Raw genomic sequence first — 143,801 nt, 5'->3', positions numbered from 1 at the left:
GTTCTCCTGGCATCCACCAAATCCAGATTTGTCCGTCGGACTGCCAGATGGTGAAGCGTGATTCATCACTCCAGAGAACGCCTTTCCACTGCTCCAGAGTCGAATGGCAGCGAGCTTTACACCACTCCAGCCGACGCTTGGCATTGCGCATGGTGATATTAGTCTTGTGTGCGGCTGCTCAGCCATGGAAACCCCTTTCCTGAAGCTCCAGTTCATGTGCTGAAGTTGCTTCCAGAGGCAGTTTGGAACTTGGTAGAGAGTGTTGCAACTGAGGACAGACAATTTTTACGCACAACGCGCTTCACCAGCGCTCGGCGGTCCCGTTCTGTGAGCTTGTGTGGCCTACCACTTTGCGGCTGAGCCATTGTTGCTCCTAGACGTTTCCACTTCATAATAACAGCCGTTGACTGGAGCAGCTCTAACAGGGCAGACATTTTTGTAACAGACTTGTTGGAAAAGTGGCATCCTATGACGGTACCACATTAAAAGTCACTGAGCTCTTCAGTTAGGCCATTCTACTGCCAATGTTTGTCCTTGGCGATTGCATGGCTGTGTGCTCAATTTTATACACCTGTTAAGTGGCTGAATGGATGTGGCTGAAATAGCCAAATCCACTCATTTGAAGGGGTGTCCACATACTTTTGTATATATAGTGTACATTCCATAATCTTACATATATGTGATGTTAAAGCTATTGGCTGATGCAACATTTACATCCTCCCTCCTATCCATCACTCCAGGGTGCTCTGCTCTCGTTCTCTCTCTCCCACTCTGCCCCTGCTCTGACAAATTTGCTGATCTACGCACCTGGACAAACGCTGTGGCCATCATCTCTGCCTTCTTCTCATCTGTTAATGCCATATCCTCCCCACTCGTCAACACTGGATAATCCCATTCCCTTCTGACCCCTCCCACAGGTGTCACCCTTCCAATGGTGTCACAGAACTGACGCCAACATGACCTGGGCCTGCTTATACTGAATTAGATGTTGGAAGTTGTGTCCATTTCAGTACTCGAACCGCAACCACACCAAGTAAAGTTTGATTGTTTGCTTATCAACGATTGATACCAGAGCTCCGATCAACCCACGTTACATCTCAACCGAGTTCAGATTCCTATTCAGATTCCCCCAACGGCATAAGGCGAGGGTAAGTGGACGAGGGTGTGTCTTTTATGAGTTTGAACCGCAGCCCTTGAGTCTTATCTCCCTGGTGTTTCATGACTTTCTGCCTTCTCACAGCAACCAAATATTGCACAGAAAATTGACCATGGTGATGAATCAACTAGTTATCAACACTGTTGTCATGCAATTGGAGGTAGAACTCAGCTGTTGTTGAAAGAATTGATGCTGTGTTCTTCCAACATGGCCACCAGGAGGCGTCTTGCGTCAACTGGCAAACCTCTATTGAGGCTAAAACGCATATGGTACACTTCTCTATGGTCCATTTCCTGCTTTGACTTCCTGCTTTGATTTCCTGCTTCTACTTACTGCTTTTACTTTCTGTTTTTATTTCCTGCTTTGCTCCTATGAATTTTTTATTTAATTTTTTATTTCACCTTTATTTAACCAGGTAGGCTAGTTGAGAACAAGTTCTCATTTGCAACTGCGACCTGGCCAAGATAAAGCATAGCAGTGTGAACAGACAACACAAAGTTACATATGGAGTAAGTAAACAATTAACAAGTCAATAACACAGTAGAAAAAAAAGGGGAGTCTATATACATTGTGTGCAAAAGGCATGAGGAGGTAGGCGAATAATTACAATTTTGCAGGTTAATAACACTGGAGTGATAAATGATCAGATGGTCATGTACAGGTAGAGATATTGGTGTGCAAAAGAGCAGAAAAGTAAATAAATAAAAACAGTATGGGGATAGGTAGGTATGGGGATGAGGTAGGTAAAAATGGGTGGGCTATTTACCGATAGACTATGTACAGCTGCAGCGATCGGTTAACTGCTCAGATAGCAGATGTTTGAAGTTGGTGAGGAAGAGAATAGATAGAGAATGACAGAGGCCTCTAGTGGCCAAAAGGCTGTTTTAGCATGAACGTAGCCATTGAGGGCTTCCACCATTTTAATGTAATCAACTGGGGGTGGGACAGACGGCTATATCAGTCCGCTAAAACAGGACTATTAAATGCCCAGTGCACTACCCAGTGCACTACTTTTTTTCTCAAGTTTTTCATTTTGCTTTTATTAATATTTTGTTTCAATTCAGATTCTTCAGGGGGTGCTGCAGAACCCTCAGCACCCCTACTTCCCATGGCTATGCAACATGGCCAATGGCGTTAGAGAAGGTATCCCCAAACTGGGGTACGCACTATGCCGTCGGGGGTACGCCAAATAGAAATGTGATTCACATTTTCAAACAGTCCATTTATATTTTCCAACCGGGCTACACATTTGGGTGAGGCTTTGTTCTCGCCTGAGTAGCCTCGTTTCACTGGAAAAAATAAAATGAAACCATCTAGTGTTCAGCACAATAACAACACAATGTCAAATACAGGTAGCCTAGTTAAATAATTAACATCCAATCATTAACCATTACTCTCTCGTGGGAATTCCACTAACGGTCCGTATGTAGCAAAACGTAGCTGCTGCTCATTCCGTTTGATCGAAAATGGATAAATGGTAAAAAAAAGTAGGGCCTGCGTCCATAGAGACACATACCAACTCTACTGGTAGTACTGCTACTACCATCAGTACTACACCTGCACCTGTTGACGACACAAGTTGTTCTGCTTCCACGAGCACATCCAATGATAGCATCAGTAATTCTACATTTGTTGTTAGCCCAGCAAGCACAGTATCTGTACTGATGGTGCAAAAGCCATGACAGGGAGACATAGTGGAGTGGTAACGCGCGTGCAAGGAGTTGCTCCCTACACCACTTGTGTACACTGCAGCATCAACCGAGAGGCTCTTGCTGCCAAAGGAATGTCTGACAGCTTGAAAGATGTTTTGGACACAACAGTGAAAATGGTTAACTTTAAAGCAAGGCCCCTGAACTCTCGCGTATTTTCTGCACTATGCAATGTTATGGGCAGCGATCATGTAATGTTTTTACAACATACAGAAGTGCTCTGGTTATCAAGGGGCAAAGTATTGACAAGTTTTTTTGAATTGAGAGACGAGCTTAAAGTTTTCTTTACTGACCATACTTTTCACTTGTCTGACCACTTGCATGATGACGAGTTTCTCACATGACTGGCCTATCTGGATGATGTTTTTCTTGTCTGAATGAACTGAATCTAGGATTACAGGGACTCTCCACAACTATTTTCAATGTGCGAGACAAAATTGAGGCTATGATTAAGAAGTTGGTGCTCTTCTCTGTCTGCATTAACAAGGACATCACACAGGTCTTTCAATCATTGTATGATTTTTTTGTGTCCAATGAACTCAAGCTTACGGACAATATCAAATGTGATATAGCGAAGCACCTGAGTGAGTTGGGTGTGCAATTACGCAGGTACTTTCCCATTAATGGATGACACAAACAACTGGATTCATTATCTTTTTCATGCCCTGCCTCCAGTCCACTTAGCGATATCTGAACAAGAGAGCCTCGTCTAAATTGCAACAAAATTGAATTTAATCAGAAGCCACTGCCAGATTTCTGGACTGGGCTGCGCTCACAGTATCCTGCCTTGGCAAATCAAGCTGTTAAGACACTGACGCCCTTTGCAACCACGTACCTATGTGAGAGGGGATTGTCGGCGTTCACTAGCATGAAAAAGAAATATAGGCACAGACTAGGTGTGGAAAATTATTTAAGACTCTCTCCAATACAACCCAACATTGCAGAGTTATGTGCATCCTTTCAAGCACACCATTCTCATTAACCTGTGGTGAGTTATTCACAATTTTCCAGGAACAAATAAAGTTTTATATGTAAGATGGCCCTATAAAGAGCAAAATGATTGATTATTATTATGTTATTCTTTGTACCCTGGTCCTATAAGTGCTCTTTGTCACTTCCTACGAGCTGGATTGTGACAAAAACTCACACTCATTCTTATGTTTAATAAATGTATCGTATAGTGTGTGTGGCAGGCTTACAATGATGGCAAAAAACAACATTTGCGAGTGCGCTGGCCCTGGTCCTAGAGGTGGGTACGCAGCTGGGGGTTGAACGTTTTATCGGGGTACGGGACTATAAAAAGTTTGGGAACCACTGCGTTAGAGGATGGAAGCCCTTCTTTTGATCCTAAAATGAACACCACTGGCACAAAGCGGTAGGAGTAGACCCTCCAGCAGCCGAGAGGCTTATGGTAGGCATATTATACAGATGATTTAGCCTACCGTTTTGGTTGGATCTTGAAATTATCCAATAAACATTAACCTCTCCCTCAATGTGAGCAAGACAAAGGAGCTGATCGTGGACTACAGGAACAGCCGGGCAGGACAGGGCCCCATTCACATCAACCGGACTGTAGTGGAGCTGGTCGAGAGTTTCAAGTTCCTTGGTGTCCACATCACCAACGAACTATCATGGTCCAAACATACCAAGACAGTTGTGAAGAGGGCATGACAAAACCTTTCCCCCTCAGGAGACTGAGAAGATTTGGCATGGGTCCCTAGATCCTCAAACGTTTCTACAGCTGCACCATCGAGAGCATCCTGACCTGTTGCATCACCGCCTGGTATGGCAACTGCTCGGCATCTGACCGAAAGGCGCTACAGAGGGTAGTGCGAACAGCTCAGTACATCACTGGGGCCAAGCTTCCTGCCATCCAGGTTCTATATAATAGGCGGTGTCAGAGGAAAGCCCATAAAATTGTCAGACTCAAGTCACCCAAGTCATAGACAGTGTTCTCTGCTACAGCACGTCAAGCGGTACCGGAGCGCCAAGTCTAGGACCAAAAGGCTCCTCAAAAGCTTCTACCCCCAAGCCATAAGACTGCTGAACAATGAATAAAATCGCCACCGGACAATTTACATTGACCCCCCCTTCCTTTTGTACACTGCTGTTACTCGCTGTTTACATCTATGCCCAGTCACTTCACCCCCACCTATATGTACAAACTACCTCAACTAACCTCCGCACACTGATTCGGTACCGATGCACCCTGTATATAGCCTCATTATTGTTATTCTTATTGTGTTATTTAAAAAAAAAAACGTTTTATTTTAGTCTACTTGGTAAATATTTTCATAACTCTTCTTGAACTGTACTGTTAAGGGCTTGTAAAGTAAGCGTTTCACGGTAAAGTCGACACTTGTTGTATTCGGCGCATGTGACAAATAAAGTTTGATTTGATTTGATAGGCTAACTTTTAAACAAATAACCTAGAAATTTATATTCCCGTGTCTATTCTCTTCCTTAGTTGTCTGTCAATGTTGTACAATGTTATAACTATAGTACATGTTTATGAATCAATGATTTGCCCATAGGCCTGCAGTCGGATCAAGACATGGTTGTAGGCCTATTGCGAACTAAATCCTAATGATGCAATGCATTGGACTTGACTGTTGATGATTGAATGTGTTAATGTTTGAAATAAAGACATTGTTTTAATGTATGTATTTACAGTTTTATTTACACTAATTGATATAATTTGAGTTAATTGGAGGTGTACCTGTGGATGTATTTCATGGCCTACCTTCAAACTCAGTGCCTCTTTGCGTGACATCTTGGGAAAATCAAAAGAAATCAGCCAAGTCCTCAGAAAAATAATTGCAGACTTCCACAAGTCTGGTTCATCCTTGGGAGCAATTTCCAAACGCCTGAAGGTACCACGTTCATCTGTACAAACAATAGTACGCAAGTAAAAACACCATGGGACCACGCAGACGTCATATCGCTCAGGAAGGAGACGTGAATGTAATTTGGTGCGAAAAGTGAAAATCAATCCCAGAACAACAGCAAAGGACCCTGTGAAGATGCTGGAGGAAACAGGTACAAAAGTATATCGACAACCTGAAAGGCCGCTCAGCAAGGAAGAAGCCACAGCTCCAAAACCGCCATAAAAAAAGCCAGACTACGGTTTGCAACTGCACATGTGGACAAAGATCATACTTTTTGGTCTGATGAAACAAAAATAGAACTGTTTGGCCATAATGACCATCGTTGTGTTTGGAGGAAAAAGGGGGTCGCTTGCAAGCCTAAGAACTTCATCCCAACCATGAAGCATGGTGGTGGCAGCATCACGTTGTGGGAATGCTTTGCTGCCTGAGGGTCTGGTGCACTTCACAAAATAGATGGCATCATGAGGTAGGAAAATTATGTGGATATATTGAAGCAACATCTCAAGACATCAGTTAAAGCTTGGTCGCATATGAGTCTTCCAAATGGACAATGACCCCAAGCATACTTCCAGAGTTGTGGAAAATGGCTTAAGGACAACAAAGTCAAGGTATTGGAGTGGCCATCACAAAGCCCTGACCTCAATCCCATAGAAATGTGTGGGCAGAACTGAAAAAGTGTGTGTGAGCAAGGAGGCCTACAAACCTGACTCAGTTACTCCAGCTCTGTCAGGAGGAATGGGTTAAAATTCACCAAACTTATTGTGGGAAGCTTGTGGAAGGCTACCCGAAACATTTGACCCAAGTTAAACAATTTAAAGGTAATGCTACCAAATACTAATTGAGTGTATGTAAACTTCTGACTCACTGGGAATGTGATGAAAGAAATAAAAGCTGAAATAAATAATTCTCTCTACCGTTATTCTGACATTTCACATTCTTAAAATAAAGTGGTGATCCTAACTGACCTACGACAGGGAAGTTTTACTAGGATTAAATGTCAGGAATTGTGAAAAACAGAGTTTAAATGTATTTGGCAGAGGTGTATGTAAACTTCCGACTTCAGCTGTATTTGTTAGGGACAGATACAATGATTCAATGTTTTAATTGTAGGCTATCTGTAACGGCTGTCGTGGGAAGAAGGTGAGGACCAATGCGCAGCACGTGTTCATCTTTTTAATAAAGTAAACTGAACACTGAATAACAAAACAACAGGAACAGCTCTGTCTGGTGTAGACACACAAAGACTGAAAACAACTACCCACAAAACACAATCGAAAACAGGCTACCTAAATATGGTTCTCAATCAGGGACAACAATTGACAGTTGCCTCTGATTGAGAACCATACCAGGTCAAACACAGAAATAGAAAATCATAGAAAAACTAACATAGACAACCCACCCAACTCACCATACTAAAACAAAAGACAAAACAAAGGAACTAAGGTCAGAACGTGACAATATCCCAAACAGATTACGCAATTATTATCTAGGCTACTTAGCCTATCTATTATTAACTCCACTGCCTAAAACTCTTATAAGCCTAAACCATTATAATAAAATAAAATAAATGTAACAGTTTTAGTTAAAAGCCCATCTTTTATTTAAGGAGACTTTAACATCTCCACACTACCAGTGGTTGTGAGGGAGAAACGGGAGTGGTTAGGTCAGTTAGGTTACCTGTCTAACTATCTGCGGCCTCCTCCCCTGCAATGCCGGGACAACCTGGGTCAGCGGCGCCTGCGGACAGGGCGGCTGCTGGATGTTCTGCGTCTCCTGGGCATTATGATGGATAAGACTATGTATGACTTTTAGATGGACAGGGGGTACCTTTTATAGGTCTGGAGGGGGCGGGAATGACGTCATAATGTGATTAAATGAATAAATAATTTTTCATGACAGTTTTCATTTTTAAAACTACTGTCTTCAGTGACGTCATGGTAGCTTTGGCATGATGATGCAGTAGCTATATATATATATTTAAGCAGTGTTCTGCTTCTTTGACCAACCCATTGAACCCTTATCACTCCGGGCTTTATTTGATGGTAATTTGGAATGTCAAGTCAATGAGCAAGATGGATAAAAAAACAATACATACCACAGCGGAATATAAAGTGGCCAGCCGGATGTACGAGGACCACGCACTTCTTTTGAGCCAAAAATGAAGAAAATCACACAAAATTGTAGGAGGAGATTCTCCCACAGGTTAAAATGCTTAGCGTAGGCTATTATAACATAGATGTGTAGTGTCTGAAATCATGGTGACTTTTCTAGTTGTATTCAAATCCAAGGCTTCACTTGCAGGCTACTTTAGGTGGGTACCTCAATGAGTATAAGAAAGGTATGAATTCCTTGAGTTAATTTTTTTTCTTCACTTCATCCTTCATGAGGTCTAATTAAGGAATGACAGCGCTCAATGCCATCATAACTGCTTCAATTCCTTGATCCATCATTCATCCTTCCAGTGCCTAATTTACATAGCTGCTGTGTTCTATTGGTCGTATTTTGATATGTGCTTTTGTATATGCAATGCAGCTTTTAGCTGCCATGTATAGAAGACATTTTCTTTTACAAAAAACAACAACAAGGAATGCACTGCAGCCACAATGACTGCTTCCTCCATCAAACAGAGAATAAATCAAATCAAACTGTTAAGCTAGAGGGCATTTTCTCAAATATCCCAAAGGTTTTAGTGCAATAAAATCTTGAATGCTAGCTTGAGCCAGTGATTTTTATGCTCTGAACAGTGATCTTTCCAGCACTCCTGAAGCACTTATTTCAGAGCAGAGAGCTAGCTTTTAAATTGGCAATGTCATCCCTTCGCTCTTGGCTTTGTTGTAGAATATGTTGATTTTCCACAGTGTTTCTACTGTGTATGCCTTCAGCTGGATTTCCCAGAAATGAGAGAGAAGCAGATCAGCAGGAGTGCGGAAATACCCCCACACTTTCTTAAAATATGCAATGCTTGTTTCATCATGTTTTTAAACCTGGCTGGGTATATTCTGGATTTGCCTGTCTGTTTTAGTCAGAGCCAGCTCAACCGTCGCTCAACTTGTTTGGCATTACAACGACAACAGTCCTGGCTAAATTGGAAGCCAGTCTATGTTGTGCTTTAGCTTTTTTGACACATGGACATTACAAAAGGCCTGTTATGAACCAGGGTTCCACTGGGCACAGACATCATTTCAACTTCCAGTTTCAATTTCCATTTGGTTGAGTTCTCAACTAACATGAATTCAACGTCAAATAAACAAAACACTTCACCATGTCATTGGATTTAGGGAAAAAAAGATGAAATTCCCTTACATTGATAATTTACATATTCCACGTTGATACAACGTCACCACAATTGTTTTTAAATGACGTGGAAGTAACGTTGATTCAACCAGTTTTTGCTCAGTGGGCTAGTTTTAATACTTATTGATGAGTGGTCAATAGCTATTGCAATCCTGAGAAGACAAGTCGAAGGGGTTCTCAAAGTGTCTCTTGTGTCTCTTGAAGGAAGCAGTGGCGGTCCAAAATTGACAACAATTTTGGACCCTCTTGTGGCCCCCCTAAATGTGGAGTATGAAATAATTTTTACATAACTCATTTTTGCTATTGTCCTTTTTTTTACATCCGTTATTAGACAGTGGCAACGATGATGATTATGAACATGGTCTTTTGCCTGCAATATAGTGAAGAAAACGATGACAACAATAACGTCTAATGTAACTGGCCCCTCTAACAGTACAACTGTCCCCAGCTTGGCCCCCCCAGTTGAAATGGTCTAGAACCGCCACTGGAAGGTAAATGAGTTTCTCTGAGCTGTGGGATAAAACATCCTGTCAAATGGATCATTTCAATCAGTCTAGTCTCAATTTCTGTGTCGAGCACAAGAATGTGCTGTTATGAATGCTATTTTATGGGTAATTGTCACATTCTGACCTTTATTTCCATTTTGTCTTTATTTAGTATGGTCAGGGCGTGAGTTGGGGTGGGCAGTCTATGTGTGTTTTTCTATGTTGGGGTTTTGAGTTCAGCCTAGTATGGTTCTCAATCAGAGGCAGGTGTCGTTAGTTGTCTCTGATTGAGAATCATACTTAGGTAGCCTGGGTTTCACTTTTGAGTTTTGTGTGTTTGTTGCCACACGGTACAGTTTTGTTCGTTTCACATTTATTGTTTTGTAGTGTTCAGTTTATGTCTTTAAATAAACGTTATGGACACTTACCACGCTGCGCATTGGTCCTCCGATCCTTCTCGCTACTCCTCCTCAGAAGAGGAGGAAGAATGCCGTTACAGTAATAACCTACATTTTTTTCTGTGGGCTTAGCCACATACAACCCTGTTGATGTAGCACTTATAGAACAGGCTGAATAAATCCGATGTTGTCAGATGTCCTCTGTAATCTCCATCTGAGATGTATTGTTTTTTAAAGATTAAATAAATGGTCACAAGTTCCCTTTATTGCAGTCCAAGACTGGAATATGAAATATCAATTCAGATTTCACTGTCATTTATCTCCCCTTAAATGTCCCCCTTTGTGACAAAAGCTTTAAAATCCAGTAACATTTTCCCATTCTCTCATCTGACCGAATTAAATGGGGTTACATAATTTTTCATTGACACCTCTACAGTCCTTCATTCATGTCCTGGACATTGGTTGTAATGATACGACCTAAGGGAGTTGAATGCCCATCTCTAAAGACTGCTCCAGGATACTGTGGCGGGGAGCGTTCCACAGCTGGATCAATCATTCAGTTTCAGTGTCAGGTGCCCTTGTCTGGCTCCACGGGGCTGTGTGACATCATCGCCCACCGCCCGCCCATCTCTAAAGGAGGCATCGACTGGTGAAGGGGCTCGTGAATAATTTAGGAGCTCTGGTGCACTTTATAACCTGGCCTGCAAGGCTGCTTGGGACATTCACTGTAAGTGCATTAGTATGATAGTAGTAGGGGGAAACAAGCCTTTATTGACTAATCTAATCAATAGCACCACTTCTGTTGAAAAGGACTGGGGGTGCGCTGGACAGATGATTATATAGGATAAGATTAACGACAGAGCATTGGTGGCAATGAAAGAAACACAGTTCTAGAATACTTTTCTAATTGAGGTGAATTAGTTTCCCATATTCTGTTGAATAATCCTACCAATGAACAGATGTTGGCTGCAAAACAGACAATAAGAAAAGTTATTCGTGTTGATTCACAGAGTAATTTACCATTCATTTCCTTGTCTGAGCAAAGAGCCATCTGTGACAATATCCACACACAACATCCTCATGGCAAGGAGATTACTTTTTCCAACAAGATAAAATCAAATCAAAATAAACAAAAGTAAAAAATAGGTAACACAATTAAATAACAATAACGAGGCTATATACAGAGGGTACTGGTACCGAGTCAATGTGCAGGGGTATGGGTTAGTCAAGGTAATTTGTTAATGTAGGTAGGGGTAAAGTGACTATGCATAGATAATAAACAATAAGTAGCAGCAGTGATACAAATCAAAGGGCCGGGAGTGTCAATGCATATAGTCCGGGTGGCCATTTGATGAATTGTTCAGCAGTATTAGGGCTTGGGGGTCAAATCTGTTAAGAAGCCTTTTGGACCTAGACTTGGGGCTCTGGTACTGCTTGCCATGCGGTAGCAGAGAGAATAGTCCATGACTTGGGTGACTGGAGTCTTTTTTGGGGGGGGCCTTCCTCTGACACCACCTAGTATAAAGATCATGGATGGCAGGAAGCTTGGACCCAGTGATGTAACGGGCTGTACGCACTACCCTCTGTAGGGCCTTACGGTCTCATGCTGAGCAGTTGCCATACTAGGCGATGATGCAACCGGTCAGGATGCTCTCGATGGTGTAGCTGTAGAACTTTTTGAGGATCTGAGGACCCATGATAAATCCTTTCAGTCTCCTGAGGGGGAAAAGGCATTTTCGTGCTCTCTTCATTACTTTCTTGGTGTGTTTGGACCATGATAGTTTGTTGGTGATGTGGACACCAAGGAACTTGAAGCTCTCAACCTGTTCCACTACAGCCCCGTCGATGTGAATGGGGGCGTGTTCGGCCCTCCTTTTCCTGTAGTCCACGATCATCTCCTTTGTCTTGCTCACGTTTAGGAAGAGGTTGTTGTCCTGGCACCACACTGCCAAGTCTCTGACCTCCTCCCTATAGGCTATCTCATCGTTGTCGGTGATCAGGCCTACCACCGTTGTTGTCAGCAAACTTAATGATGGTGCTGGAGTTGTGCTTGGCCACGCAGTCGAAGGTGAACAGGGAGTTCAGGAGGGGACTAAGCATGCACCTCTGAAGGGTACCCCCGTCAGGAAGTCCAGGATCCACTTGCAGAGGCAGGTGTTTAGTCCCAGGTCCTTAGCTTAGTGATGAGCTTTGCGGTCACTATGGTTTTGAACACTGAGCTGTAGTCAATGAACAGTATTCTCACATAGGTGTTCTTTTTGTCCAGGTGGGAAAGGGCAGTGTGGAGTGAGATTGAAATTGCGTCATCTGTGGATCTGTTGGGGCGGTATGCGATTTGGAGTTTCCGGGATGATGGTGTTGATGTGAGCTATGTCCAGCCTTTCAAAGCACATCATGGCTACCGACGTGCCAGGGGTCGGTAAGTATTTAGGCAGGTTACCTTTGCTTTCTTGGGCACAGGGACTATGGTGGTCTGTTTGAAACATGTAAGTATTACAGACTTGGTCAGGGAGAGGTTGAAAATGTCAGTGAAGACACTTGCCAGTTGTTCCGCGCATGCGCTGAGTAATGTCCTGGTAATCTATCTGGCCCCGCTGCCTTGGGAATGTTGACCTGTTTAAAGTTATTGCTCATATTGGCTACGGAGAGCATGATCACACAGTTGTCCAGAGCAGCTGGTGCTCTCATGCATGCTTCAGTGTTGCTTGCCTCGAAGCGAGCATAAAAGGCATTTAGCACGTCTGGTAGGCTCAGGTCACTGGGCAGCTCGCAGCTGGGTACGTAATAGTTTGCAAGCCCTGCCACATCCAATGAGCGTCAGGGACGAGTCGTCGATGCACTTATTGATGAATCCGGTGACTGAGGTGGTATACTCCTCAATGCCATTGGATGAATCCCGGAACATATTTTTTTATTTCACCTTTATTTAACCAGGTAGGCCAGTTGAGGACAAGTTCTCATTTACAACTGCGACCTGGCCAAGATAAAGCAATGCAGTGCAACAAAAAACAACACAGAGTTACACATGGGATAAACAAAATTACAATCAACAACACAATAGAAAAATATATATAGGTTGGGCAAAACTAAACATGGCGGTGTTCGCCTTAGCAATCTCACTAGGATAAAGACCACCTCCATTCCTGTCATTATTGAAAGAGATCATGATACCTCACATCTCAAAATAGGGCTACTTAATGTTAGATCCCTTACTTCAAAGGCAATTATAGTCAATTAACTAATCACTGATCATAATCTTGATGTGATTGGCCTGACTGAAACATGGCTTAAGCCTGATGAATTTACTGTGTTAAATGAGGCCTCACCTCCTGGCTACACTAGTGACCATATCCCCCGTGCATCCCGCAAAGGCGGAGGTATTGCTAACATTTACGATAGCAAATTTCAATTTACAAAAAAAAAAAAAACGTTTTCGTCTTTTGAGCTTCTAGTCATGAAATCTATGCAGCCTACTCAATCACTTTTTATAGCTACTGTTTACAGGCCTCCTGGGCCATATACAGCGTTCCTCACTGAGTTCCCTGAATTCCTATCGGACCTTGTAGTCATAGCAGATAATATTCTAATCTTTGGTGACTTTAATATCCACATGGAAAAGTCCACAGACCCACTCCAAAAGGCTTTCGGAGCCATCATCGACTCAGTGGGTTTTGTCCAACATGTCTCTGGACCCACTCACTGTCACAGTCATACTCTGGACCTAGTTTTGTCCCATGGAATAAATGTTGTGGATCTTAATGTTTTTCCTCATAATCCTGGACTATCGGACCACCATTTTATTACGTTTGCAATTGCAACAAATAATCTGCTCAGACCCCAACCAAGGACCATCAAAAGTTGTGCTATAAATTCACAGACAACACAAAGATTTCTTGATGTCCTTCCAGATTCCCTCTGTCTACCCAAGGACGCCAGAGGACAAAAATCAGTTAACCACTTAACTGAGGAACTCAATTTAACCTTGCGCAATACCCTAGATGCAGTTGCACCCCTAAAAACTAAAAACATTTCTCATAAGAAACTAGCTCCCTGGTACACAGAAAATACCCGAGCTCTGAAGCAAGCTTCCAGAAAATTGGAACGGAAATGGCGCCACACCAAACTGGAAGTCTTCCGACTAGCTTGGAAAGACTGTACCGTGCAGTACCGAAGAGCCCTTACTGCTGCTCGATCATCCTATTTTTCTAACTTAATTGAGTAAAATAAGAACAATCCAAAATTCCTTGTTGATACTGTCGCAAAGCTAACTTAAAAGCAGCATTCCCCAAGAGAGGATGACTTTCACTTTAGCAGTGATAAATTCATGAACTTCTTTGAGGAAAAGATTATGATTATTAGAAAGCAAATTACGGACTCCTCTTTAAATCTGCGTAGTCCTTCAAAGCTCGGTTGTCCTGAGTCTGCACAACTCTGCCAGGACCTAGGATCAAGAGAGACGCTCAAGTGTTTTAGTACTATATCTCTTGACACAATGATGAAAATAATCATGGCCTCTAAACCTTCAAGCTACGTACTGGACCCTATTCCAACTAAACTACTGAAAGAGCTGCTTCCTGTGCTTGGCCCTCCTATGTTGAACATAATAAACGTCTCTCTATCCACCGGATGTGTACCAAACTCACTAAAAGTGGCAGTAATAAAGCCTCTCTTGAAAAAGCCAAACCTTGACCCAGAAAATATAAAAAACTATCGGCCTATATCGAATCTTCCATTCCTTTCAAAAATGTTAGAAAAGGCTGTTGCGCAGCAGCTCACTGCCTTCCTGAAGACAAACAATGTATACAAAATGCTTCAGTCTGGTTTTAGACCCCATCATAGCACTGAGACGGCACTTGTGAAGGTGGTAAATTACATTTTAATGGCATCGGACCGAGGCTCTGCATCTGTCCTCGTGCTCCTAGACCTTAGTGCTGCTTTTGATACCATCGATCACCACATTCTTTAGGAGAGATTGGAAACCCAAATTGGTCTACACGGACAAGTTCTGGCCTGGATTAGATCTTATCTGTCGGAAAGATATCAGTTTGTCTCTGTGAATGTTTTGTCCTCTGACAAATCAACTGTAAATTTCGGTGTTCCTCAAGGTTCCGTTTTAGGACCGCTATTGTTTTCACTATATATTTTACCTCTTGGGGATGTTATTCGAAAACATAATGTTAACTTTCACTGCTATGCGGATGACACACAGCTGTACATTTCAATTAAACATGGTGAAGCCCCAAAATTGCCCTTGCTAGAAGCATGTGTTTCAGACATAAGGAAGTGGATGGCTGCAAACTTTAGAAAAATTAATCCATGCTTTTGTCACTTCTAGGTTAGACTACTGCAATGCTCTACTTTCCGGCTACCCGGATAAAGCACTAAATAAACTTCAGTTAGTGCTAAATACGGCTGCTAGAATCCTGACTAGAACCAAAAACTTTGATCATATTACTCCAGTGCTAGCCTCCCTACACTGGCTTCCTGTCAAAGCAAGGGCTGATTTCAAGGTTTTACTGCTAACCTACAAAGCATTACATGGGCTTGCTCCTACCTATCTCTCTGATTTGGTCCTGCCGTACATACCTACACGTACGCTACGGTCACAAGACGCAGGCCTCCTAATTGTCCCTAGAATTTCTAAGCAAACAGCTGGAGGCAGGGCTTTCTCCTATAGAGCTCCATTTTTATGGAACGGTCTGCCTACCCATGTCAGAGACGCAAACTCGGTCTCAACCTTTAAGTCTTTACTGAAGACTCATCTCTTCAGTGGGTCATATGATTGAGTGTAGTCTGGCCCAGGAGTGGGAAGGTGAACGGAAAGGCTCTGGAGCAACGAACCGCCCTTGCTGTCTCTGCCTGGCCGGTTCCCCTCTTTCCACTGGGATTCTCTGCCTCTAACCCTATTACAGGGGCTGAGTCACTGGCTTACTGGGGCGCTCTCATGCCGTCCCTGGAGGGGGTGTGTCACTTGAGTGGGTTGATTCACTGATGTGGTCATCCTGTCTGGGTTGGCGCCCCCCCTTGGGTTGTGCCATGGCGGAGATCTTTGTGGGCTATACTCGGCCTTGTCTCAGGGTGGTAAGTTGGTGGTTGAAGATATCCCTCTAGTGGTGTGGGGGCTGTGCTTTGGCAAAGTGGGTGGGGTTATATCCTTCCTGTTTGGCCCTGTCCGGGGGTGTCCTCGGATGGGGCCACAGTGTCTCCTGACCCCTCCTGTCTCAGCCTCCAGTATTTATGCTGCAGTAGTTTATGAGTCGGGGGGCTAGGGTCAGTTTGTTATATCTGGAGTACTTCTCCTGTCCTAATCGGTGTCCTGTGGGAATCTAAGTGTGCGTTCTCTAATTCTTTCTTTCTCTCTCTCGGACGACCTGAGCCCTAGGACCATGCCCCAGGACTACCTGACATGATGACTCCTTGCTGTCCCCAGTCCACCTGGCCGTGCTGCTGCTCCAGTTTCAACTGTTCTGCCTCATTATTATTCGACCATGCTGGTCATTTATGAACATTTGAACATGAACATGCCATGTTCTATTGTAATCTCCACCCAGCACAGCCAGAAGAGGACTGGCCACCCCACATAGCCTGGTTCCTCTCTAGGTTTCTTCCTAGGTTTTGGCCTTTCTAGGGAGTTTTTCCTAGCCACCGTGCTTCTACGCCTGCATTGCTTGCTGTTTGGGGTTTTAGGCTGGGTTTCTGTACAGCACTTTGAGATGTCAGCTGATGTACGAAGGGCTATATGAATACATTTGATTTGATTTGATACAGGTTGCAGTGGTGGGTGGTATATGGGGCTTTAGTGTCAAAACGGATGGCACTGTGATAGTCTGCATCCAGTTTGCTGAGTAGAGTGTTGGAGGCTATTTTGTAAATGACATCGCCAAAGTCGAGGATCGGTAGAATAGTCAGTTTTACGAGGGTATGTTTGGCAGCATAGGTGAAGGATGCTTTTTTGCGGAATAGGAAACCGATTATATAATTAATTTTGGATTGGAGATGCTTAATATGAGTCTGGAAGGAGAGTTTACAGTCTAGCCAGACCCCTAGGTATTTGTAGTTGTCCACATATTCTAAGTCAGAACCGTCCAGAGTAGTGATGCTAGTCGGGCGGGCAGGTGCGGGCATCGAACGGTTGAAAAGCATGCATTTGGTTTTACTAGCATTTAGGAGCAGTTGGAGGCCACGGAAGGAGTGTTGTATGGCATTGAAGCTCGTTTGGAGGTTTGTTAACAGTGTCCAAAGAAGGGCCAGATGTATACAGGATGGTGTCGTCTGCGTAGAGGTGGATCAAGGAATCGTCTGCAGAAAGAGCAACGTCATTGATATATACAGTGGGGCAAAAAAGTATTTAGTCAGCCACCAATTGTGCAAGTTCTCCCACTTAAAAAGATGAGAGAGGCCTGTCATTTTCATCATAGGTACACTTCAACTATGACAGACAAAATGAGAAGAAAAAAAATGCAGAAAATCACATTGTAGGATTTTTAATGAATTTATTTGCAAATGATGGTGGAAAATAAGTATTTGGTCCATAACAAAAGTTTATCTCAATACTTTGTTATATATCCTTTGTTGGCAATGACAGAGGTCAAACATTTTCTGTAAGTCTTCACAAGGTTTTCACACACTGTTGCTGGTATTTTGGCCCATTCCTCCATGCAGATCTCCTCTAGAGCAGTGATGTTTTTGGGATGTTGCTGGGCAACACAGACTTTCAACTCCCTCCAAAGATTTTCTATAGGGTTGAGATCTGGAGACTGGCTAGGCCACTCCAGGACCTTGAAATGCTTCTTAAGAAGCCACTCTTTCTTTGCCCGGGCGGTGTGTTTGGGATCATTGTCATGCTGAAAGACCCAGCCACGTTTCATCTTCAATGCCCTTGCTGATAGAAGGAGGTTTTCACTCAAAATCTCACGATACATGGCCCCATTCATTCTTTCCTTTACACGGATCAGTCGTCCTGGTCACTTTGCAGAAAAACAGCCCCAAAGCATGATGTTTCCACCCCCATGCTTCACAGTAGGTATGGTGTTCTTTGGATGCAACTCAGCATTCTTTGTCCTCCAAACACAATGAGTTGAGTTTTTACCAAAAAGTTATATTTTGGTTTCATCTGACATTCTCCCAATCTTCTTCTGGATCATCCAAATGCTCTCTAGCAAACTTCAGATGGGCTTGGACATGTACTGGCTTAAGCAGGGGGACACATCTGGCACTGCAGGATTTGAGTCCCTGGCGGCGTAGTGTGTTACTGATGGTAGGCTTTGTTACTTTGGTCCCAGCTCTCTGCAGGTCATTCACTAGGTCCCTCCGTGTGGTTCTGGGATTTTTGCTCACCGTTCTTGTGATCATTTAGACCCCACAGGGTGAGATCTTGCGTGGAGCCCCAGTTCGAGGGAGATTATCAGTGGTCTTGTATGTCTTCCATTTCCTAATAATTGCTCCCACAGTTGATTTCTTCAAACCAAGCTGCTTACCTATTGCAGATTCAGTCTTCCCAGCCTGGTGCAGGTCTTTGTTTTGTTTCTGGTGTCCTTTGACAGCTCTTTGTTCTTGGCCATAGTGGAGTTTGGAGTGTGACTGTTTGAGGTTGTGGACAGGTGTCTTTTATACTGATAAGTTCAAACAGGTGCCATTAATACAGGTAACGAGTGGAGGACAGAGGAGCCTCTTAAAGAAGAAGTTACAGGTCTGTGAGAGCCAGAAATCTTGCTTGTTTGTAGGTGACCAAATACTTATTTTCCACCATAATTTGCAAAATCCTACATTGTGATTTTCTGGATTTTATTTATTCTCATTTTGTCTGTCATAGTTGAAGTGTACTTATGATGAAAATTACAGGCCTCTCATCTTTTTAAGTGGGAGAACTTGTACAATTGGTGGCTGACTAAATACTTTTTTGCCCCATTGTATCTGAGGCTGTTGAGTGGGGCTAGGGGCTCCGCAGTAAAATAAAACAATGATAACTACCCTAAACAGTATACAAGGCATATTGACATTAGAGAGGGACATGAAGCGAGGCATAAAGCAATCACAGGTATTGATTGGGAGAGCTAGATAAGACAACGGGTAAGACAGCAACAGCTAATCAGCTAAGACAACAACAGGTAAAATGGCGATGAATGGGCAGAGAGGGTCAGTTAACTACACACAGGGTCTGAGTTCGAAGGCTGGGGCTGACAGATAAACGAAATAAACAAAATGGAATACCGTGATTAATGAACAGTCCAGCAGGCATCAGCTATGTAGCCAGGTGATCATAAGGTCCAGTGAACAGCAAAAGATGAAACAGGGAAGTCGTTACTACACTAGCAAGCGGGAGACACGGCGTTCATAAAGTTAGCAGGCCGGGGATAGCAGAAGCGTTTTCACCGACATCCGACAAAGGCCGGTTGAGGGCACATCGGAAGGAATTACGTTGGCAGACCAGAGGTGATGGATCGGCGGGGCTCCGTGTCGACAAAGGGTCCAATTGGTAAAAGAGTCAATTTTGTTTGTTAGCCGGGAGATGCGCCTGGCTCGAGGCTAACTGGTGCTAGCTTTGGGATAAGGGCGTTAGCCACTATAGACACTCGGTAGCAGCTAGATAGTTGCGATGATCTGATGCAAAGGTCCAGAGTTTACGGCAGGAATCCAGCAATGTAGTGGCTTCTAGTCGTGATAGTGAAGAGTCCGGGAGGCATCAGCTGTGTAGCCAAGTGATCATAGGGTCCACTGAGCAGGCCGGGAGTTGGGCCTAGCTCAAAGGCTAGCTTTGGGGCTGGGTCACTCGGTAGCAGCTAGCTAGCTGTGATGATCTGGAGTAATGGTGGAGAAAAGCAGTCCGAAATTCTCAGGGTGATATGTGCAGACTGGCGGGTATTATCCAGGGAAAAAGCAGAACGGAGCTCATCCAGTTTATGCTCCAGTGACTGCACGTTGGTTAGTAGAACGGATGGCAGAGGTGGGTTACCCACTCACCGCCAAATTCTCACAAAGCACCCTGATCTCCACCCCGGTATCTCCTTTTTTCATGTGAAGGATGGTGATTTGGGCCTTGAATTTCCATCTTTTCTTCAAGCAAACAATGGGGATTTGGGCTTGGTCTCAGAGAAGCAGTACATCCTTTGCGTCCGACTCATTAAATAAAAAATCTTAGTCTAGTTCAAGGTGAGTAATCGCTGTTCTGATATCCAGAAGCTCTTGGTTGTCAGACAGAGAAATCCCAAAAATCAGTCTTCTTACAAAACCATCTGAATGGTTTGGCCTACAAACTATTATGACCCCTCTATGGAAAGATGAAACTCTCAGGAACACCATGGTCTACTCTGAAGTCAGTACAACTGATCTGCCAACTTCTGTCTATAGAAGTCTGAACAGTTTGGGTTACACACTAACATGACCCCTCTATGGAAAGGTGAGACTCTCACAAACATGTACCCAAGGCATCACAAGACTTGTCTTAAGAGTCCTGGTACCAGTTTTTTTTAATTAATGGAAGTATACATGGAGACAGTTTAGTGCCAAAAAAATAAAATACAAAATCCTGATCTTTCAAACAGCTCTCAGATATAGGACAGACACTTCAGAACAAACTTCCTTTAGGTTTTGGGGGGGAACTATCTGTTTTTCCATGTAGTTAAATCAGTTATTCAATGCATTTGTATGAGCTAATAGCAGTAAAATAACATTAAAACTAATTGTTTTAAATATTATTTTTATACTTCACAGGGTCTTGAAATTCAAAATCAAATAGCTAAATGATCATCCTATGAAATTCCATATAGCTTAGTATAACCCCCCCTCCCCAGTTTAGACAGGCTTAGACTAGAGGGTTAAGGCTTAGATTCAATCAGATCTAGTGATAGCAGACACCTGCATAGAGGATGTTTGGCGGTGTAGGAGCTGGAACTGCGTTTAACCTGGTGAGCAGCTGCTCTTGCAATCATTGTCACAAAGCCACATCCGTCCCACTGGCCCGATGTTCAGAGCTAGAAAGTGTCGCTGTAAATAAATAATTACGCTTAATTAAATTGAAAATACCATTAAATAATGAGGATTTCATCCAAATCGAGGTGTAGATTACGTAAGATGTTAATGTCACATGCACAAGTTCAGTGAAATGCCTTTCTTGCTAGCTCTAAACCCAACATTGCAGTGATCAATAACAATGTAACTGTTACGCTGGTATTAACGATTCGGGAGACAGGCGCAAGAACGCGTAAAAGGTTTTTTAATTACGCCCCAAATTACGGCGTGCAGTGTAAAGGCACGGGGACAAAGACCAATCGAACACGTAACAGAAACACAGGGTTGAAACCCAAACAAAAGAGCGAAGAGTACGTCGAATATATAACACTAGCGGACAATGATTACCACACAGGACGAGACCCGTAATCATCTGCGCAATCCACAAGGGCACGAAAGTCAAAACACAGCACATGTACTCACACGCACCAACGGACATAGTAACAATAATCGACAGCACCGTGGTGAACAAAGGGAACATATATACAAATACAATCAGTGGGATTGAGGCCAGGTGTGCACAATGAAAGTTCCAGAGGGATCCGTGACAGTAACACTAAAAATAACAAGGTAGATCAGAACACACAAGATATAAAAATAAGAACACAAAGTAAGTAAGTATACAATAGACAGGGTCAGTTCCAGCACCATATTTACAATGTGCAAGGATACTTGATCGATAGAGGTAGATATGTATAGGGGTACGGTGATTAGGCATCAGGATATGCACTATATATACAAAAGTATGTGGACACCCCTTCAAATTAGTGGATTTGGCTATTTCAGCCACACCCTTTGCTGACAGGTTTTAGCCATGCATTCTCCATAGACAAACAATTTCAATGTGGCACCGTCTTAGGATGCCACCTTTCCAACAAGTCAGGTCGTCAATTTTCTACCCTGCTAGAGCTGCCCCGGTCAACTGTAAGTGCTGTTATTGTGAAGTGGAAACACTAGTGGCCCTAGTGTTGTACTGGGCTGTCAGCACCACCCTCTGTAGCGCCTTGCGATTGAGGGCGGTGCTATTACCATACCAAGCAGTGATGCAGCCAGTCAAGATGCTGTCAATTGCACAGCTGTGAACTTTTTGAAGATTTGATGGCACATGCCAAACCTTTTCAACCTCCTGAGGGGGAAGAGGTGATGTCTTCAAGACCTTACGAGTGTATTTGGACCATTTTAAGTTCTTAGTGATTTGGACACCGAGGAACTTGAAGCCCTTGACCTGCTCCACTGCAGCCCCATCGATGTGGGTGTGCTCGTCCCCGTTTCCTGTAGTCCACGATCAGCTCCTTGGTAATACTGACGTTGAGGGAGAGGTTGTTGTTCCGGCCCCACACTGCCAGGTCATTGACCTCCTCCCTGTAGGCTGTCTCATTATCGCCGGTGATCAGGCCTACCTTCGTTGTGTCGTCAGCAAACTTGATGATGGTGTTGGAGTCTTGCATGGCCATGCAGTCATGGGTGAACAGGAAGTACAGGAGGGAACTAAGCCCACACCCCTGTGGGGCCCCATGTTGAGAATCAGGAGGTGATGTTGTCTACCTGTCACCACCTGGGGTCTTGTCGGCCAGTCAGGAAGTCCAGGATCGAGTTGCAGAGGGAGGAGTTCAGTCCCAGGGTCCTAAGCTTAGTGACGAGCTTGGAGGGGACAATGGTGTTGAATGCTGAGCTATAGTCAAAGAACAGCATTCTCACATAGGTATTCCTCTATAGGTGGGTGAGGGCACTGTGGAGTGCAGTTGACATTGCGTTGTGTATGAATCTTTTGTGGCGATGTACGCAGGAGTACGGAGATCTGACTTACAGAATGACGGACGAGGAAGGGCCTTGTATGCTTGCTTGTGGGTAGAATAACAATAATCTAGGACATTATCGCCCCTAGTAGTGAGAGAAATGTGTTGATGGAAGTTAAGCATCACGTGCCTTAATGACACAGAATTAAAATCTGTGGCAACCAGAAAAGCATCCTCTGGATGTACGTTTTTCTGCTTGGTTATAGCCTCGTACAGTTTGTTAAGTGCCAGCCTGTTCTTGTCCTGAGGTGGAATGTATACAACAGTTACGATAACAGCTGAAAACTCCCTCGGGAGGTAAAAGGGTCGGCATTTGACAATCAGGTATTCAAAGACAGTTGAACAATGGGTTGGCTCTTCCACCAAGCTCAAGTCAGCAAACCAGTTGTGGTTTGAGGCTAACCCCTCCCCCCCTCAATTTCCCCGACTCCACTGTCCTGTCGGCATGGTGAATGGAGAGTCTATCGAGTTGGATAGCCATGTGGTGTATCTTGTCCGAGAGCCATGTTTGAGAAAAGCAGAGAATTTTGCAGTTTCGAGAGTCCCATTGGTAGAAAATCCGCGAATGGAAGTTTTCCCTTCAACTTAATCTCGCCAGGATCCACCTCTCTTGCCTCTGCAACGTCGTCGTTTCCTCTTGGGTAGCCAGAAAACTGTCTGGAATTACAGAAAGAGCCCAGGGCAGATGAATCGAAGTTGAAGCCGGAATTGAGGTAAGTAACTGCCGATCGGATGTTCAAACGTTCTTGTCGGTTGTAAGAAATGATAGAGGATACATTTCGAGAAAATAAAGTAAAAATGCACAACAAAAGAATGACAAAATAGCTAAGTTGCCATGGAGCTTGCATAACAACGGCCATTCAGTATGGCTCCATTTATATTTTTATATTTACATCTCGCATTCCAGTGTTCGAACTTGTAAAAAAGGCTGCATGGGATTTCTATCAATGTGACTATTTGCACCCAATGGCAATGTCCGGTTTAGGTATAATGCCGGGAGTCACATATGGATTTGTAAGGTCTAATGCAATTCCACCTCCGACACAGACAAAACAACCACCTTGCGGATGTCGGCTGAAGCAGATCTGATTGAATAGAGTCCATAGTAGGCTACCTCTATACTATCCACTGCAAACTCAGAGTCATTGAGGGAATTATTTATTAGTTGATTTATTTATTTTTTATTTCCCCTTTATTTCACCAGGTAGGCCAGTCGAGAACAGGTTCTCATTTACAACTGCGACCTGGCCAAGATAAAGCAAAGCAGTGTGACAAAAACAACAACAACACAGAGTTAGTGGGACGTATTGGGATAGAAGCTCAAGGTAATTTCTAAGAGAATGATGAGAGATGTAGAATATAGAAAATCTCAAGAGCTTAATCATGTTGATAGTAATGGATTGTCTCTTGAAGGGAATTGCCTACTGTTCTTGTAAGGTGAAAGTAAAAGAAAGTGAGGCTCCACACCATTCTAATTTATGGATATGCTTACTCAGCAGTGTGCGTCCACACAGTGTTTTGGCGAGCTCTACGTTACAAATACACTACACAAACACTCTGCTCTTACAATTAGGTCATCCCAGCTGATGCTAGTAAACTTTTACTGACATTTTTTTTACATGGACATATTCATCAATTTAATTCTCCATCATGTTAGGTAAGGAAACAGGTAACGGATAGGCATGTGTTATTTCCATTCCGGTTAATTGAAACACAATCAAAGTCATGATTGAATTATGATGATGCATGGACAGCTGTTCTCTAAAGAATGCATTTTAGTTGGTAGAAAGGTGAACACACTCACAGGAACAGTGTCCAGGTGCAATGGCCTTCTCTGGGAATCTACTGCCACGCACACTCACAAAAACAAAGGAAACGGCCAAGTGAACCCAGAGGTAGATTTACAATGTGTCAGCAGCAACCTCCCCCTCCTCCCTACACACCACTGAGGATTTATAACATGACTGGAGAAGTTTTGGCTTGGCTGACTGATTTACCGAGGTCAAATTACAGCATCTTGCAGCCTGCTCTAGCCACATGATGAAAGAGTAATCATACAGACTCTTAACGTCACTCTGTAATATCTACCCATAGACTTCCGGCTACATCTGGGGACTTTTACACTATGGTTTCAATGTTGGGTAGACTTGAAATCCCACGAAGTCAGAGCCAATAGCTCCTTCGCATTGTGGTGTATGTGTCTAAGTCAGTCTGGAATATAACCAGTCTGGTATTAATAAATTGTGTATAGGGATTGGGGTGGAAATATGGTTTTGGGAATCAAGAGTGGAGCTATCTTGAGCATAGATAACAGTACAGGACATGGTGGGGATAGACTGATAGTATAGAATGATATGCTTTGGAAATCGGCCATTTTCTGTCAGATTTTGCACTTCCTTCCTGGTTGAAGGGCATTTTCCACAGAGGGTTCTACATGAAACTGTCCCTGTTGCTACAAATCTTGTTGTATCCTATGTTTTACATGAAATGTTTCTTGATGTAGGCATACTGAGAAAGCCAGTGGTTCCAAGAATGAAGGGGCAAAAATGTTTGTTTAAAAATAACCAAATAAAACAAGACTTACAGGCAATCTTGGTCTCATTATTTCACATATCATAAACTCAAAACATCAACAAAGTACATTGGCATTAATCCCTCAAAAATGTGACTATTAGAAGGGTGTGATTCAACTCGTGATAATAATGGAGTAAAATGTTAACTTACAAAACAGGCTCTAGCACAACAACACAGTGTCAATGTATCACATTTCTATGGATAGAAATGCAAAAAAAAGGGTATAACAATTTATCGGATTTGACTGATCAAATATAAAGCAAACTATCATCAACGTCATGCAATGGCAGCTTTGCCATTTTGAAAAGGCAATTATTATACAAATACTATGTTACCAGTGTATCTTGTGTATGGTTACAAAGTCAGAAGAATTGGGAAGTTCTCAGTTCTTTGAGCAAAGGCATCCAACAAACAATTTCAACCTTTTAATTTACTGAGTGGGTTTGGTTTAGTCAGAAAATGCTCAGTATGAGGATTCATGTTGTACAGGCTGTTCAACAAATGTGAGGGTATGAACTTTGTTGGGTAAAGAAGATGAAAGAGCTGTTGCCGTTCAATTCTTACACAGAGAGGTTACGTCATTTAGCAAATGCTCTTATCCAGAGCAACTTGCAGTAGTGAGTGCATAAATGTTTAATACTGGTCCCCCATGGGAATCAAACCCACAACCCTGGCATTGCAAACTCCATGTTCTACCAACTAAGCCACACTGGACCTGTGTGTTCCACTCACTAAATTGGAATGAACCAATGAGTGATTCCTTTTCACACCTGGTTGAAATAGACCAGTGTTCAGGCCACAATAGGAGCCTTTCTTTCCTTCATGTGCCATTGAGCAGCAAAGGTTGGTAAAGTTCAGGAGGCACACCAATTTTTATTTGAAAATCTATAAATGGTGAAAATGAATGCCCCTGTGTTTATTTGTGCTTCACTTTCAGGGCCAGAGACTTCAGTCCGTTTGCCAGCTGCAGACCTATTAGTACCCCACAAAAACCCTAACATCACAGCTGTGGCGTTGTGTTTGTTTGACTTTGTCATTATTGAATTGAGACATGCAGGCACAGTGGATGTGAATTGAGAATGTGTATTGACTCATTTTTGAAGGGTGCACTTGTTAAGTCCTGACCATCTCGGATAATGTTTAGACTGAGAAACACTTCCAAACTGTTGACTCTGGTCTTGGACAATTCAACTTTGGGGGAGTTATGTATATCTCAGAAATTTGAAAGGTGTTTCTGAGGCCAAGTTTTCCATTCTTTCTGGACCTCAATGCTGACTCTTGAATTCATTTATTGAGGAGGGCTTGAATAAACACAGAATATGGCATGAGCTTTTGTGCCTTAGTGTTGATTGAATATGTTTGAATACGGATTATCCCAAAGTTGCCTTCAAGCTGTCATCAGAGAGTGTGTAATTTTATATAATTCTTCACAAATCATAAATACAGTTTTGCCATATGTTATATGGTTGTTATTCAATATTCAAACAACAGCACACAGGGTAATGAGAGAGCGGTCATTCACCACTACGGTTGAGTGGTCACTCCTGTTTTCTATCTGCTATTTCACTATGTCATATGACTGGTTTCTATGAAACTTCCACAAAAAAAAAAAAAAAAAACGAAAGGCCAAAAATCCAGTGTTCCTGGCTGCTTCAACCATACGGCTTCAAGCTCCACAGGAGGAATCTGTCTTGTAAACTGATCTGGCTGGCCAGTCATGACCTCAGCCTTCAAGCATGAGTTCTCAGCAATGGTCTGGGTTTAAAAGAACAGCTTTCCAGTGTAACTGAGACTAATTAGCATCTGTCCCTACGGAGAGCAGCAGAAGGTACAGTAGAGCTGAAAAGATGAACCTATAGAGACACCCTTTAAGCAACATCCCCTTGTGCCTATGATGACAGAAGGTAGGCTAAAGAAAATAGGCTGAGGAGCCATTTGTTTTATTTTTCCCCACTTTGCATTTATTGTGCTCTTAACGCAATTTACTAAAGCAACATTTTTGTTTTTTAATTCTGCAACAGATTCATATTTCTCTGAGTGCTGCAATGTTAACTGGCAATGTGAACTGTACAACAAACTACAATAAACCAAGTTTTCAATGCCAAATAAAAACTTATCTTTGTAATATTGCTCATTTGGTGACAGCTTAATCACAGTATGTCACCCAAGCTGTTGTCCAACAAACAGATTGAGAGCCGTCAGCAGATCTGTGAATGATGGTCTGTGATCATGACGGGTACAGAGGGAACTCTGAGATGACAGGTGGCCGTGAACTGCATTAGCCCTCTGAGAATCCTCTTGGGGGTCTCATGGAACAATGTTCCCTTGGCCCTCAGCTGTGGATGGGCTAAAGTGATAACTTTTGCCTCTGTATCCATTAGCTTGATGTGATGAATTGACGCTGCTTGCTCCAGGACAGATGGAGTCCTGTTCTTTTAATGGGATCCTCATATTCCTCTTGAGAATACTCAAGGTCTTATTCTACAGCTTTGCTTACAATGGAGCCCCCAAGCAAAAATATTCACCACAGTGCCTGAAATAAAGCAAGGTGACATTGTTCCTAAACCAGAATGTGGGTTCAGAGGGTAGACTAAACTCATTAGAATGGCTGTTAGCCTCACTGGAAGTGTAGGAAACATGTTCTTTTGAAGGTTGAACAAAATGAATGTAATTGCAGAGGATACAGATCAATGGAAAGATCTACGTCCTATAGGAAAAGAGTCAAGAACAGTTGACTACAGGTGGCAGACAGTCTAGTGGTTAGTGTTGGGCCAGTAAGCAAAGGTTGGTTTGAATACCTGAGCAGACATGGTGAAAATGGGCAACGTACCCTTGAGCAAGGCACTTACCAGCTATTTGCTCCAGTTATGGAGTTCAACCCTGTAAAAACACACCCAGCTGGTGTGACACATTTGGGATTACCAGGTTGTTACCTTGGGTTCAGATCCCAAAAATGGAAGGGTCTAGGTTACAAAAGCAGAGGACTTAATGAGATGGACCAGAGGCTGGCCAACAGCGGAATGGCTCTGACCTGAATAATGTCTGTGCAGATGCTCCTTAAGACTGCAGTGAGAGGCCTTGAAAAGGAGCAGCTCTGAGCAACTGGGTCAGCCCAGCCATGTTGTCCCAAAAATAAAAAGCGTAACCGTGTGAGTGTCTTGAATGCATGTGAACACCAGCCATGCTCAGAGTTGCCATTTCCCCTTTAAGCCAGTCAAAATATCATAACTCAAGCAGTTAAATGCCAACCAGAATTTATGTACAAGCGATGGCTAGAAAATGGCCAATTGTAAATGTGCCATGCATGCAAGCACTAAAGGAAACTAGCTGCACTTCACATGAAATTGCCAAGACAGAAACTAAAGCACTGGCTCCTTCTAGTGGACAAGATGAGGTATTACAATACATAAAATAAAAGTATGAAACAAAAACAGGATTTAAAAGTTTATAAAATGTTTATTGGCATGACATGAATATACAGTCTTGATCATACATGCAAGTTACATTGATTGCCAGGCAGAACATACCTACTTTAGGTCAATGCATTTAATTACCAGGAAGTCCAACACCCAGGTGTTGGAACACAAGCTGTACACTTCAACACTAACATTTCTCCCAGTTGTTAAGACTTAACTAAAAAAATAAAAACATTTAAAGTCATATATTCTGTACAGTACAAGCAGCACATAGCACCAGCAGGCATCTCATAGGGTGAGTTGTTTTGCAAGGTCCTTGATCAGCGAAGACTTTAGCTGTGAAATAGTTGCAATTCTCATCTGCTTCTGACTAGAGTACTTGTTCTTAACCGTCTGAAACAAAGAATTAAATCAGGGGGACAGGGGCCATTTTGTAGAATAATTTGAACTAATCATTGGTGCATGTAAAGTCACAAACAAAGTGGCATTCAAAGCAAGAGGCAGTACTTTGTATGATACTCACCATATGCTTAGTTTGTCCCTCGTTCACCTTCAGAACATTTTTAGCGATGTGCTGCATGGCATGGACCAGGCTGTCTTCTGTGTAGTTCATGTAATGCTGTAGTGTGGAGCTCTGGGGTGAGGACACAGAGCAATAGCAAAAAATGGCCTAGTTTCACTGGTCAGAATATCTTACAAAAAAAAAAAGTAGATGCCATTCAGAAAAATGAAGAGAACTAAACAAACTGATGACCCATCTTACCCATTCGCCGCAGTTGAAGACCTTCAGGGTGAGGGCAAAGGCGGCACTGGCCACCTGGGAGGGAGGGAAGTGCACCATCTCGTAGTCCACCATGGTGAGCTCCACAAAGTACTTTGCCAGGGTGTGGTGCTCAGCAGTCACCTGGAGAGATTTTAATTGGTGTGAATACAGGCCAGGGCTGTCCAACCATCTGCCAAAGAGCTACAGTCCTATAGATTTTTTGCACCAGATTCTAATTAGCTGGTTGATAAACTAAGAAAGTTACACACATGGTTGGAGCAAAAACCTACAGGAAGGTAGCTTTTTGGGAACAGGGTTTGAGCAATACAAATGGAAGTGTATCAGTGTTGAAGGAGGTTGGCATACCTCACCAATCTTTGAGGCCCTTCTGAGGAACTGGAGGGGGAGAGGGCGGCCAAAGCTGAACTTCAGCACCCTTAGGATCTTCATCTCCATGTCCCTGATCTGTGCAGTGGTGTAGGCCTGGTCGGTAACAAAGGCAAAGTCTACGATCTCCGGAGGGTACATCTCCTCGTATTTGGAGGCAATGAACATGGCTGTCACACCAACAAGCTGGAGCTGCTTTTTGGGCACTGGGTTATCCTGGTGAACAAGATATCAATCAATTGGGACCACACACACAGTAATGGGAGCAAATTATTTATGGTTGTGTCCAACCCATTTTGTTGTTCTGCCCAAACTTGAAATCCTGGATTGGCAAAAAATAAAATAAGCCTACTAGCAGGTTAAATTAAGTGTCTGCTACATCCCCACCATGTGGCCTCCCGAGTGGCACAGTGGTCTAAGGCACTGCCACTAGAGATTCTGGGTTTGAGTCCAGGCTCTGTCACAGCCGGGAGGCGGCGCACAATTGGCCCAGCGTCGTCTGGGTTAGGGGAGGGTTTGGCCGGCAGGGATAGCCTTGTCTCATCACGCACTAGCAACTCCTGTGGCGGGCCGGGCGCAGTGCACGCTGACACGGTAGCAAGGTGTTTCCATTGGTGCAGATGGCTTCCAGGTTGGATGGGCATTGTGTCAAGAAGCAGTGCGGCTAGGTTGCGTTTCAGTTCTCCCCGAGTACATACAGGAGTTGCAGCGATGAGACAAGACTAACTACTACCAATTGGATATCACGAAATTAGGGAGGGAAAAAGGGGTGAAAAGACATTCCCACCAAACTTCAAATAGTTTCAGATCAGGATGTCTAGGATAGTTGGTCAAGGGAAAGTTCCCACTGGCTTATTACCTGAAGGAAGCGATCAATGATTCCCACAGTCATGAACATGGTCTCCTGCAGCAGGCGAAACTTGATTTGGACCTGGACAAGCCAATCGATGAGGATAGCACGCATGTTGCCTGTAATTTCCTGTCCCGCCAGATAGTTGGGTTTGACAGCCTGATCAATCTGCAAGGGGAGATGACAGAGGGCCATGTAGGCAACAGGCACATGCAGTAAGACAATGCATTTGAGGGACATAGTTACTCAATTTCAAAACCAACCTCAAGTTTCTGGAGATATTTGTAGATGTCCTTCACATAGTCACTGCAGAGCATGGGGTTGTCATAGTCGTCAGCATCTACATCCTTGATATTAAGTAGGACATCTGAGAAGGCCTGGCACAGCTCGTTGGGAGCACAGCCAGAGGTCTCCATTGGTGTGGGAGACATTGGCTCAGGCAAAACCTGTCAGATAAACACCAACGTTTGTATTCAATATGGGGTATAGTGGTGAACAAGGTCCAAAACGTGAATGGAGAGTTGAGCAGATTGAAGGCAAACAAAAAAAATGAAGCAGACAAATTGCCCATCACCCCAGAAGTCTCACCTGAACAGGGGCAAAAACTACTATCTTTGGTGGTTGAACCACCTGGGCTTTTTCAGCCCGCGTGCTGGTCTTCCTGTCAACCACCTTAGTGGTTTCTGCCTTTGCATTCTGTAGAATAATTGAAGCGGAGTATTTTAATAAAAAAAACAAAAAAAACATGGCAAATAGATCGTAAGCAATACATAGAACACGTTTCCGGAATCGCACCTTTTTCAAAGTCTGTCTGGGGACTCCAACATTTCCGATTTCGCCGAGCGCAGCTCGTGGTCTCAGTGTAGGCTTAGTTCCCAAAACAGCCTTGCCCGGCAGAGTAGTTTGGTTCTCTGAGGAAGCCAGGCGACTCTACAGCAATAAAAGAAACCATGTAGCGAGATTTATTCACACAGGCAAATAAAACAAGGGATGTCGAATACTGAATGACTACAGTACGCAAGAATGTCACGAGAAGGAAACATTTTTTTGCAGATGCACGAGGCGATTTCACTTATCGCCATCTGAGCTCCAAAACTATTCTAAACGAATGCATACAAGGGAAAAAAGAAAAAAAAACAAATGCCACGACTACATTACAACAAAGAGAAATTCAGCTAAATATAAAACTTACTCTGGTCATAGGGAGAGCCATTTCGAAAGATGAGTTGATTTGCTGAAGACAGAAAACACTGCACTGTACAATACCAAAGAGTGAATCACCGTGGTTTAAATGCAGGCTTACTCGAATCCCATTCGCTGCGTTCCAAAATTAATTGTCATCTGATTGGATGATACGCAGCCGCTTAGAATGCGTTCCTAGGACAACCAGTAATGACGACAGGATTCATATTTTTTTTAAAGACTTCCGCCTCCTTATAAATAAGAAAAATACGTTTTGTTTCAGTTGAAAACAAAGGCACTTTATTGTACTTAATTACGGTTTATCAACTTGTTTTGTTTGTTGATGTTTTCTATTATGTAATTAATTCTATGTTTGCAAAGGTATTTTTATTTATTTTATTAGGCAAGTCAGAAGAACAAATTCTTATTTACAATGACGGCCTACCGGGGAACAGTGGGTTAACTGCCTTGTTCATGGGCAGGACAGGTTTCCATCTTGTTGGCTCGGGGATTCGATCCAGCAACCTTTCGGTACTGGCCAAACTCTCTAACCACTAGGCTACCTGCCGCACCTAGGAGCACCATCAGTTGCTAATTTCCCCAAAGATTCTTAAAAACCTTTGATTTTGGCTCTGTTTTCTCTGATAACTCCACCATCACAGTTGCATTTCATGTAATAAAGTGTAGACTTGTACTACACTGTTATTTGACTATTTACGGTCTTCTTATTACTGCATTTGTGCTAGTCATGTAGGAAACAGGACACCATGACCATACAACACACATTTCTTATATTGTGTTAACCTCTGATCCCATAAATGTGCTCTGGAGGCACATCAGGCTCTGCAGTAGCCACATATCTAGTGCATAATTACTCTTCTAAAAAAATGGAGAAAAAATAATAGAAGAACATAATAAAGACAGTGGTTGTGGTCCAACTAAGATAAAAGTTATATATTCAATTTTTATTTCACATGAACCGCGCACACACACACACACACAAACACAAAAAAATAAAAAGAATTTCAAAAATGTTATTTGGTACCACAGAATAAGTTACATGATACATGTTCCATCTTTCAGATAATTCATGGACTCCATTTGTTGTGTCATTGCCAGAACATCATGGAATCCAGTAGTGAGGCCAGACATGTGCTGGAAATAGGCCTCCTTCTCCACCTGGACAGATAGATTATTCACCCCGGCATCTTTCAGAATAGCAGTCACCTATAAAGAACAACATGGAAATGGTTTGAGATGTATTATTCATGAAAAACACAATTAACTTAACCCCAAAAATAATCAAGAAATTGTTTTTTCCACTCGCCTGCTGTATGATCCTCTGCTCCACAACGTCTGACATCAGCTGCAGGTGAATCGTTCCTGCGATGACACTGGCTGAGTGTCTCCAAAAGTGAGGGTCGCGGTAAGATAGCACACCTTCTACTTTCTCAATCTGAAAGAGCACAAAAATACCCAACCTGATTATTCATTGTATGGTCCGCTCTTCAAACACTATCAATCAACTGAATACAAATCTAATGTACTTAATTACAATCTTTCAATTTTGATTTACTTTAGTATGTAAGTAGAGGTTTTGCTATCCAACCTTTTCCAGGGCGATGTTGAGGTCCTTCTCATGTTCAGGAGGCGTCCTCAAGAGGAGGACCTCAGCTGCATCTGTCAGCAGCGGGATGACACTGAGGAAGATGAGGGTGGAGATGAAGAGGGAACAGATGGGGTCAGCGATCAACCAGCCAAACTGACGAATGAGGATTGTGGAGATGATCACACCAACACTGCCCAGGGTGTCAGCCAACACGTGCAGAAAGACACCTGGAAAAAAATATGCATTTAAAGCCGTGATTAAACACTGACTGTGGTCCGTCATACAGTTGAAAACAACGAAGAGCAAATGAGCACCTAATTTGGACGTACATTCATAACACCTCTCTTCAGCTCAGGTCTACAAGGAATTATGAACAGTTTTTATAATGTGGATCACTCACCTCTCATATTGGCATTCATGCCCCCGCCATGGGAGTGGCCATGGCTGCTTCCATGACTGTGTCCATGACTGCTCTGCCCATGCCCGTTTCCACCGTGCCCATGTCCCCCATGAGAGTGCCCGTGCTCGCTGTGCCCATGCCCGTGGGAGTGGCCATGATCATGCGATGAACAGTTGCTTTTAGCAGCACCGTGGGAGTGGGCGTGGCTGAAGGCACAGATACCCACTAGGTTGACGAGGAGCCCTCCAACTGACACAGGCTGGAGAAAAAAACAGATGCTGTGTTATCAGGGTTACCAGACGAACATTTGTTTAAACTCTTTTGGACAACCTACATATTATTAGGCAGAGAAACTTGAATATGTTTGATACAAATGTGAACATAAAGAGGCATTATGAGAAGCTGTAGACATGGTTAACTTACTGTCAACATGTCTGTGTTAATGTTGGGAGGGTCTACGAGTCGGGTGACCGACTCCACAAAGACAAAGAAAGCTATGACCATGAGGAACAAGCCATTGATGAATCCAGAGAGAATTTCAACCCGGCCATATCTGCAAATTTAAACAGAACATTGATCAATCACATTTGAATTTCTCCACTTGACAATACTAGCTCCAGATAAGAATGAAGACGTCCAATTAGGGCTGGGCGATATGACGATATATATCGTGCGACGATAGAAAAACTTCTATCATTTCGTATTATGCTCTATCGTTTATTTCGTTGTGTCGCAAATCACTCTTTACAGCAATATTTTTCGTTCGATTGGATGACACTTTGCGTTCTTCCACACGTGCGGAAGGAAATTTGCAACACAAACAAACATGGAGGAGAGTGAACGTGACACAGAGCACGAAGAGGAGCTCGTATCTAAAAGTGGGGCTACTTCGGTCGCTTGGACGTGGATTGAGTATCAAAAGTCTGACACGGGCCAGAAAACCGTCCTCTGCAAAATATGCCGCAAGCCGGTCCTGACAACAGGCTCAAACACCACTAACCTCTTTCACCACCTATGCAAGAATATTGTGAAACAGCGTGGAGAGTCTAAGGATGAGACCCAAAACAGTACAGTCGAGTGCTCAAAACAAACCACCGACTCAGACGTTGCAAGAGGCTTTTGCCCGCGGCACACCATATGGCAAAGAATCACAAAGATGGAAGGAGATAACAGCTGCCGTTACAACTTACATCTGCAAAGACATGGCCCCAATTACACGGTCCAGAAACTGGGGTTTCGTGAGTTGGTGCTAACACTCGACCCAAGGTACCAAATGCAAATTGATAAGTGACAAGTATTAATGCCAAAATAACATGCAAAACATAAATATATATATATATATATTTTAGGCCTATATTTATTTTGTTTGCAACTATTGTTGAAGTGTTTTCTATTTACCTTTTTAGGTTTCATAAATTTGGTTACATTCTTAATTGGAAATGTGCACAAAGGTTCTAAATAAAAAGAGAAATAATCATATGAGTAAGTACCTTTTATTTATTGAGTATAACTCAAAATGTAATAAGAAATAGACATTTACATGTAGTCATTTCATATAAACTATTTATTCATTGAATTTACAGAAAATGTGCTATATCGTGATATGTATTGTTATCGGGATATGAAATTACTTATAAATCGGGAAATGAGATTTTGGCCATATCGCCAAGCTCTACGTCCAATACCTCTTAGAGCAGCTTATCTCCATTACTGAGCTTACCCATAAGAGTATATCCTGGTTGCTTTCCAGCGTGTCATGAGAGCTGCAAAGAGGCCCAGCACTAGAGCAGAGCAGTCAAACAACATGTGGAAGCCATCAGAGATCAGGCCCAGGCTGTTGGTCCACACACCGTAGAAGAGCTCCACAAACGTGAAAGCCTAGAACGTGGAAAACAAGAAGTAACAAGCAATTTAGTCAACTAATCTTCATTTTTAGCCACCACAAAAAGCTCTGTAGATAAGACATGGTACTGAAATTCTCAAGTCTAGATCACCCAGTCCAGTCATCTGATATTCAGTCCTATGTATTCTCATACCTGAGGTTCTACTTACCAGATTGAGACAGAGGAAGTAGAAGATCTGTCTGGAATCATACTCCTCCAGGATCTGTTTGAGGGAGTCTTTGATGAAGCGGGGCAGAGACTGGGACGTGTGCTGCAGGGCGTCCCCCATGAAGTTATACAGAGGGGTTCCCTCGGGGGAATATCCCACCAAGGTCCCCTTCTGACCCTTCTTCGATGGTGACGACAAGATGCTGTCAGCTGAAAACAGTGAGAGGGGCATTTATGGTATATGACATGCTCAATAAATGCCACCTGAAAGTTAGACTAGTCCTTACTCTGACGAAAACTGTCTAGCCACCATGAAGTCAGTCATGAAGTCAGTCATTACTACTGCCGGTACTCTCACTCACCCATGATGAAGAAGATTGCACTGACCAGCACCCCCCCAGAGAGCACATGCTCCGTCTCTGTGCTCTCTTGCTGGGGGGTCTTGCTCATGGTCCGGAGCTGTTCCGTCAGCGGGTGGGTCCAGAAGTTGGCCAGCAGCAGCCCACTGAGGAAGAGAAAGATGGAGCCGTAGCGGGCACACCTGGGAGCCTCCATCTTGGCGATGCAGATGGACTCTACATAGAACTCCAGGATCATCACAGAGAAGATTATCATCCCAAATGGCAGGATAAGAGCCGACCATGACTCCACTTTGCTCTGGAAATGTAGAATCACAGTTTAGGCACTTTGTACTCTTTATGCAGTAACAAATACCCAATTGTTTGGGCTCTTAACCTTACCGAGACAAAATATTTGTAAGAAATCTGATAAACATGCATTATAGATGTCTTAGAATTGTGCTTTCCCATATTATCCATCTCTTACCTCTGTGGTGGCTGAGAGCACTATGACCCAGGGCAGCAGGACTATGCAGGAGACCAGGTTATCCAGGGCGTACAGGCGTTTGGCTCCCCCGATCTCCACAGACAACTTCCTGGAAGCTGTGTGGAAGCCAATCTTCAGGCAGAGAGACACCACCAGCAACACAACCCCACCCTGAGAAAGAGAGCATTAGTGGCTTAACTTTTCTCAAAGTGTAGAGAAAGGAGAGAAGATGGAGTTGAGACACAGGGAAGATTACATCCACTAGACAAGCAAATACTGTACTTGTGATGTGATTGATTTCCTTACCTTGTGATCTGCTACCCCCAAGAATGCAATAGCAGTATAGAGAGCATGAGTGAGGGCACTGTCATGGTGTCCTTCAGCTAGAAGAGCAGATGATTAAGGGAAAGACTATAGAGGTTAGACATTATGATCACCCATTCAGAGAAAAAAAATGCACTTGTACTTCTATTCTATCGTGCATTTCAGAAAGGATACGATGTTCTGCCATCTTTGCCATGAGGTCATCATTGTCAAAGAGAAGGAGACAGATGACAGCGATAATGAAGAGAGCAGCACCTCTGGTCTACAACACAAACAGACATGTTGTCATTCACCACATCCACAGGGGTTTGGAAGACATTGAAATGAAGATTGATAAGACTGTTTAGAAAGAACATAAAAAAACAGATGCACACGTGTGCTTACCTTGGAGGGGCCACCTCCTGAGCTTGTGAATAGAACACTGAGGAGTGCGATGACCACCACATCGCTGTGCTCAAACAGTAACAACGTCCTGAGCAAGAAGGAAAAAAATAGGATATTATCAAGGAGTGTCTGAGGTCGTACAAGTAATGACATCAAGAAACCAAACCCTCCATTCAATCAGACGGTCACACGGATGACATGACATATTACCTTAAAGGTCCACAGAGAGTGAGACCAAAGAAACCCAGGAGGGAAATGATGCAGCTGATGACCGAATGTTTGAGAAGCTTGATCCACTGCAATAAAGATGGGTGAGGGTCACGTGATTACTCCTGGAGTGCATATGCTGTCTTTGACACATTATTTGTGTCTCCGAGTAAGACCTGAAAGCAATGCAAAAACATACCTGTCTCTTTGAAATTGCTTTCCCAGAAGAGAATGGTTTTTGGAAGAAAACCAAAATCACTGCACACCTACACAGGAACAAAAGACAGATGTATTTTCCATACATAACAGAATAAACTCATATTTTAATCGGAGGAGAAAAGGGTAACCAGGAGCTACTCACCCCAATTTTAGTATGAAGATGAACTGAACAATATGGACAACTTTGAGGAGGTCATATGATTCAAAGATCCCAAGAGCCTTCAACACCTTGGACACAAGCAGTAACACTATGTACCTGGTTAGCCTGAAAGAGAGAATAACAAGTCAAATGCAATCTCAGAACATGATCTTGCCCACCTAGCTAGGGAAGACTAGTGATGACAATCTGTGACATAAACACAGCCATGATGTAAACAATAGCCTCACTTTTACCGTAGGCTAGCACTGAACAGAACATACAAGCAAATACTCTGAATTCATCAACTAATCTGGTACAATCGTCACAGGATATATAGTTAGTCAGCGAAGACAGCAACTGACCTAGCTGAGGAACGCTCAACTCTGTTCTATATTGAGCATTCCTCAGCTACAGCTAACCTAAGCTGCCTAACCACAACAATTTAACATTACTAGAAAACTAGAGGGCTTACCTGGCATTCGGTACTTCAACCATGCCAAGCTGTCCACTGGAAAGTACATTGCTGCTGTATTTGTCATCCATTTGTATAGCTAGGCTGAAATTCAACAAATGTAATGATCCATGCGACCAGGCTGGTGGTTGCTAGCGAACGTTGGCCTTGTAAAGTTGTGTCAAAGAGATTACTATAGTAGCTGTTGTTAGCCAGCTAGCCGGCTAGCTTATCATTATAATTCAACAAGACATCGTAGCTAGCTAGTTAGCAAGACCTCCCTCTTACAATACAGATGCAGACCATGTTCGTTCAAATATCCGGCATAATTAAGAATATGATATCATAAACTATTTGTAAAATTGCTTCCAAATGAAAGAATACCATCCCAGATGGTCGCGGCCACACTTCCGGATACTGTAAACGTTTCCACGTCACAAATTCTCGAACCTAATGCCGCGTTCAAAACAACTTGGAATTCGGAAAAATACGAGGTCAAATCATGACGTTAGTGAACTTCAGGTCGGAAAGTCGGAGCTCTAGGCATAGGCCCGAGTTCCCGAGTTGAATTCCGATTTGGATGACCGTTCAAATCGATTTTTCTCATTCGGAGCTTGTTTTTTCCGAGTTCCCAGTGGTTTTGAACGTACTAAAGTTCCCAGGTCCGAGTTCCCATCAGTTCTGCTTTGTGCAGCCAAAGTGAAATTTTAGCCTTTCCCCAAAAAGTTTTCTATTTAGACTTTGGATTACATATTTTATACTGCTGTAGGGTACCTAAACATATACATTGATTACTGCTCTTACAAATAGTTTTATGAATACATAATTCCAATATACTTATTTAGTAAACAAACCACATATGAAGGCAGCACAAGCTGTCATGCTCTTATCTATGCTTTATGTATGCAGCTATTTGTAAACAGGTAGGCCTTCAATATTTTCAATATATTTGATTTATTTTACTAATGCAGGAACATTTGGTATGTACAGTCTTCAGAAAGGTCCGCACAGTAAAAGCAGGATTTTCTCATAATATCCTTTGTGTCCTCCTGTTTCACAAAGGAAACGGGGTAATGAGTTAATGTCCACATCATTTAATTCAAAATCAATCTCCAACTTTCTCCTGATTCTCACTCAGTGTTGTGTTGTGTAATTCACCAGTGTGTGCTCCTGTAGGGTTCTTTTGTACATGGTCTCAAACTCTTCCATCATCTTCTTCAGGTCCACCTCAGAGCGGTTCAGAACACCCTGATCAGAGTTTCACACATACCGTAGCCCTGGAGAGGAGTTTTATATCTTTAAATATCTTTACCAAGTACACCATCTAATACAGGTAAGCACCAACGCACACGCATGAACACACACACACACACACACACACACACACACACACACTTTCTTTCTGTGTGTCCATTTTATGTGTGACCTGTTTGTGTGTGGTTACACTACACCTGTTTGTCTGGGTGTGTTTGGACCTCTGTTGTGTGTTGGAACCTGTGTAGTGATTTTGTACCTGGCTATTTTGGAGACTCTGCAGGCCTTCTGTGTGTTTGTGTGTGTTTGTACTCATTAATATGCCTTACCTTTGGCGAGCTGTGGGCCGCTCCTGCTGCGGGAATGTCAATGAAGACGGCGACATCAGTCCCTTTGGTATTCTCTCCTGCCTCAAAGACAGCCTAGGAAACCATTTTACCACATTAGAGACTATGTGCCCAGACATTATCATGGAGTTATATTATTGCATCTACTATGTTGTTAAAGGTTGTGATGAGTGCTATCCTACCCTTGTACCCTTTTTGGCAAGATCGATGTCCACGTCAGTGTCTTCACTCCTGTCAGTCTTCAGAAGGGCCAGAATTGCGGGGGTGAAGTCTTAACTGGTCTCACATTTAATTACCTTGTCCAAGTCCTTCTGGTATTCTGTAGGAGAAAGCGAGAGAGACATATATAACGCTTCAATACATCCTTACACTCATGATAGATCCTGAAATGAACACATATTCACACTATCCATGAAGGTCCTCTTTCTGACAAATCTCCTCGTGTGTCCTTAATGCCATAATTTCTACCAGAATATCCTAATTTGTGCGCAAACTCTATTGTTACAAAACAAGAACAATATCGAATAGCAATTGAAGCATAGACCTGCCCTAGAGTACATGATAATATTGGTCACAATTGGTCATCAAATAAAAGGGTGTGTGTGAACATTTGCAATTTCTTTCAACATGGAGCAGGATAGACAGCAAGGGAGAGGAAGAAATCAAAGTGTTTGTAGACAAGGGGCCCGTCAAAGTGGTCAAAGAGGTGGGCATGGGCCCTGTCAAAGAGGGGGGTTTCAGAGAGAGGGAGGCAGACGGCAGGGAACATGTGTCTAAAGTCCAGGCCATCGTCGTTGACCATGTGGTAAACAGAGGCCTTACCATGGCAGAGGCTGCCAGATTAATTCACCCCAATCTGAAAAGGTCAACTGTCAATTCAATCATGAGATCATTTCGCCAAGAAAGCCAGTAAGTCTGCAGAATATGCACTCTGCTTTATCATTACATTTACAGTACATGACATGTTATAGTAAATTACATACAGTAAAAACACATGCTAGTGTTCTTACAGTATGATCTATTGACAGTATACACTGTTCTGCCCTTTGAATTGACAGAAGACCCCGTGGCCGTGTGCTGACTGACCAGCAGGAGTGAGCAGTGGTGGAAATGGTGAGAGCCAGCAATGACATACGGCTATTCAAAATAAAGCAGGCCATTGAGGAGACCGATGACACCTTTACCAATGTGGCATCCACCAGCGTAACAACAATCATCGGCCTTTCGAAGAGGCACCAGGTATCTATGAAACACATTTACCTTGTGCCTTTTGCGAGAAACAACAACTGGGTGAAACAACTGCGGGCCGAGTATGTTCAGGCACTATATGGTAAGGTTCTGTATTTATTTTCTTAGTCAACCTTGTGTTCTGTTTCTTTGTGTTCTTGAACATAGCCCTGTCTTTCATTTTTGCTGTTGATTTCACCTGTGTTAGTTACTCACCTGGTCTCATCAGCTCCTTATTTGGTTCAGTTCATTCTGTTTGTGCCTTTGTGAGGTATTGTTCGTTTTGACTCTACTAAGCCTTTTCCTAGCTAGTTTGTGAGAACCAGTTATAGCCTTCAGTCCTAGTTTTGATTCACCTGCCTGTTTGCCTACCTGTGTTTGACCATTGCCTGCCTGTGACCACGATTCCTGAAAACATCTGCTGCGATCTGCGCGTGAATCTACACCTTTTTCTCCCTGAGTATTCATTACATATGTACTGTATTACTGTTACTATTCGATGTACACGCTACTTTACAATATCATATTGGAACTATACTGTAAAAATAACTAACAAATATATATTTTAGAGGGTGATAGTGCTTGATGCTGCTGTGAACTATCACAAGTATATCTTTGATGATGAAGCGGGCTTCAACCTGGCCAAAGCTCGGTCCAAGTGCCTGGACAACGTGGGGGAAACATCTCCATGTGCGCAGCTATCTCTGAAGATGGTGTGGTAGAATGTAGGTCATTACTTGGATCCTACAACGCTGCACACCTCATTGTGTTTCTCAATGAAATTGAGCAGGTCTGTCAAGGTGGAAGGTCACCGATGACATTGTGTGGGACAATTTCAGGTTCCACCATGCAGAGTGGGTTCAGGCATGGTTTTGGGCCCATCCCCGATATATGACCCTGTTACTGCCCCCATGCTCTTCTGTCCTCAACCCTATTAAGGATTTTTTTTCAGCATGGATGATCGCCGTCCTCATGAGCGTGTATGATCACCATCCCCATGAGCTTGCCACCTTCCTTCTGGCAATGAACGAGGCTTACAACGACATCAAAGCAGACCAAGGTCAAGCTTGGATTCGCCAAGCCAAAAGCTTTTCCCCGCGATGCATGAACAATGAGATTCACAGTGATGTGGATAAGAACGTACGGCCAAATGCTCAAGACAAGCATGATGCAAATGAATGCGTGCTAAATGTTATTTTATTTTAATTAATTTAATTTGTTTAATTTAAACACGTATCTTGCATTGGATGAACTGGTAGTTAAAACGACTAAATTGAAAATATAGAATAATGTTGTGTTTTGGTGAGTAAACCAATGTTCTCATTACATTTCACAATAAACTTATATTTTGAATCAATGGTTGTGTGGTGAGAGATGTTTACAATCCAAATGAATGCACAATGAGAAGTTTTGAATGAAAGACTGGCTGTGTTACACGCGTGACCAGTTTGGAGTTTTGTACTAAGAGTTGTGAAAATATACCAAAAAACTGTATTGCTGTTTACCTTTGTAGCTGGTGGGCATTAAATTAGTCAGGGGTCATCAGCAGGGCCAAAACTACATTGGCTGAGGGGACAATGTTGTGACTTATATGCCCAGTAGACTGCTCATAGACTATTTCGATTTTTTTGTCTCTGCCCATTGCTCCTCTTCACCAGAACTGTCATAGTCATATCCTCATCCACTCCTGTAGAGGTAATATTGATCATTAATAAAAACACTAAAACCGACTGAGTGAATAGTTAAAGGTTAAATCATTTTTTAAAATTAAATAAAAATAGAAGCCCATTGGACAGAAACTGGTTGAATCAACATTGTTTCCACATAATTTGAAACAAAAATGTAATGTGAAGATATTGAATCAACGTGAACGTGAAATTTGTCATTGTTTATTTCACGTTAAATTCACGTTAGTTGACAACTCAACCAAATGTAAATCAAAACCAGACGATGAACTGACGTCTGTGCCCGGCGGGAGGGGGGCTTGGAGGTACCAACACTTTCATAAACAGAATTGTAATTAAAGCTTCAATACGTAACTTTTTTTGCGACTTGACCAAATTCACATAGAAATATGAGTTATAGATATGTTATTCTCATTGATAGCAAGTCTAAGAAGGGGTAGATCAGCTGAAAATACAATATTCTGGGTTCTGGAAAATATATTTCACAGATGGTACAATGGCTATCTACACTGTACTTCCTTGATTTGTCACATAAACTGAAATTAAGCAAACGTTTAGAATTTTAGCAACCAGGAAATGGTGGAACGATTTCTGCATAGTGCACCTTTAAAGAGAATGAGCACAAGTGCATCAATACTTCTTATGCGTTCCTTATGGTCACAAGGCCGCAGAGCCAGACGGATGACCAGGACGTGTACTGAGAGCATGCTCTGACCAATTGGCAAGTGTCTTCACCGACATTTTCAACCTCTCCTTGTCCGAGTCTGTAATGCAAACATGTTTTAAGCAGACCACCGTAGTCCCTGTGCCCAAGAACACTAAGGTAACCTGCCTAAATGACTACAGACCCTTAGCACACACATCTGTAGCCATGAAGTGCTTTGAAAGACTGGTCACGGCTCACATACACTCTATTATCCCAGAAACCCTAGACCCACTCCAATTTGCATACTGCCCTAACATATCCACAGAGGACGCACTCTATTGCACTCCACACTGCCCTTTCCCACCTGGACAAAAGGAACACCTATGTGAGAATGCTATTCATTGACTACAGCTCAGCGTTCAACACCATAGTTCCCTCAAAGCTCATCAATAAGCTAAGGACCCAGGGACTAAACACCTCCCTTTGCAACTGGATCCTGGACTTCCTGACGGGCCGCCACCAGGTGGTAAGGGTAGGTAACAACACATCCGCCACGCTGATCCTCAACACAGGGGAGGTCAGAGACCTGGCCATGTGGTGCCAGGACAACAACCTCTTCCTCAACGCCCCCATTCTCATCGACGGGGCTGTAGTGGAGCAGGTTGAGAGCTTCAAGTTCCTTAGTGTCCACATCACCAACAAACTAACATGATCCAAGCACACCAAGACAGTCATGAATAGCGCACAACAAAACCCATTCCCCCTCAGGAGACTGAAAAGATTTGGCATGGGTCTTCAGATCCTCAAAAGGTTCTACAGCTGCACCATCGAGAGCACCAACAATGCACTTTTTTTAAACAAACAAAAAGGGTGGCTGGAGTCTTTGACAATTTTTGGGTGCATGACACCGCCTGGTATAGAGGTCCTGGATAGCAGGAAGCCCTATGTACAAGACTCCAGCCACCCTTTTTGTTTGTTTAAAAAAAGTGCATTGTTGGTTAGAGGCTTGTAAGTAAGCATTTCACTGTAAGGTCTACACCGGTTGTATACGGTGTATGTGACTAATACAATTTGATTTGATTTGATTGATTTGAATGTTATAAAACCTCACCTGTTCAGCTGAAGAGATTGTTCTGAGCCGCAGTTGTCGTGATTGTGTTGTTCACTACTCAACAACACACCATTCACTTCTCAAGCCCCTCAGAGCCTGACAATCCCTCAAGCGAACCTTGTTCAACCACAACAGATTTAGCATACTAGTGCCTGTGTTAAAGATTACAGTAAGAAGCAGAAATGCTGCAAATCAGTGGTTATGTAGTGGGTTTGATTGCAGTGATGTCTGATGTTCTCCTCCAACACAATAAAAATGATGAGCATTTCACGACATACCATGAAGACGTGTTGTGTTAACAAAATGTTAGGTCAAAGTCAGATTCATTGAGTGAAATACAAAGTCAGTAGGCATGTGCAGTATGTGAATAAAAGGTTGAAATGGGTTTTCCCAAACCTTTCCAAACACAACCCTTCCAAATCTGTTATTCCAAACCGTTTCAAACACAAGGCAAACTCAATAAAGACACAATAGCAGTTGAATAATTGTATATCTCTTTATACACTGAGTGTACAAAACATTAAGAACACCTTCCTAATATTGAGTTGCCACCCCACACATGGATGCCGGCCCACGTTGTCTCCCATGCTTGTTGTCTCCAATGCTACCCACAGTTGTGTCAAGTTGGCTGGATGTCCTTTGGGTGGTGGACCAGTCTTGATACACACAGGAAACTGTTGAGAGTGAAAAACTCCGTTCTTGACTCAAACCAGTGCGCCTGGCACCTACTACCATACCCCATTCAGAGGCACTTAAATCTTTTGTCTTACCCATTCAACATCTGAATGGCACACACACATAATCCATGTCTCAATTGACTCAAGTCTTAAAAATCCTTCTTCAACCCGTCTCCCCCCCTTCATCTACACTGATTGAAGTGGATTTAACAAGTGACATCAATAAAGGATCACAGCTTTCACCTGGATTCACCTGGTCAGTCTATGTCATAGAAAGAGCAAGTGTCCTTAATGTTTTGTACACTCAGTGTACAGTCCCCAACCTAATCCAAAATGTGAATTTGTTCTTAAGCAATAGTAGCTCAAATCCAACACTTTCTTGTACAATTCAATACATTTGCAAATTCTTTAGTTAAACAATTGTTAGATTTACAAAAAATCTTGACTTTTATTTTTCATCTGGGTGCTAGCGTCTTGGAGGTGGCTGTCCTCTCCCCCGTCCCCGCCCTGGTCCTCCTCCTGGCCCCTGCTGACCATTTCCAGGCAGAGGTCCAGGCCCCCGGGGACCCGGTGGGCGGGTCACTGCGCCTCGAGCGTTGGGATTTGGTGATGACAGGGACACGTCTTTCTGCAGGTTCACATCCTTGCCTGCAGTTCCTGGCCTCACCTTTGTAGACTTTCCACCTTGGTCTGCTTTATTGTCTGGTCAGGGAATACATAGAGGGAGTGCATTGCCTCAAAGTCTAAACAAGTACAACCATATTTTTGCTCATGCAACCTGGACATAACATAGTAAATCCAGGACTCTCCAATTAGTATGATATGTTATGTTTTGTATGGTATGTATTCATTTGTGGATGTCCATCATCCATTTTATATGATATGTTACGAATTCCAACTTGCACATTGTACAATATGTTATGAATTTGCTAAACTTATGATATGATACAAATTCCAAGTTGTGGTGGCTAACATTATCTAGGTGGTTAGGTGGTTAACGCTAACGTTGGCTAGGTGGCTAGAGTTAGCTATGGTTTAGAGGTTAAGGTAAGGGTTAAGGTTAAGGGTAGGAGTTAAGTTAAAGGGTTAAGGTTAGGGAAATGGCTAGCTAACAGGCTAAGTAGTTGCAAAGTAGACAACAGTTGTAAGTAGTTGCAAAGTTGCTAATAAGCTAAAATGCTAAATTTCCGTCCGTGGAACCTTTGGAACCTTTGGGTTGCTAGATGTTTGCATTATAAACCTACCCATCCACCCCAACCAACCACCCTATTTTTGTTTTTGCCTTAAGTAACTTTCTGTTTTATGTAACCATACCAAACAGAACATATCATATTCATTTGAGTGTCCCCGGAGTTACGTTTACCATGTTACGTCTAGTCTATGAGACCAGACTGGCTCATGATATCATTGATTTCAGCCATATTTAACATTAGGTCAAACAAGATCACCTGCATTGCACTATCGGAGCTAAGGGTTCATTCACATTTGAAGTGAAGGTATGATGCTCACCTGCACCTGTCTCTGGTGGGGGAGCTGGGGGCAAGAGAGAGCGGTTGGGGAGCAGGTCCTCCAGGTCCTTCATGACCTGGTCTGTGCTTTCAGTGTTGTTCCTCCTGTTCTTCTCCTCATCTCTTGCCTAAAGAGAGACAGAGAGTGTGTGTGTGTGTGTGTGTGTGTGAGTGGTAGATGAAAGATAGATATATACAAATGAGTATTATTTAAATACAGGTCAAAGGTTTTAGAACACCTACTCATTCAAGGCTTGGTTTTTTTATTTACTATTTTCCACATTGTAGAATAATAGTGAAGACATCAAAACTATGAAATGGTTGGAAAAGCATTCCAGGTAAAGCTGGTTGAGAGAATGCCAAGAGTGTGCAAAGATATCAAGGCAAAGGGTGGCAATAAAATATATGTTAATTTGTTTAACACTTTTTTGGGGACTACATGATTCCATATGTATTATTGCATAGTTTTGATGTCTTCACTATTATTCTACAATGTAGAAAATATTTTTAAATAATAAAGATTTTTACGTGAGACTGAATTAATTTTGAAAAACCCTCAGACTCACCATCTGCATCTTCTTCTTCAGCTCCGCATTGGCATGTTGGTACGCCTCAGATACCGAGTTCAAATAGTAGATAGCCAGTCTGTGGGGAAGTACATATCCATCTGTTTACAAATGTAGATATGCAGTATCTATATATATATATGTGTGTGTGTGTGTGTGTGTGTGTGTGTGTGTCTGTGTGTGTGTGTGTGTGTGTGTGTGTGTGTGTGTGTGAACGTATGTGTAGCTATATACTTTTCTACTCACACCATCAGTAGCACAGCTGGTATAATGAGGCCAGGGTTGGCTGCGTAGCCCATCAGTGTTCCCAGAAAGGCAGGCAGGTCCAGGTCTATCGTCTCCATGATGACATCAAACATCTTGGCCTTCCCACTGTGGAGATCACAGATTGTGTGAGTCTGTATTTGTGATTTGTTTTTTTGTGAGTATGTAGCGACAGGTATGTGTCCTTACATATTGTATATTGTTTGTCTGTGTTTATGCGTAGAGATGTGAGTGCATTTGCAGGGATTCTCCTCTGTGAATGTGTATGTCCTACAGAACAGTAAACATGCCTGTGTGTATGTGTGTGTTACCTGAATGGCCCACAGTCAAATGAGGGTGGCAAAGTCATGATGGTGTAGACCACAGGCAGTAGACTGAGAAAGAGGATGAGAAGGAGGAGGCCCATGTAGAAGTTGTTGGATTTGGAGGCTTTGAAGACCCTCTCATGGGGCACGTTAGTGGCCATTACGGCCCAGCACTGGTAGTACATGGAGGAGAGGAGACGCAGGACGTTTATCCCTACCAGCCCTGGAGCATAGAATGCACCCATCCTGAAAAAGAGAGAGAGAGACGCACACACACACACATGGTCAGCGAAGGGAATATACGACATGAGTTCTATAGTTCTACAACCAGAATAGAAATATCTCTTACCAGATCATTCCTTGGTTGAAGACCAGACCAAGAACGTTACCACTGATGTCAAACTCTCCATACGATGGCTACAGAGGGAGAGACAATCCATATCACAAACAGTGGTTCAAACTTCTGCATGGCAACAAAAACGTAGACCTCTAGAACAACCCCGCCAGTAGACAAGATAAGACATTTGTAACAATGACCAGTGGAGCACGTACATATGTGGCTTCGAGGTCCCAGCACCAGCAGTAGTTGAGGAACCTGACAATGACAGCCCGCGCAAAGTCACCAATCAGGATGGTCAGGTAGGTCACCTGGATGTCTGACACGGTCAGCTTCACAAACTCCTGTCGCATGATGAACATCACAGACAGGGCTTCACAAAGGTACATTGCATACAACAGAAACAATTACCATATCACACCAGAGATGAGGATATCAGTAAGGTGTCAGTACTATGCCGACGGCGGTCTCCCAGCATGGCCCCCTGATGACATCAGAGGGGTCCATGGGGGGCGGGGTGGTGTCCGTGTCATTGTTGTAGAGGGTGAAGTTAGCATAGTATTCCTTCTGGGCCCAGATGGACGCATTCCTAATGGACACCTCCTCCTCAAGCTGAGTGGAAGGAAGGAAGCCATCGAATCACAGGTCATCCATTACAATGCACTACCCATTCATCCCAATGACAATGCACCTCTCTGAGGAACATCAGTCCTAAGAGTATGAAACCAATCCCTCACTACAGGATGCACTGGGTTGTTTACAGAATACGGAACTCAACCGTCCCAGTATTAAACCTTATCCTTCTCGTTGACGCTTTCTTATTATCCCGAAAAGGATCCTGTAATCCCGCTCTCAGTGTAGATTTAAGATGAACAAGAAAGAGCTAACGTCTGGTAGTGGCCTAAAGAAGTGTGAGGCAGCCTTACAGTACCTTGTTGTTGACCTCATCAAACAGGGCAAACAGGAAAGTGTAGAGGTTTCCCAAAAAGAGGGCAAAGATGCGCCCAAGCTGCCATTTGAGGGCGATCCGGGGGTGGTACTCCTCCAGCTCAGCGATGGTCTCAAACAGGGGAGGACACACCAGGCCCAACAGGGACATGATGAGCTCCAACTACACAGTGGGACAATGGGAGGAATCATACCATCTCTCCACTACACCACCACTTTACAGAACACCATATGACCATATGATCAAACATATTTCGGTGATGAAATAGAGAGGGAAGTTTGTTTAGTCATTAATGAATGAGATTTTTAAAAATGCTACACTATTATGACCTAATATCACTATAATTTATTCCAAATAGAAACGGATTCCATTGGTTTCAAAGGATGTACATGGCATCAACACCATTCTCCAAGCATTACCTCGTTTTTCTCGTACCAGCTCAGGTCGTCCCTGTTGGCAAATTCCTGGGACCTCTTCACCACAAAGAAGATGAGGTAGCCACTTCCTCCCAGGCAGCAGATGATCATGAAGTTGGCCAGCACACGCAGGAACCTCCTCAGGTGGATATTCTCATCCTTTTGGTTCTCCTGCTCATCCACGATGGACTCCTGCACTCAGACAGACAGAAAGACAGTTAGCTTATGGGCCACTAACATGTGGTGCTGTGTAGTTAGTGGGAAATAATCTATGTAATTATATTGTATTGAATACAGTAAAGAATACTCAGAAGAACATCATTCAAAAGATCAGACATTGTGATGAAGTTGCGAAAATAGTACACAGGTCTCCATGGTTACCTTGAAGCTGGTGGTGATGGAGGCGTACTTGTTGTCAGCCGTCTCGGCGTTGCCGATGAGGTAATCCCAGCTGGTGAACATCTTCCAGGCAAAGGTGAACTCCCCGTCATCTCCGTCCCCTCCGCCCACGTCAGCATTCTTAGCCATTCTATCAAAACATATATGAATGACAGTGGGGAAAGGCCGTCATCCATTTTCAGATCAAACACCATGAACAAACAAAATGATTTGTATATATTTGTTTAATTTGATCCCCATAAGCTTTTGCAGAAGCAGCAGCTACTCTTCCTGGGGTCTATCTTGATGTGTTAAGCTGTGTTTGACATATGTGTGACATGGGATCATATTTTATAAGTGGGGGATTGGGTGGTGACTCACGTTCGTATCACCACCATCAGGCTGTAGCCAAAAGTCCCCACTCCTACCATGAGGTAAGACAGCGGGAGGCGGAACTTCAGCAGCCCAATGGTCCTCTGGTTGTTGTAGTAACCATAGAAGAGGACTGAGTATTTGCAATACCCCTGAGAGAGAAAGAAGTGATCGCAGGTGATGAACTGCGCTCTTATAGTGTACCGATAAACTGTGTCTTCTGATCTTCACGGGTGTCTCCAGACCCATGCTGATAATTGAAATAGTACAATATGAAATATCATCACATCATATGAGCCTGAACTCTTTGATATGGTCATATTTGATAGGCTTTCATGCAGAGTAAATAGAGGGTAGCCTATCTCGACTGCATGTTTTAACCCACGTTGAAGTCCATGAGGACAGAGTAGTCTTGAGCAGTGGGCTGCTCAGCTCTGGGCACTGTCTTTCTGGGAATGGATCCATACGGAAGTCCCATCAGAACCTGGAGCCATAAAACATTTCAATAATGATTGATAGACTGCTCGAGTATACATTCGAGTTGTATCTATGTGTTAAAACTCTTTGTGAGGCGGTTTTACCTCTGGGATCACAACCAGTCCGAAGGTTAAGCCAAAGAGGACCATGTTCATGCCGTACATCCAGCGCAGGAAGATGAAGTAGGAAGCAACTGAGGACCCAAAGTGACCTGAGGGGAGAGAAGTGATAGGGTTTCTTCACTAAGTTGTAGCGCTCAACTGTCATTCAACTGGCCTTTGTCAATCAGCTCAGTATATTACTTTATCTTGTGTTGTGACCTGTGTTCAGGAATAGTTTCCGTATGTTGGTGTTTCTAGAGTGTGGAGTATCAGGTAACTCACTTTCAACCTCTTTTATCTTTCGTTCCCATGGTATGCAAGTCGTTTTGAAATTCTCAAAATCTCTTTGGAATTTGATCCATTTCTGGCGAAAAAGAAAGACAATCATTAGTATAGTATTATAGTATTATTATTATATTGATATTATCAATCATTAGTATAGCCTCATATTTTGACAACCACAAAAAGCTAAGGGGCAGAAAATCCTATATTGTGCTCATGGTTCCATACCTTCGTCATCATGACTTTATAAGCATAAAACTTCCTGCCTTTTCCTTTTCCCAGAGCCCCTTCAAATTTATCCACAAATTCTTGACATTCTCTGAGAACAAATCATAAGGTTAGCAACAGAACAGTCAAGCTCAAATAAATTGATACAATTAACAAAATAGGGAAATAATTCTGACAGGAGGTGTAGAAAAAAAACACAGCTATGATCAATGAATAGAGCTAATTATTATCTGAAAGTGTATCTCAACTTCATCCTGACAGCACATGTCATTTTTCGAGTAGCCTATGCGAGTGCAATCAGTCAACTCGTTCATTACTTCAGATGTACCAGCCTCCTCTTCATTCGCCAGGGCTTGTTCCTCATAATAGCTATGACCTTCTTCTTCTCCTCCACCTCCTCCTTCAGTCGTTCCATCTCTCCCTCTGACATGGACTCTTCCTCTGAGTCTGTGTTAGAGTCTGTGTCTGAGCTGGGAGTTAGATAGAAGATAGAGGAAGGGAGACCGAGTGGAGCAGAAAGAGCGGATTGTTAGGAGAGAGCGATCGAAGAGAAAGAGAGGTCAGTGATGGAGAGAGACAGAGAGAGATAGTTGGAAGGGTTAGGGATGTCCCTCTATTAAGGATGTCCCTCTATTTCTCTTGGTGCAAGGGTAGCAAATATTGTATAATACAGTTAAATAAGTTATTTGACCCATTACGTTGATTCCTGCGCTGTTTAGTACTACGTTTAGAATCTTGGGCCCTGATTTCCACTCAAGATACCTGCTCTCTTTCTTCTTCTTCTTCTTCTTGTCCTTCTCGTCTTCCTTCTCCTTTCCTTTGCCCTTCCCTTTGGCATCTCCTTTCTTATCTTTGGTCTCCTCTTCTTTCCCCTTCTTTCCCGTGGCTCCCTTCTTGTTTCTCTTGTTCCCCTTCTCCTCGCTGTCCTCGTCACTGTCCTGGGTCTTTCCTCCTTTCTTTTTGTTTGCTGCTCCTTTATTTGCTGCTCTTCCTTGTCTTCTCTTGGGGGTGTCATCCTCACTTTCATCGTCGGTGTCACGTGACTTAGCAGCCTTCTTCTTATTGGCTCCTCTGCGGTTTCTGGGGGCCTCCTCTTCATCCTCGTCCTCATCATCCTCATCAGCTGGCTTTTTGCCCCTGCCGCGGGCTCCTCCTCTGCCAGCTGCCGGTCTTCTGTTCCCTCTCCTTCGACTGGTGTCATCTGTATATACACACACACACACACACACACACACACACACACACACACACACACACACACACACACACACACACACACACAAATGTATGCACGAGAACACACACACAACAGCTCAACACATGCAGGAATATACACTTTCAGCACAATGTAAAAAAAACACACTAATACAGATAGAGCTGAAGCTTTTTAAATATCAGGTCAATTCTAACAGCCGGTGTCAGTAGCTGGCCTCCTCCTTCACAGAGAAAGACACCACTATAAGCTCTGCTTTATACGGGTCAGGTGAGAACTCATCTCCGCTTACCCTCACTGTCACTCACGTCCCCATCGATCTCGATTCCAACTAAATGACAACGCAAACAAGTAAATGTCCACCACTCATTCAAACATCTCTAAAATGGCCCAGCATGAATCTATAAAGGCATTTTGCATTTGCATCTCATATGAAGTCTTTATATCACCTCAAAGCCAGAGCATAAAGACATTAACAACTGAGATGCTGAATCCCAACTCACCATCCTCAATCTTTGCCGCCACATCACTCTTCCTAGGCATGGTGGTTGGTGTGAGATATTCTCTGAAGGTACTGGGACTTTAACTGGACTGAATGCACCAACCCCTCCCCAGGTACACAGAGCCAGAGCTCTACCGGGACCTGTACCTCGCTCTAGTAACTAACTCCCCATCACTATGACAACTACAGCATGTGACCTGCCTCCATAGGTGTTATACTGTTTTCCTGAAACAAAAACATGATATCATAGCTGCAGACATCAAGGAGTGTGTAACTTAATCACAGCAACAACGACAAAAAAGTTCCAGCATGATCTGGTGTTGGTTTTCTTAAATAAAACCCAGAGAACCCCCATAGGGAACCTGAGGAACCATTTCAGTGGACAGCACCTGTGTCAGACAGAAGGTTAAGGGAGTGGACCTTCTCTACGGTCCATATAGCAGCAGAAGGACAAGGACATTTAAACAGTTAGAGACACTCTCACTCGTCTGGACATCAGACACCATGACCACACACAGACCAAGACGAACAGCCTTAAAGATTTAATGAAGGTTTAGGTTTCCTTTTCAAGACCCATTAGGCAAACCTCAAACGCATTAGACACATCTTACATATTACATTTGCTATTGATACAATGCCTACAGAATATTGGAAAGCTATTGCCCACAATGACGGAGTGAGAATGTACAGCGGTATGTGTAGTCACACATACAGTACACACACAAAGATACAGAGTGCACACCTCTGAGCCTGGCCCCCATTAAATAATGAAGAGGAGCTCATCTTCCACAGCCAAAACTACACCATCACACGCTCCTCCACCCTGTCAAGTAGAAAACACACACACACACGCACACATGCATAAAACATGGCATCTATCACCCGTATCATTTAAAAAAAAAAGTGCAATCATAATATTACAATTTCATTTTTCCAACCAATATCATTCCAGAAATGATTCCACCTTCAATGATAAAAGGAAACCCCCATCATCAACAGCTTTCATGCCAACGTAGTCCTCATTCTAGTCTGAAAACTTCCGCGCCTCAAAATGACTCGGATGATTTTAAATCAATATTTAATGCATTTCTGCCATGAATTGTGCATGAGTATTTAATGTTAATGCTTCTAGTCTGGAGGATGCAGTAATATCACTTTAAGGGGAAGTTTACCCGTTTTTTGTTTTGTTACAGAGAAAATCGCTACATTTTTTTTTTTTGCTGAGTTATGTTTGAATGATCCTGTTTACAACATCAATAACAACAACAACAAAAATAGTATTGAAATATGGATTTATGGGACAGTGGAACCTTGACAACAATGACAACAATGGTGCAGAAACATTCAGATTGGTATTCTGTTGTAATAGGAGTTGGTTTGGAGTGTTTTCTAACATACTTTGGACACATTTTCATAACGCATTGTAATCAATGGGCAAGTGATGACTAGTGGAACAAAATAAAACAAATGAAAAAGGGGTTTCAGGATCAACTCCAATCACAAAAACTGTGAAAAAAGTATATATGTAAAAATGTCAGACAGGATAGGAGAAATGTTTAGTCTGTGCTGAGAAAAACACTACAACCATGTAAAGCCACTCAGTCAATGGATATCACAAGATCTTGAAAAGACAAAACAAACACACTGTTTGCAGGGGAATACAGCTACATGTCACCTGGACTTGTGCACAAATCAGCAAGGGACATAGATCTGATAAGGTGGTGACGAAAACAAATGATCAGTCAGAGCAGTCTCCAGCCTGTCCCCTACTGGACAAGAAGGATATTATCATTGAGGTTTGTGATAATCTCCCGTGGGCACCCAGTTGACTAAATGATACGAGATTTTACTTCTGGGTTAATAAAGATTAGTTTTGTGGACAAAGAGGTGTTTTGTTCGAGAATCCGATGGTTTAGCAATCTTAGAAAATAAAGTGTGAGGAAATTCAATTTGTGTCAAATAAAAAGTACCTCTCTGTGCGGCCTGTTATTCCTAGCCTTATCATAACTGTGTCACTTGACAAGGACAAACAGTGTTTCGCACCATTTAATTATATATTGTAATAGTGTACATTTGATTTATATTACTGATCAACCCATTCAACTTACATAGGAACTATGCAGATAAGCAGGTATACTAGCAGGTAGACTAGCCAATGGACAAATAAACCTATTATGTGACTTGTAATGTAGGTACATATGTTTATGCTCTGTCAGCAGTGGTGTAAAATACTTAAGTAAACATACTTGAAAGTACTACTGAAGTAGTTTTTTGGGGTATCTGTACTTTATTTTACTATTTATATTTTTGACAACTTTTACTTTTACTTCACTACATTCTAAAAGAAAATGTACTTTATACTTCATACATTTTCCCTGACACCCAAAAGTACTCGTTACATTTTGAATGCATAGCAGGACAGGAAAATTGTCTAATTCACACACTTACATCCCTGGTCATCCCTACTCCCACTGATCTGGCGAACTCACTAAGCACATGCTTTATTTGTAAGTGATATCTTAGTGTTGGAGCATGCCCCTGGCTATCTGTAAATGTAAAAAAAATATATAAAAAAATAATAATAATATGCCGTCTGGTTTGCTTTATAAAATGAATTTTAGCAATTACATTTACTTTTGATACTTCACTATTTTTAAAGTAAATACTTTTAGACTTTTACTCAAGTATTATTTTACTGGGAGACATTTTCCATTAAGGTATCTTTACTTTCACCTCAGTATGAAAATTGGGTACTTTTTCCACCACTGTCTGTCAGAGAACTGGCAATCACAAGAGGTCCAACTCATTGCCCAGAGATTTCTCTCTCCCACATGGTGTTTTTTTTTTTTTTTTAAGTAATCCACAGGGTGCCTGCTGTGACTGTGACCCCTGTGTTGTTCTGTAGCTGAACACATGCAGCTTGTTTTAGGCTGATTATGCCTGCCTGCCCAACAGTGTGCATCATAACATACTGTACTGGTGGAAGCTGGGGGTGAGTATTTCATGTGAGAGAAGGCCACGCAGCTGCAAATCAGGTTGCCAGTCTCTATATTTACCCATAAGCAGAGACACACAGGGGTGTTGTCAGTCAAAATGGAAGTAACTTAATGTATGTTCCTCTGAATGACTCTGTCAATCCGACAGTTATTGTCAACAGTAATCATGCGCCTACGAACCTGTTAGCACTGAGACGGTTTTCCCTAGCAGGAACCCCACTGTGAACAGTTCACCCTGGACTATCATATCAAATACAAACATCACTGTCATGTATACCTCTGATAAGCCTCCCAGTAAAGCAATTAAAAACAATCAAGCAACCAGAAAATTGTAAAAATAGGTTGCATTAACATACCGTGCCTTCAGAAAGTACTCAGACCCCTTGATTTTCCCCACCTTTTGTTAAGTTACTGCCTTATTCAACAATGGATAAAGAAAAAACATCCTCGGTAATCTACATAACAGAATACGTGGACAACTACAAATACCTGGGTGTCTGGTTAGACTGTAAACTCTCCTTCCAGACTCACATTAAGCATCTCCAATCCAAAATTAAATCTAGAATCGTCTTCCTATATCGCAACAAAGCATCCTTCTCTCATGCTGCCAAACATACCCTCGTAAAACTGACCAGCCTACCGATCCTCGACTTCGGTGATGTCATCTATAAAATAGCCAAATTGCAAAAATCTCTGAAGCTGGAGACTCACATCTCCCTCACTGGCTTTAAGCACCAGCTGTCAGAACAGTTTACAGATCACTGCACATGTACATAGCCTATCTGTAAACAGCCCATCTATCTACCTACCTCATCCCCATACTGGTATTTATTTATTTATTTTGCTCCTTTGCACCCCAGTATCTCTACCTGCACATTCATCTTCTGCCGATCTACCATTCCACCTGTCTATATAAGGTCCCAAAGTTGACAGTGCATGTCAGATCAAAAACCAAGCCACAAGGTCCAAGGAGTTGTCTGTAGACCTCTGAGACAGGATTGTGTCGAGGCACAGATCTAGGGAAGAGTTCCAAAAAATGTATGCAGCACTGAAGGTCCCCAAGAGCACCCTGGCCTTCATCATTCTTAAATGGAAGAAGTTTGGAACCACCAAGACTCTTCCTAGAGCTGGCTGTCCAGCCAAACTGAGCAATCAGGGTAGAAGAGCCTTGATCAAGAAGGTGACCAAGAACCCTAGAGTTCCTCTGTGGAGATGGGAGAATCATCTCTGCAGCACTACACCACTCAGGCCTTTATGATAGAGTGGCCAGACAGAAGCCACTCCTCAGTAATAGGCATATGACAGCCCACTTGGAGTTTTCCTAAATCAAATCAAATGTATTTATATAGCCCTTCTTACATCAGCTGATATAGTGCTGTACAGAAACCCTGCCTAAAACCCCAAACAGCAAGCAATGCAGGTGTAGAAGCACGGTGGCTAGGAAAAACTCCCTAGAAAGGCCTAAACCTAGGAAGAAACCTAGAGAGGAACCAGGCTATGAGCGGTGGCCAGTCCTCTTCTGTCTGTGTCGGGTGGAGATTATAACAGAACATGGCCAAGATGTTCAAATGTTCATAAATGACCAGCCTGGTCAAATAATAATAATCACAGTAGTTGTCAAGGGTGCAAATGTCTGTTGGCTTTTCATAGCCGATCATTGAGAGTATCTCTACCGCTCCTGCTGTCTCTAGAGAGTTGAAAACAGCAGGTCTGGGACAGGTAGTACGTCCGGTGAGCAGGTCAGGGTTCCATAGCCGCAGGCAGAACAGGAGCAGCAGCACGGCCAGGTGGACTGGAGCAGCAGCCTCTAAGGTGCAGGGTGCAGTAACCAGGTGGTAGCCGGGTGCAGTAGCCAGGTGGTAGCCGGCTAGTGACAGTGACGAAATTCAGGGCAGGGTACTGAGTGGATGGCTATTTAACAGTCTGATGGCCTTGAAATAAAAGCTGTTTTCAGTCTCTCTGTCTAGCTTTGTTGCACCTGAACTGGCCTTGCCTTCTGGATGATAGCGAGGAGAACAGGCTGTTGCTCCGGTGGCTAAGGTCCTTGATGATCTTATCTTTTTGGCCTTCCTGTGACATCGGGTGCTGTAGATGGCCTGGAGGGTAGGCAGTGTGCCCCCAGTGACGCGTTCGGCAGAGTGCACCACCCTCTGGAGAGTCCTGCGGTTGCGGACGGTGCAGTTGCCGTACCAGGCGGTGATACAGCCCAACAGGATGCTCTCAGTGGTGTACCTGTAAAGGTTTGTGAGGGTCTTAGGGGCCAAGCCACATTTATTCAGTATACTCTCTCTGTGGGTGGACCATTTTAGATTGTCAGTGCTGTGGACCCCGAGGAACTAGAAGCTTTTCACCTTCTCCACTACATTCTTGTCAATGTGGATTCAGGCATGCTCCCTCTGCTGTCTCCTGAAGTCCATGATCATCTCCTTTGTTTTGTTGAGTTTATTTTGCTGGCACCACTCCCTCCGCCTGGGCCCTCACCTCCTCCCTGTAGGCTGTCTCGTCGTTGATGGAAATCAGGCCTACCACTGTTGTGTTGTCTGCAAATTTGCTGATCATAGTAAAACAAGTCCTATATTGACATAACCTGAAAGGCCACTCAGCAAGGAAGAAGCCACTGCTCCAAAAACCGCCATAAAAAAGCCAGACTACGGTTAGCAACTGCACATGAGATTCAGACTCGAGTCGCACTTCAATTGCAAAGAAAATGACTTACGACTTGACCTCGTGATCAATTGACTTGAGACTTGACATGGACTCTAGACGAGAGACTTGTGAACAATGCAAGTCAGTACTGGGATAAGTTCTTGTTGTGCATTCTGTCAGATAACATGGAAGAGGCAGAATTGTAACACGGAGAACGTAATTTAATACAGAGGGCTGAAAAGCGTTCTACAACATCTGTGTTCTGCAAAAAATATGCAGACAAGGACGTATCTATTACAATGGAGGGTTAAGTGTCCAGGTCAGTAAGTATATTTTAGGGATAAAGGTCATTAAGTTTGATATATAGGACACTTTAGTAGTGCAGTTATTGAACAGTTGTCAAGTCATTTTGGTTTAGATTCATACTTGTCATACATCTTCCCTCACCTACAGCTTTTCTGTTTGTGTGACAGAATGAAGTGAAATATAGACAATGTCTTCCACAAAATACCATACACTTTAAAATGTTGTTTGCTTTTTTTCATATCCAGTACAATTACTTTTATTAATGTAAACCGTCTACATTTTAAAAGGAAATGTATTTTGATTTAAATAGCGCCTGATGTGCTTCCTTTCAAACAAGTATGGACTAATGAACAAGGGAGTCTCTTCAAATCATTTACAAGGTTTACAAGACCTAACCCACACCAGGCAGAAAGCCATTGCCAAAAGGGACTTGAGACTTGACCTCTACCTCAAAGACTAGCGACCATCTCTGATGTACACAGAGAGCCAACATCAATAACATGCATGTCAATATCTCAAGCTCAAAGCTGGAGAGGTTGACAGTATCACTCCTTATCTTTGTGAGAGGTATTGATAAGAAGCAGCAGCAAATGGGGATCCTTAAATTCAAATAGACTTAAAAAAGCAGCACCTCCACAGTTGTCATAGCAGGAGGGAGAAAATGACACTATCGGGTTTTGCCCCTCTGCATAGTAAAATACCATGGGCCGTGTAGCAAGCCATTGCAATTACGTACTGGTACTCGCAAAGATATTGGAGTCTTAGAGACATTGGTAAATGCATCACATTCACTGTTGCGACATGTTAAAAGCTTCAACGTGAAAACAGACTAAATTAGCTGATAGCATCAACGGTAAATAAAATGGCCACAGGTTACATGATTCTATATCTCTGTACATCATTTTATTTACATGATACAATTTTGCAGTAATGTTGTGTAACAAGATTAAATGCGCAGTACATAAATAATGGTTTGTACAAACTTGCATAACTAAAAAAGGGTTAAAAATATGAAAACAGATATTAAAGTGAAATCTCACAGCCCTACAGCGTGAACAGCAGGACCAAATAAAACAGAAAAACTAAAAGAATCTAAATCCAGAGTGAGTCCACTGGACCAGTTCTGACTACTGAGGAACACAAGCACTTACTTGCATACATACACAATACTCATCCACCATCCATCCAAGTCTACTGCACTACACTTGTGTTTAATACATAGCATGTGACACGCACTCCACAATATATCAAACATATCAGCACACATACATTAAAAAGAATAATAAAACAGAAGTGAAACATTCATCAAAAGATTAGTGGACCTAACCCTTCCAACCTCAGCAATCTGGTTCATTTAGGCTTTTTGTCATTGATACAACAACCCATGCAAAACACTCCATATCCTCATAAAAACATGGACACGAGGAGGGAGAAAAAAAGAACACAGAATGGGCATCAACACTGTCACATGACCCGAGTGGCTGGATGAGTGAGGTCAAATGACCTGACCTTGATCTCATTGCAGGAAGTCTTCCTCCAATTTCCCATCCACCCGGTCAGAGGCAGCGCCAAGTATCCCCTGCAAATGAGCATCACAGCATCGAACCTAAATACTTCTTTAGGAAATAATCTTTAACAGATACAAGTAAACCTAAGCAATGTTTTTTTTAGTGCAGCACACATTGCCAGAAGAATGAACCAGTGGAGCAGGCTTGTATGACAATGATATTCGGTTAGATTCAGATGCATCTCTGATGAGAGCCAATAAGGTTGGAATAGAACACATCCATCCAGCCATCGTCCAAGTGTCAGGGGTCTGGTTGCTTTCACCATGCCTACTGGATGATAACTTCATAAGCTCCTCCAATATGTTCTTTAGTTGACTAATAAATCAAGCTTTTTTTTATGTCACTACTTCACATCTTATCTCACAATAGGGAAATGTGCTTGAGGACCTCCCCTGAACTGAGGCCCCATGCAGCACAGAAACAAACATGTCTGGTAGTACATATAAAACAGATTCCATGGAGGACACCATGACACGTTATGAGAAGTTGAGCAAAAACAGCTATTCCCAACATAAGCCAGCTGTGACCTGCCACTGCGGGAGTGATCCGGTCGGGGCTGTAACAGTCTCATAGGCTAGTGTCCCCCACTATCCTCAGAAAAATCTAAACACACAGATAGCCAGTCACAAAAGTAGTTAACACATCAGCTCGCCTACTTCACAACAATCAGACTCCCCCATAAACAGTGAGAATTAAGCCAGGTCCAGGCATCACCGGAAAAGCAACATTTCTAGTCTGTAGTATTCTAAAAAAACATTTGATCTTTCTCATTTTTCTTTAAATCATAAGCACAGACACCAACAGAAAACAAAATAAAAAAATGTGATCGTTCATGCATTGCAGGAAACTGGACCCCCCAAACTGTAATTTAAAAAACTAGTCCTTTAGAACGCAGGTCAGCACGAGTCCTTTTTTTAACCCAATCACTCAGTGAGAAAAGGTCAAAGTGAGAAAAGGTCTTATATTCTCTGGATCTTATCGGCCACCACCACAGGGTTCTCCTTGCGGATCTTGGCGGCGGCCTCTGCTTTGTAGTCGTATGGGCAGTTGTGCTTGTCTGAGTAACGGTGGAGTCCACAGAACAGGTTCCCACAGCGGCAGTCAAAACCTGGCAGATTAAAAAGGGTACAGTGAGTCACACTAATAGACCTGGCTCATACCAACTTTGTACAGTGTATCACACTCAAATCATAGAAGCACATATGCCACAGCCTTCTTGAGGTGTAACTGACTGAATAAGCAGTAATGGAATGTGTGTCCTCACCTGTAAGGCCAACCTTCTTGCGGCACATGAAGCACCTGTTCTTCTTCGGTTTGGCGGGTTCAGGTAATTTGGATTCGTCACTCCCGGCAGCACTGGGAGGGGAAGCGGAGGCGATGGGCTGAGTGACCACTGGAAAAATAGGGGAACGCAAAATAAGACCTCAAAACAGCCCGAGAATATTCACAACCACCTCCCATCACAGGCGTGTAACCACTCACAAGTGTGCCCCCCCCCCCATGAGGCTCTGAACACCCATATGAGTCAGACACCCACCAGGTTCTGCAAGCTCTGCTTTAGGCGATGCTCCTTCCTCCTCACAGGAAATGCTCATCTCGGTCATCTGTTGGGTAACAGGAAGAGCAGCTGCTGCCCCACTACAGTGAGAGAAAGAGAAGCTACAAAGTTTTACTCCAAATCGTCCACTTCACACTAGCCATCTCATTCAGATGTAATGATAACAAATAAGCGACAGTCATTTGGTGTGGATTGGTCTTAAAGAATTGTTTCCATGGTAATTTCTAAGTAGCAACTGACACTCACCTGGCAGCTTCCGCATCAGCTTCAGCAGCAGCCGCCGCAGCATTATTCAATGTGGCCTCAATTCTCTGGATGGCAGAGGCCTCCATTGTGGGGCTACCGGAGACACTGCCACCTAAATGATACAAATTATTGGATTTACTAGGAGAAAAGGTCATGACTGCAAACCTGAGTCCTAAGGCATCTACTTCTCTGATAAAAATGAACAAAAACGATTAACAGCTTATGGAGGAATGGCAGATCTTACCCATTGCACTCAGGGGGCTCACTCCTCCATTGTTCTGTCTGGTCAGGTGGTCCTTATAGCAGACAGAGCACATGCCACTGGTCCTGGGGTTTCCAAAGAAACCACAGCCGGTAGCACAAAGCATGGGCGCTTGACTCTGATTGGTCTCCTGTGCCATCTCTGCTGGGTAAATTGCCCTGGACAGAATTAAACAGACATGCTCATTAGAGAGTGAGACGTGTGGGCTACAAACAATCAGGCAGAATTTCATGTGTCAAAAACAGGCAGACAATGGTTCTCTTATGGGGGGGGCTTATGACATATGGCGACATATGGCGACCCCCTTCTAATATGATTCTAGTACAGTTATTAGCCTATCATTTGCCAAATGTCTAAACATAATCAATTGTTAGTGAGACAAAGCTGTTTACAGTATTGGTCCAGCAACGCATCAGACAACATTCAGTACCAATAGAAGAAAATGAACCCTTAACAAAGAAGCAATATTATATTCCAGCATTTTAATCTCGTTGGGCTGTCCTGGCATCTGTGGCCTTGAACTGCTTGCCACCATTCTAAAAGCACTGCCACTTCAACAGTTGAACCTGAATGATCTCACTCACCCTGTATATCAAGGTCAGAGTGGGTCATCAGGAGGAATCAGACAATTATACTTGTGCGCAAACATTCAATAAGTGTAGGAGGCAGTAAATCGGCATCATTGGCTTCATACCAGTTTAAACAACACACTATGATGACAGTATGCACCCTTTCAGTTTGTTTACTTCAAAATGGATATGTTTTCAACGGTGCTGCTGGTGTGTTCAGACGCAATAATGGGACACAATATCTATGTTTACCACATACGACTGGGAAAAATCTACTTGAACGGCCTCCCAACTGATAATTATTAGGGCTGTGAAGGAATTCTTTGACACGAAAAAATCAAAGGTTTGGTTTTCTGGTCCAATGCTCTAACCACTAGGCTACCTGGTGCGTAAAGCCACAGGTGTGTGTGTGTGTGTGTGTGGCCATGTTCGCGGTATTCCTGCCAAATCGGGCTCCTTTGAATAGGATGTTGTGGACAAAAATCTATTGGTCATGGGTTGTAGGTTTTTGGGCTATTTCTAAGTTGCACCGCAGCGACCGTGGCATTTCTCTTAAAATATATACATTTCACTGTGACCTGCTCCAGACTGTCAGGTAGTTCCTGAGTGAGTGGTGGGGAGGACCAGAGGGGTGCATGTGGGTTGAAAGACCACTACAGTTATTGGCCGAATCACGTGAGCGAGAGGAGGAGAGCAGCAGCACACACACACTGACATCTTTTTACCAGTTGTGGGTAGGCTATTTAGATTGTCATTACGGAGACACCTATTTCCAACCCTTTTTACAGAAAACATAAAAACTCTAGAACTGATGCACATCAAGAAATAATGGAGACAAAGCACTGGAAAATGATTTTGGGCACATGACATAAATCCACTCAGAGGAGGTTTAAAATGCATTCTAATGTTGACTGCTGTCAAGCGCAGTGATTTATGCATGCTCAATTCTTGGAGGTTGCCGAGTGGAAATCTGAAATGGAAGTTGTGGAACTCCCTCGCGTGGTTCTTTCTTTTTATTTGGGGGGGGGGGGGGGGGTCCTAAATGTGGATAATTACATATTTGTCTCTGTTAGCCATCAGGTAGCCCATTAACGTATACGCTGTTGAAATTACAATACCACTGGAGTCAAATCAATTTCTGCCACCTGTATAGCCTACCTGGAGCTGGCAAAACAATTTAATAAATTGGTCTATAAATTCAGTTTATTGTCATTGTAGCCTGGTGATCTTATGAACGCATTAGGTTGATGGTAACAGTAGTCAGACTAGGCTACAGAACCTTGGCTGTTGACAAGCATATTGAGTTAGTCAGTTCATTTTAACTAAGTAAGCTGCTAAATCGTTCAGTTTTACATCTAGTCTAGGCTACTGTAGACTGAAATGAGATGTGGGCCTATAGGCTACCTGACTTTATCTAAGCAAACTATGGCATTTAATTAGAATCATAAACCCAGATTTTAGTCTGTGTCCTACACCTATTGAAATAACAAGTAAATCTCGCAAATGGAGCCATTTATAACAGTTTAGTCTTAACACCTAGCGCATAAGAGAACAATTGCCAGAAAATAGCCTAAAAGTTTGTTCATCCAAATGTTTCTTGCTCAGAGATTGAGATCCTCTGGCCAACTTTCATATCTCAAACTCCTGACAGATTTATCTATAGTTATGCACATGCTCAAAGGGGATTTATATACAAATATAAACCTGGTTTGAGCCCTGAATGCAGATTGGCTGAAAACAGTGGCATATCAGACCATATACCACAGGTATATCAAAACAGCACTTATTACTGTTGGTAACCAGTTCATAATAGCAATAAGGCACCCTGGGGGTTTGTGGTATATGGCCAGTATAACAAAGCTAAATGGCTGTATCCAGGCACTCAGCGTTGCGCTTAAGAACAGTCCTTAAAAACTTCTTGCGTTCCCGTTTTAAACAAGATATTTTGTCACAAAAAGATGCTTGACTATGCATATAATTGACAGCTTTGGATAGAAAACACTCTGACGTTTCCAAAACTGCAAAGATAGTCTGTGAGTGCAACAGAACTGATGTTACAGGCGAAACCAGAAAAATCCAACCAGGAAGTGACATTTTTAAAAACCACCTCATGCCAATGACTCCTTATATGGCTGTGAATGAGCTACGAATGAGCTTACGTTTTCTACGTATTCCCCAAGGTGTCTACAGCATTGTGACGTCTTTTTACGCATTTCCGTTGAAGAATAGCCGTAAGGGACCATATTTAGCAAGTGATCAGATCACATGGTGTCTCCGGCAGAAAAGGTAGCCATTTTTCCAATCGCTTCTTATGAGAAACCAATTGCCTCGATGGATATATATGTTAAAAACACCTTGAGGATTGATCCTAAACAATGTTTGCCGTGTTTCTGTCGATATGGAGCTAATTTGGGAAAAAAGTTTGGCGTTGTAGCGGTAGCATTTTCCGGTCGATTTCTCAGCCAAGCATGATGAACAAACGGGAGCTATTTCGCCTACAAAAACAATATTTTTTGAAAAAATGAACATTTGCTATCTAACTGGGAGTGTCCTGAGTGAAAACATCCGAAGTTCTTCAACGGTAAAATATTTAATTTGGTTGCTTGTCTTATTTGTGAAAATGTTGCCTGCTGCCAGCAGAGCCTAGCATAGCATTATGCCATGATAAACTTACACAAATGCTAGTCTAGCGTTGGCTGTAACACATATTTTGAAAATCTGAGATGACAGTGTGATTAACAAAAGGCTACGCTTGTGTTTGAATATGTTTATTTCATTTCATCTGCGATTTTCATGAATAGAAAAAGTTTAGGGGGTATTTATGTCCACTGCGTTATGCTAATTTGTTTGAGGCTTTGATTACGCTCCCGGATCCGGGATTGCTAGTCGCAAAAGGTTAACCGAGGTATATTGGCAATATACCATACCTCCTTGTGCCTTATTGATTAATCACAACAATCAAGAGAGTTAGTAAATCGACATCCATTAATGGAAAATGATCTGGCAAGTTTAATAAGGGCAAATTCTTTGCTTGTCACATTCAAATTCCTTTATTACGTCATGTCACAGCTTGCAATAACTATTTTGAGGAACCCTGAATTTTGCTTCTAATTTCTTTAAAAGTTAATATTCCTTATTAATTACCTTGATAACGGCATGAAAAAAATTGCTCATTGTATAGATATGGCAACTCCTCCCTTGCTGTAAAAATAAATAAAATAGGCTTAGTTCTCAGGTCATTTGGGCAGGTTTTGATTGGTCATTGGACAAAAACATTTGCTTGAACTGGCAACCCTGGATGTGACGAATGGCGTCTCTTCGCTATCAGTTGAAGCAGCAGACTCAAAAAAAAAAAAAAACAGTTGTTACCTACTGGAAACAGATGTCAGTTCTACGTTTAGTTTTGATTGAAGTGAAATTACGATAAAATTCCTTTCCAAAATTTTTCCCATCATAGATTTTTGTTGTGGTAGAATGACGTAGAAACGAAGTTGATTCAAACAGTTGGTGTAATAGTGGTGTTACTCGTCTACACGTTCAACGAAAATATAGTACAAAAATAAAGTATTACCTACACCAATTAAAAGTGTTGCAGGGTGGGCCCCATTGAAACTATGCATCAACAAATTCCATGACAGGTTTTTAAATATCTTAATTGGTATCGGTAATGGGCACAATCTGTCATTGGCATCAAACCAACACTAAGATGATGGGTGTCTGTTAACATTACACATGGTAGCTCTTTAGAATACTTTGGTTTAAGCAATTATTTGCGCTCGCCCTCTTACAATAATGCTGTTACACAAGTTCTCTGAACATTTAAATGAGGCATATCACCTTTTCTGTGACAGATCTTTCAACAGCTCATAAATGTCTGTCTTTTCAGTCCAGCGCTCACAAACACAGCCTGATTAAACACATACGTTCCTCAATGAATTAGTCATTGTGATTACTAAGCTGTAGTTTGTGTTGTACCTCACCAGACTGATCAAACAACTCTAAAGCGCCCGCTTGTCATCTCTGTAACCCCATCAAAATACAGTACCAGTCAAAGGGTGACTCCTACTTCTTCAACGTGTTCTAAAACACGCTGACGAACTGTACTTTGAAAACAGCCACTGCAGCATTTTTCTAATAGAAATCGCAACTCCCACTTACTCATACTCAACTCTCTATTCGCACATGTAATGCTCGCATTAGAGCTCTGCAAATTGACCACCCGCCAATGTGGCTGGTAAAATAAGCATCCGTAGTTTCCAATACCTAAATCTACTCTCATTTGGCAGGTGTTCATTTTATGCCCTGCCAGACTACCATTTTTAAGTGTTCGCATATATTTTCAACACTAACTAGGCCATTCAGGAACGTTCAATATCATCTTGGTAAGCAACTCCTGTGTATATTTGCCTTGTGTTTTAGGTTATTGTCCTGCTGTTGTCCATGCTGATGACAAGCATAGCCATAACATGATGCAGCCTCCACCATGCTTGAAAATACTATGAATGGTACTCGCTTCATATTCAAGACAAAAAAAAAAACTTCACGTTTTGCAAGCCATTGGAAAACCTCCCTTGGTTATTGTGGTTGAATCTGAAATTCACTGGTCAACTGAGGTACCTTACAGATAATTGTATGTGTGGGGTACAGATGTGGTAGTCATTTATAAATCATATTAAACAGTTATTGCACAGAGTCAGTACATGCAACTTGTGACTTAAGCAAACAACTTATTTAGGCTGGCAATACAAGAGGTTGAATGCTTACTCAAAGTGTCAGCTTTTCATTCAAGCATCTATAAAAAATAAATCCACTTTTATATTATGGGGTAGTGTGTGACATTTTAAATTCAGGCTGTAACCACAAAATGTGGAAAAAGTCAAGGGGTGTGAGTACATGTCCCATTGTGGCATCTGAGCACACAGGCAGTGACATTGAGGCCATCTCCAGATTGAAGAAGTCAATTTTCTTTCTACTACTTCTTAGTTGGCAAACAAACTGAAAGGATGCACACTGCCAGCAAAGGTTGGCAATTGACTGCCACCTATAGTAATGGAATGTTTGCTCACAAGTATAATTCCTTGACTGCACTCCTGTAATCCCTCCTCACCCATAGGAAGGCCCACCCAGTTGGCTACTTTAAAATTGTGTGGAAGCCCTCAATGGCAATGCCAAAACAGGTTTTATCCATCTAGAGTCCTCTAACTCCCACCACACTGACTCAAATGGACAGGGGTATTCACTTTCGCCTGTTACAAGCAAGGTTGACACACTGATCTCAAACAACCTCGCTAGCTAACAGCTCGGCTGACTATTTTTAGGCAACCCTGGAAGCCCCACTAAGGTTTGGTTACATCACAAAAAGCCGGCTGGCACAGCAAGATTGGTTGTTTATTTATACAGGAACGAATGTAGGGCGCTTAAAGTTTGACTGAGCAATAGATTACAATCTTTAGCTACATTACCAGCCGATTAAACTCAACTATACAATAGTGTGGGCGGACTGGAGATCCGACGTAACAAAAATAACACACATACTGTATAATGCCGCGTTCAAAACAACTGGGGAAAAACTTTTGAACGGTCATCCAACTCCAGACCTGAAGCTCATCGGCGTCATGAACACGGAATAATTGGGTGTTATTCTGTGCGCTGAAAATCAGTCGTTTGATAGAATGTCGCTCAACTCCATTGTAAATCGTGGAGTTGGTTAGCTACATACCTACAAGTTGCAAAGCCACATGCATATGTCTTGCATTAATAGGAAATGTGTGTTGCTAGCTAACTGTTAAACCAACAGTCATGATGTTTAGCTATAAATAATATATTACATGAAAATCAACATGAAGGAATATGTGCTGCCTGCCTACTGCCACGACCACCATCCCCCCACGTTAGGGTCCAAGGACAAGTTTACTTTATATCGAAATAACGTTATCCAACTGACAACGTTATATAGACAATAAAACTATAATACATAATAAATCCACCCAAGCAGACTGGCGAACAAGCTGGAACGAAAGCTCAGGCCAACGATTCAGACATTGCAGCCAGTGGAGGCCTCGACTGCTCTGTAAATCCACTGAGTCATGCTAGCTAACGTTAGCTAGATGTCGGAATGGCAAACGTTAGGTAGCTAACGTACTGTACTAGATATAGCAATAAAGCTACGGCGTTGCTTCCTACCTATACATGACATGATCATATTGCAGTAGCTAACTACTCAATGATCAATAATATATGATTCAACAATATATCCAACGTTAGCTAGCGAAATGTGGTTCTTCGCAAATCACCACTATATCTTACTAGCTAGCTAACGTTAGCACTTTGTCATGTCTTTGTTCCTGCCACTCTTCCTGTTTTGGCAGTTCAAGATGAACAAATACTTTCGGTACACCAATAACTAGTTACCTACATCTAACGTAGGTTAAATAAAAATGGATGCCCATTTCGACAGACCTTGTTTGCAAGCTACGTTAACCATGTAAGATATTCGAGGTTGCCTCGAGATGATCCGCACATCCCTCTCGTCAATCATCATCGACCACGCTGATCGAACTCCGATGGTTGCCGGTTCAGGTAGTAATGTTAGTTAGCCGGTTCTGTCGTGGTTACAGTAACTCCAATGTTCCCTAACGGTTGTTTTCCGCGGTGAAACTGTTCTGACCCCCCCGTGGAAAAAAACTAGATATACGGGACGCTAACTAGCCATTTTCACTTCGTGAACAAAAATAGTAAGTTATCTAGCTAACGACGTTAGGTAGCCAGCAGTTTGCCCTTAATAATTCACCATACATTAAACTGGATAACAATTGCTTAGACCTGTATAGTTAAGACATTTTACATTAACTAGTAAAAGTAAAAACTAGCTGGTTGTAACGTTAGCTAGCTAATACATTTTCGATATCCTTTCACACTCACAGTAAACAACTGTTAGTCAGTTAAATGACAGTAACTAACATAGGCTGGCAAATATTTTTTAAAGTAATTTCACTTACCTTATTATCGGTGTAGTTTTATAGTAGCTTAATTGAATAAGCGGGTTCTTGCTCCGTGGGTCGTTCGGTGTTAGAAAAGCCCTGGCAGACTCTCCGTTCCCCCTTTCTGCAATACTAAGGACTCCGTCGGAGTTGAATCCCTCCAGCTGGTTAGCCTCGCTACTGTTGTCCACCGGTTTTGCGTTTGTTGCCTAGGAGGAGTGGCAATACACGTCATGGAAGATAGCGACCCGATGGTTGGAGGAGAGGAAAGTAGGGGCATGCACCCCTTTTGGTGGTCGCTAATAGTTTAACACATACAGAACAAGTGTTAGCTACAATGTAACCATTGTGAAGACAGTCAGTGGATGTTTTGGAAATCAGTGAATTTGAGCAGTCAACGCCCCCAAAAAGCATCTGTAATCATTCGTCATCGTTTTTACATCAATCGTGGCTTGGACACGGTGTAACAACAAAACAACGGAGTAAACAATGACTGTATATTAGGTAAGTAAATAATGTCGAACTTGAGTAATACCTTGTTTGCGTTACACAATATCATACTAATGTTAGCACTGATTCTAATAAAGAAAATAATATTGGGTAGAGTTTAATTTCGGTAATGGCATTGAAACAATCTTTTGAAACTACACGTGGAACAATATGAGAACACAAAAGAATGCACAGAACAAGACAATATAAAATATGAGGGTTATCAGGGCCCTAGCCTTTGAGGACCTAAGCGAGATAATTTTTGCAGTATTACAGCTCATTTCCTGTAATTCTACCCATTCTGCCACAGGTGGAGGTAAGTTAAGCAAATTTCCTGCAAATCTACACATTTTGACTGGTAAATTAGTGTGTCACAGAGGCTCTCCACACTGCCAAAACGGACACTCTCCTCTGTTCTCATCCTGCTAGATCTATCCTCTACTGTGAACCATCAGATTCTCCACCCTTTTAGGACTGGGTGTCTCAGGTTCCGCTAACTCTTGGACTGCATCCTACCTGGTGATGTGGAGAGGATCTGTGTCTCCATCAAGTACTCGCACTACTGGTGTCCCCGAGGGCTCGGTTCTAGGCCCCCTCCCTCTGTCAATACACCAAGTCACTCAGGCTCTGTCATATCCTCACATCAGGGATGGCAACTTTGATGGGGGTGGGGGCCACAAACAAATCTGAACTCGTCACGAGGGGCTGCAATTGCGCACGGGTGTCTGCGTACCCAGAGCCATACTCCCAACATTGCAAGCAAAACATGTGGCCCCACTCTTGACAGCAAATAAATAAATAAATGTTTTGCAATCTACACATTTTGCCATGGGGTGGAGACAATGTTACAGTTTTAAAGCAAGTTTGCTGCCATTCTACATAGTTTGCCATAGGGTGGAGATAAATGTTTTTAATATATATGAGTGAGACAGACTAACAGAATCAATGGGGGCCCCCCGGCAGGCAATTTGACCATAAGTTCAGATAGTTGAGCGGCCAGCTAATTGAACAATAAAAAAAAATGCAAAGAACCTTGACGTGACCTTGGACAACACCTTGTCATTCTCTGCAAAGATCAAAGCAGTGGCTCCTGCAGGGTCATGCTCTACAACATCCATAGAGTATGACCCTAACTCGCACAGGTCCTAATCCAGGCACTTGTCATCTCCCGTCTGGACTACTGCAACTCGCTGCTGGCTGGGCTCCCTGCTTGTGCCATCAAAGCCCTGCAACTTATCCAGAATGCTGCAGCACGCCTGGTGTTCAACCTTAAGTTCTCCCATGTCACCCCGCTCTTCCGTCCATTCTACTGGCTTCCAGTCAACGTTCACATCCACTACAAGACCATGGTACTTGCCTACGGAGAAGCAAGAGGAACTGCCCCTCCCTACCTTCAGGCTATGCTCAAGCCCTTACACCCCAACCCGAGCACGCCGTTCTCCCACCTCTGATCTCTTGGCCCTCCCACACCTGGCTCCCGCTCAGCTCTATCACTTCTTATCCTGGCACCCCAATGATGGAACTAGCTTGCCCCTGAAGCTAGGACAGCAGTCCCTGCCCACCTCCGGGAAAACATCTGAAACCCTACCTCTTCAAAGAGCATCTTAAAATAATCCCACAGGCCCCCCCCAAAAAATAAAACTTTTGTGAACAAACACTCACATGACCCCCCCCCCCCCCCCCCATAAAAGGCTTTTTCCAGCTCTTTTGCACTATAATGTGATCAGAGGTGATGAGCGCAACAAAATGATGACATTTTCACTCTGGTTTATAGACAAAAGGTATCCAAGTTGATCAAGAGACCATTGATACAAATGGGAGGGGGTGAGGGAAAAGCTTGGTGATTTCAGTGTCTGATGTCCTAAGCACTCAGCAAAAACCATTAGCTAACATGTATTAAAAATAATTCATAAAATGTGTCTTTTGCCACGCTGAATTGCTAGATGTCACTGAAATATAAAAATATTCCATTATTAATTTGTTTGACCCAAAATTGAACAGCGCTTGTGCAGCAGATAGTTTAGCAGTTACAGCTTTGGGACAATAACCGAAAGATTGCTTGTTCAAATCCCCAAGCCAGCAAGGTGGAAAAATACGCTGTTCTGTCCTTGAGCGAGGCAACAGCTGCTCCCCGAGCGCCGATGACGTCAATTAAGGCAGCCCTCCGCACCACTCTGATTTAGGGGGGGGGGGGGGGGGGGGTTGTGTTAAGTGTGTTATACACTTTTCGGTTTAATGCATAGTTGTGCAACTGACTAGGTATCCCCTTCCCCACTTGCATCTAAACAATTGACAATTAACTTTTCTTAGTCCTACAAATCTGAAAGAAAAAATTTATTTGAACAGTGTTTCGAACAGTATATACAAAATATTTATTAATTTGACGAGACTATATAAAACAAACAAATAAGTTGAGCAAATGTGTAAGGGGAGCAATGCCAAAATAAACTGTGCATACTTTTTTTCTGTCAAACCCCAAATTAGGGCACGAGATGGCAGAGAGCGTTAACTGGTAATCTGCTCTACCAGTTGCTTAAGAGGGTTCAGCCAGCACTCCTTAGCATGTCAACAGAGAGGGCGAAGGCCTCAGGAAAGAAACATTACTCTCTGTAAGACAACACACTTGAACATGCACTTTGAGGCAAGTACACTAGCACACACAGATTTTCTAGATTGTGTATTTTCAGAGACCAATTTTGCACCTGCTTTATGACGCATTGAAATAACAAAACATATGAAGGAAAAAGATACGCAGGTTCAAATCAGGTATGGAACTATTTAAAGGCAATTTCACATTTAAGATTTGTTTTTGTAATCCTCACAACAACAAAAAAAACAGGTAAATCTTGCACAGTTGCAAAAGCCTAGTAAATCTGACCAATCCAAACACTGAAGTACCTCTGATATGGTCTGTCTGTAGGTGTCAAGGGCATTGCTCGTCATCCAGCTCTTTCTCCAGGTTCTTGATCTCCTGCTCTCTTCTGTTGTACTCATCCACCATCGAGGGGGGGGGGTTAAATAGTGAGGTAGAATCTATGATCTCAGACACCAGTGGGGCATACTGCAAAAAAATAATACTTCCTACAATTCCACACATTGCCATGGGGCAAAGAGGAAAAAGTGCAGTTTTATAGCTAATCTCATGATATTTTACACATTTTCCATGAGGCTGAGAACATTTTTGCGGTTTTACCCCCCTGCGGGGGTGTGTGGTATGCCTGACGCACGAGCACACTGCATGCTTTGAGGAGCCTTCCAACTTACATTTTCACGGAGGCCAGTGAAGCACTTTGCCCTGGACCTCTCCTCATTCAACATGGCATCAATCTCATCCAGTGTTGGGCAGCTGACTGAAGGCCTACACAACACACATGAAGAAATACACAAATTAATGAATAGAGGAATGAATTTAACCTGGTAGAATGAATGGAATGTGCCAATGTTACTGTACTGACCGTGTGTAGGTCTGGGGGTACAACACTCTTCCCAGGATCCATGTTAAAGATCACCCTGGCCCTCCTCAGCATGCCCTTACATTTCTCCAATAGACAGGACTTACGCTGCTCCAGCATGGCACACGCTTGCTGCGAGGGGGAGAAGAGGAAACACACACAGTTAGCACTCAGCAAATCATACATTAAATATTGTGTTGTGTAATAGTTTAGTGTGTGTGCGCGCGTGTGACCTCTAGGACCCTGAGCTCAGCCGAGCCCTCCTTGCAGTCAGTCTCCAGCTTGGTCTTCTCTGCTGTCATGCCCACGGTCTCTAGAGCCATGCACACCTTCTCCATACTCAACCTAGCCCTCAGCTGGAGAAGGGAAAAGAGAAGGAGAGAGTTGAATAAAAATAAAGGGTTTTAGTATACAAATCTCATGTAACATAGAATCTGTGTATATAGAGCCTTCAGTATTAACCAGTGACAGTACCTTCATGTGGGCCATGAACTCAGCCACAATGGACACCTTCTGGGAGTTGACTGGAGAGATCTGGGCCTTAGTCTCTTCCTCAGCCCCCTGCGCCATCTGCCAAAGACTACACACAGAAGAGTAAATGGTATGTGAGAACAAATACGAAGCTGATTGTCTAAACGTTTACACTGTGTGTGTCTGCCACCCACCTGTCCTGCTTGGTGCTGATATTCTGTTCCAGCTGTCTCTTTTTGCCCTTCAGCTCAGAGAGCGCCTTCTTCTGGGCCCGCAGCTCATTGTCACGGCGATCCTGTTTGGCAGCACGTTCCTGCATGGCTATCATCTGTGCATCGATGGCCTGCATGCCCAGGCAGCTGAGAAGAGCATGGCCAAAGGTTACACTTCACTTTCAAGGTGTAATGCTATGCTAAGCATCTGGTTATTACTACATTACTGCAAGTTATCTATGCCAACTAGCATCAGTGTGTCTATGATATAAATGTATTACTATGGCAGGTGTCAAGTCAATCTTAAGAAAGTTCCTTTCCTATGAGAAATGACAAAAGTATACGGACTGCTAATGGACAGTTTACAGCATGTGTTATTTCAAATTCATATTTTTCCTGGCCTCACACTGATCTGCTCCTCCAGATGGCGTTTGTCCTCGGCGTCCACGGCCATGGTGAGGTACTGGGAGGGCCGCACAGCAGAGTTACTGGTGCTGGTCTTGCATGAGTAGAAGGACTTCTTCAGGGAGTACTTCTCCTCAGCCGTGTAGAGCACCTTCAGATAAGGCTCCTCAATCACCTGACAAACATATATGGTCGAATGATTGAGGTGAAAGTAGGGATGTGACAAACTGACCAACATTTTTTTATTTTATTAAAATCGGTTTTCCGTTAAAACGATAACCCCCCAAAAAATTAAAAATAAATAAATCATACAATTCCACGTCAATTAACAATGCAGAATAATTTCCCTATTATGCATGCATGACTGCTAGGGCTATATTATATCTACCAGACATAGGACGCAGCTACAGTAACTTGTCAATAGCAACAATTGATAACTTTTCAGACAAAAATACATAAAAAAAGCTGCATTCAAAAATCATTAGCGTCTAACTTCTCAGAATTCTGCTCGGGCATAGAATGTTCTGTATTGTTTCCCTGACAACAAACATTGGGGATTGATGTGCTGCTGTGTTTTTTTAATGGTAGGGGAGCTAGATGTGTTTTTTTCTACTAAATGTCTTTGTATGTCACAGTTTTTAAATGTCTGCGCGCAGGCAGTTTGAGATTATTTGATGGACAGTTCTGGTTGCCTAGTGATGAATGTTAGTCCCGCTTCGTGGCATTCATTTACAGACAAGTAAAATGCCGGTTCATATGTCTAGAGGTTTTGTGCCGATATTTAAAAAGCCTACCCTAACAGACAAACATGCCAATAGCCTAATGTAATTTCATATGAGACAAAAGCACCCCACCCACTCAGTAACGAAGAGTAGGCTACCCCATGCTCGTTAGACTGGCCTGAAGATACCTCTGTATCCCGGCAACATCGGTGTCATGAAAAGGCTAGGATATTCTACACGCAACAGACCAAAGAATGAACACACACACTTGCATCATTAGTGAAGAGAAAAAGCAGGCAGGCCAACACGAGGGAGAAAGAATGGAGCAGGGAGAACCATGAGCATACAGTGGGGCAAAGAAGTATTTAGTCAGCCAGCAATTGTGCAAGTTCTCCCACTTAAAAATATGAGAGGCCTGTAATTTTCATCATAGGTAGACTTCAACTATGACAGACAAAATTAGAAGAAAAAAATCCTGAAAATCACATTGTAGGATTTTTAATTTATTTATTTGCAAATTATGGTGGAAAATAAGTATTTGGTCACCTACAAACAAGCAAGATTTCTGGCTCTCACAGACCTGTAACTTCTTCTTTAAGAGGCTCCTCTGTCCTCCACTCGTTACCTGTATTAATGGCACCTGTTTGAACTTGTTATCAGTATAAAAGACACCTGTCCACAACCTCAAACAATCACACTCCAAACTCCACAATGGCCAAGACCAAAGAGCTGTCAAAGGACACCAGAAACAAAATTGTAAACCTGCACCAGGCTGGGAAGACTGAATCTGCAATAGGTAAGCAGCTTGGTTTGAAGAAATCAACTGTGGGAGCAATTATTAGGAAATGGAAGACATACAAGACCACTGATAATCTCCCTCGATCTGGGGCTCCACGCAAGATCTCACCCCATGGGGTCAAAATGATCACAAGAACGGTGAGCAAAAATCCCAGAACCACACGGGGGGACCTAGTGAATGACCTGCAGAGAGCTGGGACCAAAGTAACAAAGCTTACCATCAGTAACACACTACGCCGCCAGGGACTCAAATCCTGCAGTGCCAGACGTGTCCCCCTGCTTAAACCAGTACATGTCCAGGCCCGTCTGAAGTTTGCTAGAGAGCATTTGGATGATCCAGAAGAAGATTGGGAGAATGTCATATGGTCAGATGAAACCAAAATATAACTTTTTGGTAAAAACTCAACTTGTCGTGTTTGGAGGACAAATAATGCTGAGTTGCATCCAAAGAACACCATACCTACTGTGAAGCATGGGGGTGGAAACATCATGCTTTGGGGCTGTTGTTCTGCAAAGGGACCAGGACGACTGATCCGTATAAAGGAAAGAATGAATGGGGCCATGTATCGTGAGATTTTGAGTGGAAAAACCTCCTATCAGCAAGGGCATTGAAGATAAAACGTGGCTGGGTCTTTCAGCATGACAATGATCCCAAACACACCGCCCGGGAAACGAAGAAGTGGCTTCGTAAGAAGCATTTCAAGGTCCCGGAGTGGCCTAGCCAGTCTCCAGATCTCAACCCCATAGAAAATCTTTGGAGGGAGTTGAAAGTCCATGTTTCCCAGCAACAGCCCCAAAACATCACTGCTCTAGAGGAGATCTGCATGGAGGAATGGGCCAAAATACCAGCAACAGTGTGTGAAAACCTTGTGAAGACTTACAGAAAACGTTTGACCTCTGTCATTGCCAACAAAGGGTATATAACAAAGTATTGAGATAGTATTTTGTCAATAACAAAAGTTTTATTTTCCACCATAATTTGCAAATAAATTCATAGAAAAATCCTACAATGTGATTTTCTGGATTTATTTTTCTCATTTTGTCTGTCATAGTTGAAGTGTACCTATGATGAAAATTACAGGCCTCATCTTTTTAAGTGGGAGAACTTGCACAATTGGTGGCTGACTAAATACTTTTTTGCCCCACTGTACATCTTGGTAATCTGCGTCTCACAATGTCTTAGCTCGCATGCTTTGCAGTAGCCTAAAGTTCACCTCTTCCTCTCTGGTTTTACTTACATTACACAACTTTCCCCAGGCCTTTATAGCCTAAAAAATATATTTTGTTAGGGATTTTCTTAACATTGAGGATCCCAATTTAACAGTCACACCCCTAGTTTGGAGCATCTTATATTCCAGTCTGTTCAGAAATCAAATAAAATATGAAAGTGACATTTGTTGAAATTCAAAATAACTCTCCATCCTCCCAGCCACTCTGGGGTATGGAACGTACCGTCTTGATCATGGCTTTGGTTTGGTCCGTTCCCACGGGAACATTGTGCACTTTGTACTGGTTGCAGAGGTAGCTCATAACCTCTTCTGGAGCATCGAAGAGGTACGCAAAGAACGCGAAACGCCTACAGGCAGAAAAAAAAAAAATGCATCTATATTATTATTATTTTTTAAATTCATCTTTATTTAACCAGGTAGACTAGTTGAGAACAAGTTCTCATTTGCAACTGCGACCTGGTCAAGATAAAGCGTAGCAATTCGACACATACAACAACACAGAGTTACACATGGAATAAACAAAACACACAGTCAATAATACAGTTGAACAAAAGAAAACAAAAAGTCTATATACAGTGAGTGCAAATGAGGTAAGTTAAGGAAATAAATAGGCCATGGTGGCGAAGTAATTACAATATAGCAATTAAATTATATTATTATTAAATTATCTTACACATACAAATGGAAGGGTTGGCATTACAGTTGAGGTTAGGTATAGGCTTGATACATTTACAATCCATATTGGGACAGTATGAGAGGACCACTCACTTCAGGGACTCAATGGGTCGGGAAGGGGGTGTGTGGCACAGGACTCCTCAGGAGCAAAGACTGAATTCACCCTCAGGTTCTGGCTGTCACATACCTGAGGCCAAGGACAAATCCATTATAACTTTTCCCACTGTATATACAGTGCCTTGCGAAAGTATTCGGCCCCCTTGAACTTTGCGACCTTTTGCCACATTTCAGGCTTCAAACATAAAGATATAAAACTGTTTTTTTTTGTGAAGAATCAACAACAAGTGGGACACAATCATGAAGTGGAACGACATTTATTGGATATTTCAAACTTTTTTAACAAATCGAAAACTGAAAAATTGGGCGTGCAAAATTATTCAGCCCCTTTACTTTCAGTGCAGCAAACTCTCTCCAGAAGTTCAGTGAGGATCTCTGAATGATCCAATGTTGACCTAAATGACTAATGATGATAAATACAACCCACCTGTGTGTAATCAAGTCTCCGTATAAATGCACCTGCACTGTGATAGTCTCAGAGGTCCGTTAAAAGCGCAGAGAGCATCATGAAGAACAAGGAACACACCAGGCAGGTCCGAGATACTGTTGTGAAGAAGTTTAAAGCCGGATTTGGATACAAAATGATTTCCCAAGCTTTAAACATCCCAAGTAGCACTGTGCAAGCGATAATATTGAAATGGAAGGAGTATCAGACCACTGCAAATCTACCAAGACCTGGCCGTCCCTCTAAATTTTCAGCTCATACAAGGAGAAGACTGATCAGAGATGCAGCCAAGAGGCCCATGATCACTCTGGATGAACTGCAGAGATCTACAGCTGAGGTGGGAGACTCTGTCCATAGGACAACAATCAGTCGTATATTGCACAAATCTGGCCTTTATGAAAGTGAGTGGCAAGAAGAAAGCCATTTCTTAAAGATATCCATAAAAAGTGTTGTTTAAAGTTTGCCACAAGCCACCTGGGAGACACACCAAACATGTGGAAGAAGGTGCTCTGGTCAGATGAAACCAAAATTGAACTTTTTGGCAACAATGCAAAACGTTATGTTTGGCGTAAAAGCAACACAGCTTATCACACTGAACACACCATGCCCACTGTCAAACATGGTGGTGGCAGCATCATGGTTTGGTCCTGCTTTTCTTCAGCAGGGACAGGGAAGATGGTTAAAATTGATGGGAAGATGGATGGAGCCAAATACAGGACCATTCTGGAAGAAAACCTGATGGAGTCTGCAAAAGACCTGAGACTGGGACGGAGATTTGTCTTCCAACAAGACAATGATCCAAAACATAAAGCAAAATCTACAATGGAATGGTTCAAAAATAAACATATCCAGGTGTTAGAATGGCCAAGTCAAAGTCCAGACCTGAATCCAATCGAGAATCTGTGGAAAGAACTGAAAACTGCTGTTCACAAATGCTCTCCATCCAACCTCACTGAGCTCGAGCTGTTTTGCAAGGAGGAATGGGAAAAAAATGTCAGTCTCTCGATGTGCAAAACTGATAGACATACCAAGCGACTTACAGCTGTAATCGCAGCAAAAGGTGGCGCTACAAAGTATTAACTTAAGGGGGCTGAATAATTTTGCACACCCAATTTTTCAGTTTTTGATTTGTTAAAAAAGTTTGAAATATCCAATAAATGTCGTTCCACTTCATGATTGTGTCCCACTTGTTGTTGATTCTTCACAAAAAAATACAGTTTTATATCTTTATGTTTGAAGCCTGAAATGTGGCAAACGGTAGCAAAGTTCAAGGGGGCCGAATACTTTCGCAAGGCACTGTAGTTCCTTTAACTAGAGCCTATAACTAGGGCCTGGGCAGGTGGGTCACATGGTCAGTAAACTTTTGACTTAACCAAATTTCCATGACCAACAATTGTATATGTATAAACATATGTATGTATAAAAAAAGTAAGCGTAATGTGGTATCGACTCTGGGAGGACGCTCTCTGATCCCATGTACGTTGTGCAAGGCACTTAAGCCCCCACAATGCAGAACACCTGTTAGGTAACTACATAAAACACGTGGTCAACCCTCAGTGAGCTACTGGGTGTCAAGGCTTTTGATCAAGCTCTGCTCAAACACAGAGCCAGTCTATCAAGGTCCGGTTGAGCAGCTAATTTCTAAAAATGTTGTTTGTTAGAGGGGGACTAGAATAAAAGCCAGTAGCTCTCCTGGAGGATGGTTGACCACCCTTGATGTAGAACATTGCAACATTATAACCAAATACTTTATGCCTTTTGAAATAATTAGCTCACTCAACATATCAAAGATCAAATGGCTATTGTAGGTTACAAATATTTTTATTCAGCTGAAGCAAACCCACAAATTTTCTCCAGAAAATATACCTTTTCGATTTTAGTCATATTTATATATCTTAGCTACCTTAGTTGTGTTTACTTTGCAGGCTAACTAGCATCTATTGAGTTGCAATGTCCCATACATTGGATGCCCAAACGAACTGGAAGTATCCACATAATTCAAAAAGCTACATCAAATATTTTTTCCTAATATTACTATTCGCAAATTATAATTTTTATTCACATGATTAGATTCACCACAATTGAACCGAATCCCAACTAATGGCAAAGTGAATTGTTCGTTTTGTCAAAAATAATTGTTTCAATTAATCATACGAATTGTTCAAAAAAGTTAATCAACTTCATATGGCCTTTTTTGTGATTGTCAGTGAAAAGTTCTCGGATATAACGAAAACCTTAATACACGCTAATAACAGCTAAACAGTTAACAGTTTTGAATTGGCTACCTAGTTATTAGTCTGTTCTCTATAATATTTTACAGGCTAGGCCTATCTGCTGCTACAATGTCTGACTGTCCCGCTTCTCCTTGAGCAACAGCCCACTTGTCTCGAACCCTTACGAGTGACGCGCGCAACCACAGACATGTCAGCCAGGACACTGACGTGTTATCAATTAAATAAAAATAAACATATTTAAAAACTGTGCCTAAATAAATTACATTCATAGAAATGTATTTAATAGTTTGTTACTTTTCCAAACCTTTTAGAATTGTATCGTTTTCCAAAAAACTTTTCCAGGCCTGGAAAACACCACTTAAAAATGTTCATGAACGTACAGGATTTTCATAAACGTACAAACCTTGCCTTATATCATTGTAGACAGAGCATTTTGATTTTCTTGTATTGGCAGTTGAATTTCTTTCTGAATCTATTGCTGACCCTTCTCACCTCTGTCATGAACTTCTCCATGTCCTCTCTCTTCTGGAAGGTGAAGGCCCGCAGGTCATTGAAAGGAATGTGGTTCTCTACGTACTTGGCATTTTTCGGGCTGCGGACACTGATTTGATAGAACAGAACGTTTAATTCAACAAAATGCTACTACGGGCTTTCAAATTCTTTTTACATAGTCATACATACTGTTCTTTGAACCAAGTAGTCTTAATTGAAAAAAGACCTCCGTGCTACAGCAAACAAACAAAAGTATGAGGGGTGCTCAACAACAATGATGCTTCAAAGTATTAGGACATGGCCAGGACAAATAGTATGCTCTCACCACTAGCATCATTGGTTCATAGACATTGCCACTGAAGAGTTGTTTGTTCTGCCTCAGCCACTTGAGAGCAGCGTAGGTGTCCTTGGAGCACCCTCTCAGCTTCTCCTCCTTGATCTTCATCATGTCATCCAGACTTCTCAGCCTGTTCTTCAACACTACAGGATGTTTAGCACCAAGTCAAATGGTGTGTGTAACACTTCACCATGGTTAAAATGGTGCAGTAAGGCACTGTGCCAAAACTCCTTAGAGCCTGTGCCTCTCCTACGTCTACACTCTCCGTTCAGGTTGTCCTTCTCCCTGCGTAGGTCGGCCTTCTCCTCATGGATGTGCTTCAACTCGGCGTTCACCACGCAATCACGTCCGATCGGTCGCCCAGGTTAGCCACCTCTGCCCGCAGCATCGGATGTTGCTGATTTGCTTCTGCCGGTCCGCCTCCTCAGTCTGCTTCAGGCTGAATGCCTGCTTGATGTCCTTAATCTAGAGGGATAAGGGAGAATCAAGCATTTGTACATGTATTTTTATGTCATACGTTCTCATTGGTATCAAGAGAGTATAAAAATAAGGCAGAAAAAGAGAAAGAAAACAGCGCCAGACCTCTCTGTGCTTACTGTCCAGGTGGTCCCGTTTCTGTTTACACTTCTGAGAGGCCTCCCTGACGCTGGCCGTCTGGAACACAACAAGGATACATCACCACCAGTTCACGGGCTACACAACACACTGGTTCACAAATGTCTTTGCAGTATCACCCACCAAGTAAATAGAACCCATGCTTCTACCCAGGGCCCCGTTTCAAAATTAATCGACCCTGGAACTAAGTGGAATAAATGGACATCCCCATCCAGCCCAGTTACACAGCCCAGGGAGCCTGTCTGACCTTGTCTTTCATTTGGTTCTCGATGGGCCTCAGCTGGCTGTCGATGTGCTGGATCTTCTTCAGCATGGGGGCCTGGGACTCCCTCACGGTTTTTAGCTGCTTCTAGGCATCCTCCCTCTCCTTCTTCACCCCCTCCAGCTCATTACAGGCGGTCTCAAATTCCTGGAGAGGACAGAAAGGATTGACAAAGATGAACATATTCACATAACATTCATATAAACACACTCACATGCAATTTGTTTTTACATTGAGGATAATCTACCCATGTCCAGTGTCTTATTGCAAGCTATGAATGACTACAGGGTTGTATTCATTAGTGCACAACATAGCAAAATGTTTTGCAACAGAAACAGTTTGCATCACGTTGTAGTGTCTGGAGTAAGCGGTTTACGTTGGTGTGCATAATAAATACGTGTGTCAGATGATCTTGCTATTGAAACTCACCACCCAGGGTTTCTTCTTATCCAGCATCTTAATCATGTCCAGGTGCCTCTTCTTCTCATAGTAGCGCCCCACGCCATGCTTGTTCCGTTCCTTCCTCTGCTTGAACTTCTCCAGGGCGCTGGCCTTCTTCCTTGCACACATTCTACCAAAAAACAATACCAGCATACCATTGAACTTGCTCTCCCCTGAGCGGTCAACACCGCAGCAAAAACATCTTTATAAAAGAAGAAGCAATGAGTCCCCGTTCATCCATAGAGCTAGAGTTAAAACTGTGCTCACCTCCAGTTCCCTCTCTTTGGTGCGGAAGATCTTGAGCTTGCAGTGGAACTCGTACATCTCTGGAGGCCCCACTGACTTCTCTGTGGCCTCTAGCAGCTCAATCTTGGTCATCTTGGCAAATTCACCCACCTTCTCCTGCAAAGTCACAGGGCAGGAGGCAAAGGGTGGTCAGAAAATTGGAAGGAGTAGGACGTTAGCATTCAAGTAAAAAAGAAAGAAAGAAGGTGTTACCTCCAAGTTTACACTCACCTGTGGCATGAACTGGCAGAGGTTGCTTACTTGGATCTGTAGAGCCTTCACCTCCTCCACAGCCTTCTGGCTGGAGTGTCTCCCATTCAGCAGCCACACTGACTGGTTCCCATTCAGCAGCCACACTGACTGGTTATTCTCCACGTGGATCTCTCTGTTGATCACCAGGTTTCCCCCGGCCTTGTACCTGAAAAAACAGGTGGGGTTCCATCCATGTTATTATACCCACTATTGGAAACATATGGGAATCAGTGTGATGGCATTTCTGATTTAATCAATAACAGACTTACAATTTAATCTCAACCGAGCCTTTGTTGCACCCACGCTTCACGTACAGTCCAACCTAGTCAGAATAATACAAGTTATCAATTAAATTCTGTACAATCAAATACAAAACCTAAAACAAACAGAAATGAAGTACAATATAGAGTGCCATACATGCAACAATCCAAAATAATGCTACGGAAAGTTTGAAGCTCTTGAAGTTAAATGAAAGTTGACAACATATCCCAGTTGTAGCTAGCTAAAGCCAGTAATGTTACACTTGTTAATAAATAGCCAACTACCTTGTCCCCTCTGCCCAGATTGGTAGTCTTTCCTGCTAGACCCAGACATATGGCACAGACAATACTGGACTTCCCAGTTCCATTGGCTCCCACAATCATGTTCGGGTTTGGTGTGGTCGTAGGTTCTGTGTGAAGGAGTGAATTGTGTCACCTTAACTTAAGTGCAGCAACTTTATCTAATAGTTAGCATATTCATTTAGTTAACGTTAGGTAGCCTCGGCTACAATACAACAACCTATGTCGGACACAAGCACATTCAGCAACTTTGACGCTTGCTGGCACATTTAGTTAGCTACAAGACTAGGTCATACATAGAATTACCATAATCTTTGACTCGGTTGTTCATGCCTAGTAGGTGTCTCTCTGCAAAACAGCAACATCTCTCACAGCTAGCTAGATTAGCTTACTTCAAACATTTCACAAGGATAACGTATGCTAGCACACAAGAGACGTAGCTAACGTTAGGTAAATCGCCATCACGTCATTGTGGTTACTTAGCTTGTTTGTTTGTTTGTTTGTGAGCATTTCAAGGGGGAGTTGACTCACAGGAAGTTTTGCATTATGATGCAAAGTATGGAGCCTTCGACAAAACCAGCCATTTTACCAACTCCAACGGGACGTGGGTCAGTTTCAGTACCAGAGGACGAGCTAACTTCATTATTTGATGTTTGTGTGTTCGTTACGTTACATACTCTTTTCGCCCACAGAAGCCATGTTGTTCTTGAAAATTATAAGACGCCCTAGCAGTCTGTCACTGCGATTCGAGCGCCCAGTGTGGAAGGTTTTGATTGATGATTGGACAAGGTGGATCACGTGTAGTTCATCAACAAAACAACATGCAACACATTCTTCTTCTGTGGGTTTTATGGCGGACTACACCCCCAAAATGTGTATTGCCGCCACCAACTGGACAAATTGAAACCAAAACAAGGTAAAAAAATAAATAATAATCCATACGTGAGAGGGAAACTAACTTACTTCACCCAAATAGAAATAGTACATTTACAAAACAACATTCCTACTTCTCTCTTCTTACAATACTCGATATCTCCCTTCTCAGGCTCTAGGACCTAAGAGGGTGGTACGGCTTGTGATAATATTCCATGTTACTCCTTCACCGAGAAGTTTTTCAGCCCCAGGAGCCGCTCCTCCTCTTCCACAATGATTTCTATCTTCCTGGACTTGCTTTCCACCTTGGCAGTGCTATTTATCACCATAGCTATAAAGGCCACAAATTCCACCTTCTTAACCTTTGAAATGGCAGGATCCTGCTGGTGAAAGGCAACCCCTGCAGCCTGCAGTGAAGGCATTCCCACCACCATGGACTCTTCATTTGCACCATTCCAACCCTCAACCCGTTTAACAGCTGCTGCATATGATATGCTCTGGATAGCCCTGACTTTGGCCACCTCATTCTCTTTTACCCTTGTGGGGCAATCGAAAGACGTAGCTTCATGCTTCCCACCACAATTGCAACATGTCACATTTATCACTTTTATAACACATAATATGATATTTTCCACAACTTGGACCTCTCGGCTTCTCCCTTCTGCAAACACTTGAAACATGACCAAAATCTTTACAATGATCACACTGTATTGGTCTTGGGATAAATGTACCCTAAATATACCCTAAATGCACGTGAGTAGGGAGAGACTCCATATCAAAAACCAAAATAACACTTTTTCTTCACACAATTAATCTGATGTGCATCAGTCACACCAAGAAGAGTTTATTTGTATTTTTTATTTAACTAGGTAAGTTGACTGAGAACACATTCTCATTTACAGCAACAACATGGGGAATAGTTACAGGGGAGAGGAGGGATGAATGAGCCAATTGTACGCTAGGGATGATTAGGTGACCATGATGGCCAGGACACCGGGGTTAACACCCCTACTCTTACAATAAGTGCCATGGGATCTTTAGTGACCACAGAGAGTCAGGACACGCATTTAACATCCCATCCAAAAGACAGCACCCTACACAGGGCAATGTCTCCAATCACTGCCCTGGGGGTATTGGGATATTTTTTGTAGACCAGAGGGAAGGGTGCCTCCTACTGGCCCTCCAACACCACTTCCAACAGCATCTGGTCTCCCATTCAGGGACCAACTAGGACCAGCCCTGTTTAGCTTCAGAAGCAAGCCAGCAATGGGATGCAGGGTGCTTCATCTCTTCAACATCTACTTCCCACAAGATATAACCCCCTTGAGGGGTGCCCTGTTCCTAAGAGACACACACAACACTTCAAACTTATTAAATCGGGAAAGACGAAATACATGTTTCTTCTGGAAGTGCAAAAAAATCCAAACCAGCCCATCTCTTGTGATCCTCACAGCCTTCATTCTACCCAGCACTCTCTCCACCAGTGTGGATATCTCAAATGGATTCCTCAAGATGGGTAATTTGATCAGCTGCTCCTCATTTACAAACCGTACTCCTACAAGATACTTAGTGACATTCTCATCATTGTACTCTACTGTGATCTGTTTTCCATTATTTTGGACAATATTCCAATTCTGCTTGATTCTACAGCCATTAGATTAATAATCCACTTCCGCCATCTTTTCTCTACTGCTCCTGTTACCACATGCAACTCATGTCCACGAAGTGGGGCAGTAACAGTTTGTTACAGTAATCACAGTAATTCATTATGTCGGCCTTCCGCATCAGCAGAAGAAGGTGGCCGAGTTACAGCGGTGTTTGTCAGACAATGAGGCATCCCGAAATTCGGTATTCTCACGAAAAAGTCTGTTGCATCCGAAAGGTTCTTAATAGCTTCTCCGTTTGGAAGTTAAAGGCATGCTTTGTGATTTCTGATCAAATCAAGACAAGGAAACATGTTGAAAAAGCTTCTCTCTTTAAAAAAAAATTGTTTTACCATTAATCCAATTCATATTCATCTGAAGACAAAGTATCCTCTATTGCTGGGGAAATGTTGACTATGACTATTACCAGTTTCTATACAAAGAGCAAGTATAGTCAGGTGTGACAAATTTAAAAACGTTTACAGTGATAAAGCAATTTGATTGGTTGTAAATGCGAGGTTCTCTTTTACTCATCATGGCAAAGTTGTATTTTGTGTTTGACATCAATATGTCTTTATATTATACTTTCTAATCGACCTGGCCCGGGTATCCTGGAAGGATATTGACCTCATTCCATCAGTAGAGGATGCCTGGTTATTCTTTAAAAAGTGCTTTCATCACCGTCTTAAATAAGCATGCCCCATTCAAAAAATATAGAACCAGGAACAGATATTCCTGGTTCACTCCAGATCTGACTGCCCTTGACCAGCACAAAAACATCCTGTGGCATACTGCATTAGCATCGAATAGCCCCCGCGATATGCAACTTTTCAGGGAAGTTAGGAACCAATATACACAGGCAGTTAGGAAAGCAAAGGCTAGTTTTTTCAAACATTAAATTTGCATCCTGAAGCTCAAATTCCAAAAAGTTCTGGGACACTGTAAAATCCATGGAGAATAAGAGCACCTCCTCCCAGCTGCCCACTGCACTGAGGCTAGGAAACACTGTCTCCACCGTTAAATATATGATAATTAAGAATTTCAATAAGCATTTTTCTACGGCTGGCCATGCTTTCCACCTGGCTACCCCTACCCCGGTCAACAGCCCTGCACCCGCCACAGCAACTTGCCCAAACCTCCCCCATTTATCTTTCACCCAAATCCAGATAGCTGATGTTTTGAAAGAGCTGCAAAATCTGGACCCCTACAAATCAGCAGGGCTAGACAATCTTGACCCTCTCTTTCTAAAATTATCCGCCAAAATTGTTGCAACCCCTATTACTAGCCTGTTCAATCTCTCTTTCGTATCGTCTGAGATCCCCAAAGATTGGAAAGCTGCCGCGGTAATCCCCCTCTTCAAAGGGGGAGACACTCTAGACCCAAACTGCTACAGACCTATATCTATCCTGCCTTTCTAAGGTCTTCGAAAGCCAAGTTAACAAACAGATCACTGACCAGTTTGAATCCCACCGTACCTTCTCCGCTATGCAATCTGGTTTCCGAGCTGGTCATGGGTGCTCCTCAGCAACGCTCAAGGTCCTAAATGATATCATAACCACCATCGATAAGAGACAATACTGTGTAGCTGTATTCATCGACCTGGCCAAGGCTTTCGACTCTGTCAATCATCACATTCTTATCGGCAGACTCAACAGCCTTGGTTTATCAAATGACTGCCTCGCCTGGTTCACCAACTACTTCTCAGACAGAGTTCAGTGTGTCAAATTGGAGGGCCTGTTGTCTGGACCTTTGGCAGTCTCTATGGGGGTGCCACAGGGTTTAATTCTCGGGCCGACTCTTTTCTCTGTATACATCAATGATGTCCCTCTTGCTGCTGGTGATTCTCTGATCCACCTCTACGCAGACGACGAATAAAACAGCGAGTGGGGTGTTTCGTTTCCTATTACGTCTCAGGTGTTATTGTACAGAGGAGGAGAGGGATTATGGGTAGTGATGTTTTTCACCACTTGCCTGATGCTGTTGGTCACTTTGGTATTCCACTGTTTAAAAAGAAAAACCAACGAGGAGAATCGCTGACTACAGACTTCGGCATTCGTGTTTCATTTTAAACTGCTGCTCCTTATGAAGCTGGAGCCAAACCAAAGGACTGACAATTAAAAAAAACGATGTCAAAGATACAATGTAAGGCCGAATAAACACAAGGGGTTCCGTCACAAACATTATGAAACACTATAGGCAAGGCATGCACAGGACAGTTGTTCTGACTGAGGAATGAAAATAACTGACTAACTAAAAAGGAAAGCCATTGTTAAGCCATTTTACATTGGCAACATGTGGACTCTGGATGGTGACCTCTGTCGCTATCCAGACACCTTGTCGTTCTGGGTCCATATCCTCTCCTGTGTGATTCCGCTCTGATCCTGAATGTAAACGGTGAGAGCCTGGTCTGTCTGGATGAATTCACAGAGAGAGTAGTGGAACCTCAGACAGTACTTCATGTTGCCGGGCAGAAGAGGCCCGAGCAGGTGGCTAATATAGCCAGCGCGTGGATTCAGCCGGGAGCGGGCCAGAAGGAAGGATCCTGTGTGAAGAGAAAGAACTGTTATTATTGTCTTGAGCAATATTGTTTTCTGTCAATTGGTTTGCCGTGGAATATTTTCACTTTGCACACATTGGTTAAGTCTCAAAATACGCCGTTGTTTAAGTGTCTTTCTGACACTTGAAATACTTCAGGTTTTTACCAAAGCCAAATGTAACGCAGTGCAAATTGTAAGCAGGAGAAGATAGAGAAGCCATCTCTCGTTCACTAATTACGCCTCTAGCATCTCTTGGTGATCAAAATCATATCATCTCTTACCTGCCCCTGTTGTGTGGTCCCCAATCCTGTAGATGTTGGGCTTGACTGACACCCTCTTCCATGGGGATCCTTCCATTTGATCCTGGGTGTGTCAGCAGAAACCACCCTCAAAGTCACAGTTGGCGATGGAGGGATCAAAGGTTGTCTCTGCGGCACACATGGGAGACATTAGGAGGCTGCATCCCAATACTCTTTAATAGCATGCTTTTCTCCTCTCTTACCTTTAAACTAATCTGTAAAAGTAATGAGAGGTAGGAGAAGAGGAAAGGGACACTCTGAATCTGTGTGATCAGGTGGACTGGGATATGTTCCGGGTCGCCACTGGAAATAACATTGACGATTACACTGACTCTGTCACTGGGTTCATCAGGAAGTGCTTAGAGGATGTTGTTCCTACAGTGATGATCAGAACATATCCAAACCAAAAACCGTGGATAGATGGCAGCATTCGCACAAAACTGAAAGCGTGAAACACTGCATTTAACCACGGCAAATTGACCGGGAACATGGACATATACAAACAGACCAGCCATGACCTCCGTAAGGTAATCAAAGAATTGACAAAGTGGAGTCGCAATTCAACAGCTCAGACATGTGACGCATGTGGCAGGGACTTCAGACAATTGGATTATAAAGGGGAAACCAGCCACATCGCTTACATCAACACCTCACTCCCAGATAAACCGAACGCCTTCTTCACCCCCTTTGAGGAGAATATGACAGAGCCGCCGACGGGGGCCCACTCTGCTCACGAGGACTGTGATCTCTAGATCTCTGTGGCCGACGTGACTTTCAAGAGTGTTAACCCTCGCAAGGCTGCTGGCCCGGATGGCATCCCTAGCCGCATCCTCAGAACATGTGCAGACTAGCTGGCTGGAGTGTTTATGGACATATTCAATCTATCCATATCCCAGTCTGTCATCCCCACTTTCTTTAAGATGTCTACCATTGTTCTTGTACCCAAGCAAGCAAAGGTAACTGAACTAAATGAATGTCACACTATAGTACTCACTTCTGTCATCATGAAGTGCTTTGAGAGGATTATCAAGGACCATATCACCTCCACTTTACCAGACACCCTCAACCCACTACAATTTGCACACCACCCTAATAGTCACTGCTCTGCACACCGCCCTATCCCACTTAGGCAAGAGGAATACCTAAGTGAGAATACTGTTATTCGACTACAGCTCGGGTTTTAACACCCAGCAACTGGGTCCTAGACATCCTAACGGGTCGCCCCAGGCTGTGTAGGTAGGCAATAACACCTCCGCCACGCTGATCCTCAACAAGGGGCCCACCAGGGATGCGTGCTCAGCCCGCTCCTCTCTGTTCAGCCATGACTGCGTGGTTATGCATGACTCCATCAAGTTGTCTGACGACATAACAGCAACAGTGCCTGATCACCAATAACAACGAGACAGCCGACAGGGAGGTTGTTAGTGCCCTGATGGAGTGGTGCCAGGGAAATAACTTCTTCCTCAACGTCAACAAAACGAAGGAGCTGATCGTGGACTACAGTAGACAGCAGAGAGAGCACGCCCCCATCCACATCAACGGGCCGCAGTGAAGAGGGTCAAAAGCTTCAAGTTCCTTGGCGTGCACATCACGTAGGACCTGAAATGGGCCCACCACACCAACACCGTAGTGAAGAAGGCACAACAATGCCTCTTCAAACTCAGGAGGCAGAATAAATTCAGCATGGCCCCTAAGACCCTCATGAACTTCTACAGATGCACCATCGGGAGCATTCTGTCATGCTGCATCACTGCCTGCTACGGCATCTGCACTGCCCACAACCGCATTGCTGTCCAGAGGGTAGTGCGGCCGGTCCAATAGGGACACACTGCCTGCCCTCCAGGACATCTACAGCACCCTGTGTCATAGGAACTTTGTCTGGTCTGTCCCTTCATGTTCGCCTTTCCCTCTTTCCTGAAGGTGCAGTGAAATGCTACATGGGAAAACAGGTCAGTTCTAGGTGAAATATTACAGTATACACACTTTATTATGTGAAGAAGGACTTCAGCAATCAATGGATCTCTTTTGCTAAGAGAGAAGAGTGGGGTCATTTACAGTGTTAGACCAAGTATTGAGAGAACTGAACCAGCAAGATACACAGAAACCAATTAGTGCAGAAACTACCACAATCATCATAAAATGACAATCAACAAAAACTGTAAAATAACATGCCCTTTCTCAAGCACCTTGTAAACACTGTGAGAATGTTTTCATAAACACCTAAGTGTGCTTGAAGAATACGATATCTGTAGCCATCTGGGTTGACACAGTGCTGTTGTGTGTTAGCTGATACCCTGACGGGTTCTGTGCAGAATGTGGCAAGGGACCAGAGGACTCTATGTGTCAGGTCTTTTTGGGTGTCTAGGCCAGCATTGTGTGGAATTTCCAGGCCATCATTGTAAATAAGAATTTGTTCTTAATGACCTGGGGAAATGATTTCAAGTCCCTGTTTTTGAACGGCACCGAAGATCCTCTGAGTAAAAATATTATTATTAACATTATAATGCAACAATGTCCCACACTTATTATGGGAGTGTCATGGATTGTTATGGGAGTGGTTTGAGCCTTGCAATGATGTACAAATTCTGTAAGCACAAACGATTGATAGGACTACCATATGGTTGGTCAGCTCATATCAAAAGATTAAGAACAGTTCAGCCATTGGACAGCACCACCTGCAGCCCAGCACAATGACAAGTACTGGGAAGATAGGAGAAGAAGAGACAATACTACACCATCCAACCCTTTTGCTTTCTTCAGTGCAGTCTAAACCAGTCATACTGGAGGCCTTGCATGTGGGCCATGGGTTTTGCGTGACAACACTGCAATGGCTCTGATCAAACATTTATGAATGATCATTTCAAAGATGGGTTTTAAACATGCTCTCAAAGCCTGTCATGTTCCTAAATAACTTAAGACATAAGATATACATTCATCTTGAATGAAAAGAAAGGACCAGAAATTATTGATGCCCGGTTTTAAAATAGAACAGCACGTGTGAATGGGAGCAGGAAATGCTAGGTGGCACCAATAAGAAGGGGGTATATGATAGGCTACTTTGTGAATCCAACATGGATGAATCCACACTTGCCAAACAAATCACTCCCTTACTGTTAATCAAGAATGAGCTGAAATTATGGATGTGCGGGAGATAGAGATGGGACAATTAGGCCCCTCTAGGTTTAAATGCTGACACAGATTGGATAACATGGTGACCCAACACACATTTATTGCAATCCGGGAATCCTTGAGACGTTACTGCCTAACGCTAAATTTAACCCCTACCCTTAATTTAACCATAAATCTTACCCCAGCATTAACCGTTTTACACTTCAACAGGTTGACATCAGAGTTGGGACGTCCCAATGATCTCGTTTAGACTGTAGAGAAGATAGCAATAGAGGTGTGAGTGCGTTCTCGGGAATATTTTCCTAATAGATCATGTAGGCTAGTCTACATCCATAGGCTAGTCTACATCCATAGGCTATTCTGATAAAATGCTGTGAGCGAGGGTCCTTGAATAGTTTGCTTTGTGTGCTTGACACCGTGGTGTCGATATTTTGCTTACACCGGTGTTTCTTAGCCCTAGGGGATGCATTGTGCGCAAGGGAAGAATTTGCGGGCTCTATCTCACTGCGCGTGGGAAAAAGTGGTGCAGACAAGAGCAGTGTAGGCTACGTAGAACACGATCGTTGCAGCGCCATCATGTTGAAACACAGCAGTCTAAAGTCGCTTTGTGCATCGGTAATCCGCTCAAATGTCACGATGCAGCAGGAGTTGACCGATCGGGCCTAATCCATGCAAATTGTTTGAAGGTATCGAGCAGAGGGACCAGTAGGATAAAGATGGTGAAGCGGAATGTTACGCGATCTACCAGTTCCTAGTCATGTACAGGTAAGCGCCTATTTATGATCCAGGAGATCGGGCAAAGAGCCTACATTATGACGAATCGCATAACACCAGCGAATCGATGAAGGTACCAGTGGCGCCGATGATTTGACCATGAAAGGCCCCCCGCGGATCATTTAATTAGAGACGTGTCACATCGTTTTGGCTTTCATCGTCGTCGGACATTCAGACAGGTGTCTGTTTGTTAAATAGGATAATAGCCCGTTCGTTGAGCAGTTGTCAATAAGTAAACATGTATTAGGATATTTCATCACAGGAGCGCCTACTCGTTTTGCTTTTCTTTTGGGTTACGTCCCACTCCATACACGGTGACAGAATCGGAAGAGCGTTTTCTGCACAAGCTACCTGCTGTCCTACCCTTTTAATTTCCTCACGTTCAGGCAAAAAAAAGTCCTCCCAGCGGCCATTCAACGTGGGACTTGAATAGTCTACAAGCTTTTGCCAGTCGTCACACCACCTTACTTAGTCTATGCATTAATCCTGTCCTGCTGAAACCACAAATATATCAACAAAATATAACCAATAGGCCTATTGATACTAGGGGAGAGTGGGGTATATTGAGCCAAAGGGTTAGTTGAGCCACTCCTTGTTTCTAAGAAACCATGCACAAAATTAATCATGTGACCAAATATTTAGGAAGAGGTCATAATTTCATAGAGTCTGTGAAGGAAGAAACCACATGGAAAAAGTGGTAAGCAAGTTAGGTCCCAAAAAATTGATTTTCACGAAGTCAAATGAATTTATGTTGTAAGTTTCATGGCGCTTGTATCTAAACCAACGTTATCTAAACCAAATATTGTTTAATACATCAATTTGGGTCTTTATAAACTACAAATTAGGTCCTTAATCTAGCATGAAAGTGCATCCTTGTAGCTGTGTGGGCTAATACAGTCAAAATGTTTGCCTTGGGGTAAATTGAGCCAATGTCCACCATACTCCATACAAATTATGATTACATTTTGTCAGTTTTATGCATAGTATTTTTGCAATGTGTCATGCAAATGAGCTCAAGTGCATTTTGTCGTTGTTACAGAGCTGACATCATTGAGGTTCTTGAGAGAGCAGACAAGGAAGTGAGAGAAGAGAAGAAGTCAATTTGAGCAGCAGCAAGGGATGAAAAATTAGACTGAATGACACTGAAGAGATACATTGATAAAAAAGGAATATGTACCTGTGTGAAAGAGTAGCAGATGCTCATGAGGTCTCATCTGATGACATGGAGTCTGAGCTTGCTAAACATATTAACAATCTCGCGGACCAGTTTCATGGGCTTAGTATCCTCAAATGCAGAGAACTTGCCTACGAGTTGGCACGTTGAAACAACATCCTTGTCCCAGACAATTGGTCAAGAAATGGAAGGGTAAGTGAGATCTATATCTGAATGTAGGCATACATTTTATATATACAATATACCACACCCCCATTCCATTCCATGACTTCAACTTTGACCTACCAGCACCATCACCTGCTGTCACAAGACACTATCACCCACTTACCCTCAATGCGGCTCAATTTACCCTGTACATGTGCTCAACAAACCCCCTTACCCCGGGGAAGTTGTGCCAAGAGACAACTTTGTTTTGGACAAGCTATGTTTTGAAAACTGTTAAGTTTATATTTAATTCTGGTTATTTCCAGGGACACACAATATCAATAAGCATTATGATCACCTGCTCTTTCCATGGCATAGACTGACCAGGGGAATCCATGGGAAAGCTACAGTATGATCCCTTATTGATGTCACCTTGAATCCACTTCAATCAGTGTAGATGAAAGGGAGGAGACAGGTATAGAAGGATTTTAAGCCTCGAGACAATTGAGACATTGATTGTGTATGTGTGCCATTCAGAGGGTGAATGAACAAGACAAAATATTTAAGTGCCTTTGAACAGGGTGGTAGGTGCCAGGCACACCAGGTTGAGTGGGTCAAGAACTGCAATGCTGCTGGGTTTTTCACGCTCAACAGTTTCCCGTGTGTATCAAGAATTGTCCACCGCTCAAAGAACATCCAGCCAACTTGACAAGTGTGAGAAGCATTGGAGTCAACATGGGCCAGCATCCCTGTGGAATGCTTTTGACACCTTGTAGAGTCCATGCTCTGACAAATGTAATTTGTTCCTAATGTTTTGTACACTCCGTGTAGATATCTTTTAGACATAATACTATATTTCCCTTGATGTAGCGATGCTGAATGTAGAAAATGGCTCAACATACTCTCCCCTACATTGTTTTAACATTGGCCTGTGTGTGTTAGGCTAGCGTAAGATCAGTGACCCCTCCCTGTGGATTTCACTTGGGCCCCCAACAGATGGAAGAGCTGCTCACAGCTCCCTCCCTCCGCCTGCCGCCTGGCCGATGTTGCCCACAGCCTGACCATCTGTGACCTGGGCACTGCCCCCCAGGGGCCCACCCAGTCAGCAGCACCAATCACCGGGGAAAGGGCATATTTCTAGCATATAATCTATACTCTTTGTCCTCCTACATGTCTCCTCTTTGTCGGTTCTCGCCTGCACTCAGATTCCTTTTCATTCTGAGGTTCTGCATTAACCTCTGCCCCTAGTCTCCAGATATCCAGCCTTTATTAAATCTGTACACTCTCTGCTTTCTATATCCATCAAATTTGAATTTAAGCCACTAATTCATACAGTACAATGGGCTATAGCCCTTAAAGCTACAAAATACTTTACCTGCAATACTGTGCACAATTTTGAAAACTGATCCTATACGATACTGTGAAGTCAGTCTACTGATTGATGCTGAGTATACTGCACAGTCTATCTAGAGTTCAGACATCAATATTCTGTACACTGAGCTTAAAGTTTGGTATTCAGCCTGACCTCCTCTCTCTCAGGTCAGTGACGTCAGTGCTTTGTCCCTCCTCCTGCTCCTCCTCCTCACGCCATCTGCCAGCTGCTTTGGTGTGGCGTGGTGCCGCTGCTGGTGCAGGGAGAATATGCCTGAGATTAAACACACCCAGATGAATCCCATGGGATTTAGGTTTTACCCTGGAGTATAGGGAGCCCCTGCGGCTCTGCTTATCTATCAGGATCTTGTGCGTGTGTGCTTTGTAGATGTGTGGGGGATTGGCAGATCTCTGAAATTGAGGATAGAATTGATGTTAAAATGGATATTGGGAGAGTGATACATAGATCTACTTCATAACCACAGGGGTGCTCGCTCACAAACACAATCTCCTGTTTGTAGACATGCCTTCCTGATCCTTCTGTTTCACCCCTGAACCATAACCCCTGAACTATCTGTTCACATTCATTTCCTGTCTCCCTGCAGGCAGTGCTTTGAGTGGTGTCTCCTAGGAGACGGAAGGACCATGTTCTAAAGGTAAACAGACCACAGCAGAGTGATGAGCTACAAGCAGCAGGGGGAGGGGCTAGGTGATGCTATCTTGGAGGAGCATAAGGCTTCACCTGCTTCCAGAAACCGGCAGCCCAATAGCACAGGGGGAGAAGGGGTCCCTGTCCGGAGAAGTTGGAGACCCTGCCAAATGCTCGGTCAGGATGGGCAGGAACATCATCACCACCATCATCCTCCTATTCCGCACCAAGGCTCGGGCCGCGGCCCTGCACGGTACCGTAGACGAACTCCCTCAGGGCAGGGCCCATCCAGACAGTGGGAGGGAGCAGACATGGAGCCTCCTCGCCACACCCAGCCGCCTCGCCCTGGCGCGGCCCGCTACCGCCGCCAGGGAGAGCCCAGGGTTAGAGTTCACAGACAGAGACCGCCGACGAGAGATGGCCAAGACACCCACGCCCTGCCGTTTCAACAGCAACGGTCATCTGGCGCTCCCCTGACTGAACAGAGGGACATGACTGGTCCCGCAACAATGAAGCAGCAGCACCCCCCACACTCCTGTCCACCCCACCACACACAGAACAGTAGAGCACCTGACCTTACTGCTGGTACCTCTCCTACCCCCACACACCACACACCATGTCCTACTGCCCCTGATCCCCCTTCCCAAGACCTGCATCAAACCCTTCCCAACATAGAGTCTCCCCAACCTCAGGAGGAAGAGGAGGAAGGGTACAGCTCATCCATAACGCAGTCTGTTAGTACTCAAAGTGGATTTGACAACCAGACAGACCTAGAGAACCAGAGGGAGGGGGGCCATGGAGAGGGGGAGACCGGTCTGGGAGAAGAAGACAGCAGCGAGAGGGATCTGGTAGAGGATGATCAGGAAGATGGAACTAATGAGTACTGTTCTGACACTGAGAGTGCTGCCTCGCTAAGCATGGAGGCTCCGCCCCTGAGTTCACCTCCTCACCAATCACCATTCTTGCCCCCTCCACTTCAGTCTGAGAACTCGGACCAATATAGTGACGAGTTTAGCCCAAGTCCCACCTATGAAAATGACATAATGCCTGATGATGAGAGCTACACTGATTCTCCACTGTCCCACCCCAAATCCTTCACCTTCAGAGACTCGTATCCTAAGACCTATGCAGAATTCTATAATGAGTCCTACCCACAGTCAGAATCTATCACAGAATCCAACACAGAGCCCTACGCAAAATCCTACCCTCAGTCTTTCCCTGCACCCTTGAAATGGATTAATTATCCAGACAGGAGATCTGAGGCTGACCCTGATGAGCCATATTCAGAACTTCACCCAGGTTCCTGCAGTCGTAGACAGAGCGAGCATGTTTATAAGGGAGCTACAGACACTGAACCCCAACCCCGTGACTCCTGGCCAGGTAGGGATGTGGGGTTACCACAGACCAGCCCCCATTGGCAGGGACGCTCAGTCGGCTCAAGGCTACACCACTACAATGACACTACGTCTGATGGGGAGGACGACAGCCTCAAAGAAAGCCCCAGATCCCAAAGCCTGGGGCCACCTCCCTGGAACGTGCAAGGTGAAGCCCAGTCAGAGCGTCCCAGCTCTGGGCAGCCTGGTTCAGGTGAGTTCCAGGATGAGCAGGCCGGGATGGAGCTCCGACCTCCAGCGGAAGGCCTTTCAGAGGACAGTGTCACAGGCTCAGGAGATGCTATCTCTCTGGCCATCAGGGACATCCGAGAGGCCATAGAGGAGGTGAAGACAAAGACGGTGCGCTCGCCCTACACTCCTGACCAGCCCATAGAGCCTGTGTGGGTGATGAGACCGGAGGTCAGTCCTAATGAGGACGAATCCTCCCCAGAGCATCCACCGGGTGGCGAAGTGAGTATGAGCCAGCCCTGGATCACTACAGAAATCACATTTTTGAAATGTTTACATAGTGGAGAGAATGGATGTTTATCCATTCATTGCATCAGTGATAAGAGTGATCTCTGAGGTAATAATGTTATCTACTCCTGTTTAAATGTGCCACCAGAAATCAATTGAGGTTATCTCTTAATCTGTTCTACAGCCTGTCTCTCAGTCTCCTTCACACTATAACCCAGTCCCAGCCCGAGTTCCCTCCCCTGTCCATGTTCCAGTACCAGCTCCAGCCCCATCTCGAGTTCCGGTGCCAGTCCCAGAGCATGTCTGTCCTGTGAGGGTAGAGTCCTCCAGAACACACCAGGATCAGCAGAGGGAGCATAGAGAACAGAGGGAGCCGCCTAGGCCACCATCCATTGAGGAGGTAAGTGACTGCTCTGCACTGTGTCACACGCACCACTGTGGAAAGAGAAGTGCTATTCTACTGTTACTGTCACCATTACTGATGTATAATAGTAATATTCTGTTTTCATTTCAGATCCAGAGGCATATGCCGTCCTTCCCTACATACGTGGAAGGTGAGTGTCTCGGGTGGTTGGGGGGGTCATTAGTGAGATAAGCAGAACGTTTTTGTAGATTAAGCTTTGCTGTGGTATAAAATGCACTTCAATTACTTGATGGAAAAGGTTAGGCATCAGTGGCATGTTGTCACTCACTTTTGATTTTGTTTTCACTCAAATCAAAAGTGATGACCATTGATTGTCGCCAACCTCAATGACCGTCTTGTCCACAGTCCCAGGGCCATGTGACCCAGAGGACCTGATTGATGGCATCATTTTTGCAGCCAGCTACCTGGGCTCCACCCACCTGCTGTCAGAGAGGACTCCCACTAAGAGTGCCCGCATGCAGCAGGCCCAGGAGGCTATGAGCCGTGTCAGGGTGAGCCACACGGGGGTCACATCAGCTAGGACCGAATACTCTTCCCTTTCTCCTTCCTTCCCTCTTCCATCTTTTAAGTGACAGGCAGTAATCATTCTCATGTCCTTAGTTCCATATAATTATGTGCATTATATTGTGCATTACATTTTTACTAAATAGCTATTGACACATCTGCCAAATAACATTGTTTCATGTCCATAAAGAAGTATTGGGGAATGCCCATGGCATCTGTCAGTCTATGTTGTTATCACATGCAGTCTGTTTGTTTCTTGAGGGGTGCTAATGTCACATTGACGAAGGGGAAACTTTTGAGGATGTTTGCTTCATAACCTCTGGGCCAGTAACTTTTGTCAGATGTGGTAGACAGCTTAAATCACCACCTGCCCACACAAGGCATGTGTGTACACACACACACACACACACACAGCCCTAATACACCAAATGGGATGGCCAATCTTCTGTGAGCCAATCCAGTGTCGTCCATACCCTAGCCCCATCTTACTATTCTTGGCGGAGCATTGTCTTGAACGCACTCGCTCTCTCTCTCTCTTGCTATTCTATATGGCAGACTGGACAAAAGCAAGCTAAAAACAGAAAGAAGGTACAGTGACAGTATTACGGCTGTAACATATATTTTTTTCTGTCTGTTCTGTGTCTTAAGTCATATTTTCTGTTTGTCTGTAATGGTTGTTTGAATGTCTTCTGTTGTTGAAGTGATGCTCTCCTCTCCCTAAATGTGCAGACTGGGGGGGAGATTCCTTCTTCCACTGAAGTGGATCTCTTCATGTCTACACAGAGGATCAAAGTGCTGAATGCAGACACTCAGGTAAATACTGTATAATATTGACCTTAGCATGGACTCACTCAAGGATAGCGGCTGCTATGTTACATGTACCAAACAATCGCTATAGTGTTAGTAATCCCGGTGTTAATTTGGTCGTTCCATGAAATGAGTGCCTGTTGCGTGCAACCCTTTTGATATTTTAAGTAGAAATTGTGCACCAATATTGGATATTAAAGCCTGTTATATTAAATTAAGTGAGCTTTAGTATAGACCACATGGAGAATTCAATAAATGCTAGTACCAAAATTTGGCATATTGATATTTCCCTCCGTACACCCTCTGTGACTTCTAGAACGATTTTAAACTTCTTAGTTAGGCCCCTTTTTACTCTCAATTTCCGCATGAATGACGTGCCCAAAGTAAACTGCCTGTTGCTCAGGCCCTGAAGCCAGGATATGCTTTTCATTGGTACCATTGAACAGAAAACACTGACATTTGTAGAAATGTTAAAATAATGTTGGAGAATATAACAAAAAAGATATGGTAGGAGAAAATCCAACCGGAATTTTCTTTTTTTGAGAGACCATCGTCTTAGAATGGCAAGCATAAGGTCATACTGAAAATTAGTTCCCTGGATGCAATTCCTATGGCTTCCACAGGGTGTCAGCAGTCTATGTTCAAGGTTTCAGGCTTTTAATTTAAAAAACGAATAAGAAATATCAGTTTTAATACAGGGACACAGTCTTGGAAATTTGTGTCTGTGCGCCATGAAGACAGGATGCACCTGCTAAAAATCGGTTTCCTATTGAACATACTTCTTTCCGTACTAAATATTATAGTTTGTTTACATTTTAGGGTATCTGAGGAGTGAATAGAAACGTATTTTGACTTGTTGAAACAAAGTTTCGGGGTAGATTTTCGGAAAGGTTGCAAGATCGAATCCCCGAGCTGACGAGGTTAAAGAGCTGTCGTTTTGCCCCTGAACAAGGCAGTTAACCCAAAGTTCCTAGGCCGTCATTGAAGATAAGAATTTGTTCTTAACTGACTTGCCTAGTTAAATTAAAGTTTAAAAAAATGTTGGAGTGGATTACTCAAATCGATGGCGCTAACTAAACAGACTTTTTGGGATATAAAGAAGGATTTTATCTAGCAAAACGACACTACATGCTATAGCTGGGACACTTTGGATGACAAATCAGAGGAAGATTTTCAAAAAGTAAGTGAATATTTAGTCGCTATTTGTGAATTTATGAAACCTGTGCCGGTGGTAAAAATGTTTGATGTGGGGCGCTGTACTAGCTACTGTAAATCTGACATTGCAGTAAGATTAACAATAATTTAAGCTTTCAACTGATATGTACCTAAATGTTTAATAGCCATAATTTTTATGATTATTTGTTTTAATTGCGCGCCCTCCAGTTTCACCGGGATGCCTAGCCCAAACAGGTTTTAACCCACTTAAACCCAAAATGTCTCCAAGTATTCACCATCATTGTAAATAAAGATTATTATGTGATTAGTGATTCATTTACATCTGTCCCTCATTTTAAGGTTAACCCTGTTACGTGAACTGAACTCTCATTTTTAATATGGTGAAACTATTCCTTTTTAAATATTTTTTCAAAAGGAACATTAAACAGCCAAATTATAGTGATAAAGCAGGTGAGCTGGTTCTACCCTTTGTCCATTTTGTGGTGGAAAACTGAGTGGGTCAAGCATAACACGTCAACCCTATTACCCATAGATAGGCAGGCTAGAAATGTTTAAATTTCCTTTTTTTTTGCATTCAATTTCCCCTCCCTGTTGTACACAACAAGCTTCCATTCCCCCGTCACAAGGGGATTTATGGCTGGTTTAAGATTAAATTGTCAACACTGTTACTTTATTTGACACTTACTAGTCATTTTTTTAAATTTAGCCTATTGAGATGGGATTTCTTTTTTTATGAAGTTGAACATGTGCTCTTAATGACAATGTTACAATTAGGTGAACATTTAATTTTTATTTGCCACCTAATTGGTGGAACGGCGCAGTTATCAAACACTTAACACTACATCCACATACAATACTGCCAAACACCTCTTTCCCTCTATAGCCACATAACCATGTCCTTATCCTGTGTTCCTATCAGGCGTCCATGATGGACCTGCCACTGAGGACCATCTCCTACATCGCCGACATAGGCAACATGGTGGTGCTGATGGCCAGGGGGAAGATGGTACGCTCCAGGAGCGCTCAGGAACATCTGAACCATACAACTGACCACACCAACAGCCCTGCCCGCGACGACCTCCCCCAGTACAGGATGGTCTGCCACGTGTTTGAGTCGGAGGATGTAAGTGTGTGTTTACAAATGATTTGTTTAACTCTGACACAAGTGTGTGTATGAAGGAACTTTATGACATACAACGTAATATGTGCGTTTGTGTTGCCACTCTTACCCTCTGTCCAGGCCCAGCTCATAGCCCAGTCTATTGGCCAGGCCTTCAGTGTGGCGTACCAGGAGTTCCTGCGGGCCAATGGCATCGACCCAGAGGACCTGAGTCAGAGGGAGTACAGCGACCTGCTCAACACTCAGGACATGTACAACGATGACCTCATCCACTTCTCCAAGTCAGAGAACTGCAGAGATGTGAGTCAACCACCAGGGGGCAGGCCAGTGTTGGGTGCTTAGAATTTTGAAATGGGATTTTAGACCTTCGTGGCTATGCCAATTAGTTCTAAAACAGTGAGCTATACCTGTAATACACATAGCATTAACAAGAAGGGCTAACTGAAAGACATTCAAGTGAACAGTTGCCTTGACCTTATTGGTGTAAGTAGTGTAATTTGTTCTGTGTGTATCCTATTGCAGGTTTACATAGAGAAGCAGAAGGGAGAGATGCTGGGCGTGGTCATAGTGGAGTCAGGCTGGGGCTCTATTCTGCCCACCGTCATCATTGCTAGCATGATGCATTTTGGGCCTGCGGAGAAGTCTGGTCGACTCAACATTGGTGACCAGCTCATGACCATCAATGGAACCAGTCTGGTTGGACTGCCCCTCTCCACTTGCCAGAGTATCATCAAGGTTTGCCTTTGTCTTGTCTGTGTTCTTTCAGCCTCTTTCCCTCATCTCCCTGCCTTCACCTTTTCTCTCTTTGTGTCACTGCAGCCCAACTGTGCATTTCTGCTGAAAATGCAAATGCACTTGTGGTCAGGCAGACAGTCCGTTTTAAATCTAAATAGTCTACCCCTCTGCAAGCTGGCACACACTGAAAACAATTGACTTTGACTGCTTGACCATGCGGTGCTGTAAGTGCATTTTTTCCCCTCTTCTCTTGGCTGTCTCCTCCTGTTATAATCTGTCCCCCCAGGGTCTGAAGGCCCAGTCCAAGATTAAGTTGAACATCGTCAGGTGTCCCCCCGTCACTATGGTGCTGATCCGCAGACCAGACCTCCGATATCAGCTGGGCTTCAGCGTACAGAATGGCATTGTGGGTATCATGACAATTGGGGGGGGGGGGGGGGGAGAGATGACCCTTAGCTTTGAGTGCTTGATTAGATTTATTGCTGTTTGTGTCCCTCTGTCCTGTAAAGATCTGCAGTCTGATGAGGGGGGGCATTGCTGAGAGAGGAGGGGTCCGTGTCGGTCATCGCATCATTGATATCAACGGTCAGAGTGTGGTGGCTACACCTCATGAGAAGATTGTTCAAGTCCTGTCTAATGCAGTGGGAGAGGTACAAGAACACACGCAACAGTAACATGTCCAGTGTTCGAGGTCAAGAACTTAAATAGTCATGAGTTGAAATAATCCTAATTGAATCTGTAAATGGCATTACAATTAATTTATGGAGTGGAGATAGAATTGACAGTCAATTCAAAACGTCAGGAAAACTCTATGCTCGGCTGTGTTTTGATCACGCAACCTTTGTGCTGCAGATCCACATGAAGACGATGCCTGCAGCCATGTACCGTCTATTGACTGCCCAGGAACAGCCGGTCTACATCTGAGACTTGCTCTCTCTCCCTGGACAAAACTCTCCATTCCAGTTCACATCAAGGGGATTTTACTTCGGTTTTTATTTAATTACATTCATCAGCCACGTATTTGATTTTCACATCACTGTTTGCTTAAAATCAAAGTATTTTCATGCCACTCCGCACTGACTTGCCTTAATCTGAACCTGTTAAACAGGTGCATCTCTGAAGTAAAACGGCACAGAGTAGTTTACCAGGCAGATTAATGTTTGATCAGTAACCAGATAGCGGAATTTAAATATGCGTATTGAGGAGAAACACCTTTGGTCTTTCAGGATCCTATGAATGTACTGTAAACTGTCTCCATGGGGGCGTGGTAACCCAAATGTGAGCTTTTCATTGGACCAAAACCACTTCTACAGCCTTGCATGTAAAACATATGTAACTGCGATGTTGCAGCTGTGCTATAATTTGCACCTGGTTGAATGAACTCCTAGAAACAACAGTCACCACGACACAAATGAAAGTTTAAAATAGATTTATTTGAGAAAGTTAACGACTCACTAGTTGATTTCAGCCGCATGAAGAGGACCATGATGCATATACAGATGGTTGACACCCCTGGTAAAACAAGAATGGAGCATCTATACTGTATATGCCATAAAAATGTGATTGTCTCAGGTTGTATGTAAATTGGCATGTTTTGTCCATCACCTCAGAGCCTAGTGCTGACTGCTTCTTTCAGTGGTCTGACACTGCTACACTATAAAAGGCACTTTGTATGCGCTGATCTCTAGTATTAAAATACACAAAAATGACAGAGTACAGTAAATCAAAGGGTATGCAATGAGAGATAACCCACCACCCACTAACAGGCCAGCTGGAGACAGAGTACCCCCATGTCTGTCCAGATCTGTTACATTGAAATAAACAAGATTTAAAACATGTAAAAAGATCATATATATATACATACACGGTTATAAAAAGTGTATTCGAACCCTATTGGTTTGGATAAATATGACTGCGGGGTTGGGAGGTTAAAAGGCATATACGCCATCCCACACAGTGAGGGAAACAGTCAATGTCAGGACACACCTGAATGGGATATATCATCCTGCCACTAGGTGGGGCCACAGGACAGGGTGTTCGAGTAACCACAGTGAGAACAATAAGGTGGATCTGTCTGTCCTACATCTCAGTGTCTTTGTACTTCTGGGGGTTGCTGTAGTAGCCTCGTCTGGTCTGGTTGGCCAGCTGTCTGCGGTACTCTTCCTCATCGTCGTCGTAGTGACCCCTGCTCTCAGAGTACGGTGGCCTGGAGGACGGGGTCTGGGGCTCTGAGCTGGACACACAGGAGAGCGGGAGAGACATTTTTGTTCATTCAGATTGTTGGGCATTGAGTCTGTAAAAAAAAAAAGTATTGAACCCAACCTGACAGGCAGTGGAAAGTTAAGTAAAAATGCTAATTTGTGTGGTGATCGACAAGGTTAAAAAGACGAACTTACCCTATTGGCTGTGGGCGGTTGTGGTTGGGCTTTGGTAGTTTCACTGGGACTGCATAGATGTCTGGGTGCTTCTGGGCTATTTCCAGCTACAGTCAAGAGAGCAGGAGGAGTTTGACAGTTGTGTCAACGCACATACTGTACATTAAACATAAAGCAACATACAGTTGAAGTTGGAAGTTTACATACACCTTAGGCAAATACATTTAAACTCAGTTTTTCACAATTGCTGACATTTAATACCAGTAAGACAGGGTCTTAGATCACCACTTAATTTTAATGTGAAAAGTCAAAAATAGTAGAGAATTATTTATTTCATCACATTCCCAGTGGGTCAGAAGTTTACATACTCAATTATTATTTGGTAGCATTGCCTTTAAATTGTTTTAAATGACTCCAACCTAAGTGTAATGTAAACTTCCGATTTCAACTGCATGCACTTGAATATACCTTTTGGCACTTGAAATAAAACATTTAAATCAGAATATATGAAATTATCACTTTCCCCTGAAGAACCATTTGGTTCTTTTATGGGCATTACATCTTACTGCTAGGGGCGTTACTGTCTGTTTTCCACCAGTAGTACTGACCCGTGCTTGCTCGGCCTCCTGGAGCTCCAGCATCCTCTGGGCTCTGGCCAGGTGGTCCATCTTTTCGAAGGCCTTCACCTTGCCAATGAATGAGCGGTTAGCCGGGTCCTCTCCCCCCTGGACACTGTGGTCCTCAGATGACTGGCCGGGGGCCTTTAGGGTGGGCTTGAGGGCCACGGGGGGCGGGGCGGGCTTGGACCCCCCGGCCGCGTCACTGCTAATGGTGCTGCTGGAATGGGAGTCATAGCCCCCCCGAGACTGCACCCTCACCTGGTGCAATAGAAGAGGATATTCTGGTCTTAAAAGCAAGCACAAAATGTGGTACAGGGTTTGAGAGCTGAGGGTGGGGTTCAAGGGGGTCTCACCTTGGGGGGCTCAGGGACGAAGGTGGGGGGCGGGCTGGGGTCTCTCAGCACCTCTCTGCTCCCTGATCTCCTCATACGAGGTATGGGGGCAGGATGGCGTCTCTACAGGTGGGAATGGAGGGATGTACGCATGTCAACAAACACAGACTAGGTCAACACAACAAGTCAAGATTGTTGACTGGCAATGAGAGATTAATGGAGTACACTTGAGAGAGACAGATGCCAGTCTCCATCTCTGACACTGGATGAGTGATTGACAATGAGGGCTCGTGATTGACAGTAGTAAAGCACACCCACCTCCTCTGGCAGTACGGGCTCTGAGGAGCGGCTGATGGCCGACACCGGCTGATGGGGCTCGTCCATTGGCTCGTCCAGCTCATTGTCGGTGTAAGCCCCACCCTCGTCGGCCGTGTCGTCGAAGTCGCTGGTCAGTCGGCTGTCCATGCTCAGGTAATCGGCGCTCATCGCTGACAGGTATGACATGTGGTCATCATGGATATCCAGTTCCTCTTCAGAGCCGTCCAACTGAAAGAAAGACGCAAGTTGGTATGAAAGACACTACATACAGGACATACATTCACATATTCAAGTAAATTAATATCTTAGAAATTGTTGCGGTTGATATTTTTGTTCTCTGTGTGTGTGTGTGCGTGCGTGCGTACACACACCAAAAATATTTAAAAAACACAACATGCAACAATTTCAAAGATTGTACTGAGTTACAGTTCATAAGGAAATCAGCCAATTGAAATAAATTCATTAGGCCCTAATCTATGGATTTCACATGACTGGTCACAAAAACAAAAGTAGCGCCGTTGATCAGAAAACCAGTCAGTATCTGGTGTGACTCATGCAGCGCGACACAGCTCCTTCACATAGAGTTGATCAGAAAACCAGTCAGTATCTGGTGTGACTCATGCAGCGAGACACAGCTCCTTCACATAGAGTTGATCAGAAAACCAGTCAGTATCTGGTGTGACTCATGCAGCGCGACACAGCTCCTTCACATAGAGTTGATCAGAAAACCAGTCAGTATCTGGTGTGACTCATGCAGCGAGACACAGCTCCTTCACATAGAGTTGATCAGAAAACCAGTCAGTATCTGGTGTGACTCATGCAGCGCGACACAGCTCCTTCACATAGAGTTGATCAGAAAACCAGTCAGTATCTGGTGTGACTCATGCAGCGCGACACAGCTCCTTCACATAGAGTTGATCAGAAAACCAGTCAGTATCTGGTGTGACTCATGCAGCGCGACACAGCTCCTTCACATAGAGTTGATCAGAAAACCAGTCAGTATCTGGTGTGACTCATGCAGCGAGACACAGCTCCTTCACATAGAGTTGATCAGAAAACCAGTCAGTATCTGGTGTGACTCATGCAGCGAGACACAGCTCCTTCACATAGAGTTGATCAGAAAACCAGTCAGTATCTGGTGTGACTCATGCAGCGCGACACAGCTCCTTCACATAGAGTTGATCAGAAAACCAGTCAGTATCTGGTGTGACTCATGCAGCGCGACACAGCTCCTTCACATAGAGTTGATCAGAAAACCAGTCAGTATCTGGTGTGACTCATGCAGCGCGACACAGCTCCTTCACATAGAGTTGATCAGAAAACCAGTCAGTATCTGGTGTGACTCATGCAGCGAGACACAGCTCCTTCACATAGAGTTGATCAGAAAACCAGTCAGTATCTGGTGTGACTCATGCAGCGCGACACAGCTCCTTCACATAGAGTTGATCAGAAAACCAGTCAGTATCTGGTGTGACTCATGCAGCGCGACACAGCTCCTTCACATAGAGTTGATCAGAAAACCAGTCAGTATCTGGTGTGACTCATGCAGCGAGACACAGCTCCTTCACATAGAGTTGATCAGAAAACCAGTCAGTATCTGGTGTGACTCATGCAGCGCGACACAGCTCCTTCACATAGAGTTGATCAGAAAACCAGTCAGTATCTGGTGTGACTCATGCAGCGAGACACAGCTCCTTCACATAGAGTTGATCAGAAAACCAGTCAGTATCTGGTGTGACTCATGCAGCGAGACATAGCTCCTTCACATAGAGTTGATCAGAAAACCAGTCAGTATCTGGTGTGACTCATGCAGCGAGACACAGCTCCTTCACATAGAGTTGATCAGAAAACCAGTCAGTATCTGGTGTGACTCATGCAGCGCGACACAGCTCCTTCACATAGAGTTGATCAGGCTGTTGATTGTGGCCTGTGGAATGTTGCCTAACTCCTCTTCAATGGCTGTGTGAAGTTGCTGGATATTTTGGCGGGAACTGGAACATGCTGTCATACGTCATTCCAGAGCATCCCAAACCTGCTCAATGGGTGACGTACTACCAAATTCTCTAAAATAACATTGAGGCAGCTTATGGTAGAGAAATTAACATTAAATTATCTGGCAACGGCTTTTGTGCACAGGCCTGAAGTGCACATTTTAGAGTGACCTTTTATTGTCCCCAGCACAAGGTGCACCTGTGTAATGATCATGCAGTTTCATCAGCTTCTTGATATGCCACACCTATCAGGCGGATGGATTATTTTGGTAAATCCGAAATGCTCACTAACAGGTATCTAAACAAATTGGTGCACAACATTTGAGAGAAATAAGCTTTGTGTGTGTGAAACATGTCAGGAACACTTCAAATGTTGCATCTATATTTTTGTTCAGTGTATATGTATTAAATAAAAACAGAGCTTACCTTGCCCTCACAGATCCACACAGCCCGCTCCTGCTGTGCCCGGATAGAGTCTTTCACACTCCCATACCACCCGTCATTGGCCGAGTTCAGGTCAACAGTTGCTGTCCAGAGAAACAAACCAGAATGATTGGCACAACAGAAACAGAAGAAATACAGCGTAATCATAGTTTATTACTGAAACAATGTGGCCTCCTTAGACCAACCCTAGTGTTTGGGCTTCATAATACTAGGGATTCACCTGGGGACTTGCATCAGTGACATGTACAGTGCCATATACATAGGAGCTGCTGTGTGTGACTGACCAGTGAAGAGGTGGGAAAAGGTCTTCCTCATTTTGACCGCCTGCTCGTAGAGTTTGCGGGCGCTGCGACTGGAGCCGGGCACAAGGCGGTTCCTCATGGTCTTGATGCCCCCCTTGCTGTCCGGGTTGAGGAACACCACAATGGGGTACCACTGGGTGTAGTTCAGGGTGTCCACTGCCTTGGGAGTCACGTCCAGCAGGGCATGGCGGTCCTAGGGAGACAGGGTCAATGTGAGAGGGAAGCTGGAGAAGATGACAGTGAAGAGGAAGAGTAAGGTGGAGGATGACGACTACGGTGATGAAGGTAAGGGGTGGATGAAGATGATGGTAATGATTAAAATGGGGAGGATGAAGACGCCGGTGGTGGTCGCGTTTACCTGTTCGATGATCTGACGAATGGTATTGAGTCTCACCACACCGGAGGACTTGTCAGCGCCTGCGTCCTTGGGCTCGGTCTCTGTGTGGTCAAACAAAAACACATCAGCTTCTCACCAATACTACATAAACACACATGATCATAGAAGCCATAAGGAAATGCTCAATTTAGAAAGACCGGTCAGCGCACGGTGAACAAATGTGGAACTATTCCATTGAAATTAAAAATACTAAATTGAGCGCACCTAACGTAAATACATGATGCACCTTCGTTTACAAGCAGAAGTTAGGAGCACCATACTCACTGGCTATGACAAACTCCTCAGGCAGGTCGTTGGCCAGTTTCTCATTGACTGCGTCTGCAATGGGCCCAAACACAACCACTGGTCTCCTGAAGCCAGCTGAGGATCAAAACAGACACACGGTTAGTATCTCACATCTGAAGTCAGAAGTTTACATACACTAACTTAGTATTTGGTAGCGTTGCCTTTAAATTGTTTAACTCGGGTCAAACGTGTCAAGATAGCCCTCCACAATCTTCCCACAAGTTCAGTGAATTTTGTCCCATTCCTCCTGACAGAGCTGGTGCAACTTAGTCAGGTTTGTAGGCCTCCTTGCTCGCACAAGCTTTTTCAGTTCTGTCCACACAATTTCTATAGGATTGAGGTCAGGGTTTTGTGATGGCCACTCCAATACCTTGACTCTGTTGTCCTTAAGCCATTTTGCCACAACTTTGTAAGTATGCTTGGGGTCATTGTCCATTTGGAAGACCCATTTGCGACCAAGCTTAAACTTCCTGACTGATGTCTTGGGATGTTGCTTCAATATATCCACATTATTTTGTGAAGTGTACCAGTCCCTCCTGCAGCAAAGCACCCCCACAACATGATGCTGCCACCCCCGTGTTTCACAGCTTGCAATCCTCCCCCCTTTTCCTCCAAACATAACCATGGTCATTATGGCCAAACAGTTCTATTTTTGTTTCATCAGACCAGAGGATATTTCTCTAAAATGTGTGATTTTTGTCCCCATGTGCAGTTGCAAACCGTAGTCTGGCTTTTTTTATGGCGGTTTTGGAGCAGTGGCTTCTTCCTTGCTGATTGGCCTTTTAGGTTGTCAATACAGGACTCATTTTACTGTGGATGTAGATACTTTTGTACCTGTTTCATCCAGCATCTTCACAAGGTCCTTTGCTGTTGTTCTGGGATAGATTTGCACTTTTCACACCAAAGTACATTCATCTCTAGGAGACAGAACGCGTCTCCTTCCTGAGCGGTATGACGGATTTGTGGTCCCATGGAGTTTATACTTGCGTACTATTGTTTGTACAGATGAACGTTGTACCTTCAGGCGTTTGGAAATTGCTCCCAAGGATGAACCAGACTTGTGGAGGTCTACAATTTTCTTGGCTGATTTCTTTTGATTTTCCCATGATGTCAAGCAAAGAGGCAATGAGTTTGAAGGTAGGCCTTGAACTACATCCACAGGTACACCTCCAATTGACTCAAATTATGTCAATTAGCCTATCAGAAGCTTCTAAAGCCATGACATCATTTTCTGGAATTTTCCAAGCTGTTTAAAGGCACAGTCAACTTAGTGTATGTAAACTTGTGACCCATTTGGAATTGTGATACAGTGAATTAATCTGTCCGTAAACAATTGTTGGAAAAATTGTGTCAGGCACAAAGTAGATGTCCTAACCGACTTGCCAAAACGATAGTTTGTTAACAAGAAACGTGTGGAGTGGTTGAAAAACGAGTTTTAATGTCTCCAACCTAAGTGCATGTAAACTTCCAACTTCAACTGTAGCTCTGGTTAGACATGCTATATAGTTTGTCTGTGCATTCCATTATGAGAAAGTTCCTAATAATTCAGTTGATAGTTAAGTTCAATCGAAAGTTTAGAACTTGTTCTGTTCTATCCAGTCAAGTGGCTCTTAGACCACACCCCAACAGGAGATAGGAGTCTTTTGCGTTGGGAGACGTACCTTCTCGTAAGACCACCCTCTCGTAGGCAGAGAAGCGAGTGGTGACAGGGGTGGCAGTCAGATCCTCTCTGCTCTTACGGAGGTCCTTCTTCTTTGCCGCCCTTTGACCCCTCAACCTCCAGAAGTCTCCTCTGTCATTGGCTGTTCCTCTCTGGGCATTCTGCACATTTGACATTTGTTCCGCCCTGAGAAGCAGAGAACACCAGGAATCATAAAGTACTTAGTCTCAATCATCACACACACACACTTTCAAACACTTGGGTGAAAACTTGGTAATTCCATCAGACATGGTTAAAACTACTGTCAAGGTAGAGAACATCACTTCTAAAATTGAGATCATATGAATTACTACATACGGTGCCAACTGAATACAAAGCCAAATTAAACAAATATCTTCCAACATTGTTATAGGCTACATACAGTATGATAATAGATAGGATTATTACACCTACATATTAACATGATCCAAATATAGTCTGCTATAAGCACAGCACTAATTCATTAATAACATTATGAGTTCCTATTTCACCATGATGAGTTCTTAAATAACCTAAGTGAATTATTTATTCAGGCTGCCATTGGCTGCAGATGGAATAGGAGTCTTATGACTGTGTAATTATGTATAAGTAGCCTCATACACACCTGCTCTTGTTGGGGATGATGCCCTTCTCCAGCAGCTGGTTGTCTTTGTCAGTGCGGATGGCTAGCCAGTTGCCCAGCTTGCCGTCATAGAGTGTGTCAGTCACATTGAAGATCTCCCCTCGGGAGAAGGGCAGGCTCTGGGGAACCTCTTTCTCATACTCAAAGTGGGTCCTGATGAAGAACGAGTCCCCCCTGCCCGATGCCAGGATGTCCTTATAGACTGGAACAGAGGACAGACACCACAAACATCAAACCACTTCACCTGCGACATGAGTTGAAATAAAATGACAGATGTGTCTTTCTCTACAGAGTGAAGACGTGACTCACCATCTGGTTTGCTCTGAGCCAGGATGGTGACATCCTCTCCCTTTGGAATCTCCAGCAGGTATAGGACAGCATCCTCACGCACCATGCCCCTGAAGTCCATGTTGTTCACCTGACAGACACAAAGACATCAGAAGACATAACATTAGCGATCATATGTAAAGCACTCATGAACAGACATGAGGAATTTCACAAACATGACAAACATTAAAAACTCTTAAGGATCCGCACGTTTTTATTTTTCTTCGCCTAAAATGACATACTCAAATCTAACTGCCTGTAGCTCAGGCCTTGAATTAAGGATATGCATATTCTTGGTACCATTTGAAAGGAAACACTTTGAAATTTGAAAGAAATGTGAAATGAATGTAGGAGAATATAAAACAATAGATCTGGTAAAACATAATACAAAGGGGGGGAAAATCCATTCTAGCTACTGTAAATTGGACAGTGCAGTAAGATTAACAAGAAGTTAAGCTTTCTGCCAATATCAGATAGTGGGGCAAAAAAGTATTTAGTCAGCCACCAATTGTGCAAGTTCTCCCACTTAAAAAGATGAGAGGTCTGTAATTTTCTTCATAGGTACACTTCAACTATGACAGACAAAATGAGAAAAAAAAATCCAGAATCTCACATTGTAGGATTTTTTATGAATTTATTTGCAAATGATGGTGGAAAATAAGTATTTGGTCAATAACAAAAGTGTATCTCAATACTTTGTTATATACCCTTTGTTGGCAATGACAGAGGTCAAACGTTTTCTGTAAGTCTTCACAAGGTTCACACACACTGTTGCTGGTATTTTGGCCCATTCCTCCATGCAGACCCCCTTAGGTGCAGTGATGTTTTGGGGCTGTTGCTGGGCAACAAGGACTTTCAACTCCCTCCAAAGATTTTCTATGGGGTTGAGATCTGGAGACTGGCTAGGCCACTCCAGGACCTTGAAATGCTTCTTACGAAACCACTCCTTCCGTTGCCCGGGCGGTGTGTTTGGGATCATTGTCATGCTGAAAGACCCAGCCACGTTTCATCTTCAATGCCCTTGCTGATGGAAGGAGGTTTTCCCACTCAAAGTCTCACGATACACGGCCCCATTCATTCTTTCCTTTATATGGATCAGTCGTCCTGTTCCCTTTGCAGAAAAACAGCCCCAACGCATAATGTTTCCACCCCCATGCTTCACAGTAGGTATGGTGTTCTTTGGATGCAACTCAGCATTCTTTGTCCTCCAAACACGACGGGTTGAGTTTTTACCAAAAAGTTATATTTTGGTTTCATCTGACCATATGACATTCTCCCAATCTTCTTCTGGATCATCCAAATGCTCTCTAGCAAACTTCAGACAGGCCTGGACATGTACTGGCTTAAGCGGGGGACACGTCTGGCACTGCAGGATTTGAGTACCTGGTGGCGTAGTGTGTTACTGATGGTAGGCTTTGTTACTTTGGTCCCAGCTCTCTGCAGGTCATTCACTAGGTCCCCCCGTGTGGTTCTGGGATTTTTGCTCACCGTTCTTGTGATCATTTTGACCTCACGGGGTGAGATCTTGCGTGGAGCCCCAGTTCGAGGGAGATTATCAGTGGTCTTGTATGTCTTCCATTTCCTAATAATTGCTCCCACAGTTGATTTCTTCAAACCAAGCTGCTTACCTATTGCAGATTCAGTCTTCCCAGCCTGGTGCAGGTCTACAATTTTATTTCTGGTGTCCTTTGATAGCTCTTTGTTCTTGGCCATAGTGGAGTTTGGAGTGTGACTGTTTGAGGTTGTGGACAGGTGTCTTTTATACCGATAACAAGTTCAAACAGGTGCCATTAATACAGGTAACGAGTGGAGGACAGAGGAGCCTCTTAAAGAAGAAGTTACAGGTCTGTGAGAGCCAGAAATCTTGCTTGTTTGTAGGTGACCAAATACTTATTTTCCACCATAATTTGAAAATAAATTCATTAAAAATCCAACAATGTGATTTTCTAGATTGTTTTTTCTCATTTTGTCTGTCATAGTTGAAGTGTACCTATGATGAAAATTACAGGCCTCATCTTTTTAAGTGGGAGAACTTGCACAATTGGTGGCTGACTAAATACTTTTTTGCCCCACTGTATGTCTATGTCCTGGGAAATGTTCTTGTTACTTACAACCTCATGCTAATCGCATTAGCCTACGTTAGCTCAATCGTCCCACGGAAGGGACACCGATCCCAAAGAAGACTAAGAGTTAACCCTTTCCCTACCTTCATGATCTGGTCCCCAGTGTGAAGACCCTCCTGTTCAGCAGGACTGTCCTCCTGAATGCCTGCGATGAAGATTCCCACATCGTTTCCTCCCGCCAGCCTCAGCCCCACGCTCTCCCCCTTCTGGAAACGCACCATCACAGTGTTGGGCCTGGGCAACACACAATCCATTTAAGACAACAGGCAAGTTAATAACATTTGTACATTTCCTCATTCATAATCTACATTAGAGTACACAACTCTGTTGAGTTAATAGTGAGTCTGTGCCCTAGACCCATTCGCTGTAGATGTGTTTGTGGAACCAACACTTACCCGTATATCTCCTGATCCTCTATGCTTGGTGTCAGTGGTACCTTTGGGGCAGCGTGGACTTTTGGGGCAACAGTTACTACCGGTGCTGTAAAAACAAAATGGAAATCCTCATTGGTGAGCATTGCTACGATGGATGGGTAATTTAACTGATGCACTGCTTATATAACAGATAAATGTAATAACGGGAAATAAAACATTTCCCATATTCAGTTATTCAAAGTCATTGTGCTTACCTGGGGGTGTTTCCGGGCGGGGCTCCACCCTCTCTACTGGCAGAAGGGGCGTGTCCTCCACAACTCTATCCTTTTTTCGCGCCGGCATGGCGAACGGTGTCGGCATAGCGCCCATTTTAGCCAGCCTGCTGGGAGGTTCCTCCCTGAGCGTAAAACACACATAATCCCATGGTTCTCAAACAGTACAGCACAGCTACAGTAGGCTTTCATCTTCTCAGAAATACCATAGTGATGGTGTACAAATACTCAATGTAAATATCATCTCAACAATATTATATGGTAAGATATTATATAAGAGTGATCCATACAGCAGGTGGGAGCAGAGGGTGACTGTTTACCTGGGTTTGTCTCGGAGCCTCTCATTGGAGGAGTGGGAAGACAGGTCTGAGTGGGGGGCTCGTCGGTCATCCTGTGGCGAGTAGGAGCGGTAAGACTCGATCTCAGAGATATCTGGAACACAAAATATTACCAACATCTAGTTCATCTTCAAGACAGATAACCCAAGTCGACTTTTCCCCATAAGAAATGTTACATTTGGTATTAGTGGAGTGGAGAGAAACAGACAAACACAGCAAACCTCAGACAGATACATTTCTTGCAGATACCCGTCACACAGACAAGCACCCCTGTTCTCAATACAGAAGCTGCAGTTCCAATCTTAGATCGCACATTTATTTGCTACATTTCAGACCATAACATAATGAAATTCTGTCATATTCAATAAGTGGATTATCGGGGGGGGATTATATTCCCCTGCCAAGCTCTCACACACCACGTCCCTGAATGGACCAAAGTGGGTCAGAAGTCCCTGGGTGTGTGACAACGCCCCCCTCAAACGCTTTGGGTTAGCGCATCACCCCACCCTCCCATTTAATTACACAACCCAATCATAACCTGCACTTTGATCACGTGACAAATATACTGAAATAGAGCCAGTAGCCATAGAGACGGCCAGGTGACACTGAAGAGAACACGGTTCTCTTTTTCATACATTACTTCTATAGAAATGTGAAATGTTATTGATGGAATAGACTAAATGTCATCAACAAGGTGTCTGTTTGGCTGACATGCATGGGTATACCGTTTCATAATCTCTCTATACCAATGACAGGTCGGGTGGAAGGTGAGTAAAGTTGAAACAAAACTTTATTATCCCTAAGGGGAAACTTTTTGTTGTTGCCAGAATCAAACAAAAAGAAAACAGACAATTCAATAAAACCAGATATGGACAGGACAATACAACCGAAAACATACATTTTCATATCAGTAGACAATACAGTAGGTTAAAACACTCTCAATGAATAACTTCTACAAAGCACTGGGACCGTTCTGAATCTGTCCACATAAAAAGGTATTTTTCCTTAAAAAGGAAAGGAGCTGCTGCCACAGAGACTGAGAGTGGAGGGTCTCTCACCATCGAGCTCAGAGTCGCTGTCTGCCAGGGGAGGAATCCTGACCAGGACCTGTCTCCTGTCTCTCTGCACCACCAGCTGCAGCTTTCCTCGAGACTTCTCGATCAGCTTCCCTGCATCGCTTAGAGACAGGTTCTCGGTCACTGTACCATTGATCTGACACAGAGAGAGAGAGAGAGTCAAATCACATTCATAGTGTATCGTAGCAAACACACATAATATCTGTAGCCCACTGTCTGAGACGGATCATTCTTAAGTAATGTGTGTGTGTGAGGGGGGGGGGATAAATCCCATTATAGGCCAACATAACATGCAACTTTTAACGAGGCAGCAGTGAAACAACGCTTCCCCCAGGGCAGAGATGAAACAGTGGTCTGTATGTGAGGCCCTTCCTACCTTCAGTATGATGTCTCCCTCCTGTAGGTTGCCATCCCTGCAGGCCAGACCTGTGCTGGTCATCTCCTTAATAAACAGCTGACTGCCCAGACGCAGACCATACTCTATAACACACACACAAAACACATGGTGTAAACATAAAAACATGGTTTAACTGATAGTAAACATTTAGCACAGGTTGTCTTAGAGGAATGAGCATAGTAGAGATATATCACTGTAAATATGGAGTGTTAGTACAGTATGTGTATGTCAAATGTATGTATGTATGTATGTATGTGTGTATGTATGTGTGTATGTATGTATGTATGTATGCATGTATGTAGACCTTCATTGGGCCTGTTCTTCAGCAGCAGCACGTTGAGGGGTTTCTCCAGGGGCTCCTGCTCCCGAGGGGGGCGGGCCATGGGGACTGGCATGGCGGTGGGGGAGGGTGAGCGGTCCAGACGCTCCCTGCTCCCGCTCCTCTTCATCTGCTCGTTCCTGTGGTCGCGGTCACTGGGAACACGTTCACGGTTACGCTCAAAGCTGTGGTCGCGACCATGGCTGCGGGCGGGACTGTGACCGGCCCTGTACCGCCGCTCGGGGCTGTTAGCGCGGTCCAGAGTGCGTTCACTACGGAAACGCCTGTCGGGGCTGGGGTCGCGGTCAAGGGCCCGTTCGCTGCGGTAACGCCGATCGGGGCTGTGGTCGCGGTCAAGAGTGAGGTCGCTTTTGTAGCGGCGGTCAGGGCTACGTTCACGGTCCAGAGTGCGACCCATGCTCCCGTCTCGTCTGTACTGCCTGTCTGGATGGAGGTCCCTCTCCACACTTCTGCCCCGGTCATCTCGACCGTAATCACGGTCAAAGCCCCGTCCCTGATAGCCAGCGTCTGTGTAACCTCCCCTTTCCTGGCTGTGGTCGCGGTCTTGATGACTGCTGCGTCCGCTGTACACACTGCGGCGGTCCTGGTCGTAGTCATAGTCATCGTTGTAGTCGTTACTGAAGACGCGGTCATCGGGGGAAGGGGCGCGTTTCAGCAGGTTCACCGGAACCTTCCTGGGCCTCTTGACCGTCTGTCAAAAACAAAGATCCCATCAGGAATCATTCACAACTGTTATTTATTCAATTTGTATTAAAACATTATTTTATTTTTTTAATTAAAAAAATCAGGGGAATCCATTGAGACCAGGATCTCATTTTCATTGGTGCCCTGAGGACAACAAATTCAACATGATTCATAAACAACATGCAGCCCATATACGTTTTGATTTAAGAGGTTTGTATCATTCTTAACTATAAGGTACCAAATAACTAAATCTAGCTTATAGGACCTGTTTCAAATGATCACTTTTATGCTCAACATAGCCACTTCATATTCTCACTCATGCCGGAATGGGAAAATACCCTTTCTATTTTACTCAGCTAAGTTAAATTATTTTTACTATAAAAATGATTTATAAAATAAGGGCACGGGACTTATAAGAATATATTGTCTGCTAATTGAACTAGCCTACGGCATGGCCGTCTCAAATTCTGTTGACTACATTTTATTCATGTTTCTTTAGACCTGCCCTAAATAAATAATGGATGTATTGTATGTGTATATTAAAATAGATTTATTGACTTTTTAAAATGTAGATGCTCCCAATACCAAACCCCAGCGCTACAGCTTCTCTAACATCCAGGAAATGAGACTTAACACCATCAGAAATCAGACATTGTGTCCTGTCTGACAGTTCATTCTCAAACCACTTGCAAGACGCCTGATCCAGACCTATTTCAGTCAACCTTTGAATGAGAATGTGACGGCCAACAGTGTCGAAGGCAGCACAATGATGATTTTTAGGACCTAAGCAATTTAGCACATCTAAAACAAGTGTAGCAGCTGAAACGGTGCTGTCCGGGCCTACCCTCAGATCCCAAACAGATCTAATTGGGAATCTTTTGCCACCATAATCAAACATTTTTTTTATATATATACACAGCACATTTGGAAAGTATTCAGACCCCTTCCTTTTCCCACATTTTGTTACCTTACAGCCTTCTTCTGAAATGGATGAAATTATGTTGTTTTTTCTCTCCACCAAATCGACACACAATACCCCATAATGACAAACCAAGCCATGAGGTCGACAGAATTGTCCGTAGAGGACAGACAGTACTGTGTCAAGGCACAGATCTGGGGAAGGTTACCAAAATGAAGGTCCAAGAACACAGTGGCTTCCATCATTCTTAAATTGAAGAAATTTGGAACCACCAAGACTCTTCCTAGAGCTGGCCGCCCAGCCAAACTGAGCAATAGGGGGAGAAGGGCCGTGGTCAGGGAGGTGACCAAGAACCCAATGGTCACTGACAGAGCTCCAGAGTTCCTCTGTGGAGAATGGAGAAACTTCCAGAAGGACAACCATCTGTGGCCAGACAGATGCCACTCTTCAGTAAAAGTCACTTGATAGCCCGCTTGCAGTTTGCCAAAAGGCACCGAAAGGACTCTCCGACCATGAGAAACAAGATTCTCTGTTCTGATGAAACCAAGTTTGAACTCTTAGGCCTGAATACCAAGTGTCACATCTGGAAGAAAGCTACGGTGAAGAATGGTGGTGGCAGCATCATGCTGTGGGGATTTTTTTCAGTGGCAGGGACTGGGAGACTAGTCAGGATCGAAGCAAAGATGAATGGAGCAAAGTACAGAGCGATCTTTGATGAAAACCTGCTCCAGAGCGCTCAGGACCTCAGGCTGGGTTGAAGGTTCACCTTCCAACAGGAAAACAACCCTAAGCATACAGACAAGGCAACACAGGAGTGGCTTCGAGACAAGACTCTGAATGTTCTTGAGTGGCCCAGCCAGAGCCCGGACTTGAACCTGATCGAAAATCTCTGGAGAGACCTGAAAATAGTTCTGCAGCGACACTCCCCATTCAACCTGACAGAGCTGGAAAGGATCTGCAGAGAAGAATGGAAGAAACTCCAAATACAGGTGTGCCAAGCTTGTAGTGCCATACCCAAGACTCGAGGCTGTGATCGCTGTCAACGGTGCTTCAACAAAGTACTGAGTAAAGGGTCTGAATACTTATGTAAATGTAAAATTCAAGTTTTTAAATTTGTTTTAAAAAATGGGAAATTTCTAAAAACCTGTTTTTGCTTTGTCCTTATTGGGGTAGTGTTTAGATTGACGGGGGGGAACAAATATTTAATCTATTTTAGAATAAGGCTGTAACGTAACGAAATGTGGAAAAAGTCAAGGGTCTGAACACTTTCTGAAAGGACTGCATGTCAAACACTCACAATTTTGGCTACTTTTCCACACTTTCTGAGGGTCTGTACAGCGAAGGAGTGTGGCACGTTGTCCATGGGAATGGCGTTCACCTGCACCACCCGGTCATTCTCACTACAAAACACAATTAACATATGAGGATATACAAACTGTACACACATTAGCTCCTCAAAATGACAGAACACTTGATTTCTCATAATGACTGATTGACAAGAGGTACGTACAATAGCAGGCCATCGGCGGGCCCTCCCTGAAGTACGTCAGATACCACTATGGACATCTCCCCACTTTCCTCGTTGGGGTTGTCCCGCCCCCCGGACACTGCAATACCAAAACCCATCTTGGGGTCCTGCAGTGAAGAGGACATGTATTAGAGATGTGTTTGTATGGGTGTGTGAGTGCCTGTGTGACCTCGTCTGTTCAGGTTAGTGTGTGAGTAAATGTATCTGTCTGTCTACGTTTGTGATGAAGTCTTTATGTAAGATAAGCCATACATCCTACCTAGTGTTTAAGTGTGTGTGTGTGTGTGTGTGTGTGTCTCTCTCTCTCCTTGTTGTCTGTGTGATGTACCTGCCCCCGTGCTGACCAGATGAGATTAGAGCAGAGATTTAAACACCCCCATCTCCTCTCCCATCTGTACTAAAAACATTCCCTGCTCCGCCCGCGAGAGTTTGGCCGACAGCGTTCGGTCGAAAACTCTCTATGCTATGCCCAACAGTACCTATCCTGTAACGGCTAAAGGAGCATCACATCAGCCCGTTACACTCTCTCTCTATCCTCGCTAGCAGATTGTATGACAGCTGGATGTGGAAGGGTCAGTGATGTGGTGGTTAAAAAAAGCAGCTTTATAGCCAGAGCAGAGTGAGTGGAGGAGACAATGAGCACGAGCGCCACACGATTAACTGTCCTGGGCAGATGTGATTGCATGCATGGCATTATTCCAGTCTGTGTGCTGTAGATGGGTGAACATGTACTAGAGTGCGTCAGATGTTCTGAAACGCATCTTAAAAAAGGACCCACAGTGTATTGCATTGTAGTTGCGCATGACAATTAGAATTCAATTCTGTTTTGGTTATAATTGAAATGTGATAGTCGCAGTGAAGAGTGTTATAGTGTGTTATGGTTGCAGTACTTAAACAGGTTGTATTGTGTAGTAGTCCAGTGTGGTGCTGTATGTGTGTTGTTGTAAAGCTGGACTCACCCTCTGCAGCGTCACTGTGTACTGCTCCCACACGGTTTCCTCCATGACTGGGCTCTATGGGAGAAGGACACGTTCCACAATGAACAGGAGATAACCATGTGTCTCAGTTCAACAGGACATACTGAGGTGCAAACTATTAGCTCAATCATGAGGGACCATGCCAAACATCATGCTCAAACTCTCACATACCCAACAGAAAGTTCACATAAGATAACCCTCCGCTATACCCGGCACAAACAAATTCCATGTTCCCAACCAATACCCTCTGAGCACATGGTACAGTACACACCAAATAATCAGCAGAATCACGCATGGACTACTGCTTCCGTACACCCTCAGCCTTACACAAACCATCCAATACAGTACACATACCAGATGAAAACAGAGAACTTGACCAAAGTACCCACCCACATTTTAACCAACTGCTACACCCACCATGAAACACCTGCTGATCGGTCTACCTTTCCACCCAGAGACCACCTGTCTAACTAGAGCCAAGCTGAAGTCACTCACAAGCCCCTGGAGGATACGGATGGCCTTGTAGGTGTGGATCCACTTCCTGTGCAGGTGTAGGACAGTCTTCATGGTTCCTTCTCTGCTCTATCTACCTCCACTGACTATTTGCTCTGGCTGCCTGAGCTGCTACGCCACGACCTCATCCATTCCCACAGCGCAGCCACACCCTGCATTTATCTGCCTGCCTAGCTTTGACGTAAGCTCTATTTTGCTGGCCTACATTCAGCGCAAATCCCACCGTCCACAGAGTGTAAACACACAATTGCAAACGCGGCGATGATTAAATACACATGCACACAAAATAACGTGCATAGACGCACCGAGATAAATCGCACACCGACATATACGAATGAGTATATGCAGATGTACGTGTGAACGCATTTAACTCAAATAGGGTAAATCCATTTGAATTCAATCACTTTTTGACAGCATCCCTTTTGATTTAAACGGAACCTAAATTTCCCATTGTAGAAGTGGTCAGAAAGTGACTTTTTGGACCCGAATGCCAAAATGTTCAAGAGATAAAAGGTGCTCAAAGTTGACCCATTTTGCATACCCTATCATACCATGTTTTCATCACTGAAAAAGCTAAAACGGTTGAAATTGATGTAATTTAAAAGCTTACAAACAGGGTTGTCAAACTATTTTATAATGTATGCAAAATTATATGACAAACATTCATTTCTGAATAATTAAAATGTAATTTCACAATGTTTCAACTTCATATTCATAATCTCAAGCACCACCCCTCACTGGAAGCACTTATCTTTGTGTTTTTTAGTTGTTGTTTTTTTTAACTACAAAACATAGACACACGCCATTTTCAAATATGCGGAAGTGGTGCTGGAGTTGATGAATAATGGTTTAGTTCCCCTTTAACGTCAAGTATCTAAAAAACACAAACTCTGATTGTTTACATAGTCACGTACATTGTAGCGTAGACCCTATTTTACATTAGCTAACGTGTTCTGCCTGCCATTGGTTGAGACACAACGTGCTCTTGAATACAGGGTAGGTGTCATGTTTTGGCTGATAAATGCACTACTATGGGAATAAAATTTACATTTAAACTTTCAAAATGTTACCAAGAAGGATGGTTGGATGTCCACACATCAGAGAATGTTGACTTGAATGGGAATATCTGCTGTTTTGAATTATACTGTCAACCCTCCATAGGAAATCTATTGAAATCATATAAATATAATTAATAGAATAGACATCAAGACCTATCATTTAAAAAGATTCTCTGATACTTTTGTATACTTTAGAGTCAGTAGCTCTGAAAGTAGCACTCACCAGCCAAAAGTGGTCCCCAAAAATTGGGTACTGTATCACATACAGTACCAGGCAAAAGTTTGGACACAACTTTTGCTACTCATTCAAGGGCTTTTCTTTATTTTTTACTATTTTCTACATTGTAGAATAATTGTGAAGACATCAAAACTATGAAATAGCACATACAGAATCATGTAGTAATCAAAGTAAAAACATTTTTTAGATTCTTCAACCCTTTGCCTTGATGACAGCTTTGCACACTCTTGGCATTCTCTCAACTAGCTTCACATGGAATACTTTTCCAAACTTCTTGAAGGAGTTCCCACATATGCTGAGCACTTGTTGGCTGCTTTTCCTTCACTCATCCTTCATCCCAAACCATCTCAATTGGGATGAGGTCGGGTGATTGTGGAGGCCAGGTCATCTGATGTAGCACGTGGGGAAAATTGCACAGCATAGCTTCAAGAGAACAGTTGCTTTCAAATGAGGTATTTCTTGGCTAATTGAGGTACAGTAAAAAAAATGCTTTCTTAGTCACCAAAGTACCAGAGCATGTTTTTAAGTTAACATTCGCTTGGTGGGTGGACCAGCAGTCATCTTTGTTTTTTGGTAGTAATTAAAAGTTACAATTTGTATTAAATTAAAATGTCAAATGGTCTACCAGCTAACTTGGTGGTTTGAAGGGATAGTTCCAATCTATGAATTATATTTTTATGTTTGAAATTCAAGAGAATGTTGTCTCAACCGATGGCAAGCACAACACAAAAATCTCAGATGTGAAATGAGGTCTAAGCTACAACATATGCGAATATGAAAAAATATATGAGTTTCTACATTTAGATAAATTGACATTATGAAAAGGATTGTTTTGTACAACAAAACAATACAAATTGTTTGACAACAATTGTTTGTAATCATTTAAATGGATTTTACCCAATATGCACACACACACACACACAATATAATAAGACAACACAAACAAGCATACAAATCCACTACAAAGCCTTACACAAAACACATGCCAGGTATGCCTATAACTCCAGCACTGCAATTCTAAACAGTTCTCATTATGGTGTGTTTTTATCTACAGGGCAGCCATCAGACTAGTCCACTCTAGAATGTCTTCTAGTAGCAGCACGCCCTCTACTTGCAGAACAGCTAGCTACACTACACGGGGTGCCCAAATGCACTATCAAAGACACTAACAGATTTCAAGGGATAACATTTACCTACACTACTGGGTTAAAACCACTAGTAGGCTCGGACTTTAGAGTGATTTCAAACCTGTCAGAAATGTCCAGATCAACCAACCCATGTCAGCTAACATTTTTTTGTAATGTTTGACTCACCCAAATATCACAAAAACACATGGCAAAATGTGTAGAATTGCAAATGTTCTAGCTGCCAACGAGGGGGGTGAACAGTTTGTGTCATGAACAGTGCTTGTGCCCATAGAAATAGACGTGGGGGATGTTGTTACCCAATGCTGGAAGATGGGTCCGAGTTAAAAACGTTTTTAAAAAAACTCTGTAAAACAACTCAGTATGTTGAGTGAGTCCGAGTGCCGAAAGAGACGACAGTATTAGGATGTACCAATTCAAGATGGAGGTAAGTGTCTCGATATTTTATCTCAACAAATATGTAGACCTATAAAACGCAGTCCATTACCACAACCAAATAATGTATATAAAAACACCCAACTAATGTTCAAACCAATAAAATACAACACGCATTCATTATCGTTTGGAATTCTGTCAATTTTATTTTGACAAAATGGATCCTTCCAGATAACTTTAATAGATTTTTCACCCCTGGGTGTCCCAAGACTAACAGAGGCAAGTCAGTCAGTTCCAAAATGGACAGAATGATTGTTAGTTGTAGAGTTTCAGTGTTGTAAAAAGGACAGGTTTTTCAATCTAACAATGCAAGCTGAATAAAAATATTAATATGCTGGTGTGTCGTTCCAATATCAGATTCAGAGCTGTCAAGTTATGTAGCCTTCAAGCGTAGCTCCATTTCATTGCATCAAAGTAGAGTAGATAACAGTGCTACTAGTAGCCTCAAGATCAAACAGCATTTCCGGTTGCACATGCATTTAGCGCAATAATCTGCTGTGATGGGTGGCCTGAATCTTTTCCGCTGAGTTCTCTTTCAACTGCTTCTACGGAAGACTCCTGGTTAAATATGCATTGGGTGAGGTGCGTGGGCCAGCAACTTCCAAATAGTGCTAAGGGACATAGGCCTTGGAAACATTGTGAATGAGGAACATGAATAACCGAAGGATGATCCAAGGTAATAGATATCCAGCAGAGATTTTCAAACAGACTTTTAAACCATATCCTACTGCCAAAACCACTCTTGATTTCCTGTTTACAGAGTAGATCACAAAATGGCAATATATAAATCCTTTGTCCAACCACACACACTCACGGTCTTAGGGCAGATTAGGATGGGCAAAGAATACACATACAAAGTTTGCAGAAATGATGACGTACCTTCAGAATAGCAGAGTAGCTGGGTGAAGAGAGTCGACGGAGACACAGGTACTGGGCTTCTTTGGTCCAGTAGAACCTATCCCAGGAGCAGCTAGATCGGTACAGGTCAGTGTTGGACTGGTCAGTACTGGATGTGTCCCTGTGGGGAGAGACAAAAGGGCTTTCGATAACCATTACTCAACATTAAGATCAGAGTTCAACTTTGTATAAGGAGTTTTAAATTGTCAACCTATGTAAAATGTAGCTCGGAAGAAAAAAGTAGAAACTAATTAAGACAAATATTTGATCTTGTAATGGTGGAATCAATTAGCATACCATGTACTGTTAATTGGTATGTCTGTGCATGTGTAAGAGTTGCTTCCATCCCTCTCCTTGCCCCAACCTGGGCTCGACCCAGGGACCCTCTGAAAACAACTGCCTCCCACGAAGCATCAGTACCGATTTCTGCAAAAAAGCCGTGGCCCTTGCAGAGCAAGTCTCAGAGCATGTGTGATGCTACTAGCACGCTACTAGCGAGCAATGCTAACTAGCTAGCCATTTCACACCAGTTACACATATACTATAAATACCTTATACATTATTATTGAATGTCATGTGATATGGACATGCAGCGATAAATCATTTGTCTAATGCTATTTATTCTGCCCGTCGAATACAAAAATCATTAAAAATACACAAAAAAATAAATAAAAATTGATTGCATTTGTAAGAGGGCAGTGGAGGGGGGAGGGGACAACAAGGAGAGCCAGTGTAGCTGTAATCTGTTTGCATTTGAGCCAAACATATGCTCTGCTATTTGGCCTTGTGTCAGAAGAGGAATAAATACACCATACAAAAATATAAAAACACAACATGTAAGGTGTAGGTCCCATGTTTCATGAGCTGAATAAAAAAAATCACACAAAACCCAAATGCACAAAAACAAGATTTTCTGCACAAACTGTCAGAAACCGTCTCAGGGAAGCTCATCTGCATGCTTGTCTTCCTCACCAGGGTCTTGACTGACTGACTGCAGTTCAACGTTGTAACCAGCTTGAGTGGGAAAATGCTCACCTTCGATGGGCACTGGCATGCTGGAGAAGTGTGCTCTTCAAGGATTAATCCCGGTTTCAACAGTACCCGGCAGATGGCCGAAAGCGTGTATGGCATAGTGTTGGTGAGTGGTTTGCTGATGTCAACGTTGTAAATAGAGAGGCGGTGCTGTTATGTGAACACAATTGCATGATAATGCATTGCCCCATGTCGCAAGGATCTGCACACAATTCCTGAAAGCTGAAAATGTTCAAGTTCTTCCATGGCCTGCATACTAACCAGACCTGTCACTCATTGAGCAAGTTTGGGATGCTCTGGATTGACGTATACGACAGTGTGTTTCAGTTCCCAACAATATCCGGTAACTTCACACAGCCATTGAAGAGTGGACAACATTCCACAATCAACAGCCTGATCAACTCTATGCAAAGGAAATGTGTCACACTGCATGAGGCAAATGGTGGTCACACCAGATACTGACTGGGGTTCTGATCCATGCCCCTACCTTTCAAAAAAAGGCATCTGTGACCAACAGATGCACATCTGTATTTCCAGTCATGTGAAATACTTAGATTAGGGCCTAATAAATGTATTACAATTTACTGATATTAACTGTAACTTAGTAAAATCTTTGAAATTGTTGCGTTCATATTTTTGTTTTGACTAAATGCTCAGCTCGTGTTGTTTGCCTTTTCAACTGTCTCCCCAAAACCCTGACCCTAGCAGTGTTAAGATGTGCAGGGAAACTACAGGCAAGCTTCTATCAGCATATATTTATTTTTATTTCAATTTTATTTGACTAGGCAAGTCCGTTAAGAACATTTGTATTTACAATAACGACCTACCCTGGCCAAACCCTAACGATGCTGTGCCAAATGTGCGCCGCCCTATGTGACTCCCAATCACGGCCGGTTGTGGTACAGCCTGGAATGAGACTACATAATTAGGAAATCTCCAAACTAAGAATACTGCAATCTATGTATCTTAGGAGAATGATTAAGACCAATGTTGTGTATAGTGAATTACTGATCTACAATGTCCTCAAAAGTGGTCGAGGGATCACACACACAAAACCTCAGTGGGTGAGGGGTCATATAGCACTTTGTGACATGCTGATGTAAAAAGGGCTTTATAAATACATTTGATTGATTGATAAATAAATCAAAACACACACAAACTAAAGAAAGGTTCCATAATGGATCCAGTGAGTGACTGGACTGGGTCAGCTCAGGAGAGCCATGCGACTCACAGGATCTCTGCTACATTCATCTGCTGTGCATCTATAGTCACACTCAAAGCTCTATGACCTGAGCGGGAACTAATGACAACACACATGCTCATGCTGTAGCATGTAGGCTAGAACCATCTGTCTGAAACATCTATACATTCTGGCACACACACACACAATTGATTATTTGTAGTGCAAATGATTCAACTACGTTAGAGGTGCAGTAAATGCGTGTACTTGAATCCACCAGAGTTAAGCTACATGCTACCGACACTAGACCCACATTAATTTCACACCAACACGCTCATCCACCACACCTCAGCTTCACTCACCCTGGGGGTTTCCATCGCTTCCTCCCAGGTGCTAGGAGCTCTCTTTTGTTGAGGGGGACGATCCCCATGGCCGCCTGCATGATGGTAATGAACTTCTTAAACTTCATCTTTGAGCCCTCAGCTGTTTCTTCACTTACACCCCATGCTACTCACAACGGTTCCACTAACATACCTCACTTCCCTCCGCAATACTCTAAACCCCTGACTACCATCCCTCTCTCCCACCACTGTGCTCACTGCCGTCACACATACACTGAACCCTGCCCACTAGCTACTACATTTGCGATAATGAGCCCCGTGTCCCCTACCATCAGCTCCGACAGATGTATTTTCCCCCCCAGAGAAAGAAAATGGACAATTACAGCCACATTACAGGCGGTGGGCAGGCCCAGAGGGGATGACAGCAAGTCACTCTTATACAATTCTGGAGATCTCTAAACATTGCACTAATGAAAACGCTGCTGCCAGGATAATTCCGGTACTAAGCCCTGATAGATCATGTATACACCCCGCCCCATTTCCTCATAATCCCCACAGAGAATTAGTCCTCTGGCCATTAACACCCAGAGCCCCCTATCATTACCATCCTCACACACACTTCCATCCTCACACCATACCCTCTCCATCCCCCAACAGATCATTCATCTAGCATGTGACAAACACAACAGGTGTAGTAGACCTTACAGTGAAATGCTTACTTACAAGCCCTTAACCAACAATGCAGTTAAGAAAATATTTTTTTTAAAAAGAGATAAGAAAAACGAATAATTAAAGAGCAGCAGCGAAATAACAATAGCGAGATTATATACAAGGGGGGTACCGGTACAGAGTCAATGTGCGGGGGCACCGGTGTCAAGGTAATATGTACATGTAAGTAGTTATTAAAGTGACTATGCATAGATAATACCAGAGAGTAGCAGCAGCATAGAAGCGAGGTGGGGGGATGAAAATAGTCTGGGTAGGCATTTGATTAGCTGTTCAGGAGTCTTATGGCTTGGGATAGAAGCTGTTTAGAAGCTTCTTGGACCTAGAGACTTGCTTCTCCGGTACTGCTTGCCGTGCGGTAGCAGAGAGAACAGTCTATGACTAGGGTGGCTGGAATCTTTTACAATTATTAGGGCCTTTCTGACACCGCCTGGTATAGAGGTCGTGGATGTCAGGAAGCTTGGCCCTGGTGATGTACTGGGCCGTACACATTACCTCTGTAGTGCCTTGCGGTCAGAGCCCGAGCAGTTGCCATACCAGGCAGTGATGCAACCCTTCAGGACGCTTTCGATGGTGCAGCTGTAGAACCTTTTGAGGATCTGAGGACCCATGCCAAATCTTTTCAGTCTCCTGAGAGGGAATACGTTTTGTCGTGCCCTCTTCACGGCTGTCTTGGTGTGTTTGGACAAGGGTTGCACATTTTGGGGAATATTCAGAGGAGGAAACTTTGTGGGAATTAACGGGAATATATGCAAATTAATATTAATACCATTCAAAAGTAGATGTTTTTTGCATTGGATATATTTACCATATCACATGGAGACAGAAACCTTTTACCTTATCAGTAGACATAATTGCAAATGATTAAATCCTTCCAATAGAATTGTTTTTTTTAAATAATAATATTTTACAAATTGAACTTTAAATGAGTTGACTCTTCACATGGGATGATTTCACTGAACAACAAAAGATAATATTGAATGATCCATCACATCTCCCAAAAATGTTTTTAACATACATCTGTAAAATGATAGTCTGGAAACTAAAGCTATGGTTGTCTTCCTCTCAGGGTTCCATGTCTTCTCCCTGGACCTCCTCAATGTCCACCTCTTGAACATCAGACTCCGAGGCCTCATCTTCACTGTCACTTACCAACCTTGTTGAGGATGGCATGTTCCATGTTTGAGGATGGCTTGTTTCTTGTGTGTTCAAAAACAAGGAGCTGTTGTGCTCGGAAGCAGCTGATGTTGGTGGGATTTGGAGGATGATGGAGGCAACAGGGGAAAGAGGCTCAGATCCACAAAGTCCCTTCCACCAGGTGGCTGATGAGATATGTTGGCACGACTGCCATATTGCATCTCCATCCCAAAGCCCTTGCTTGGAAGTGTACTTCGCCAGACTGCCAAGAACCTTGCCCTCATCCAGGCCAAGGTGGCGAGACACAGTAGTGATGACACCATAGGCCTTGTTGATCTCTGCACCAGACAGGATGCTCTAGCCAGCATACTTGGCATCCAACACGTACGCTGCGGCGTGTATGGGCTTCAGGCAGAAATCTTCACGCTTTTTGATGTATTTCAGCACTAGTGAAGTGGGCAGGAGCAACAGTGTTGTGGGCAGGGCAGTACAGATTTCTTCTCTTACATCTGCAAACCGAGTCTGAACATCAGACAGGATGGCATTGTCCACCTCAATCCAAGCAATGGCTACTGCTATAGGTTCCAGGAGTTTCAGGCTGCTTACCACGCTCTCTCAAAATACACTGCTCCAAAAAATAAAGGGAACACTAAAATAACACATCCTAGATCTGAATGAATGAAATATTTTTATTAAATACTTTTTTCTTTACATAGTTGAATGTGCTGACAACAAAATCACACAAATTATTAATGGAAATCAAATGTATCAACCCATGGAGGTCTGGATTTGGAGTCACACTCAAAATTAAAGTGGAAAACCACACTACAGGCTGATCCAACTTTGATGTAATGTCCTTAAAAATAGTCAAAATGAGGCTCAGTAGTGTGTGTGGTCTCCACGTGCCTGTATGACCTCCCTACAACACCTGGGCATGCTCCTGATGAGGTGGCGGATGGTCTCCTGACCTCCCAGACCTGGACTAAAGCATCCGCCAACTCCTGGACAGTCTGTGGTGCAATGTGGCGTTGGTGGATGGAGCGAGACATGATGTCCCAGATGTGCTCAATTAGATTCAGTCTCAAGGGGTCTGAGGATCTCATCTCGGTACCTAATGGCAGTCAGGCTACCTCTGGCGAGCACATGGAGGGCTGTGCGGCCCCCCAAATAAATGCCACCCCACACCATGTCTGACCCACCGCCAAACCGGTCATGCTGGAGGATGTTGCAGGCAGCAGAACGTTCTCTACGGTGTCGCCAGACTCTGTCACGTGCTCAGTGTGAACCTGCTTTCATCTGTGAAGAGCACAGGGCACCAGTGGCGAATTTGCCAATCTCGGTGTTCTCTGGCAAATGACAAACCTCCTGCACGGTGTTGGGCTGTAAGCACAACCCCCACCTGTGGACGTCGGGCCCTCATACCACCCTCATGGAGTCTGTTTCTGACCGTTTGAGCAGACACATGCACATTAGTGGCCTGCTGGAGGTCATTTTGCAGGGCTCTGGCAGTGCTCCTCCTGCTCCTCCTTGCACAAAGGCGGAGGTAGCGGTCCTGCTGCTGGGTTGTTGCCCTCCTACGGCCTCCTCCACGCTCCTGGTAGCGCCTCCATGCTCTGGACACTACGCTGACAGACACAGCAAACCTTCTTGCCACAGCTCACATTGATGTGCCATCCTGGATGAGCTGCACTACCTGAGCCACTTGTGTGGGTTGTAGACTCCGTCTCATGCTACCACTAGAGTGAAAACACCGCCAGCATTCAAAAGTGACCAAAACATCAGCCAGGAAGGATAGGAACTGAGAAGTGGTCTGTGGTCACCCCCTGCAGAACCCCTCCTTTATTGGGGGTGTCTTGCTAATTGCCTATAATTTCCACCTGTTGTCTATTCCATTTGCACAACAGCATGTGAAATTTATTGTCAGTGAGTGTTGCTTTCTAAGTGGACAGTTTGATTTCACAGAAGTGTGATTGACTTGGAGTTACATTGTGTTGTTTAAGTGTTCCCTCTATTTTTTTGAGCAGTGTAGAGGATCCTCTTGATGTGGCTGTCCATATCGGCAGACTGTGATAGACTTTGTGATCTCACTTTGCTTGGTGAGGTAAATGTAATGATGTGTTGGAGTCGTGCCTGGCCGTGCAGTCATGAGTGAACAGGGAGTACAAGAGGGGACTGAGCACGCACCCGAGGGGCCCCCGTGTTGAGGATCAGCGTGGAGGATGTGTTATTACCTACCCTCACCACCTGGGGGCGGCTTATCAGGAAGTCCAGGATCCAGTTGCAGAGGGAGGAGTTTAGTTCCAGGGTCCTTTAGTTTAGTGATGAGCTTTGAGGGCACTATGGTGTTGAACGCTGAGCTGTAGTTAATGAATAGCATTCTCACATGTGTTCCGTTTGTCCAGGCGGGAAAGGGCGGTGTGGAGTGCAATAGAGATTGCATCATCTGTGGATCTGTTGGTGCGGTATGCAAATTGGATTGGGTCTAGGGTTTCTGGGATAATGGTGTTGATGTGAGCCATGACCAGCCTTTCAAAGCACTTCATGGCTACTGACGTGAGTGCTACGGGTCGGTAGTCATTTAGGCAGGCTACCTTAGTGTTCTTGGACACAGGGACTATGGTGGCCTGCTTGAAACATGTTTGTGCTGACAAACTGGCAAGTGTCTTCACTATTTCATTCACATGCATGTATGCCCTGTCACCCGCTGACAGTACAGAAATAAATAAATAAATGTATTCAGTGAGCCGCCAGCCAATGCAAACCTCCGGGCAGGAATGATATTCCAGCAGTTTGCATGTCTGGATTACCGCTCTCTGTATGGTTGGTAAATGACAGCAGAAGATTTCACTGCCAGTGAGCAGGGCATAGAAATCCCTGAGCACTCCATGGGCCCCAAACAAGCAGCAAGGCTATAAATAACAGTCTCTTTTATACCCAGTTAGGTAACAAACACATAGAATTAAGCACTTTTAAATTGCTTTGCATTGTGCATCATCCAGACAGCAGGCACAGTCTAAGGGATAAAGAGCATGAATGATGCTACCACTGTGCTGACTGATGACTAGAATTCTAATCTAAAACCTTTACTTTTTCCAAAACAGCTTAATACATAGAATCAAGTTCTTTATAGTAATCTCATGAAATATATTCCTAATATGAATTCATGTAGTCAGTGGCATGTGCACAAGTGTAAAGACAGTGCTCAATACAAAATTGTAACCAACTCGTCGCTATTCTGCCACAAAATTGGAAGAGACAATTAGTCTGTCTGCCTAAAAATAAATATCATAAATGGCTTAAAATGTTTAGTATAAATAAATTTAAAAAAAGTTTCACTTCAAGTCAAAACGTTTGACAGCAATACCGTATAAAATTTAAATCAATTAGGGACAGTTTTTTGATGTCCCAATACCTTGGCATCGGGTCTATAAACTGACATAACACAGAGACATACAAATTGTATCCACAAGTTCCTCTGACTCTGGGCAAGTAGATAAAGGGCCTCATTGCCAAAATCCCAAAGTATCCCTTTAACTGAGTTAATTCTGCTGTACTTAGTGATTTCTAAATAGGTAGCCATTGAATGTCTACTTGCGAGTTGTTTTATCCCAGTCGGTTTCACTGTGACCCTGCCCTCACCACGTGCAGTATTACTGTAGTATTTTGCTTGATCTGCTTTCACAATGTCCATATGTACAGTGAGCTCCAAAAGTATTGGGACAGTGACATCTTGTTTGTTTTGGGTGTGTACTCCAGCACATTGGATTTTAAATGATAAAATGACTATGAGGTTCAAGTACAAACTGTCAGCATTAGAGGGTATTTTCATCCATATCGGGTGAATCGTTTAGAAATAACAGCACTTTTTGGAGATGGACCCCTTAAATGGGGGTGGGGGGGGGGGACTAAAGTATTGGGACAAATTCACTTAAAATGTGAAGTTAAGGGGCGGCAGGGTAGCCGAGTGGTTAGAGAGTAACCGGAAGGTTGCAAGTTCAAATCCCCGAGCTGACAAGGTACAAATCTGTCGTTCTGCCCCTGAACAAGGTAGTTAACCCACTGTTCCTAGGCCGCCATTGAAAATAAGAATTTGTTCTTAACTGACTTGCCTAGTTAAATAAAGGTAAAATAAAATAAATAAAAGTATTTGGTCCCATTTACCTAGCACGCAATGACTACATCAAGCTTGTGACTCCACAAATTTGTTGGATTGAATGCATGTGCTGTTTGTTTTGGTTGTGTTTCAGATTATTTGGTGCCCAATGGAAATGGATGGTATATAACGTATTGAGTCATATTAGAGTCACTTATTTTGTAAAGAAAAACGTTTTTAAACACTTCTACATTAATGTAGATTCTACCATGATTACGGATAATCCTGAATGAATCAGAAAGTTACAGAGGCATAAACCCCCCCCCCACACGTAATGGTGAACGGTTAGCATGTCTTGGGGGTAGGATATTTGCGAGTAACTCTCACTCATCATTACTCACGATTCATTCAGGACTATCCACAATAATTGTAGCATCCACATTAGAGTAGAAGTGTTCAGAAACATATTCTTATTTACAAAAAACGTGACTCCAAAATGAAACACAACCAAAACAAACAGCAAATGTATCCAACAAGGTTGTAGAGTCACAAGCATTGGGTGCTAGGAATACGGGACCAGATAACTAACTTTGGAAAACAGGAGGCCTTTTGATAGGCCATCATTGTAAATAAGAATGTGTTCTTAACTGACTTGCCAAGTTAAAAAGGGTAAATAAATACGAAAATGATTGGTCCCAATACTTTGGGACCCCATAAATGGGGGGACTATGTACAAAATGTGCTGTAATATCTAAACGGTTCACCCGATATGTATGAAAATACTGTCAGATTAAAGCTGACAGTCTGCACTTTAACATAAGTCATTGTATCATTTAAAATTCAAAGTGCTGGAGTACAGAGACAAAACAAAAATGTGTCACTATCCCAATATTTTTGGAGCTCACTGTATTTGGAATGTATATGGCAGAGGGAGACATGTCAATCACAATGAATGAATGAGAGAGACTTCTTGCCTACTGTAATGCAAGCTGGTTTTATAGCATTTTGGATTATTCTGTACGTAAAAACAAGACTAAATTTAGTATGATATGTATTAATCTGTGGGTATGTTACGAAATACAATTTGTATTATATGTTACAAATTTGCAAAACATACAATATGTTATGAATTCTAGCTAGGTGGCTAACATTAGATAGGTTAAATGGTTAGGGTTAGCTAAAATGGTTAGGTGAAGGGTTAAGGTTGGCTAAAAGGGATAGGTGAAAGGTTAATGATAATGCACGGCCCCATGTCGTAAGGATCTGTACACAATTCCTTGAAGCTGAAAATGTCCCAGTACTTCCATGGCCTGAATACTCAGCAGACATGTCACCCATTGAGCATATTTGGGATACTCTGGATTGACAGCATGTTCCAGTTCCCAACAATATCCAGCAACTTCGCATAGCCATTGGAGTGGGACAACATTCCACGTGCTACAATCAACAGCCTGATCAACTCTATGTGAAGGAGATGTGTCGTGTTGCATGAGGCAAATGGTGGTCACACCAGATACTGATTGGTTCTGATCCTAGACCCTATTTTTTTCATATCTGTGACCAACAGATGGATATCGGTATTCCCAGTGATGGGAAATCCATAGATTAGGGCCTAAAGAATGTATTAGAATTGATGGATTTCCTTATTTATATATTTCTGTACCTTTATTTAACAAGGCAGTTCAGTTAAGAACAAATTCTTATTTTCAATGATTTTTTACCTTGTCAGCCCGAGATTAGATCTTGCAACCTTTCGGTTATTAGTCCAACGCTCTTTTTATTTTACCTTAATTTAACTAGGCAAGTCAGTTAAGAACAAATTCTTATTTTCAATGACGGCCTAGGAATAGTGGGTTCAGGGGCAGAATGACAGATTTGTACCTTGTCAGTTTGGGGATTTGAACTTGCAACCTTCCGGTTACTAGTCCAACGCTCTAACCACTAGGCTACCTGCCACCCCATGAACTGTAACTCAGTAAAAATGCGGAAATTGTTGCATTTATATTTTTGTTCAGGATAAATGGAGTGACTCAGATTTACGTACAGAATAATACAAAATGCTTTGAGACCAGTTTACGTAATGATGTCCCTGAGTAATCACTGAGACAGTCAACATCCCACAGTTGAGAACTAATCTAAGATAAACGTGCAGTGATTTTAGGAAATGAATGCACGCAGTTAATAAAGCTGAAGCTATCACGATGAATGGTGATGAATCTCATTGTAAAACAAATGCCTAAACCTGCAGCATTCAGAACTGGTCACGACTCCGATCAAAGAAGGCCTCACATAAAAACATACATTCAGTTCTTACAAACATAGTCTGGGCATGCTGACTGAAATAAAGAAATTGAGTAAAAGGAGATATATCTCAATATCTCTCTTCTCCACATGGTGTGTAGTGAACCTTATCTCAAATAGATGTTTTAACTGGGATCTGCTATTCTGAAGAAGGTCTCAGTGCTTTGGGTTAGACATACCCATAGCCCAATAAATGGACAAAAGGAGTCTAACATTACTCCTTATAGTCCAAGGACCTTACATGTTCAACGGTAAGGTCTACACTTGTTTTATTCGGCGCATGTGACGAATACAGTTTGATTGGATGTTCTGTTAAAAAGGGGAATTGGCTCTGGAAGTCAAGACAGCCAAATACTCTGAGAGCTGGACGGTATACCGTATTTTACGATATACCAGATTTGATGCAGGAACCGTTTTGGGTTTTTACTTTACCCTCTATAACACTATTTTAATGTTTGGTTTGTTAAAATGTAATACACTAGGTGTAACGTTCATTTGTATAGTTTACTTCGCTACTTAAGTCATCTCTCGCCATGCCGCTTTTTCCACACAGACCTAGTCCCGCCCCAGCACTCAAGGAGAGCATTTGTTGTTCCACGACTGAGACACTTGTGTTCAGTCTAGCACATGCAACAATGTTGATGACAATGATGCAGTTTTCACTTTGCTTCTTAATATTAATCCACCAGTGTTCTATAAATGACACTATTAATTTGTGTTTCTTACATCTGCAAACAGCTATTGTTTGTATTTTCTTAGCAAGTTGGGCCTCAATCGTGTTAGCCGCTAATGCTAATCGACAGCTAGCTATTAAATGTACTGAGTCAGAGCAAGCGTAATTAGCTATACAGCCTGATAATACCAGTAATGGTGTAGACCTAAATCAGCGTGTTGTTTGTGCAACAATATCTTCTAAATCAAAGCCAAATACGCAAAGAAAGAATGTTAGCTACTTCATGTAGCTAAGTGAAATCATTCAATGTGGCCAAAGATGATAAGAGTTTCCTAGGGGAACCAATCAACACTGTTTCCTACCCTATCACAATAACTCCTCCCTTGCATTTTCAATCATTGTCATGTCAAACACTATGCAAAGTGCCCAAGATTATATCGTAACTAAAAAATCATTCTAGTTTCATGATCCCAACAGTTCACCTATGTGTTAAAAAATAAGGCCTAGATTTTTTTGCAGCCCTTTTTCATGCAGCCCTTACGTGGCAGTGTGGAAATGATCTCATATGAGTGCAGGAAATTGATGAAAAATGATTTTTGGTTGAAGTTGAATTGAACAGTATAAAACAATCAGAATGGAGAAATACCCACTACTCATAAAGCTATTTATTTAGAGGCTATATTTAGAGGCCTGTGAGCTAGGGCCTCTTTTTAAGGGGAGGCCAATAAAAGCAGTTATAAAACACAAATAGTTCAAATTACTCTGCAAGACACCAGTACCCAAAACTATAGCCTAAATTGCAATGCCTACAAGTTGAAGTCCTATTTTATTTGGATATGCCAAAATGAAACATCAAATTGTTAAAATGATAGGCTAAAGACCTTTGAGGAATTTAGAATACACACATGGATTTCAATAAACAAATGGATAAGACTGTTCTATTCTCTTTGATTTAGTTCATATTGCAACTCAGGCAAATGACAGAATTAATGACATACTGAATACTGGAGGATGAACTAAATGTTAAAATGTTGGAATATGAGATGCAGCATTATGCATGCTCTGCACTTTTTCCTGGCTAGTAGGTCTACATTAGGGTATAATGACTATGACTGCATGCCTCTAGAAGGGCATATTCTGAGGCTGAGGGGTGCTTTTCCAAAGGCGCTGCTGCAAGCAGATAACAAGCTCTTCAACTGGGCAGCAGTGTCGCGATGGAGGGAATAGCCTATACGGAACTACCTAAGACCACTGCAACAGAGTTATTGTAAAGTGGGGAATAAGTTTATGCCAGACATCTGTTTAACCTCTCCCTAGGTCATTTCAAAGGCCATATGTTCATGGCCCGATTCATACAAATCATGTAAAATGATTTTAAATTCATATAAACCCCTCCTACAGAATATGCTTTGGCAAGATTTAGTGATGAAATATTTTTTATTTTGACTGGCAAAGACTCCAGTGGTCATACATCATTTATATATTCACCAAATATCTATTATATTCTGTTTCGTTATTCCTGGTATATACTGCTGGTTATGATTACAGACAGAGCCCAGAGAGTGGGATGGTGCCATATTGAATTAGTCATATTTTGATTAGTCATATGCATGCATGGGGATGTCCACGTCTGTAGAGATACACCTAGCGGATTGAAAAGTCACTGTTGTAGGCATAATACAGCTAGTGCTATCTAGACTTGGCCAACAAATCCATTACATTAGCAACCTAAATGTGAAGTAAACTCAACTGAGGGGTAATAGAGACTTAACTTTGAAACTTTCCTGCCCATTTATTTTTTATTTTGTAAATACTGTTTTCTACTTGTTCGCGTAGTAGTCCTCACAGGCCGTTTGGTGTACATGTTTTGTTGGGGAGATGAAACTGCCAAAGCTCTGAAAGGTATTATTGTACGACAGAATTGCAAAGCAAGATTTGTTCAAGACTAAAATGTAAGTCCGTAATCGTAACATGGTGTTTGTATGTTCACCGATTCAATTTCACATTGACGATTCATGCATGGCTTTTCTTACTATCCTAAAGATAGCTGCCAAAAGGTTGAACGTACTATCTGGTTCAATACTAATGCTTCCAAAACGTAATGCAAGCAATGCGCGTTAATGTGCATCGGCAAACTCCCCCATACAGAGGAAACTTTCATCCAAAGACTTGTGTGTAACATAACGGCACTGAGTCATGATCAAGGGCTAGAAACACCCATAGCCACACTCAAAGACACCAGTTAATATTTACAAAATTATAATCTGTATAAAATAGGTTTTGGTTACCCCAAAAAGCAAGAGTGGATGAAGTTGAATAGGTCAACTACTAGACACGAACAAATGGAAATGGTTCAGTAGTAACATTGAGTTGAGGCCTCCTCAGAATGTAGGCCAAATCGTGACGTTTCTGTAACAGAATAACCCTCATGAATGGGCTACAAAGGACAAACACTGAGGCCGCCCAAGCCTGATCAGTTATAATTGTACTATATTTTAAGAAGTTTGATGTTTTACCTTAGAAATAAAGCGCATGTTATGGCTACTGTGAACAATGGTCAATACCCAAATAAGACAAGAGAAGCAAACTGAGATATTATACACTACGTTACGAAAGGCAATTTCGAAGTTTGACTTACCTAATGAAAATTCTGGATATTTGGTAGTTTGCGATGGAAAACCACAATTAAAATCTGAAAATGATAGTTTACCAGCAGAAGGTGTGTTTTGAGGTAAGAAAAAAGCAGTTCGTTGTGCGGCAATGCTTTGCGTTTCCTGGTTTTTGCAGGTATGGGCGTGGCGTTGAAACTGCAGGTGAGTCACGCACAGTGCTGTAGACTACCACGTGACCATACGTAGGTGAGTTCAGTTCCGCAGAAAGGGCATGAGTCCCAGGTCAAATGTACACTTATATAGCCCACTTTCCGTTCGGATGTCCACACTCCCCAGTGAATTGTACAGAAACTGAATGTCAGCTCATTAATATGTAAGGTGAGACAAAGCCGACTCACTCCTGCCAATCACACACTCCTTATAATTCAAAGTAGGGCCTAATCCACACCGAAACTGTATGAATCATACCTGGGAAGTGAAACATAAAAGGAAACTCATCATCCACTCAACCATTTTTATCTCAACCATTACCATCCTACCGACATGTTATCAATAGGCTACAATTTTGATTCAGTGCTTCTACTTCTGGATTGATTGCTGTTTGGGGTTTAAATAAAAATTCCCCCCCTCAATCTACACACAATAATCTACCCCATAATGACAAAGCGAAAACAGGTTTTTAGAAATGTTTGCAAATGTATTAAAAATAAAAAACACAAATATCTTATTTACGTAAGTATTCAGTCCCTTTGCTATGAGACTCGAAATTGAGCTTAGGTGCATCCTGTTTCCATTGATGGTTCTTGAGATGTTTCGACAACTTGATTGGATTCCACCTGTGCTTAAATTCAATTGATTTGGTGCTTCAATTGAAGGTGCTTCAACACATGACTGAGTAAAGGGTCTGAATACTTAAGTAAATACGATCAGATGTGTATTTTTAATACAAATGCAAAAATGATTTAAAAAAAAAAAACGTTTTGCTCTGTCATTATGTGACATTGTGTGTAGACTGATGAGGTGTAAAAAAACGAATCAATTTTAGAAAAAGTCTGTAATGTAACAAAATGTGGAAAAAGTCAAGAGGTCTGAATACTTTCCGAATGCACTGTATGTTGATAGCCTGTTGTATGTTTCCTTGATGTCAGCTGTTGAGTTTCTGCATTTGAAAATCATGGATGGGTTCATTGTTTTCAAACAGGGTATATTGATAGCATTGGACTGCAATGTCCATAGAAGATTGTAATAGTGAGATTCCCTGATGTGTTAAAATGTAGTGGTCTCCAAACTGTGATCGATGGAAGCCTTTTGAATTTTCCTGTGCATCTCCAGATAATGAAAACAACTTTTGAAGCCACAACAGCCCATTCTTAAGGCGTGACCCAGGAGGACTTGGCTGTGAATCACCAGGGCCCAGTTTTTCTAAGATTATCTGAATTTCAGTTATCGGATAGAACAAAAAATTACACAGGTATGTTGATAGCCTTGATAGAATTAATAGAACGGGAGTCCCCATTCAAACCCATGTTTTTTAAACTCACATGAACAGATAAAATGTATATATTTTCTATGTTTAGTTTTCACTGAAAAAGCTTCTATATGGAATATTGATAGCGTTTGCATCTATCATAACATAATCCTCGATGAGGAAAGAAACAGAGATCAGTAATTCTATACACATTGTGCCCCCTATTGACCATTTATGGGCATGGCAATGATAGAGAGTTTAGAGACGGAAACATACAATGCTACGGCATTAAATCTGATTTTCTTTGACAGACAAATATTTCTAGAAGACTAATTATTTTAAAATACAATATACATATTATGCCAACTGTACATTTAAAAAAAAAAATCTTGAAATACATCATTTTAAAACAAATAAAATGTGCAATCATGCCTGATCATTAATGGGCCTACACCTATATGAAATGCATTATAAAATGTGTGATCATGAAAGGAAGACACTTCTTGATATGGCATAATCACATGTCTTTAGCTACATAACATAGGCCTTCGAATGTATTCTTTCACCATGGCATTGTTTTACAATCTTGACTAATTCAATGCAAGGAACATTGATTGGCAACTAAGGGCTCAGACACACCGATAGCATTTGCTGGCCAAGAGTAGGACTATTTAGCACGTCTGAATGTACTTTGCAAAACAACTGCGAATCAATTTTACATGTAGAATCGCCAGAAATGTTTTTGCAGTCAAACATGTACAGCGGGTGGTCCCTAAAACACAGCGTGCTGAACGATTGGTAGACGAATGCTAGAACCACATTCGCTGTGATGTGGCAAGCCTTAAATCCCCACTACATTGTGTGTTCCCTGGTGTCCAAGGTCTACTGCACTGATTGTGATATGACTTAATGGGTTGATTTCAGGAGTCTCAAAAGTATGTCATGTAACTAAAGCATTTGCTCAATACAGTATTTTCTTGTACTATTCTAGATTTATTTTCATTAAATTATGTATCTTTA

General features: G+C 43.0%; 7 protein-coding genes, 1 long non-coding RNA gene and 1 pseudogene across 13 annotated transcripts; 1 reads left to right on the top strand and 8 right to left on the bottom strand.

Moving 5' to 3' along the window:
• Positions 1-28,738: 28,738 nt before the first annotated feature.
• On the bottom strand, positions 28,739-31,986 carry LOC100136690 (cyclin B1). Its single transcript, NM_001124658.1, is given in 9 exon segments — positions 28,739-29,116; positions 29,247-29,357; positions 29,487-29,627; positions 29,853-30,089; positions 30,733-30,891; positions 30,987-31,169; positions 31,312-31,419; positions 31,519-31,653; positions 31,916-31,986. Coding segments are annotated over 9 exon segments (1,200 nt in total). The 5' UTR covers positions 31,937-31,986; the 3' UTR covers positions 28,739-29,011.
• An 858-nt stretch (positions 31,987-32,844) lies between these two features.
• On the bottom strand, positions 32,845-38,969 carry slc30a5 (solute carrier family 30 member 5). The gene is made up of 16 exons (XM_021590862.2): positions 38,536-38,969; positions 38,067-38,189; positions 37,905-37,971; positions 37,709-37,794; positions 37,499-37,586; positions 37,289-37,376; positions 37,097-37,173; positions 36,791-36,961; positions 36,328-36,622; positions 35,967-36,175; positions 35,635-35,792; positions 34,338-34,467; positions 33,915-34,173; positions 33,515-33,741; positions 33,233-33,361; positions 32,845-33,132 (listed from the first exon to the last, which is right to left on the bottom strand). Exons 1-16 carry the CDS (start codon positions 38,604-38,606, stop codon positions 32,962-32,964), a joined length of 2,349 nt encoding a protein of 782 aa, XP_021446537.2. The 5' UTR covers positions 38,607-38,969; the 3' UTR covers positions 32,845-32,961.
• A 6,181-nt stretch (positions 38,970-45,150) lies between these two features.
• LOC110509340 (transmembrane channel-like protein 2-A) lies at positions 45,151-53,400 on the bottom strand. The gene is made up of 20 exons (XM_021590258.2): positions 53,361-53,400; positions 53,150-53,188; positions 52,407-52,845; positions 51,962-52,114; positions 51,645-51,735; positions 51,417-51,498; positions 51,138-51,244; positions 50,942-51,040; positions 50,566-50,708; positions 50,188-50,335; positions 49,810-49,998; positions 49,373-49,552; positions 48,895-49,053; positions 48,657-48,785; positions 48,454-48,521; positions 48,111-48,350; positions 47,782-47,907; positions 47,536-47,614; positions 46,971-47,097; positions 45,151-46,163 (listed from the first exon to the last, which is right to left on the bottom strand). Exons 1-20 carry the CDS (start codon positions 53,398-53,400, stop codon positions 45,928-45,930), a joined length of 2,874 nt encoding a protein of 957 aa, XP_021445933.1. The 3' UTR covers positions 45,151-45,927.
• Positions 53,401-60,183: 6,783 nt separating this feature from the next.
• Positions 60,184-74,227, bottom strand: LOC110509767 (AN1-type zinc finger protein 5). Its single transcript, XM_021590859.2, has 7 exons — positions 73,878-74,227; positions 70,509-70,699; positions 62,924-63,099; positions 62,680-62,791; positions 62,413-62,513; positions 62,140-62,268; positions 60,184-61,983 (listed from the first exon to the last, which is right to left on the bottom strand). Exons 1-7 carry the CDS (start codon positions 73,971-73,973, stop codon positions 61,835-61,837), a joined length of 954 nt encoding a protein of 317 aa, XP_021446534.1. The 5' UTR covers positions 73,974-74,227; the 3' UTR covers positions 60,184-61,834.
• LOC118936421 (structural maintenance of chromosomes protein 5-like) lies at positions 73,301-76,644 on the bottom strand. Its single transcript, XM_036967850.1, has 7 exons — positions 75,521-76,644; positions 75,097-75,261; positions 74,906-75,011; positions 74,665-74,787; positions 74,435-74,563; positions 74,244-74,337; positions 73,301-74,040 (listed from the first exon to the last, which is right to left on the bottom strand). The coding sequence occupies exons 2-6, from the start codon at positions 75,249-75,251 to the stop codon at positions 74,308-74,310; spliced, it is 543 nt and encodes a 180-aa protein (XP_036823745.1). The 5' UTR covers positions 75,252-75,261; positions 75,521-76,644; the 3' UTR covers positions 73,301-74,040; positions 74,244-74,307.
• Positions 76,645-78,491: 1,847 nt separating this feature from the next.
• Positions 78,492-85,506, bottom strand: LOC110509769 (annotated as a pseudogene).
• A 3,750-nt stretch (positions 85,507-89,256) lies between these two features.
• On the bottom strand, positions 89,257-95,550 carry LOC110509766. 2 transcript variants are annotated; one of them, XR_005040434.1, is made up of 3 exons: positions 95,416-95,550; positions 90,318-90,464; positions 89,257-90,041 (listed from the first exon to the last, which is right to left on the bottom strand). It is a non-coding gene; the product is annotated as an uncharacterized LOC110509766 (long non-coding RNA). The 2 variants fall into 2 exon arrangements; XR_002471481.2 differs by lacking the exon at positions 95,416-95,550 and adding an exon at positions 93,645-93,789.
• Positions 93,927-105,290, top strand: LOC110509765 (amyloid-beta A4 precursor protein-binding family A member 1-like). Of its 3 annotated transcripts, none has more exons than XM_036967847.1 (13): positions 93,927-94,229; positions 97,533-99,420; positions 99,611-99,826; positions 99,941-99,980; positions 100,196-100,341; positions 100,910-100,942; positions 101,084-101,167; positions 103,257-103,460; positions 103,578-103,757; positions 103,980-104,192; positions 104,479-104,598; positions 104,702-104,842; positions 105,045-105,290. In XM_036967847.1, the coding sequence occupies exons 2-13, from the start codon at positions 97,606-97,608 to the stop codon at positions 105,114-105,116; spliced, it is 3,264 nt and encodes a 1,087-aa protein (XP_036823742.1). In that variant the 5' UTR covers positions 93,927-94,229; positions 97,533-97,605; the 3' UTR covers positions 105,117-105,290. The 3 variants fall into 3 exon arrangements, with proteins under 3 accessions (XP_036823742.1, XP_036823741.1, XP_036823744.1); XM_036967846.1 differs by lacking the exon at positions 93,927-94,229 and adding an exon at positions 95,472-95,604; XM_036967849.1 differs by lacking the exons at positions 93,927-94,229; positions 100,910-100,942 and adding an exon at positions 95,472-95,604.
• Positions 105,291-105,606: 316 nt separating this feature from the next.
• tjp2a (tight junction protein 2a (zona occludens 2)) lies at positions 105,607-141,631 on the bottom strand. Of its 3 annotated transcripts, XM_036967844.1 has the most exons (25): positions 141,340-141,626; positions 127,516-127,644; positions 127,201-127,339; positions 122,915-122,968; positions 121,938-122,062; positions 121,725-121,827; positions 118,789-119,515; positions 118,464-118,567; positions 118,070-118,223; positions 116,994-117,105; positions 116,656-116,798; positions 116,423-116,507; positions 116,111-116,261; positions 113,887-113,995; positions 113,560-113,779; positions 112,918-113,102; positions 111,236-111,331; positions 110,933-111,012; positions 110,557-110,767; positions 110,255-110,355; positions 107,838-108,065; positions 107,541-107,642; positions 107,176-107,445; positions 106,589-106,674; positions 105,607-106,425 (listed from the first exon to the last, which is right to left on the bottom strand). In XM_036967844.1, exons 4-25 carry the CDS (start codon positions 122,957-122,959, stop codon positions 106,272-106,274), a joined length of 3,591 nt encoding a protein of 1,196 aa, XP_036823739.1. In that variant the 5' UTR covers positions 122,960-122,968; positions 127,201-127,339; positions 127,516-127,644; positions 141,340-141,626; the 3' UTR covers positions 105,607-106,271. The 3 variants fall into 3 exon arrangements, with proteins under 3 accessions (XP_036823739.1, XP_021446529.2, XP_036823740.1); XM_021590854.2 differs by lacking the exon at positions 127,516-127,644 and having other exon boundaries at positions 141,340-141,625; XM_036967845.1 differs by lacking the exon at positions 127,516-127,644 and having other exon boundaries at positions 106,344-106,485; positions 141,340-141,631.
• Between the last annotated feature and the right edge of the window lie 2,170 nt (positions 141,632-143,801).

Source organism: Oncorhynchus mykiss, chromosome Y (genome assembly GCF_013265735.2).
Source record: "Oncorhynchus mykiss isolate Arlee chromosome Y, USDA_OmykA_1.1, whole genome shotgun sequence".
Lineage (NCBI taxonomy): Eukaryota > Metazoa > Chordata > Actinopteri > Salmoniformes > Salmonidae > Oncorhynchus > Oncorhynchus mykiss.
The sequence above is the reverse complement of the archived record's forward strand: the minus strand, read 5'-3'. Positions and strand labels throughout refer to the sequence as shown.

Excerpts from the sequence above, each read along its gene's own strand:
- slc30a5 (XM_021590862.2), bottom strand. The coding sequence starts at position 38,606 with ATGGATGACAAATACAGCAGCAATGTACTTTCCAGTGGACAGCTTGGC. Across the intron at positions 37,587-37,708 it reads ACTCTCTGTGGACCTTTAAG|GACGTTGTTACTGTTTGAGC; the intron begins GTAATATGTCAT and ends CTTCTTGCTCAG. Across the intron at positions 33,742-33,914 it reads CATGAATGCCAATATGAGAG|GTGTCTTTCTGCACGTGTTG; the intron begins GTGAGTGATCCA and ends ATTTTTTTCCAG.
- LOC110509340 (XM_021590258.2), bottom strand. The coding sequence starts at position 53,400 with ATGCCTAGGAAGAGTGATGTGGCGGCAAAGATTGAGGATG. Across the intron at positions 52,846-53,149 it reads GGACGTGAGTGACAGTGAGG|ATGACACCAGTCGAAGGAGA; the intron begins GTAAGCGGAGAT and ends GTGTATATACAG. Across the intron at positions 49,999-50,187 it reads CCATCACCACCAGCTTCAAG|GAGTCCATCGTGGATGAGCA; the intron begins GTAACCATGGAG and ends GTCTGAGTGCAG.
- LOC110509767 (XM_021590859.2), bottom strand. The coding sequence starts at position 73,973 with ATGAGTACAACAGAAGAGAGCAGGAGATCAAGAACCTGGAGAAAGAGC. Across the intron at positions 63,100-70,508 it reads AAAACTACACCGATAATAAG|GGCAATTTACCCAGCAGAGA; the intron begins GTAAGTGAAATT and ends AATTCTGTCCAG. Across the intron at positions 62,269-62,412 it reads AGCAGAGCTTGCAGAACCTG|TGGTCACTCAGCCCATCGCC; the intron begins GTGGGTGTCTGA and ends CTATTTTTCCAG.
- LOC118936421 (XM_036967850.1), bottom strand. The coding sequence starts at position 75,251 with ATGCAGGCCATCGATGCACAGATGATAGCCATGCAGGAACGTGCTGCC. Across the intron at positions 75,012-75,096 it reads ATCAGCACCAAGCAGGACAG|TCTTTGGCAGATGGCGCAGG; the intron begins GTGGGTGGCAGA and ends TTCTGTGTGTAG. Across the intron at positions 74,788-74,905 it reads AGTTCATGGCCCACATGAAG|CTGAGGGCTAGGTTGAGTAT; the intron begins GTACTGTCACTG and ends TCCCTTCTCCAG.
- LOC110509765 (XM_036967847.1), top strand. The coding sequence starts at position 97,606 with ATGAGCTACAAGCAGCAGGGGGAGGGGCTAGGTGATGCTATCTTGGAG. Across the intron at positions 101,168-103,256 it reads TGCTGAATGCAGACACTCAG|GCGTCCATGATGGACCTGCC; the intron begins GTAAATACTGTA and ends TGTTCCTATCAG. Across the intron at positions 104,599-104,701 it reads TCAGCGTACAGAATGGCATT|ATCTGCAGTCTGATGAGGGG; the intron begins GTGGGTATCATG and ends TGTCCTGTAAAG.
- tjp2a (XM_036967844.1), bottom strand. The coding sequence starts at position 122,959 with ATGGAGGAAACCGTGTGGGAGCAGTACACAGTGACGCTGCAGAGG. Across the intron at positions 110,356-110,556 it reads CTTTTCCCACCTCTTCACTG|CAACTGTTGACCTGAACTCG; the intron begins GTCAGTCACACA and ends TTCTCTGGACAG. Across the intron at positions 106,675-107,175 it reads AGGAGGCCGAGCAAGCACGG|CTGGAAATAGCCCAGAAGCA; the intron begins GTCAGTACTACT and ends TCTTGACTGTAG.